The sequence below is a fragment of the Camellia sinensis genome, chromosome 1, assembly GCF_055761805.1.
Source record: "Camellia sinensis isolate YWXY chromosome 1, ASM5576180v1, whole genome shotgun sequence".
Lineage (NCBI taxonomy): Eukaryota > Viridiplantae > Streptophyta > Magnoliopsida > Ericales > Theaceae > Camellia > Camellia sinensis.
Window position 1 is genome coordinate 14,561,867 of NC_138961.1, and position 144,179 is coordinate 14,706,045.

The following is a 144,179-nucleotide window of genomic DNA, read 5'->3' on the forward strand; positions in this document are numbered from 1 at the left end:
CTAATTAAAGTAAAAGAAAAATATCATCTTTATTTTATCTATATATCTACTACCATAAAAAAGAAAATCCTGTGAGACATTACCTTCAGTAAGAGAAAATAAAATTATTATCTTCTATATTATTATTAAATGAAGGCCTCAATTTGTGTAGAGAAGTTTTTACTCTTTTCATGTAATGTGCCAGTGTTTTTTATTTAAAAAAAAAATTACATAAAAAGGTAGGTAAGACTTGAACCTAAGAAGAGCCATATCACTTAAATTAAATATGCAATATAACATTAATTTTATTATTATTTTATTTTATTCCATTCTTACTTATTTAAATTACTCAAAAAAAAAGAATACGGTTGCAAAAACTTGTGCAAAGGAGGCTGTGCTTGTTTTAGTCCAATTTAACCCGCGGTTTTGAAGGATCGGGGATGGTTATTGGGTCGGGCAGTTTCGGCTTTGGCCCAAATTGTTAAAATAAAATAAATAATTTTTTTTTTTATCAAACTTCTCACATGGCTATGAGACTCACGTGAAAAAATAATTATAAATACATAAAAAAATTAATATTTTTAATTATTAAAATTAATAAAATATATCATTAATTTATAATTATTTTTTTACAATTATTTTGATTTATAATTTTTCTTTTTTTCTCTCTCTTAGTTTTTTTTAATTTTTTTTTAGGGTAAATTATAAGTACACTTTAGGCCTATTTGATAGAGCTTATAAGCTGCTTATTTCAGCTTTTAGCTTAATTTAAGCTAAAATGTTGTGTTTGGTGCAGCTTAAGTTAATCAGCTTAAAGCTTAAATTAATCTATTTCTCAGCTTATCTCAAAAACTTGTCAGAGGATGTTTAAATTTTCGACTTAAGCGCGTAGTTGGTGTGGGAGGCTAAAATTACTTAAATGCCCTCGTCAATACCCAAATTTTAATATTAATATTAATTAAAAAATAAAAAATTGTATATTTCTGAAGAAAAAGAAAAAAATCAATATTAATTAAAAAATAAATATTAATTGGTATTTGACATGGATAGGCCCATAAGGCTTACAGCCCACAGCAAACAACCCCAAACCCATCGCTTGGGACCCATAGCATAACCCGGTTGGCAAAGCCCAGGACAGCTGGAGGCCATCTGGGCATGGAGGGCCAATGACATTCGGGCACATGGCAGGTGAAACACAGGCCACATCAGCAGACAAAGATCTGCTGAGTTATTGCCACAGCACATCACCATTAATGCAGCCCATCACAGCATTTATTACGACAACACCTCCCCGTCGGAACAGAGCCCCCTCACCCTGAACAAGGTAAGCTACGGCACAGGCTTTCGGCGGAAGAGGGCACGTCGCAAGGGACAGTGAAATGATTACCAAAGGATATAAGTAAGAATCAAAGACAAGAGGAAGGTTAAGCTTTTCTATCTCTCTCTCTCTCTATATACTTTTCTCTCTTCCACTACTGATTTGCTCGCCGGAGGGTTTACTGGGGGACTACCCCGTTTCCCTTTGGACTTGCTTGCAGGTCATCTGGTGGAACCATCCGCCTGGATCAGAACTTGAGGAGCTTGGACCAGCCCGACCCAGTCACCTAGGACGAGATGCATCATCAGTTGGCGCCGTCTGTGAGAACTTGTGGTTTATCCGTGCGCTAGTAGTGTTCATTATCGCCAGAGCCCCCCATTCTCCCCATCACCTTTTCCTCTCACCCGTCCAGGTGTATGGTCACCACTAGGTCCATGGCTTCTCACCCTAATACCGCCGATCATCAAACAGACCCTCCCCATCCAAACAACCCATCACAGTACATCATCGAACTTACCAACAGCATTAACCGCATGGCCGAGCAAAACCAGGCCCTGATCAGTGTTTTACTCCAAAGAAACCTCCCCACTCCACCTCCAGATATTCCATCCAACCAAGAAAGAACCCCGGTCCACACTGCTCCCCCATCCCCTCCGCTCAACCCTGACGGTTTACAACCTCCTCCTCCTCCACATATGAGCCTACCACCTCCACCCCCACGCCCGTCAGTCGTGGCACTAGCCCCTGAGGGGGAAGCCAGCAGCGTCCAGCCTCCATTGACCGACCATGGCGACACTATTCCCCTCTGGGACGCTGAACTCCGAGCTATGAAGCTCCAACTACAAGGGGTCATGCAGAACATTTAGCACAAGCCCTCAGTCACCGCCAACTCGCCTTTTGTTGCCTCCATTCGGGACAAACCGTTGCCCGCCAAGTTCAAAATGCCCGCCATTGACTCTTTCGATGGCACAACGGACCCAGTCGACCATCTGGAAACCTACCGCACCCTCATGATCCTCTATGCTTTCCCTGACGAGATCATGTGCCGAGCTTTCCCCGTGACACTGAAGGGATCAGCTCGGTTGTGGTTTAGCCAGTTACCGGCGGACTCCGTCTCCACCTTTCAACACCTCAGTGACTCCTTCCTGAGCCATTTTATCGTAGCCCAGCGTCAGCGACGCCCAGCCACCCAACTCCTTAACATTTGTCAGACCGAGGGGGAGTCGCTCCGCAGCTTCGTCACCCGCTTCAACACCGAAGCCCTTCAAGTAGCGGAGAACGATGACAAGGTCATCCTCACGGCTTTCATGGCCGGCCTACGGTCGTCCGATTTTCTTTTCTCCCTCTCCAAAAACCCTCAAACCACCATGGTAGCCCTACTATCCAAAGCCCAGAAATACATGAATGCTGAAGATTTCCTGGCCGCTCGGCAAGAGCCGATCATTAAAAATCCGACCCCCAGAGACAAGAGGAAAGACTCAGAACCCAGGACTGCCCAGTATAATAGCCAAACACCCCACTATAATGACCGACCCCACCGAGCCGACAGGTCGGCTCCGATCCCACCGCCTGGTCGGTTCGAGCGGTACACACCACTCAACTCTCCCATGGAACACGTCCTCAATCAGATCCAGGGGGGCTACCCCCTCAAGTGGCCCCTGCCTTCACGAAACCCTTCCAATCGCAAAGATCAGTCCAAATACTGCCGTTTCCACCAATACCATGGCCATACCACCGACGAGTGTATTAACCTCAAAGATCAGGTCGAGACCTTCATACGTCAGGGCTGCCTCAGCCGATTCACAGACACCCGCCCTCAGCAGAGGCAAAGAACCGACCTTCCCAGGAACAATCGCCGACATACACCACCCCGGAACCAAGCCCCACCTAACCAAGGCCATGATCGCCCTCCACCACCGCCTCGACCTCCAGGCAATCCCCCTCCACCAGTCGGCGAAATCAGAGTCATTTCAGGCGGCCTTGCTTGCGGGGGACCATCCCACTCAGCTCAGAAGGCAGAGCTCAGAAAAATAAGGCAGGGCTCAGACAAAGCAGTGGCGACGGTGGACCGACCTTCCAAACAGTCAAAACACTGGATCGAACCCATCACCTTCACGGACACCGACTGTGTAGGAGTCCGTTACCCACATGATGACCCCCTTGTCATTTCCGCCATCCTCTCCAACTACAAGGTCAGACGAGTTGTCATAGACAACGACAGCTCTTCAGACGTCATCTTCCTCAAATGCTTCCGCCAGCTCAAGATTGGAGAAGAAAGCTTGTCTCCTCTCCAAACCCCTCTGGTTGGTTTCACCGGCGATCGTGTGACCTCCATCGGCTCTATCGACCTACCTATAACCATTGGCGAACACTCGAGGCAGACCACTAAGTTGCTCACCTTCCTTGTGGTCGACTGCCCCTCTGCTTACAACATCATCCTTGGCTGCACAGCCCTAAACGCCTTCCAAGCCATCACATCCACATATCACCTTGCCATCAAATTCCCTACCGATCTCGGCGTCGGAACTGTCAGAGGAGAACAGATCGTGGCCAGGGAGTGTTATGTCACCTCTCTCAAAGAAGTCAAGCTGAAAGAGGCCATGATCATCGAAGGGCTTGACGTCCAAGACGAGGACGAGCTGGTCAGAGGAGAACCTGTGGAGGAACTTGTTAAAGTTAACATTGATCCCACCAACCCCATCAAAACTGCCAAAATCGGTAGCCAACTACCTTCCCAAGCCAAGGCCGATCTTACCGCCCTCCTGACCGAGCACAGAGATGTTTTCGCTTGGACCCATTCAGACATGCCAGGCATTGACCCCTCCTTCATAACCCATCGCCTCAGCATCGAACCCCACTTTCGACCCCACTGCCAGAAGCAACGCATTTTCCATCCGGAGCGCACTCGAAGCCTCAGCCAGACTGAGCACTTCAAAGCCTCAGCCAGACCGAGCACTCAAAGCCTCGGCCAGACTGAGCACTTCAAAGCCTCGGCCAAACCGAGCACTCAAAGCCTCAGCCAGACTGAGCACTTCAAAGCTTCAGCCAGACGGAGCACTTCAAAGCCTCGGCCAAATCGAGCACTCAAAGCCTCAGCCAGACTGAGCACTTCAAAGACTCAGCCAGACTGAGCACTTCAAAGCCTCGATCAAACCGAGCACTCGAAGCCTCAGCTAGACTGAGCACTTCAAAGCCTCGGCCAGACCGAGCACTCGAAGCCTCAGCCAGATTGAGCACTTCAAAGCCTCAGCCAGACCGAGCATTCAAAGCCTCAGCCAGACTGAGCACTTCAAAGCCTCAGCCAGACTGAGCACTTCAAAGCCTTGGCCAGACCGAGCACTCAAAGCCTCAGCCAGACCGAGCACTCGAAGCCTCAGCCAGACCGAGCACTCGCAGCCTCAGCCAGACTGAGCACTGAGCCTCAGCCAAGTAGGACCACATTTTTAACACTTAGTCACATTTTGAAGCTTATTCACAATTCCCAGACCACGTTTTTACTTAGTTGGATTCCAAAGATATTCCCATGTATTTCATTTACTAATCAGATTATCTCCCACCCCACCCAGCTTGTTTCTCCAATCTCTTCTCTACAGGTTTACAATTAACTGTTCAGTTACGATTTGCAACCTACTTTTCTGTCCTCATCCATGGATTCTTCACCCGTCCTTATTTAACTGGAAGTACTAACCCCATTCGAATATTACGTTCTACGAATTTCATAATCCAATTTTTCAATAAATCACTATCATCCTTTCAATTTTCATACAACTCCAATCTCACTCTGCAGGGAGGAACTTTTAACTTAACTTTGCACGAAATTTTTATTGCCCAATTTTTATGACCAGTTTTTATAACACGACTTCATTCATTTTAGACAATACAGGCCAACACAGTCAATTGACAACATAAACGAAAATTTTATTCATTTACAATGTGTACACAAATTCATTACAATAATAATAATAATAAAAAAAAAAAAACAGACAGAGAAGAAGCTCTTCTTGGTTATTCCTTGGTTATTCCTCCCCGCTGGATACAAGCTCTTCTTCTTCAATGCCCTCGTTCAGGGGGATCTGGGCCACATCATCTTCACCAATCGTTACACTACTCAGGTCCAAGTCTGGGAACAACTCTTCAGCTCTGCGTTTGAACATCTTCCAACCGCTGTCCCAGAACTCAGCCATTTCGTGCTTGTAGAAGTCTGACTGCTGGAAGCTCTCAATAACTTCTGCCTCTGTCCTACCTCCAGCAGTCGTCCTTGATGGGCCGCCAGATTCCTGGCGACTGCGGCATCTACCGCCATCTGAAATTCGGGAGACCTTTGTATTGCTCCACTGCTGCAACGCACAGATCAGGGTAGGCCGCCATCTCAGAAGCCGCCTTCGCCCTCTCTTCGTCCAGCTCTCTCTGCAGGGCCCCCCTTTCAGCAGCCGCCGTCGCCCTTTCCTCTTCCATTCCCTTCCTCAGGCTCTCCATCTCCGCCATCGCCTTCGCCTTTTCTGTTTCTAACTCCCTCACGAGCCTCTCCTTCTCCTCCTCTGCTTCGACGCGCCCATCCTCTAACTCCTTCAACAGACCTCCAATTCTGGCATCTGCCTCATCTTTTTGCCTGACCAGCTCTTCATTACTGCTCATGGCCTCTTCATGCCGCTTGATCACAACGGCGCAGGCTCTTTCAGACTCCTCCAACTTTTTCTGTTCGCCAGCCAGTTGGAACTCGAGCAACACGACCTTACGGCATGTGTCCTCCAGCTCCAACTTGACTGCTTGCAGCTCAGCATGGACAGTCTTCCAGTCGGCACTCTCATTCTTCAACTTGGCCAATTGGGCCTTGGCCTCTTCCGCCTTTAGCTTGGCAGCCCCTGCTTTCCTTAGAAGGGCCCCTGCCAAGGTGGTTACCTCCATTTGGGTGGAGCATAACCCCCTCAGCAGGTCAGCCTCATTGAATCCCGATGCCGAGCGCAGGGCTGTCTCCTCCACAATCTTCACCAAGCGGTCTGCCCCCGCCTTGGCTGGGCCTTCTTCTCCCTCCAACCTTCCAGCTACCGCGCAAGCGTGATAGATTGCCGTGGCCAGACGGACCCCTCCTTCCTAGGGGGCAGGGCCCTTTTGGGTCTGCTCCCTCCCGCTCGGCGCAACCTCAATCAACCCAACTCCTACTTGCACTGTTGGGGCAGTCTCCACAACCTCCAGTGTTGGGGTGACCTTCACCACCTTTGGGGTATCCTTGGCCACAAGGACCTCCACCTCAGCTGGGGCCACCTCAGCCCTCTTGGCCCCAGGCTCATCTGCAGCTCCCTCTGGGGCACTCCTCTTCTTCTTCTTCAGAGCCTCCGCCTCCTTTCTGGCCTGTTCTTTTACAAGATCTACTGGGGGCGGTCGTGACTCAAAACTGCTTAAGTCCTTCCCCCCCAGCGGTCTTGGGCGCAGTCGGACCCTGTCCCGCGCGATCGGTTGAGGCGGTCGGTCTCCTCGTGTTTCTTTCAACTTCGTGGCCTTGGCAAGTATGGCCTGATCCTCTGCCTCCTGCACTTCTCTTCTCGCCTCCAATTCTGCTCGGTCGAGGTCCTCACCCCTCGACTGCGGTCCTAACCCTGCCTCAAACAATGCGGACGGTTGAACAAGCTCGTCCCATTTGGCCTTCTCTCTCTCCCTTCACTCCTTCACCCTCTTCACCCTCTCTTCCGCCGCTGCCCCCAGTCTTGACTCCATTGACCTAGTGGGCACCTTCCAGATGGTGCGCACTCCCAATCCCCTATTGGCAGACACGTAGAACCACCGTGGCCGCTACCCCTTGATCGATGTCGGCAACCCCGCCACCAATCCCCTCCCCATCACTGCCTGAAGGGTGACCCATGTCTCTTGCTGCCCCGATGCCTTATAACAGGAAAAGAACTCGTCTACCGCCATGGCTTCCCCTCCATTCGCCTTGGGCCACGCGCTAGCACAGGCTAGTAGAATCTTCCATGCATTGGGCATCAATTGCCCCGGTGCTACCTCCAGACGGTTCAGTACGTCAACCACCACTTGGGGCAGTGGCAACCTCAACCCACCTTTTAGCGCCTCCTCGTAAAGGGAAAACTCCCCTGGCCTGGCATCAGATGGCCTTTCCCTTGATGTTGGCAGCAATAACTCCACCTCAGCCGGAATCTGGTATTTTTCCCTGATAGCCTTCAAATTCGCCGCAGTAATTGTGGATTTGTCAGCCTTAGTGTGCCATTGATCCGGTTCTACCTGGCTTATTGGCCTTGGAGCCAATATCAGGGCCGACGCCCGCGCTTGTCCCACCGGTTCCCCCACCCCCACCATCCGTGTCTCCGTCCTATATCGCGCTGCTAGCACCTCTGCATCATCGTCTCCCAGAGGGTCCACCCTCACATTCACCACTTCTTCTTGTGCCATTTCTAGGGTTTGCTTACGAATCACTTTTGACGCAGGAGCAAGGAAGTTGAGAAAATGTTACACAGGTGTGTCGTACGCAGTGAAGGAATTAACACTTGGGTATTCTGAGTTTTTGTAAAAAGGTAGGTGAAACGAATTATACCAAAAACCCACGGTTTACCCGTATTCCATGGATCCACACTAATTTTCGCCCGTTTAAAAACCTTTCAAATCAACCGCCAAAACCGCCTTTTCAAAACCCCCCTCGTTACCTATCGTTTCATTTCTGCTCCAACGCTTCACTTCCCCCACGATATTGCCACGTGTATGGCCACGATGCACTGTCCCATTTCCTTACCCTGTCCTTTCCATTTCACATCATCAAATGGCACGCCCCCCCTTTTTTCTTTGAGCCTCGCACCATCCTGGTCGGCACGCCTCACGGTCGACCCCTCCCGCTCGGCCACCCTCACGGTCAGTTCGCTCCGCTCGGCCACCCTTGCGATCGGCACGCCTAACGGTCGACCCCTCCCGCTCGGCCACCCTCACGGTCAGCTCCCCCCGCTCGGCCACCCTTACGGTCAGCACGCCTAACGGTCGACCCCTCCGGCTTGGCCACCCTTATGGTCAGCTCCCCTCGCTCGGCCACCCTTGTGGTCAGCACGCCTAACGGTCGACCCCTCCCACTCGGCCACCCTCGCGGTCGGCACGCCTAACGGTCGATCCCTCCCGCTCGGCCACCCTTGCGGTCAGCACGCCTAACGGTCGGCCTCTCCACTCGGTTTGCACTTCTCTTCCTTATTACTATTCCCTTCGTTAGACTAAAGCTGCACTCGGAAATGGGGGACTACTGACATGGATGGGCCCATAAGGCTTACAGCCCACAGCAAACAACCCCAAACCCATCGCTTGGGACCCATAGCATAACCCGGTTGGCAAAGCCCAGGACAGCTGGAGGCCATCTGGGCATGGAGGGCCAATGACATTCGGGCACATGGCAGGTGAAACACAGGCCACATCAGCAGACAAAGATCTGCAGAGTTATTGCCACAACACATCACCATTAATGCAGTCCATCACAGCATTTATTACGACAACACCTCCCCGTCGGAACAGAGCCCCCTCACCCTGAACAAGGTAAGCTACGGCACAGGCTTTCGGCGGAAGGGGGCACGTCGCAAGGGACAGTGAAATGATTACCAAAGGATATAAGAAAGAATCAAAGACAAGAGGAAGGTTAAGCTTTTCTATCTCTCTCTCTCTATATATATATACTTTTCTCTCCTCCACTACTGATTTGCTCGCCAGAGGGTTCACTGGGGGATTACCCCGTTCCCCTTTGGACTTGCTTGCAGGTCATCTGGTGGAACCATCCGCCTGGATCGGAACTTGAGGAGCTTGGACCAGCTCGACCCAGTCACCTAGGACGAGATGCATCATCAGTATTAATTATTAATAAATTCATATTGTATATTTTTATATTAATTAAAAAATAAAAAATTGTATACTTCTGAAGAAAAAGAAAAAAATCAATATTAATTAAAAAATAAATATTAATTGGTATTAATTATTAATAAATTCATATTTAATATTTTTATATTAATTAAAAAATAAAAAATTGTATATTTCTGAAGAAAAAGAAAAAAAATCAATATTAATTAAAAATCAATATTAATTGGTATTAATTATTAATAAATTAATATTTTATACTTTTGTAATGAATTAATTATTAATTGATACTAATTAATAACAATTGTTGATTATTAATATTAATTGATACTAATAAAAATTAATTTATACTAATTAATAATTTTAGTATGAATTGAGACTAATTAAGCCATTAATTGATACTAATTAATTTATAATGGAAAAAAATTGTAACAATAATACTTCCATTACATTTTTATCAAATGTATCAATTTTTATATTAATTGATGCTAATTAATACTAATTATATTAACTTTTATTAATGAAATAATTTTTTTTTAATTAAAACTGAAAAAAATGACAAAATAATCATTTTTATATCATATAAGGGCAGAAAAGGACAATTATACAGTAAAAGTTATTTTACTGCTTATTAACCAAACACTACTGTGCTGCTTCAATTCATAATCCCACAGTTGCACCAAACATATTAATAGCTTATGTTTACAGCTATAAGCCATAATCTGTTAAGCTATAATCACTTTTCCACAGCTCTACCAAACAGGGCCTTTGTCAGATTTGCCTAAAATATAAATTATCTCATGTGATTTGAAAAATTATAAATATCCCACTGTCAGAATTTTTATTTAACATTATTAACTGAAAAAGTAAAATTTATAACTGGCCTTTTATACAATAATAGAATTACATGAATTATTAATTGAAATATATTTATGACATCATTGAGAACTGTTAATTAAGTTGATAATTTATTAATAAAAGAGATTATTTGTTATAAAATTAAAAACTTGAAAGATAGAATATAATTTTCAAAATTATAGAAAATGATCTTGTTTGGTTTTGAAACTTATGATTCACTTTTTAGAAAATTGAAATTTTTTGTTTTTCATATATATATTTTTTTGTTTTTACTGAATTTTTAAAATATTTTAAGCAATTTTTTTTTAATTTTTAGATACATCTAACATAAATAAACTTAAAAAATATAATATTTGTGAATTTTTTTTAAAAAATTCACTAAATACCAAAAATATAAAAAAAATATACGAAAATTTAGTACATTTTTGTTGTATTCTTGTGTATATATTGATTTTTTAAAATATTTTTTTTACAAATATTTTATTTTTTAGATATATTTAAGTAAGATACATCTAAAAAAGTAAAAAAATTACTTAAAATTATAAAAATATTCACTAAAAATAAAAAAATTAATTTACAGAAAATTAAAACCAAATACAGTTTTAAGCAAAACTCGTATTTGTAATTTACTATTTTTTTTAATAATATTATTACTCTACTTAAAACCTTAGGCCCCATTTGTTTATTGGATATAAATGTCAGATATGGTTGTGGGACCGTATATAATATGAGGTGGGTCCCATATGTTTTTTTTATTTCTTTATATTCCATGTTTGATTGCTCCGAATATGGAGAATCCGGATAATATATGATGCAAAAAGAAATATGCAATACCACCCTCATAGTATTGTATATCCCCACCGTCGGATATACCTCATCTTTGAACTAAAAGTAAAAAATAATCACTCTCCTCGTATCTCATCATATATCATATTTTAACAAAACATAATGGCTCCGTTTGGTTTAGCTGTTAAAATAAATTATAGATTATAGTTTAATAGATTATAAATTATGACTTTAATCAGATGCTGTTAATCTGTTTAGTGTAGCTGTTGGATTATTGATTTAAATTACTGAGTAGTATTTGTTAAATAAGCTATGAAGTAGCTTTTTGCTGTGTAAATATCTTTTTTACCCTTGTTAGTTGTAAATTAAATTTATTTTGACTTTTTGCTATTAATTACATATTAAGAGATCATTCTAACACCAAATTAACATAATGATTTTATTTTTAGATAATAAAAATGATATTAAAGATGGCAATTTGAACCCGGCCCGACGGGGACCCGGACCGCCCCGTCCCAATAAATAGGATTTTCCCCGAAAATTATTCCCCATAGGGCCAGGACTGGTATTAAAAAACACATCCCGATGATTGTCGGGCCGGGGACGGTGATAAGTTCCCAACCCCGGCCCCGGCCTGGCCCCGCAATTTCCCGAGCCATCCCCGTTGCCCCCGTATACCTGTATATATGTAATATATGTGTGTTTTTAGTATGTTTATAATATATATATATATATATATATATATATATATATATATATATATCTAATATAATATAATATAATATAATATGTGTGTGTTTGGTGACAGTGCTTAGAACATATATAATATATATGTTTGGTGTGTTTGGTGAGTTCATCCATTCAGAACTCAGATTATCAACACACTCTCTCTCTCTTTCTCTCTCTCTCGTTCTTCTTCCCTCCCTCTAACTCTGTGAAACTGTGTTTCTCTCTCTCTCTCTCTCTCTCTCTCTCTCTCTCTCTTTCTTTCGTCCGTCCACCGACACCGACACCACCACCACTTCTCTCTTCCTCTCTCTTTCACACACCTCGTCTCCACTGCCTCGTGATGTCTATGATGACTTCGTCTCTAGATCTAGAAGATCTGAAGATCGTCTCCGGTGATAACGATCTCCGATCTAGGGCGCAAATCTGAGATAACGGTGGCGACGACGTCTGATCTGTGTGTGTGATTGGATTGGATCTGATCTTGTTATATTTTCAGCTCTAAATTTTTTTTTTGGTTAGGGTTTTCTTAGATTTGTGTGTGTAATGAACAAACATTGAGTTGTTGATGATTGTTGAGTTATCTAAATTTTTTTTTGTTAAATTATTGATGATTGAGGCTTTTTTTGGAGATTTTTTAGATCTGAATTTCAAAGTTGAGTTTGTTGTGGTTGATGATTGTCGGGGAAGCCCGATCCCCGTTGGGGGCGGGGGTAGGGGGGTAATGGGTTTGACCATCAGGGACGGGGACGGGGATATTTTGACCTTCGGGGATCAGGGACGGGGAGTGTAGTCCCCGGCCTGTTGCCATTCCTAAATGATATAAACATTGCACAAAAATAAATTTATTATATTTTAATAATTATTTCCTTGACAAATTGACATTAAAATCTCATATCTTCTCGAATCCATCTATATCGTCATTACGAACCAAATGCCCATGTCGGTTTTCCCTTACCACTGCTTCCTCGTCAACAGGGACATACTCAGTATGTTTATTATAGGAGTCAAATGCAATATCCCTTAAATTAGTTCATCTAATGAAGTTGTGGGTCGCCATCACAGCACAAACAAGTTGCCGTTGACAAACAAAAACATAATTACGTGGAATATCTTTCATAAAAGGCCATCTTGCTTTCCAAATACCAAATGATCTTTCTATTACGCTCTTGAGTGATGAATGTGTTTTGTTGAATCTTTCATGTGCAGTTTGAGGAGGACGCTGGTCAAATTGCGTTAAATGATATCTCTTTTCTTTGTACGGCGCAAGATAACCCTTTGTGTTTGGACAGTCAGAATTAACCAAATAATACTCATCTACAAAGTAAACACATGAACTCATTACAAATATAACTAATATAGAATAAACGAATAAATCTTAATTTGTATTACATACATACCTCATTTTGGATATGAAAATTTATTGTTTGGATTCCTAATTGTATTCCAAAAAATTCGTGTGTCATGTGCACTTCCCTTCCAACCAAGCAAGCAAAAGGTGAAACACATATCAAAGTCACACACTGCCAATATGTTTTGTGTAGTGTATCCCTTCCTACCTATGTAACGGAGTAAATATTCTGCTTTCACATGAGTTTTGATATGTGTTTCATCAATTGCCCCAATGCAATTCTACATACAAAAAATATCATAAAATATTTTTTTTAAGAGAGAGAGAGAGAGAGAAAGAGAGTATTTCTAGTTACCTTAAAATGAGGGTAATATTTTCGAATATTCTTTATGTACGGATGGACCCCATTTCTCTACCAAGGCTTCACCTAATCCACGAACATTTTCACACACACTTTTAAAACAGACTGGAAGTATTTTGAAATAGTTTCACCCGATAATTGAAATCTTTCTCGAGCATTCTATTGAACAACAATTAAAAAAATATCAACTTGTTGTTAAACCCCAACTTTTTTCCCACTTTGTAGTTCACAAGTCTCTAATAAATTGCATGATCGATAAAAAACATCCCTGTCCATTCTAAAATTTTCATATATTCTTGTAGCATTACCATGTTGCAATTCTAATTTCCATTGATGTCCTATATGGTTCTTTATTTAGGTAATTTTTTGCATAAATTGTTCCTTCCATTGCTGCTGCCATTAGATAGGGATTCCCATACGGGTGATTTGGTTGTTGTGAAGATCCAACGACATTGTCATCATTATCATAGTTGCCATCATCATTGAAATTGTCCATCTTTTTATGCTGTTGCAATTTTGAACTTGTTAATAACTGCTTCCCAACCAACTCTATCTAAGTGCGTATCAGGTCTGTGACCTGTTTTCACTTGCTCCACACAAAGTTTGACAAAAATTTCAATGGATTTTGTCTCCCAATGTGCCTTTAAACCTTATGAGGGTTGGAAGTTTTGGGAAGCTTTTCCCTTGCTCTTTATAGTTGTTCGAGATTATGATGGTGGTTCAGTACTCATTTTCTATCAAACAAACCATAATAATAAAAACACTTGAATTGTAACAATGGCTTCAACAAACCCTTACTATCTGTGTTCTTGAGAGCATTATTTATGGTCTTAGGCATCATACAAGTTCACTTAGTGATTGAGGGATCAAAGAAAATTCTGAATATTAGATGGAAAATATATATGTATATATATATGTTAAGCACTCCTTCAAAGCATGAAAAATATACTAGCATGATTGGGTTCAAGGGCACATGCTAATCATTTCACATTTTTTTTTTGGTTTTGAGCATACATGAGCCCTCCAAATCATATACAGAGAACTAGGACTCTAGAGTACTAATTTAATTAGCACAAACAAGTCTCCTTGTTCAAAAATCATTTTCAAAACATTTCAGACTTTTAAGATACTAATTGTATAACATAAATATCAAATTCACATCTCCAATATTAATAAACCAAAAATCAATGCAATGGCAGTCAACATCTTAAACACATTTTTAACAAATTTTTAACATCAAAGCATGAATAAAAAATTTTCAAATTTTTCCTAAACCCTAAATATTCTTATTTTCCCCAATTTCAACAAATTTGAAATAGACAAAATCATAAATAACCAAAACAATACATATATATATATATATACAAACATGTTGAATCCAAAGCAAGAGAGAAGAGGAAAAATCGAGAGAGATGAAGGAAAAGAGGTGAATAGAGAGAGCAAGAGTGCGAGAGAGAGAGAGAGAAAGCGAGAAGAAAGAAGAGATCTAGAGCCGGAAACGAACCAGAGCCACAAGTCACCGGAAGCGAACCAAAGCCAGAAACAAACCAAAGCCATACGTCGCCGGAAGCGAACTAGAGTTGCACGTCTTGTTGTTGCGTTTTGCTGCTTGCTGCTGCGTTATTCTCTTGCCAGAGAGAAGATTAGGGCTAAAAAGAATATATATAGGTGGTGTAAAAGTAAATACTTCAAAACACTAAGGATATTTAAGTAATTCAAACTCTCCATCCGCATAATCTACAATCAGAAGCAATGTTGCTTTTGATTTCCAACATTTTTCTTTTTTAAAAAAATTTGTGGAAGTTGAAACTATTGGCCTTAATTTTAACCAAACAGTCTTTTGTAGCTTTTAAAAAGCCAAAATCAATAATCTGCTCAAAATAAGCTGGAGCAAACGCCACCAATATAAATGACTCCACAATATATATAATTCGTCTTATATTTTACAACATATTATATAATATTTTTTTGGATAAATTACAAATACACCACTTGAGATTTGCTTAAAATATGAATTGCCCCTGTATTTTGGAAAATTACAAATATCTCCCTGTCAGAATTTTTTATTTAACAGAATTAATTGAAAAAGTGAAAATTCTAACTGTTAACCTATACAATAATAAAATTATATGAATTATTAATTGAAATAAAATTTTAACATTATTAAAAACTGTTAATTAACTTAATGATTTATTAATAAAATGACTAATTTGTTATAAAATTAGAAATCTTAGGGGGCATAATGTAATTTCTAGAACCACAGGAGATAATTTGTAATTTAAATAAATCTGAAGGAGTGTGTTTGTAATTTACCCTATTTTTTTTTTGTCTTTACATATCTTCGTAAAACCATTCATTTTGCTTGGTTTGAGTTTTCTAAAAATACTTTTCAGAAAAATTTACTTTCTTATTTTTCGTTTTTTATTTTTATTTTTACTGATTTTTTTATTTATTTTTTAAGCAGTTTTTTTCAAAATTTTTAAACACACTTAATATAAATACACGTAAAAAGTATAATTTTTGTAAAAAAAATCTTTAAAAAATTCTCTAAATACCCAAAATACAAAAAATATAAAAATTAAGTATATTTTTTATATATTTATATAGGGATTTTTATTGATAAGTCCAATTTAGAAGCGTTTTAACCTAAGAAGTCCATGAAGGAATTTTTTAACCCATTTAGTCCCACGTATGTATAGTTTTATTCCATAAAGTCCATTTTCTTGATTTACACTATTTTCTTGGATACTTATGCCCTTATATTTAATTTTGATACCCTTACAAATATTTTTTGAACGATTAGCAATTTAATGATGTGAACATTCATATTTTAAAATTCACATTGTTAGGAATGTAAAATTGGCCCGTGGACGGCCCGAAACCCTCCCGCGAGCCAGGGCGGGCCCGGCCCGTTGACAATGTGAATATTCACATTAACATGTTAACATTCATATTAATAGAAGTGTAAAATTGGCCCTCGTCCCGTAGCGGCGCGAAACCCACCCGCGGCCCATGGGCTGCCCGGGGGGGCCCGGTCCGGCCCGTTGACAATGTGAATATTCACATTGACATGTTAACATTCACATTGATAAGAGTATAAAATTGGGCCGCGGCCTATGGGCGGCCAAAAGCTAGCCCGCAACCCGGGGCGGTCCCGGCTCGGCCCGTTGACAATGTGAATATTCATATTGACATGCTAACATTCACATTGATAGGAGTGTAAAATTAACTCGCGCCTCGTGGCTGCCCGAAACCCGCACGGCTCGTGGGCGGGCCCGGGCCGGCTTGTTGACAATGTGAATGTTCACATTGACATGTTAACATTCACATTGATAAGAGTATAGAACTGGACAGCAGCCCAGAGCGGGCCCGACCCGGCCCGTTGACAATGTGAATATTCACATTGACATGTTAGCATTCACATTAATAGGAGTGTAAAATTGGCCCCCGTCCCGTGGCGGTGCGAAATCCCCCCGCGGCCCATGGGCGGCCCGAGGCGGGCCTGGTCCGGCCCGTTGACAATGTGAATATTCACATTGACATGTTAATATTCACATTGATAAGAGTATAAAATTGGCGCGCGGCCCATGGACGGCCAAAAGCCCTACCGCGGCCGGGGGCGGCCCGGGCCGGCCCGTTGACAATGTGAATATTCACATTGACATGTTAACATTCACATTGATAAGAGTGTAAAATTGGCCCGTAGCCCGTGGGCGGCCCGAAACCCGACCGCAGCCCAAGGCGGGCTTGGCCCGACCCGTGACAATGTGAATACTCACATTGACATGTTAACATGCACATTGATAAGAGTGTAAAATTAGCCCGCGCCCCGTGGCTGCCCGAAACCCGCGCACGGCCCGTGGGCGGCCCAAGGCGGGCCTGGCCCGGCCTGTTGACAATGTGAATATTCACATTGACATGTTAACATTCACATTGATAAGAGTGTACAATTGGCCCGTGACCCGTGGGCAGTCCGAAGCCTGACCTCGGGCCGGGGTGGGCTCGGCCCGTTATCAATGTGAATATTCACATTGACATGTTAACATTCACATTCATAGGAGTGTAAAATTGACTCGCAATCCGTAGGCGGCCCGAAGCCCGACCGCAACTCGAGGCGGGCTTGGCCCGACCTGTGACAATGTGAATATTCACATTGACATGTTAGCATTAACATCGATAGGAGTGTAAAATTTGTCTGCTGCCCGGAGCTCGCCCGCGGCCCGGGGTAGGCCCGGATCCAAACCCGGGCAGCCCCGGGCGGCCCACGGGTTTCGGGCCGCCCATGGGACGCGAGTCAATTTTACACTCTTATCAATGTGAATGTTAACATGTCAATGTGAATATTCACATTGTCAACAGGTCCGCCTCGGGCGCCCCAAGGGCCGTGAGCGTGTTTCGGGCAGCCACGGGGCACGGGCTAATGTTACACTCTTATCAATGTGAATGTTAACATGTCATTGTGAATATTCACGTTGTCAACGGGGCAAGCCCGCCCCTGCTCGGGACCGGGCTTCGGGCTGCCCACGGGTCACAGGCTAGTTTTACACTCTTATTAATGTTAATGTTAATATGTCAATGTGAATATTCACATTGTCAACGAGCCAGGCTTGGCCCGCCTTGGGCCACGGGCCACGGGCCGCCCACGGGCCACGGGCCAATTTTACACTCCTATCAATGTGAATGTTAATATGTCAATGTGAATATTCACATTGTCAACAAGCCGGACCGGGCTCGCCCCGGGCCGTCCATGGGACGCGAGTCAATTTTACACTCTTATCAATGTGAATGTTAACATGTCAATGTGAATATTCACATCGTCAACAGGCCGGGCCAGGCCTGCCCCGGGCCGCCCACGGGCCGTGGGCTTGTTTCGGGCAGCCACGGGGCGCGGGCTAATTTTATACTCTTATCAATGTGAATGTTAACATGACAATGTGAATATTCACATTATCAACGGGTCGGGCCGGGCCCGCCTAGGGTAGCCCACGAGTCGCAGGCGGGTTTCGGGCCGGCCACAGGCCGCGAGCTAATTTTACACTCCTATCAATGTGAATGTTAACATGTCAATGTGAATATTCACATTGTCAACGGGCCAGGCCGAGCCCGCTCCGACCCGGGCTCGGGCCCGGGCTTCGGGCTACCCACGGGTCACGGGCCAATTTTACACTCTTGTCAATGTTAATGTTAATGTTAATATGTCAATGTGAATATTCATATTGTGAACGGGCCGGCCCAATCCCGCCTCGGGCGGCGGGCTGGTTTCGGGCCGCCCACGGGCCGCAAGCCAATTTTACACTCCTATCAATGTGAATGTTAACTTGTCAATGTGAATATTCATATTATCAACGGGCCGGGTCGGGCCTATTTTTTTGGCCTGTGGGCTGGCCCGGCCCGACTCGAATTTTTCCGGACACCCACGAGGATCGACATGGACCGGGCCCCTACACATTGACGATATGAACATTTACATTGACGGTGTGAACATTTACATTAAGGGTATTTTAGTAATTATGTCACCCATAGGACTTATTGAAACATAAGAAAATAATGTGAACTAAATGGAATATAAGTAGATGAAAAGGATATTTTGGTCTTCTTATCTCAAATTGGACCTAATGGAATAGTCAAAAAGAATATGGGTTGGATGGAATAAATCTCTTAGAAAATGGATTTATCAAAAAAGCTCCCATTTATATATTTATTAATTTTTTAAAATATTTTTTCATAAATATTTTACTTTTTAGATACATCTAAGTAAAATACATTAAAATAAATAAAAAAATACTTAAAATTTTAAAAATATTCACTTAAAAAAGGGGTTAATTACACTAATAGTCCCTATAGTTTGGGACTTGTGTCACTTTGGTCCCTGACTTTTCAATTGTGACACATTTGACCATGAAGTTTGAATCTTGTTCCAAATAAGGACGATTGAAAATATTATTAGATTTTTCAAGGGTAAAATTGTCAATTTGATAAAATATAAACTAATTTGACAAAAATAAATGTCAAAAAAATATTTTTCATTTTTTTAAAATTATTTTTATCCACCAATGATAAAATTATTTAAAATTAATAAAAATTACATGATTAATTTTTTAAAATTAATTTTACATGATAATCATCCAAACACATAATAAAAATTAATTTGGTTAAAAAAAAAATGTCTAAAAGATTTATCAATTTTACATAATTTTATTTTTAGTAGGTAGAAATAATTTTTAAAAATTCAAAAATATTTGCTTGACATTTATTTTTATCAAATTGACAATTTTACCCTTGAAAAATCTAATTATATATTCAATTGTCCTTATTTGAAATAATATTCAAAATTTAGGGTCAAATGTGTCACAATTGAAAAGTTAAGGATCAAAGTGACACAAGCCACAAACTATAGGGACTAGTTGTGTAATTTGCCCTAAAAAAAAATACAAAAAAAATATAAAAAAAAAAAAAAATTCAGAATACTCAAACCAAAAACACCGATTATATCCGATCCGACAGGCTTTAGTGACGGATGAGAATGGTGGGATAAGATGCTCCTCTTTTGTGGGTTTAGGAGTTAGGGTTTTTGGTATGAACCATGGATGTTGCTCTCTCTCCCTCAGTCACCACCACCTTCAACCCAACCCTAAAATTCTCTATAAAGCCTCCCAAATCTTGCAATCTCTTCCCAGTAACTATCAAACTCAATTCCAACAACAACCACCATTCCTCTGCAATCATCTGTGCTTTCAACCCACATAATCTCTTTTTCATTTCTTCTTCTTCTTCTTCTTCTTCTTCATATTCATCAATTTCAACTGTATCTTCATCAACAACAACATGTGCATCATCAACAACATCTACACCTTTCACTACTTCATCTTCTACTACCAGTGCTCACAATCGCCATTGGATGGTGGTCATGGAGACTCCTCCACAGGGGCTCAATTCCAAACCGCAAATCATTGATTACTATGTCAATACCCTACAGAGTGCTTTGGGCAGGTGGGTGTGTTCCAACTATGTATGTTTGTATAAACCCATAAATTTAATTTTCAGTTTCTTGCTTGTGTGTCTAATTAGTGTCTCAATTGTGGTTTCAACAGTGAAAAAGATGCTCAGATGTGTATATATGATGCTTCTTGGAATACCCATTTTGGTTTCTGCTGTGACATTGATGAAGAAACTTCCCATGAGCTTGCCGGTAAGTTTGGGTTTATTGTATGATTGTCCTATTTTATTGCTCGATTTTCTTACACAGTTGAATGTCCAGTTTAATATTAATTAGTCAAGGAGGGGTATTGCCTAGTATAGTTAAATATTGAAATTGAGCAATACAACCGTGTAAGTATTGCCTATTGTATTGCTCGATTTTCTTACACGGTTGGTGTTTAATTTTTGTGTTTCTTGTTAATTGTTCTATCATTAGGTATTCTTGTGCATTAGTGAGCTGTTTACCTCATGATAAAGATGGAAACACAATGATCAATTTGGAGAAGTTATTGCTTAGGTTTTCTGCTTATTTGAATGTTATTGTAATGTTAAGAGGCTTCACTATCAAAATTAAGTGTTAGATTAATAGTATTTCTTTTGCTATGCATACATGTCTTGTAGGTTTACCGGGGGTGTTATCTGTTAGGCCTGACCTGGATTTTAACTCTGCAAAAAAGGATTATGGTAATTCAGAGGTTCAGTCAGGTTCTCCTTTGAGTACATTATCTGGAAGCACTCTATTGTTTCCTGTGGGGAAGTCTAAGCACTGGCTTGTTCGAATGGACAAGCCGGCAATTGGTGTTGTCACAAAGGCACAGATGGTTGATTATTATACTCAACTACTAACCAAGGTGATGGGGAAGTACGTATTAGTAAGTGTTGTTGTTGTTGTTGTTGTTGTTTTCCCCTTCTTTCACAGCTTCTGTTTCTAGTTTCCTAAAATTGGAATGAAAATTTTCAACAGTGAGAAGGACGCCCAAATGTGCATATACCACATTTCCTGGCAATCCGACTTTGGATTCTGTTGTGAGCTAGATGAGGAGTGTGCACGAGAACTAGCAGGTTTGGTGTATGCTTCTGTAGCCTAAGTTTTGGATGTCTATGCTGGTACAGTAAGGATAAATGTTTTGGATTTGGCGCAGGTGTGCCTGGTGTGTTATCTGTTCAGCCAGATGAAAATTTTGACTCAGATAATAAGAATTGTGGAGGTTTGTCAGCTTGTTCAACTTTGATAGATGCACTATATTTGTTTCTTGTTGTAATTATGATTGTAGAGACAGTATCTTGATTAGATCTTTCCCTTTACTTCTTAGAATCTTTGAAATTTGTATCTCAGATTGAAAGTTTCTGGAATATATACCATGGAAATCATGATGTGACAATTATATTTGAATTTATGCCATAATTTGTGAAGTTTAGTTTCAATAATTGCTGATGAAATATCTTCATTGCTGAACTTGTGGAATGGTAACATGATATCTGAATTGGACAACCCTTGTCCTGCGTTACCTTTCTGGGTTTGAGGCTTCTATTTTTGCCTTTTGAGATTGGTAGTTTAAAGATTTGAACCAGAATTGACTGTGGTCAGATTATAGATGGTAAAATCGTTTCATGATATTGCTAAATATCTGGCATACATGAAGTATAACTGCTACGATATTATGTAATTGAAACAAAGAGTGCTCTAGGACAGATGAATGCGTACAGAGGAAAATTTGTAGAGAACATATATTTATTGTAGATTTTGGCTTTTCTTCAAGGAATTAAAGCATGAACATTTCTTTTTATAGATCTTTCAATTTGGTATCTATGAGGATTGAGTAATGGTGATGAGTTGATACTTTTGTTATGAGAGTTTACTATAACAAGATGATATATTTCAGGTGAGAATTTGCAGCTGTCTGGTAATTCCCCAGATTCTTTAGCAGCAAATGAAACAACCAATGTGAAAACAAAGAAGCTTTTTGTAACTGGTATGTGGCAATTTCTGTACTCATTTATACCATTTAAGTTGGATGTACTTTGTATCTCTTTTCTGGTGAGACAAGAACTAAGGTTTGTTACACAGAAATGTGTACGGGTGGCTGCTTCTAGGCAAACCTCCTAACTGTCTCTGCACCCCTACCTCCTTTATCACTGAGCGGTCATTTAGGGGCCTTAGCTGGTGATCCGGGCTGTTTATTGTGCAGTTTGGCATCATCACACACCTCTCATTACAAGATGTGAATCGCGTAAAATAAACTAGAAAATTATTCTATAGCATCTAACCGGGGTTTAACCGTTCTGCTTGAAAAATGCATGTTGTTTTGTTTAACTTATTTCTCCTGTTGAACACTTCCTCATATAAGTAGTGCATCTGCATGTTCTTCTTTCCCACCACAGGTTTGTCATTCTATACATCTGAGAAAACTTTGCGTGCAGCATTTGAGGGCTTTGGTGAGATTGTTGAAGGTACCTTTACTTCTCTCCAATTCATTTCAACTTTGTAACAAGAAGGTGATTGCTTGAAATGCTATGCTGATTGGCTACTCTTTTTTTTTGACAGTTAAAATTATAATGGACAAGATTTCTAAAAGGTCCAAAGGTTATGCCTTTGTGGAGTATACCAGTGAGGAGGCTGCAGGTGCAGCTCTCAAAGAGATGAATGGCAAGGTAGGTTCACACAATAGTCTTTATTTCACTTGATTTATTGTTTAGAATGTGTTAGAGATCTAATACTCCCAAAGAGAGAGGCTAAGCCCGTCTTGTGCTTGGTGCTTGCAGATCATCAATGGCTGGATGATAACTGTTGATGTTGCCAAGACTAACCCACCAAAGTACAGCAGGGGTCGGCCCAGACCAGCCGTCTGAGGGAGAGAGAGAGAGAGAGAGAGCTGGGGCGCTGCCGGGGGGGGTGCTGCCGTTGTGGCACAGATTACACGAATGTGTAGTGTTGGCCATTCTTTAAAACGGACAAAATGAATTTTGCTCATTGTTATTGATTTGAATTCCTTGATCTGTCATTGAATCATGCGTTTTCATGGTGCACGTTTTGGTGAGTCATGTTTTCAATAGTTGACCCTTGCTTTCACATGGGAAAAACTCACAAAAAGAAAAGAAATAGGCATAGGCATAGGCATAGGCCTGGCCAAGTATTAAACAGATCAGAGGAAATGGATGACTTTAGCAGATGAAAATCACAGTTGCTCTCTGCACACAATTTTATAAGGCTTTTTGCCCTGCATGATTAATGAAACCATTTTTTTTTTTTGTGGGAGAAATTACAGAAAAATGAGGGAAAAAAAATTACAAAATGATGGAGAATAAAAAAAAAATTACAAAAAAGGTGTAACCACTTGTGAAATGACAAAAATGCCCTCATCTTGTTTCAAACTTCTACACCTAAATCCTATAGGGCACAAATTGCTGTTAGGGGTCCAATGACTATTGTAAAGCAAAGTCCCACATTGCTTTTAAAAGTGAGAGCACCCTCACTTTAATAATTAGTTTTTGGGATGAGTTCTATCCAAGGCAATATAACATTATATGCGAACTATTATAGTATGGACATCTGAGTTCAATTCATATTAATTATAGAAAAAGGAGTGTCGCTTATAGTAGCCACCTATTTTCTTAAGACCTCCATCTCTTTTATTTATTTATTATTACAATTTTACCCTAATACAAAATTTCCATTTTGTTTTTATCCCTAAGCTCTCAAACCCTAAACCTTTCCTATCCTCTGCTTCGGCCATCACCTCTTCGCCCATCCTCTAGCTCCAGCCATCACCTCCTCTCCTATCCCTCAGCTTGGGCGATGCTCCACACCTTATCCACGCCACCGCCACCCCTCCTTTAGCCTTTTGCAACGTTTCTCTAGCCCCCTCACAACTGCCACCCTTCTAACCTTCGTGATCAACTAATAATTCCCTTCCCCACTGCGGAAGCCCTAGCCGCTACCTCCTTCTATGCATTTTTCTTCTTTTTCTTTCTTATGCTAAAACTGTAGCTGTAATCCCTCAAATTCTACGTGAAACCCTAGCCCTCGCAATCTTTGTCTCTCTATTGCTGTTGTCGGAGTATGGAGAGAGTTAGGGTGGTATGTTGCTAGTAGGGGGGGTTGCAGCCTTGCAGGTGATAAGGGTCGTAGGAGAGGGTGCCACAGAGGGCTGGGTGGATGTAGAGATGTGAAGGGAATGGTGGAGGAGAGCCATTGGAGCTAGTGGCGGCAACGGATGGAGGTGGAGTGGCAGATGAGAGGGTTATCAGAGGAAAGGTTGTGGCAAGGATGGGGTCCATAGAATGGGAATATTTTTGGGATTATGGTGGGGTCCTAAGAAAAAAAATAGATGTGAGCAATTTTGATGGCGGGGTTCAAAGAAGTTGAGAGGTCCTATGAAAATATGTAAGGGCTCTTAGCATCTCTCTAAACAAATTTTGTGGGGCACAAAACCAAAAGCCTTGCAAGTGGGGGGTAATTTTTGGTTTATTTTGTCTTTTGCTTTTAGAGTTCCTTCATGTTCTTTTTCCTTTCATTTTGAAGTAGTAATTTTTTGGGTACACTATCAATAGGTCCTAATAATTGGATTTAATTTTCATTAAGTTCTATTGAAAGTTAGTCTTAATACAATCATCGTTAAAAATAATTTTTTGTGATGCTTTTTTGCATATGTTGCTAAAAATTGATAATTAGTGATTTTTTTTTTGTCATGATTATTATTAATTGTTGCTAAAATTTACAATTAGCGACATTTTCATGTGACGAATTTTTCAAATTGTCTCTGAAAGTTGAAAATTAGTAACTTTTTTGTGATGATTTTTTTAAACTATCGCTAAAACTTATAATTAGTGATATTTTTATGACAAAATTTTCAAATTATTGGTGAAAATTAACAATTAGTGACTTTTTTAATAAGATTTTATGAAAAACACTATTAATTATCATAGGATCTATTGAATAATAAATTTATTTATTAAGACATATACGTAAGTCCCCTAATTTTTGTGGTAGTCTGTCATTGATGATATCATTAAACAAAACCTCATATATTTTTGGGCGTGAAATATTAGTTCTCAAAGTCTTGAGAATTTTGAGAATCTTTTTGAGATCTTTTTTTTTTTTCTCTCACTATTCTTAGAAGTACAAGAAGGAGCACTTTAGTCAGTAAAGGAAATCGATTTTTTGTTTAGTTGAATTTCTTTTAGTGTTCAAAATTTCAAATATAAGCGGGTCAACTAAAATTCTCTCCAGTCCATACCCAGAGAAACTGATTATTTCATTAACGATATGTTTGGTTGGGAGATTTGGAAAGAAAAAAGAAAAAAATAACTGAAAAATAAATAAAATATACCTGCATTTCATCTAAACGTCACACATTTTTTCCCTTAAAAAAAAAAATTAACATGCTCACTAACCAACTACAGAAAACAAACATCTAGCCCAACAAAAAGCTCCAATAATGAAAAAGAATCAACATGCTCACTAACCAATCAACTTGAAAAGAATAATATTAGAAATAAATAACATGACAAAGAGCCCATATAATAACATAAATTATTAACTTTCACATTTAGTAAGAATTGACATTTGACTTCCAGATAGAAATGCATCACCAACTGAGCTAGCCAAATATAGTGTTACCGTATTTAGGGATAAAATTTGAAGATACAGTTATGATACAACGGGTTCCTGACAGAACGGGGTTATTGGATACAGTTATGATACAACGGGTTCCTGGCAGAACGGGTCGGACTGATCCACGCTTCTCGAGCCAATATTCGAGTGGTCAAGCCCACTTGAGAACCTGCACAAGAGTTCAATGGGGAACGGGGTGTCCCCCAGCGAACCCTCCGACGAGCAAGTTAGAGAGAGAGAAGTGGAATATAGAGATATGGATCAAAGATAGAAAAACTTAACATTCTTCTTGTTTTCAACGTCTGCTTATATCCTTTGGTAATCATTTCGTTGTCCCGTCCGACCTGTCACCTTGGCCAAAAGTCGTCTATGCTGTAGCTTACCTTGTTCAGGGTAAGGGCGTGCTGTCCCGACAGAGAGGTGTTGTCGTAATAAATGCTGTGAGGGGCTGCATTAATGGTGATGTGCAGTGGTAATAACTTTGCAGATCTTTGTCTGCTGATGTGGCTTGCCCTTTACGTGCTATGTGTCTGAATATCATTGGTCCTTCATGTCATGTTGACTTCCAGTTGTGCTGGGTCTCATCGGTTGGGGTTACGTATTGGGCCCTAAGTGGTAGAATTGGGTTGTTCATAGTGAGTTATGGCCTTTATGGGCCTACCCACGTCAGTAGTCCCCCATTCCCAAGTGTAGCTTTAGTCCAACGAAGGGAATAATGAGGAAGATGGGGGTTGAAGGTCGAGTGGCCGAGTAGAGGGTCCGACCGTGAGGAGGGCCGACCGCGAAGGGTAACCGAGTGGAGGGACGGACCATGAGGACCGACCGCGAAGGGTAACTGAGTGGGGGACTGACCATGAGGAGGGCCGACCGCGAAGGGTGAGGTGGCGGGGTGCAGGGCTCGAGAGGCGGCGGGTCACGTGATGACTTGAAGTAGAAAAGACAGGGTAGGGGAGGGGGGCAGTGAATCGTGGTCGTATACATGGCAGCATCTCGTGGGGGGGAGGTTAGGCGTTAGGCCAGAAGTGAAACGATAGGTCATAATGGGTGTTGGAAAGACAGTTTTGGCGGAAGGTTGAAATTTTTTCAAACTGGCGAAAATTAATTGCGACCCTTGGAATACAAGGAAATCTTGGGCTTTTGGGATTATACGTTTTACCTACATTTTTTGGAAAAATCAAAACATTCCAAGTGTAGACTCCTTTGTTGCAAGTGATACATCCTTGCGACATTTTTTGAATTTCCTTGCACCTGCGTTCGAAGCGATTCATAGACACACCACAGAAATGGCCCAAGAAGAAGCTGGAACCGCCAGGGTTGATCCACTTGGGGATGGCGACGCGGTGGAGTTGGCAGAGCAGTATAGGACGGAGAGACAAGTGGAGAGGGTGGGGAGTCGACGGTACGATCTCATTCTTCTACCATGATGGCGGCTCCGAAGCCAATCAGCCAGGCAGGACCAGATCACTGGCATATGAAGGCTGACAAATCAACGGTGACTGCGGTGGAATTGGAGGGTATGCGCGAAAAATACCAGGTTCCCGCCGAAATAGAGCTACTGTTGCCGACGTCAATGGAGAGGCCATCCGACGCCCGGCCGGGGGAGTTTGCCCTTTACGAGGAGGCATTGAAGGGAGGACTGAGGCTGCCGCTTCCATAAGTGGTGGTAGATGTCCTAAACCGGTTGGAGGTAGCGCCAGGTCAACTTATGCTCAACGCGTGGAAGATTGTATTGACTTGTGCGAGCGCGTGGCCGAAGGCGAACGAAGGGGCGGCTATGACGGTGGACGAATTTTTCGCGTGTTATAAGGCCTCAAGACAGCAAGAGACCTGGGTGACGTTGCAAGCGGCGGTAGGGAGGGGTCTGGTGACGGGTCTACCGTCATCAATTAAGGGGTGGAGACCGCGATGGTTCTACGTTTCCTCGAATGGAGGGGTTGGGGTGCATACGGTGTGGAGAGTGCCCACCAAATCTGTGGAGCCAAAACTGGGGGCAGCAGCAGAGGAGAGAGTAAAGAAGGTAAAGGCATGGAGGGAGAAGGAGGGAGTCAGGTGGGACGAACTCATTCAACCTTCGGCCTTGTTTGTTGCGGGGTTAGGACCTCAGCCGACCGGTGGGGACCTGGAACCGGCGGAATTAGAGGCGAGAAGGAAGGCGCAGGAGGTGGAGGATAGGTCCATTCTCGCCAAGGCCAGCAAATTCAAGGAGTCGCAGGCAGACCGGCCGCCGAAGTCGATCACGAGGGAGAGGATCTGACCGCGTCCCAAATCGCTGGGGGAAAAAGACTTGGGTGAATCTGAGCCACGACCGCCCCCAATTGATCCTTTGAAGTAGAGGGCCAACAAGGAGATGGAGGGTGTGGGGAAGAAGAAGAGAAAGGTGAGGAGAAGTGAGGAGGAACCTACCTTGAAGAAGAGGAGGGAGGTGACGGCAGAGGAGACCCCCATGGCCAAGGAGGCAGAGGAGGAGGGAGTGGGGCAGACCCTAGGAAGGGTGGTTGCCCCAGAAATGGTGGAGGTCGCCTCGGAGGTCATGGAGGTTGTTCCAGTAGTGGTAGGGATCGCCTCAGAGGTCGCAGAGGTCGCCCCCGAAATTCAAGTAGAAGGTGGGGCAACTGGCCCTGAGACAAGGGGAGAGGAACAGCCCCAGGGGGGTCCTGCGCCCCAAAGAGGGGGGTGAGGCCAAAGTATGCCATCTACCATGCTCCAGCAGTTTCTGGGCGACTGGAGGGAGAAGAAGGCCCAGCCAGGATGGCTGCAGATCTTCTTTTGGGGGTGGTGGACGAAGGAGCCGTGCGCTCTGCAGCCAGGTTCTATGAGACTGAGTTGCTAAAGGGGTTGTGCTCTGCCCAAATGAAGGCAACCACCCTAGCAGGGGCTCTGCTGAGAAAGGCAGCGGCTGCGAAGGCCAAGTGGGAGGAAACGAAGGTTCAACTTGCAAGTTTCAAGAAGAAGAGTGCATGCTGGAAGAAGGCTGCGCGAAGCGCCTGCACCAGAGGGGGTGGAAGAGGCTCAGAAGGCGAAGAAAATGGAAGTGTTGGCGATTGTGCAGCGTAATATTGCCACTCGAGTGGGTGCTGAGTTGCTCGCTGCCTAGTTGGAGTTAGAGGACGAGCGTCGCAACGTAGTGTCGCTCGAGTTCTAGCTGGATAGCGAGCAGAAAAGGGTGGAAGAAGCTGAAAAGAGTTACGCGGTTGCCATCGAGCGGTTTAAAGAGGCTATGACCAGTAATGAAGATCTGCGCGCCCAACAGATCAAAGAAAATGATGAAGCTGACCTGAAGATTGCTGGGCTGCAGAAGGAGCTGGAAGATGAGCGGGCGAAAGCAATGGAGGAGAAGGCGAGGTTGCAGAAGGAGTTGGAGGAAGAAAGAACTAAGGCAACCTCTGAAAGGGCAGCATACCCTGATCTATGTGTCGCAGCAGTAGAACAATTCAAGGGGTCTGCTGAATTTCAGATGGCAATCGATGCTGCGGTCGCCAACAACTTGGCGAAGGAGGTGGTTGGGGGGGCGGGTACGTCGGGGGCGACCGCTGGGGACAGGATTGAAGCAGAAGTTATTGAGAGCTTCCAGTAGTCGGACTTCTACAAACACGAGATGGCTGAGTTCTGGGACAGCAGGTGGAAGATGTTCAAGCGTAAAGCAGAAGAGCTGTTCCCAAACTTAGACTTTAGTGGTGTTAGAATCGATGAGGACGACGTAGCCCAGACCCCCCTAGATGAGGGGATTGCGGAAGGAGATCTCGCCTCGAGCGAAGGAGAGGAGTGAATAGAGTGAAAAAATATGTACTTAAGAGTTTTGGTTGTGTTTTGTTTTGTGTTGTTTTTTTTTTTTTTTTGAATTGCTGTAATGGACTTATGTACAAGTTTGTGAATAAATAAAATTGGAGTTGTGTTTTCATTTCATTGTTTTTGCTTGTGCACCTGGAAATATAAGAAAAACTGGATGCAGAGTAAAGTTAAGAAAAACTCAATGCAAAGTGAAGTTAAACTTGTAATACAAATGCCATGCAGAGTGAGGTTGAAAATGTAATAAAATTATAAATTTGTGTTTGCCACACTATTGTCTTTATTTTGGTGAGTCTGAAGTGGATGAGGGTGACTTGCAAAACTTGATGAGTAAGAAAACAATCTGACTTGTAAAGGAGACTTGTAAAAACGTCAAAGATGTAAAGTGTCAAATTACCCACAAAATGGAGTTGTAAATCATGTTGAAGAGTGTTGGTAAATAAAAAGGTAGTTTGGAATTTGACTACGTAAAGAGTGTTGTAACAACATGGACCTGGGATTTTGACCAAGTGTGGCTACTAATGCCACAAGTGTGAAGTTTGCATGAATGACCTTGACCGAGCGCGCGCGCGTGGTTTTGGTTAACTGATTCTTCAAGTAATTCAGGAGCTTTGAGTAGTCCAGTCCGGCTGAGCTCTTCGTGCTCAGTTTGGCTGAGACCTGAAGTAACTCAAGCTGGCTGGGCTTGTCACGCTCGGTCTAGCGAAGGTTTGTCACGCGTAGTCTGGCTGAGGCTTGTCATGCTTAGTCTGGCTGAGGCTTTGCATGCTCGGTCTGGCCGAGACTTTTATGCTCAGTCTGGTTGAGGATTTGCACGCTCGGTCTAGTCGAGGCTTTTATGCTCAGTCTGGTTGAGGCTTTGCACGCTCGGTCTGGTCGAGGCTCGTCATGCTCAGTTTGGCTGAGGCTTTGCATGCTCGGTCTGGCCGAGGCTTTTATGCTCAGTCTGGCTGAGGCGTTGTATGCTCGGTTTGGCCAAGGCTTTGATGCTTAGTCTGGTTGAGGCTTTGCATACTCGGTCTGGCCGAGGCTTTTATGCTCAGTCTGGCTGAAGCGTTGCATGCTCGGTCTGGCCGAGGCTTTGATGCGCAGTCTGGCTGAGGCTTTGCATGCTCGGTCTGGCCGAGGCTTTTATGCTCAGTCTGGCTGAGGCTGCAATCAAAGTGTTATTTGAAAGATCATGTAGATATTTGAGATATAAGCTTGTTGTCATTAAAGTGTAGCCTATTGGATCATAAATTTACACCATATGCGGAGAAAATGAGAACATTCAGGTGTGCAGATTGTCAAAAAGAACATACATCAATTGGACAATACAAAAATACAACTTTTATTGAAAATAGCGCTTCAAATGCTCAGCATTCCAAGGATGGGGGAGGTCTCGACCTTCCATGTCCTGAAGTCGGTAAGCGCCTGGGCGAGGTCTGGCTTTAACAACGTAAGGTCCTTCCTATTTGGCTGCCAGCTTGCCCTCAGCCGGATTCTTGGTAGCGAGGGTTGCTTCGCGTAAGACAAGGTCCCCTACGGCGAACTCCCTTGGTCGGACTCTGTGGTTGTAGTGTGTTCTGATTTTCTGTTGGTAGGAGGCCAGCCTGACAGCAGTGGTTTCTCTGAGCTCTTCGATTAGGTCAAGGTCAGCCCGACGGAGCTCTTCGGCTAGTTCTGGGTTCGGATGTAAAACCCTTGGGGTAGGCAGACCGACTTCCACTGGGATGACCGCCTCAGCGCCGTATGTTAAGCAAAAGGGGGTCTCCCCAGTGGGAGTCCGAGCGGTAGTACGGTAAGCTTAGAGTACATTCGGTAATTCCTCAGCCCAAAGTCCTTTTGCAGCTTCTAGCTTAGTTTTGATGATCTTCAGAAGAGAAAAGTTGGTAACCTCGACTTGGCCATTGGCTTGGGGATGACCTGGGGAGGAGAAACAGGGTTGGATCTGGAGGTCTGCACAGAACTTCCTGTACTTGGCGTTGTCAAATTGTTTGCCGTTGTCGGAGACGATGGCTTGAGGGATGCCAAACCTGCATATGATCTACTGCTAGATGAATTTGGTTGTGTTCCGTTCGGTAATGGTGGCAAGGGGTTCTGACTCTACCTACTTGGTGAAGTAATCAATGGCGACAATCGCGAACTTGGTCTGGCCTCGACTGGTGGGAAGTGGTCCAACTAAGTCGATCCCCCATTTGGCGAACGGATAGAGACTGAAAAGTGTGATCAGCTCTATAGGAGGAGCATGGGAGATGTTGGCAAAGCGTTGACACTTATCGCATTTGAGTACGAAGTCAGTCGCATCTTGGTTAAGAGTAGGCCAGAAATAACCAGTGCGAAGTATTTTGTGGGCTAGGGACCTGCCGCCTGAATGATTACCGCAGATACCCTCATGGATTTCTTGCATCATATAGGTTGCTTGAGCCGGATTGAGGCATCGCAGATACGGGCGTGAAAAGTCACGTTTGTACAAGACACCACTGACGAGGATGTAATTGGACGACCGGGCCTTAACTTTGGCGGCTTGCTATTGGTCATCTGGAAGTTGCCCCGTTGTCAAAAATAGAAAGACGTCTGACGCCCAAGGGATGGGCTCATTTTGGAGAAACTGTACTTCTTGCTGGTCGGGAAAAATGACAGGGTGGGCTAGGTACTCGAGACGGACACCACGACTGAGGTCGGACTGGTCTGCAGAAGCCAACTAAGCCATCTCGTCTGGCTTAGAGTTTTCTGCCCGAGGGATGTGCTGGATGTGGAAAGTATTGAAGAGGCGAACAAGGGGAAGTACAATATCCCTGTAAGCCCGCATTGTGTCCTCCTTTGCATCGAATTCCCCCGTAATTTGTCCGACAATGAGCTGGGAGTCGCTGAACACCCAGATGTGGCTGACACCAATGTCCCTGGCTAGGCGGAGACCTGCTATCAATGCCTCATATTCGGCCTCATTGTTATTGGCATCGAACAAGAAACAGAGAGCACATTTGAAATAACCACCTTTAGGGGCGGTGAGGATGAGACCAGCCCCGCTGCCTTCTCTGCGGGATGATTCGTCGACGTTGAGAGTCCAAGAATGAGGGTCTTCTGGCTCGGTAGGGATTGGTGGGGGTGAAGGGGCTGTGGTTGGGGTAGGATTAGTGAACTCTAGGATGAAATCGGCGACAGCCTGCCCCTTAATTGTTGTTCGAGGTCGGTAGGAGATGTCAAACTGGCTGAGTTCCACCGACCATTGCATGAGTCTGCCAGAGAGCTCTAATTGCTGCATTACCTTCTTCAAAGGTTGGTTGGTGAGGATCACTATGGAATGGGCTTGGAAGTAAGGACGGAGTCGTCTGGAGGCGGTGACCAAGGCCAAGGACAATTTTTCTAACAGTGGGTAATTCTGTTCGGCGCCCCTGAGAGCCCGACTGATGTAGTAGACCGACCGTTGAACAGAGTCGTTTTCCCTGATAAGAGCTGCACTGACTGCGGTGCTTGAAACGGCTAAGTAGAGGAAGAGGGGTTCACTAGTGATTGCCTGAGAAAGGAGGGGGGGTTGGCCATGCACTGCTTCAACTACTGAAAGGCCTCTTCGGACTCGGTTGTCCATTCAAAAGTTTGTCGAAGAACTTTGAAGAAGGGGAGGCACTTATCCGTTGCGCGGGAAATGAAGCGATTGAGGGCGGCGACTTGGCCAGTGAGTCTCTGAACTTCCTTAACAGTTCTGGGTGACTGCATTTCAATCAAGGCCTTGATCTTTTCAGGGTTAGCTTCAATGCCCCGCTGACTGACCATGAAACCCAAGAACTTCCTAGATCCTACGCTGAATGCGCACTTCTCCGGGTTGAGCTTCATTTGGTACTTTCGTAGGGTGGCGAAGGTCTCTTGCAAGTCGGTCAGATGGTCAACAGAGAGTTTGCTCTTGACTAGTATGTTGTCGACATATACTTTCATGTTTCGACCGATCTGATGATGGAAAACAACGTTGACCAACCGTTGGTAGGTGGCCCCAGCATTTTTCAGTCCAAATGGCATCACACGGTAATGGTAGGTGCCTCAGTCGGTAATGAAAGAGGTGTGTTCCCGATCAGATGGGTGCATCAGAATTTGATATACCCAGAGAAGGCATCCATGAAGCTGAGCATTTGGTGACCGGTCGTGACGTCGACCAACAGATCTATGTGGGGAAGAGGATAACTGTCTTTGGGGCAAGCTCGGTTGAGGTTTGAGTAGTCGACACAGAGTCGCCATTTACCATTGTTCTTGCGGACCAGGACCACGTTTGACAACCATCTAGGGTAATCCACGTTCTTGATGAATTGTGCCTCAAGGAGCTTGTCGACGTCTGCGGCAATGAGAGTATTGCGCTCCAGATGGAAAATGCGCTGCTTCTGGCGGTAAGGTCGGAAATGGGGTTCAATGCTGAGGCGATAGGTTATGAATGAGGGGTCAATACCCGGCATGTCTGAGTGGGTCCAGGCGAATACATCGTTGTGCTCAATCAGGAGGGCAGTAAGGTCGGCCTTTGCTTGGGGGGACAGTTGGCTGCCGATTTTGGCGGTTTTCGCCGGGTTGGTGGGGTTGATGAGAACCTCAACGAGCTCCTCCACGGGTTCCCCTCTGACCAGCTCGTCCTCATCCCGGACGTCAAGTCCTTCAATGATCATTGTCTCCTTCAGCTTGATTTCTTTAAGTGAGGCGACATAGCATTCCCTGGCCACGGTCTGTTCTCCCCTTACAGGACCGACCCCCAAATCGGTGGGAAACTTAATGGCAAGGTGATAAGTTGATGTGATGGCTTGAAAGGCATTTAGGGCGGTGCGGTGGAAGCGATCATTGTCTCCTCCACGGGTGATTGGATGTATGGACCTTGGACAGTTGTGGTGGAAGCGGGGGCGGAGCTGGCCCCGTTGGAAGACTCGTGTCCTCTTGTAAAATTTGGACAGTCGGTACAGTATTCTGGGTATTCGGAGGAATATTCTGAACAACAGGTGCCTGCTCAGGTATTGGGGCTCCTGCCGGAGGAGGGATTTGTTGTGAAGCAGACGCTGTATTCTGCTGTTGCAATCTGGTAATCAGCTCAGCCTGCTGGGCCATGACTGCGGCCTGCTGTTTGGAGAACTCCGTTTGACGGGTGGCATCATCATGCATCTGTCTCATGCTCTCCTGCATCTGACGCATTAGAGCCTCCATCCCTGATGTATTCGGTTGATCCATCTGTCTAACTGGTATGTCTGTTTCTACAGTAGTAATTGAGACCTCAGTTCTGTAGTCCTCTGATAAAGTAACCCACTGTTCTGACAACCTCTGTTCTGACGTACTGCGCCTTTTCGGCTTCCTTCTGGTAACAGGGGGTAGAGAACGGAACACTGGCTGTCCGTCGATTAGATCCTCAGATCGGTGGAGTCGACGACCTCGTGTCCAAGGTGCTTGGGGAATGCCTGTTGGGTTCGAAGCAATCGTGCTAAAACTGACCTAGCAAAAGATAGATAAAGCGAAAAGGAAATAAATAAACAGATAAACGGACAGCATAACAGCTTAAAATAAAATGCAAGACACATAGTCGGGCATAATCAACACACAGTCAATAAGCTGAAATACACACTGGCCTCAAACACTGATTATTATCCCTGTATCACTGTTCCCCGAAACAGAATCTGATATCCGCAGATAACTCGTTCGCAAATACTGGTTGATGCCCGCAGGCCTGATACCCATAATGCTGAACTGATGCCCGCAGGCCTGATATCGAAAGTTATGTACTAAACTGATGCCCGCAGGCCTGATACTTGAACTCATATACTGATCTGATGCCCGCAGGCTTGATACTGACAATACTGAACTGATGCCCGCAGGCTTGATGCCCAAACTCATATACTGATACATGCATTCCTGTAGAGACGCACTCTAAAGCACATAACAGATAAGTGAGAGCCAAAACACCCCTATGTTGGGGTAGGGATTCCCTGTCCTATTTTGTCAGGAGCTAGGGTTTCATTACGCACACAGCGGTTTCAAACAACCTATAAACGGGTAAGCAACCTGTCCTAATTTGGAATGGTCACTATGGATCCGAATATGCACTAGGTCGAATGGTCAAAGAGGGTGCCCCGGCAAAACCGGGGTTTGTGTTCCCATACTGGCAGAGCCCACAACCGGTCAGCCTTATGGTCATGCCTTGACAAGACAAGCCTCCGGCAAACCGTTCAGGAATAGCAGATGGCAAACACGGTGTCCTAGGCGCACCAATGCAAATGCAATGCAAAGAAACACACAAGTGTAGTCAAAAACAGATATCACGAGTTCGAGTCAAGTTCTCTAAATCCCCAGCAGAGTCGCCAGAAACTGTAGACGTCCCCGAACGCCCCGGGAGGGTTGGTCCCGTTCTGTTCATTTTGGGGTCACTACAGTTCGGACTCTTAAATGTCACGGTTCCTAATCTGAACCAAAGAGTCCAAATCCGGCAAATCGTTTTGAGAAACTGATTTTTTGAAAAAGTAGTGCCAAATATGGACTGCTTTTCCAGATACAGAGTCGCCACCTAAATATTTTATTTTGGGAAATTTAGGAAACCCTGACTCGGTGCCAAGAGGCCACGTGTCCGTCATCACCAAAGTTGCCTTGGCTCGGGAACTTGGGTACGATTGGGGAAGGTCACTTCGTGAGCACCCCCGCTCGCCCGGTCATAGACCGGCCTCTACTAACCATGATATCAATTTTTGAAAACATTGTGAGTTCTTATTCCGGTTTATTAGCCTAGGTTACTATGTGATGCTCACAACATATAAGTATAGACCGAGTCGCCCAAATTGGAACAAAACATTTCATGCTTGTTTTTGAAAAGGGTTTGCTACCCGCAGGTAGGCTTGAAACATTTGATGATTTATTCCAATTCAGATAACCCAACCTTCACCCACAGGCATTCAGGCAGATATATCACATTAGCAATTAGCCTCATGGTAAGCATGCTATTCATGGCAGTCACTCACACGCATGCAAGGATGCTAAAGCATAAAACTCACCAAGTACTCCAAGCTAAAGAAAGAAGTTTATTAGAAATCATGCATGATCCTAAATATACAGAAATGTCTAATGCAACACATGCAAAATGCAACTATAGCAGGCTCGGCTATTCTAGATGGTATATGAAAATGCTACAACTAACATGTATTCAATTTGGAATTGAAAGTACGATGCAGTTAGTATGATGCGCCGAGCCCGGTGTATGCAATACAGATGAATGATGCAAACATGCTGTCATACTGTATGCTAATTGAAATATGCCCTAATCTAACCATCAAAAGCGGATAAATAAAAGGGAGAAAGACGTGGGGTTGGAAGACATACATCACACACACGCACACTTATTACAGTTATGCCCCCACTCGGAGGGTCCGAATAAATATACAGTCCCAATATTACAGTCCAAATGAAAGAATATTACAGTCCAAAATATTACAAAATTCTAATTAATTAACAAATTAACTAAGAAAGCAAATAAAACTGGCGTGCAAGCCAGGGACTGCCTTGCTTCTGGTGGATGATGCATGTCCGGACTGTCTTGCGCGGAAATCCACCGGAATGCCCCAATTAGCCTCTGTTTACACCTGTTCTTGGAATGCGTGCCAAGCCCCCCCCAAAGGTTGCTGATTCTTCATTTTGCTGCAACAGAGAGCAGGAAAGGGGCATAGCAATGTATTTGCACAGATATATGCATGTCTCGATCCTCGTGCCACCAATCACGCATACCGAGGCATGATGGCCGAGGAGTCGAAATGCACAACTCGATATAGGATGAATGCACATGAAACTATAGCTAAAACCTAACTCCATCATGGATAATCTGGAGTGTCGGTGACTGGGGAATTGAGACACATTCCGTCACTCGGAGTACGAAATGTATCTTGTTTCCCGTGCCCGGGCTAACTCCTATTCCGGACACGATGCAATATGCATGATATGCATGAAATGCAACTAAGGTATAATCCTAACATACACAATGCTATGAAAAAGAGATGTCTCGAAATACGTGCACGCGGGCACGCAAACCGAGAAAATGACATGTCTCGAAATGCGTGCATGCGGGCACGCAAACTGAGGCGATGATAAAATGTTATGTAATGAAAATGAGATACCTCGAAATGCGTGCACACGGGCACGCAAACCGAGAAAATGACAGAATGCTATGAAAATGAGGTGCCTTGAAATGCGTGCACACGGGCACGCAAACCGAGGCAATAGTATATGCAATGCAAATGACATGGAAAATGCAACATGGACTTATACTAACATGAGAGAGCCTCAGCCAGTCTCACATAAGAAGCCGGCGGATAAAAATGGAGTGCCTCGAAATGCGTGCACACGGGCACGCAAACCGAGACGGTGACGAAATGCGATGAAATGACATGAAAATGACAAATGGGCTTATACCAACATGAGTGAGCCTCAGCCACACTCACATAGGATGCCTGCGGATAAAAATAGAGTGCCTCGAAATGCGTGCACACGGGCACGCAAATCGAGACAGTGACGGAATGCGATGAAATGACATGGAAATGACAAATGGGCTTATACCAACATGAGTGAGCCTCAGCCACACTCACATAGGATGCCGATGGCAGAAAATGAGGTGCCTCGAAATGCGTGCACACGGGCACGCAAACCGAGGCGATGCATACGCAATGCAAATGACATACAGAATGCAATATGGACTTATACTAACATGAGAGAGCCTCAGCCGCACTCACATAAGATGCCGATGGCAGAAAATGAGGTGCCTCGAAATGCGTGCACACGGGCACGCAAACCGAGGCGATGCATACGCAATGCAAATGACATGGAAATGACATGCAAACATGCTAATGAAATTTCAGCACTGAAATGTGGGGGAAAACAGCCCCGAAATGAGGCGAAATGACATGAAATGCATGGAATTGTCCCGAAATGCGAATTTAGGCATCCGAAATGACCTATAGCTATGCCAAACATGCACAATATGGACATGCAATGCAAAGACAGAAGCTAGACAGTCCCAAAAGATGCACTTTCACAGTTATAAACATGGCCAAACAGCAAGTATAGGTAGGGGAAAAATAGCATGTAAGAATAGGGGCCAAAAGAGGGGTAATGAAGCAAGTGGTATAAGAAAAACCCAAACTGGAAAATTTCCTTCTACAACAATGAAAATGGACCAAAAATATGAACATTTACAGTATATGGCAGACCTCAAATCAGTATACAAATATGCCAAAAATGTGATGCAAGACAAGGCTCAAAAGGTGCTATAACATGAAGTATATAAAATAATCACCAAACAGAAAAAAAGTGTGAATGAAACATGAAGTATAGGCCAAAATAAGACCACTTTCAGTTCGGACCAAGGTCCAAAAACAGAAGCAAAGAGGGTTGCCAATTTATGCAAAAATGGGGCCAAATAAGGGGTATAACTACAAGTGACACATGGAGACACCAAACAATGTTGAGCCCTTCTCCAATGCTGAAGAGGGGCTCAAAATAAGCCTTATATCAGTTTATAACATGCTCAAAAACAGATTTCTCATGGGCCAAAAATAGCATGTAAAATCATGACATACGAGATGATCAATGAAGCAAGTATATTATGGAGGGCTCAAACAGGGTTGAGCCCTTAATGAGAAGTGAAGATGAGCTCAAAATATGGCCCTTTTCAGTTAGGGCCGGAGCTTGAAACCAAAAAGAAGTGGGGTTTAGAAATAGATCAAGAAAAAGGTTCAAAAGGTTAAAAGTGTTACTTACCCTTGAAGATTCAAACTTTTGTTGCTTTTTGGATGGATTTGCAGCTTCTCTAGCCTTCAAGAATCCTTCCTTGTTGCTGGAAATGAGATGGTGGTGGTAGAGCTTGGTGGTGTAGAAGGAATGATGATTAGGGAGTTAGGGTTTTTTGAAGAATTGAGAAGGAAGAAGATGGAGTTGGCTATGGAAGCTTGAAGAGTAAATTTTCTAACCCCAACAAAGAAGACCACCAGCTGGTTATAAGGATCAAAAAGGGGATGTAAAGGTGGGGGAGAAGGAGAGCAAAACTCCCCCACAAAATATCCCCCGGATACAGGAAATATCTGGGGGATATTGCCCCACAGCTGTAAAGTACACAGTGCAAGGAAGCAGGCCGGCCTCTCACTTTTGCTGGAGGTGGCCGGCCGGCCACACCACCTAGCCAGCCGGCTAGGGGTCAAAAGGGTCAATGTGATTTTCTGGCCGGCCAGCTACTGGGGAGGTAGTCCTATGTGTGTACAACACAACCATGTGGTTGAAATTCCAAGAAAGTGGGTCCAAGGGGTTCAACATTGGCTCGGAAAGAGGGGGTCAAAAGGGTCAAGTTGACTTACTGGCCGGCCATGAACTTTTAGGGGCCTCCCAGGTGTGTACATCACAGATATGTGGTTCAAAGTTCGAGAAAATGGGTCCAAGGGGTTCAACATTAGCCTGGAAGAAAGGGGTCAAAAGGGTCAGGTGACCTTAATGGCCGGCCACCAACTTTTAGTGGCCTCCCAAGTGTGTAGATCACAGATATGTGGTTCAAAGTTGGCAACACTAGCTCCAAGGTATTCAACATTAGCCCGGAAGTTGGAAAAACGGGCGCTGGGAGGCTCCGGAGGAGAGATAACTGGTTGCTGCAACAATTGCTGGCCTCCCACCCTTCAGTGACCTTCCTTGTGATAAAACAGAGGTACCTGCCAAAAATGAACGAAAATCGTTGCAAAACGAATGTTCCGGGGCCAAAACACGCAGTTCGGGGTCCCGAAAATGGGCTGTTAAGCACCGAAAATGGTATTCGACCTCGAAGTGGGTTTCTCAGCCCCCAGTGTCCCTCAAAAGGGATGAAATAAGATGTATGCCAAAAATCAGAGCAATAGGAGATGGTTAAGCGGTCCCGAACCGAGGCACACGGCCTGACGGCTCCGAAAATCGGGAACCGGACTCCGAAATGGGCAAAATGGCCTACGGCCACCGAATGTAGCCTACGGACATTGAGAGATGGTCTACGAGACCTCTCCCTCCCCTCAGGAAAAGAAACAGAGAAAACCGAGTCTGGTTCGCAAACCGAGGCAAGGCACAGAAGAGGGTTCGGAAGTCTGGAGGCAAGGCTTGCAGCCGCGATTCTGAGACTTCTGAACAAGCACAACATGCAACATCACCAAGCGCTCAATCGGTGACGTCTGAGTCTTAAGGTCGGTCAAAAATGGGGTGTCTACAGTTGCCCCTCTTTGACAGAACTCGAAAGTCACAAGTGACGGGAGTGAATGTCAAAGCCCAGAGACGACCCATTTTTGACAAGGCCAAAAACTTAGAAAAACATACAGGATAAACAGAGATGCGCCCGCAGGCATGCCCGCAGGCAGGGGGCAAAATGCAAATGATATGCAAGAAGCCGAAGGTAACCCAATGATCATGCAAATGCAGCAAGCTGTAATGAAGCAAATATTCGCAAATAGATGCAACAGTTTTAAGCAAGAATGCAAAGCAACAACTACATTTCATGCAGTTAAGAGTGCGGAGGATTATTCAATCCCCGCCACGTCTCACACGGAGAAGATACGATACCTGCGCGATTCGTCTGGTCGCACCAGCCTCAACCGAACCGTACATACAATATCGTGCCTGCAAAAGAGAGAAATTGCAACAAGCACAATATGCTAACAACATGTATTTAATGTGATTACGAAAGTTCGACACACGCAGTGTCGGTGAGTGAGTGCATCGCAATGCAAAAATAGAACATGCGTGACAACGCATGCTCAAACATAGAAGTATGATTAACATCAAGAAACGTGCATGACAATGTGAGTATGCTCATGGGAATGCAAGTTACGTGCACGATAGTACAAAACTAGCATGAATCAGGGTGCTCATTCGTCATGAAACAACGAGTACGGAAATGCGTATTTCGGCGAAGGTAACTCAATCACGGCCTCCGATCCGTTTCCCTGAAAGGTTACAACTCATTCAAAAGGATACACTTGGGTTTCGATGAATGATGATGAGACACACGTCAGAACTTGAAGCCGAAGTGCCGACGGAGCGATTTCGCGACCGGAAGTGTACTTTTCTTGAACTTTTTCAGGTCCCGGGAACTTCGATCTTCCTCAAAATTTGCAGAGAGCTAGGTGAGCATGTGGGGATGATGGCCGGCCGTTTATCTTCCCAAGGGGAGGTGGCCAACCGGTTTCCACAAAAGCTAATGGCTGGCCGGCCATTTCTGCAAAAAGCAGATGGCTGGCCAGCTAGAAAAAGAGGCCGGCCGGCCATGGCCTTTTTCCGGGGGTATTTCGGTCTTTTTCCCTCCTTCTTGCATGCCTCTTCAACCAAGGTTTGAGGCTTATAAAAGGCAGCCGAACCTCACTTCATTTCTTGCCTTTTTCAACACTTTCCTCTCCAGATCTGAGTTTCACGCGCGTTTTCCAACGCCCCGCGCAAATTGTTTCCGTAAAAACACTCAGTTTTAAGCATTTTTGAGCGATTAAATTCCGACTTCGAAGCTTCTTTTTGCATTTTCACCACTTGAGGTAAATTTGTCTCAATATTTGGAATATTTTCTCGGGGGTTGACTTTTGTTGACTTTTCATTTCCCGAGAGTTGACTTTTTGTTGACTTTTTCCAATTTTGGCTCATTTTGCTCATTTTTGCTTCCCTTTGCAGATTCTTTGTAAATGGAGGGTACTTCTTCCCACGGCGGAGGTTTTCCGGGTGCCGGAGATGATTTCGATCCCATGACTCTTCCTCCGAGGACCCGACCTTTCATTCCCGGGAGGTACCGTCCGCCAGCACACGTCCTCCCGCGTGCTGTCTTTCCTCATTTTACTAGCTTCGACGAGCGAGCACCCGTGGATCTGCTTCTCAGAGAGCCGGAGCAGCATCTCTCTCACGAGGCCCGAGAGGTATTTACCTCATCCTCTGTATTTTACATTTCGCACCCTTGCCATGCTTGAACATGCAGTTAGCTTATGACACAGTACTTTGCCTACATCTTGAACATGTAGTTTTCAACATTCGAATTTCTGAACACTCGGCTCATTAAATTAATTGCGAACACACAGCCCACATTAGAACACACAGCTCAAACACCGATTTGTCGAACACACAGCCTGAATTTTGAAAGTGAACACACAGCCCACACTTTAAATTTTCTGAACACGCAGCCCAGATTAGATAGTGAACACGCAGCCCACAATTTAACTGAAAGTTGAACACGCAGCCCAAAATTCAAATTTTCTGAACACGCAGCCCAGGTAGATAGTGAACACGCAGCCCACAATTTAACTGAAAGTTGAACACGCAGCCCAAAATTCAAATTTTCTGAACACGCAGCCCAGGTAGATAGTGAACACGCAGCCCACAATTAACTGAAAGTTGAACACGCAGCCCAAACTTCAAATTTTCTGAACACGCAGCCCAGGTAGATAGTGAACACGCAGCCCACAATTTTAACTGAAAGTTGAACACGCAGCCCAAACTTCAAATTTTCTGAACACGCAGCCCAGGTAGATAGTGAACACGCAGCCCACAATTTACTGAAAGTTGAACACGCAGCCCAAACTTCAAATTTTCTGAACACGCAGCCCAGATAGATAGTGAACACGCAGCCCACAATTTTAACTGAAAGTTGAACACGCAGCCCAAACTTCAAATTTTCTGAACACGCAGCCCAGGTAGATAGTGAACACGCAGCCCACAATTTACTGAAAGTTGAACACGCAACCCAAACTTCAAATTTTCTGAACACGCAGCCTAGATAGATAGTGAACACGCAGCCCACAATTTTAACTGAAAATTGAACACGCAGCCCAAAATTCAAATTTTCTGAACATGCAGCCCAGGTAGATAGTGAACACGCAGCCCACAATTTACTGAAAGTTGAACACGCAGCCCAAAATTCAAATTTTCTGAACACGCAGCCCAGGTAGATAGTGAAGACGCAGCCTACAATTTACTGAAAGTTGAACACGCAGCCCAAACTTCAAATTTTCTGAACACGCAGCCCAGATAGATAGTGAACACGCAGCCCACAATTTACTGAAAGTTGAACACGCAGCCCAAAATTCAAATTTTCTAAACACGCAGCCCAGGTAGATAGTGAACACGCAGCCCACAATTTACTGAAAGTTGAACACGCAGCCCAAACTTCAAATTTTCTGAACACGCAGCCCAGATAGATAGTGAACACGCAGCCCACAATTTTAAATGAAAGTTGAACACGCAGCCCAAAATTCAAATTTTCTGAACACGCAGCCCAGGTAGATAGTGAACACGCAGCCCACAATTTTAACTGAAAGTTGAACACGCAACCCAAAATTCAAATTTTCTGAACACGCAGCCCAGGTAGATAGTGAACACGCAGCCCACAATTTACTGAAAGTTGAACACGCAGCCCAGATAGATAGTGAACACGCAGCCCACAATTTTAACTGAAAGTTGAACACGCAGCCCAAAATTCAAATTTTCTGAACACGCAGCCCAGGTAGATAGTGAACACGCAGCCCACAATTTACTGAAAGTTGAACACGCAGCCCAAAATTTAAATTTTCTGAACACGCAGCCCACAATTTACTGAAAGTTGAACACGCAGCCCAAAATTCAAATTTTCTGAACACGCAGCCCAGATAGATAGTGAACACGCAGCCCACAATTTTAACTGAAAGTTGAACACGCAGCCCAAAATTCAAATTTTCTGAACACGCAGCCCAGGTAGATAGTGAACACGCAGCCCACAATTTACTGAAAGTTGAACACGCAGCCCAAAATTCAAATTTTCTGAACACGCAGCCCAGGTAGATAGTGAACACGTAGCCCACAATTTACTGAAAGTTGAACACGCAGCCCAAAATTCAAATTTTCTGAACACGCAGCCCAGGTAGATAGTGAACACGCAGCCCACAATTTACTGAAAGTTGAACACGCAGCCCAAAATTCAAATTTTCTGAACACGCAGCCCAGATAGATAGTGAACACGCAGCCCACAATTTTAACTGAAAGTTGAACACGCAGCCCAAAATTCAAATTTTCTGAACACGCAGCCCAGGTAGATAGTGAACACGCAGCCCACAATTTACTGAAAGTTGAACCCGCAGCCCAAAATTCAAATTTTCTGAACACGCAGCCCAGATAGATAGTGGACACGCAGCCCACAATTTTAACTGAAAGTTGAACACGCAGCCCAAAATTCAAATTTTCTGAACACGCAGCCCAGGTAGATAGTGAACACGCAGCCCACAATTTTCTGAAAGTTGAACACGCAGCCCAGGTAGATAGTGAACACGCAGCCCACAATTTACTGAAAGTTGAACACGCAGCCCAAAATTCAAATTTTCTGAACACGCAGCCCAGGTAGATAGTGAACACGCAGCCCACAATTTACTGAAAGTTGAACACGCAGCCCAAACTTCAAATTTTCTGAACACGCAGCCCAGGTAGATTTTGCAAGTAGCTTATTTCACTTCATCGGCACACAACCCATTTCATTCCATTGGCACACAGCCCATTTCATCTCATTGGCACACAGCCCATTTCATTTCATTATTGACACATGTATTCATTCTGAATGCAGGGTGGCTCCCGTAGCGTACGGGGATATGGCTCCACTGCCGCGAGGGATTGGTATGCTGAGCTCCCGGGGGGCGTCAGAGACTTAGTAGACTTGGCGGGGTTCGGCCCCTTCTGTGTCGGGTTGTCACGTTGTCCTGCTCGGAGGACATTGATGGCAGCCTTGGTAGAGAGATGGTGGGACACCACCAATTTCTTTCATTTCTCTGCTACCGGGGACATGACCATGACCCCTTTTGACTTCGCTGTATTGACCGGCCTTGACGTCGGAGGTTGGTCCATCCCCTACGACGAGGACATAGGCGAGTGGGAGGCCGCCTGGATGTATCTGTTGGGGGCTCGCCCACCTGTTGATAGGGTTTCAGGGAGAGTCCGATACACTTGGTTCTCCTCCCATTTCCGACGGGCGGAGATGGTGCCTGAGACTCCCGAGGAGACAGAGCAGTATGCCCGTGGTTTTCTGATGTTCCTCTTCGGGACTACCCTGTTCGCCGACAGAGGGAACACCATTGGGCTATACCTGCTGAGCGCTCTTGTCGACCTATCACAGGTCAGTAGATATGATTGGGGTGGCGTCGGCCTGGCTACCCTTTACTTTTATATGAGCGCGACCTCCCGCGGGCGGGGCGACTTACTTGGCGGCTACTGGAGAGCCTGGGAGGTACTTTCTGTCCCCTTGATTTACATTTCTGCTTCTCATTACTTGTACATTGCACACACACAGCGCACTTTTACAGTCTGTATTTTGCTCTCAGCATTTCGTACTTACATTCTGCATTGCTTTTCTCAGCTATGGGTTTATGTATACTTCCCATCATTAGCCCCAGAGCTGGAGGTGGTAGGGATTCCCGTGACCCCATATTCATTGATATTCGAGGGCCCGCACCGGCCGAGACCTCGAGAGACCCTCCTTCGCCTGCGACAGTACTTCGACACTGTGCGACATTCAGAGGTACCTCAGAACTTTCAGTTCCTTTCATTTTCATCTTTGATTTGCTCTGTATATTCTCGATTTCTGATTGGTTCATGCATTTATCATCCGCAGATTACATGGCAGCCCTGGGTGTCCCTAGGTGACGGCCTCCGTCTTCAGTACACCGGAGCGTCGGACATCTCCCAATATAGGGTCCTGCTTGAAGGGCCGGTTGGCAGGGTATGGTTTCTGGGGGAGCGCTTCCTGCGCCAGGTATAGGGGTATCTTTCTCAGGATATTCCCGCAGCACCCCCAGCCAGTATGCGGACTGCTGACAGGCTCTCTTACTCAGAGGTAGTCGGTGCCATGCTGGGTACTGATGCTTTACTGCATGTTAAGGAGGGGGACTACGCCACCTACCGTCACATATATTTGATGCCCCCATTGACGGAAGCTCGTATCCCGATGATGAGGCCTGCCGGTATGTCATCCTCGGGCCAGGCTCAGGCTCGGGCTGCAGACGCCCCTTCTACGAGCAGGGCCGGTACATCTAGAAGTGGGAGTAGACCGGTTCCTCCGGCTCCGTCGGTTCATCCTCATCCCGGATGGCCAGATATGCCTACTGAGTTGATGGCGTGGCAGTATGGGGCTAGCTTTCCGACTCCGATTCCACTAGAGCCTCCGATGCCTAGTGATCGATACGCCATTGATCCGGACTCACCGCCGGTATGCTCCACTTTTCCATTCATCATTCAGATGTTTAGGCACTCTTTTGTTTACTGATGATTATGAGCTCATTTTTGCAGCCATCGCGAGGATACATGGAGGAGGTGGTTGGACTGGTGGCCACACTCGAGGGCATGGTCCTACGCAGGGAGGCATAGTTGTCTGTTGCGGGCATTCAGGTACCCTTCAGTTTTCTGGCATTTATCATACTTCTGATGACATGCTGATTTCTACTGCATCGATTGACTATTTGTGTAGAGCACATCTAACACACCCCCCACTTGTACACTGTATTTACATACACCCAATTCATGTAGCCTTTGCTTGTATTTGCATCTGATGTATATACTTGGACTGATGCATTTAAATTGGACTCTTTATTTTCAGATGCCTTCATGGTCAGGTCAGCCGCAGGCTAGGCCATCCGGGCCTCATTGGGGAGCTGGGCCATCTGGGCCTTTTCAGGGGGCGGGGTCATCTCGGCCTTCCCGAGGAGCTGGGCCATCTAGGCCTTTTCGAGGAGCTCGAGGGGGGCCTGTCCGCAGACGCAGGGCTCACGTTGTGGAGGTGGAGCCTGATGAGGGGGAAGAGGATGCTGAGGAGGAGGAGGAGGCTACCGATCGTCAGTTCGAGACGTCTGTCGGGGAGGAAGAGGAGGAGGCTGAGGGGGATCCTGAGAATGACAGCTCCGACTCAGATGGTGGTGTGGAGATTATCCCGCAGAAGAGGATGAGGCGTGCTTCTCGTTCTCGCTCCCGAGGACTTTGATGCTGTTGTTTCTTGCTTTATTTTTCTTTTTACTAGTAGTTTGTAGCACTTTGCACATTGTTAGGTAGTTTTTTTTTTTAATTTTTTTGTAAAACTTGTACCTTTGTTTGTTGCAAAGCATGATGAAATGAAATAGCTTTTGAAAGGGTGTTTGTATTTTTAGCATCGTATCGCATCAATTTATTTCGCACAAAAATGAAATTGAATGGTAATGCGCATTGTGTAATCACCAAGTCAGGTAGTGAACCGACGCAACAAACTAAGCAACTCAACTTACTAAGATATAACAGAATCTTTAGCAAGTTTACAACTCGATAAACAAAATGCAACAACGCAAATAAACAAGACTTTAACAAAGATTGCTTAAACAGAGAGTAATGACTCAAAAACACAAAACACGTCCGTTCGACAAACAACTCGATAAGCAAAACAACAACTCGATAATCAAAACACAACAACAACAGAGTGTTCTTCTGACAATCTGAGCACCGGAACGCATCCATAACGGAGGGAGATGAAGGTTTGTGACTTTCCCGTTGCATGGAAATGCTTGGAACTTTCCCTCGAAGAGTAAAACAGGGCCAAGGAGATACACTGCAGCATTGCCAGCCATCCCCGGGAGCCGGCCGGCCATTTTTTGAAAAAGTAAATGGCTGGCCAGCTAGAAAAAGTGGCTGGCCGGCCATTCTGTCCTGCAGCCATCAGATTTTTGACACGTGTCCCCGTGAATAGTGTCTTTCTTTCTATAAAAGCTTCAACTTCGGGAACATTCATTTCATCTTAGTTTTAGGCAAAGATGGAGGCGTTTCTCGCAGAAAATATCACATCTTGGATCTCTTCTCTAGATGGCTCGGAAAAGCTGAATTTCCGGGGTTTCGGCTTGAATGCACTATTCACGCTGAGCCGTACTCCGCTACAGCTTCCTTTTCTCCATGCCGCGGCAAGGTTCTGGAATCCAGTGACGCATGTTTTTAGCTTTGGTGGTCAAGAGATGTGCCCCACCTTCGAAGATTTTCAAATTTTGATGGAGTCTGAAAGCTCTGAAGTGATCTTGCCGCAGCTTCGTTTTGGCCATGCTCAGGCTTTAGGGCGGATGTGTGGGCTCACAGCGCATGACGCTCGGTCTTTGATCTGCAGTGGGGAATTGGACATCCTCGGCTTGATCCATCGTTTTTCCGACGCCGGTGACCGCAGCAACCATTATTGGCAGGGTTTTCGGCAACACGCCCTCTGCTTATGTTTGTTGTCTCACTTTCTGCTTTCCTCGGGCTTCGGCGGGGCTAGCATTCGCCTGATTGAAGTCGCCCAAGGTTTGAGAGAAGGAAAGAGCTGTATTGCCATGACCTTGGCCGAGACACTGATGGGCTTAGATTCTGTCCATCGCCGGGAGGCGACTAGGTTTGCTGGGAGTCCACTGCTGCTGCAGGTAATGTTTCCCACCCGACCTCACATATATATATTTGCTCACATCACTCGGCCCTCAGGCTTGGTTTTTCTCACAAAACCCTTGTCTCACTTTTCTCTCATCGTACATCTCTCTGTTCTTTATTCTCTCATTTTCCATCCCTCCCCTAGGTATGGTTAATGGATAAGTTGCAGGTTGTGGACTCTTGCCCGGCCTATTCAGCTCGAGGCTACTTCTTTCGGCATCGCCTAGTCAATGCTCTCGACGAAAGGTGGTGGTTCGATTGGATGTGCAATTTGTCTGCAGACGGCATTGCTTGGCGTTGTCCTTGGCTCAACCTCCCGGCAATGAGCTACAGTATGTCTCGGCTGATTGGGATCCAACTGATTGGTCTAACCCATTGTGTATTCTATTTTCCGTTCCGGTTCCTGCGTCAGTTTGGCCATGATCAGACCTGCCCACCGGAGGGGATTGAGTATCCAGCTGCTTTCCCGATCCGGGTGCACAGCTTGCCCGATATGCCACGGCATGGAGGACGAGAGAGTTCCTGGCCCCTGCTTCTTCTTTCAGTTGCACTTTGTCCGATGAGTGCGTGGATTGGCTCAATGAGGAGGCACAGGTTGGGCCCAGCTTGGCATCAGATGTTCCGTCCAGCTCTGGGAGGGGGCGCAGAGATACTTGATTCAACTATGCCCCAAATTGATTGCTTATTTAGCATTTTCAAGTTTTCTTTATGAATGTACTAAAAAGCAACCTTGATTGTAATGCAAGAGCAGGAGAACTCAGTTTTGAAATCAATGAAATTGAAAGTTATGGTTCTGAAAATTTTCCGTTTTTGGTCCAAAAATGGTCTTAGTCGTAAAAAGATTAATTTGAACAAAGTCAACTTTTATTAAAACTTTTCAAAACTATTTTCGATGTGGATCAGAATTGGACACGCCGGAGATTTGTCACTGAAATGCACAACCCTAGATCCCTGCAACTGGAAAGTTGCCCCTAGTCTGAAGGACAATGCGGCACTGCAAAGCAACGGAAAGTTGCCCCTTGTCTGAGTAACTTTGCATCGTCGCGGCAACGGAAAGTTGCCCCTAGTTTGAACAGCACTGTACTGGAGATCACGATAAATGCTGATGAATAAAGATGACCGGGATGATCAAAATGGACAGAGTTGATCGGGGGAAAAGTTTATGGCTGAACTTCAAGATGAAGTTGCCTACGTATCCCAAAGATGGGAATCAAGCCTTACGTAGTTCAGGCTGAGGTTCACTCGAGTATTTTCACTCTCCTTTTGCGCTCTAACTTTTGCCAAGGCCGCCCTTTGCGGGTTTTCAACCTTGCGAGCTCAGTTTTTATATTTTCTAATTTTTTGTGCTCTGAATATTGCCTAGGTCGCCCTTTCAGGTTTTCGGCCTAGCGAGCCTCTCAAGGATAGTATTTCTTCAACTTGTCCATATTGATCGGTTGTGAGAACTCCAAGCCATCTAGATCCATCAGAACCACAGCTCCACCTGACCAGATAGCTTTGATGATGTAAGGACCAGTCCAATTTGGTTTGAACTTGCCCCTTGGGTCGTGGATGGGAGCTCGGTTATCTTTGAGCACCAAATCTCCTTCTTTCAGATTCCTGGACTTAACCTTCTTGTTGAAAGCCCGGGTGATTCTGCGTTGATAGCCTTGAATGTGGTACAGTGCTTTCAGTCTTCTTTCATCAAAGAGCATGAGTTCTTCGAATCTGCTTTGCTGCCAGTCTGCTTCGGCTATCTGGCATTCAGCCAATACTCGTAACGACGGAACTTCAATCTCAATGGGTAGAACCGCCTCCATTCCATAGACCAATGAATATGGAGTTGCTCCAGTAGAAGTTCTGATTGAAGTCCTGTAGCCCCACAGAGCAAATGGCAGCTTGTCTGGCCAATCTCGATAGGTTTCCACCATCTTCTGTAATATATGCTTGATATTCTTGTTGGCGGCCTCAACCGCTCCGTTGGTCTGCGGCTGGTATGTAGATGACTTATGGAAAGCCACATTGTATTTCTCCAACAAGTCTATCACTTCTTTCTTGAAGTGGGAACCATTATCTGAAATTATTTCGTTTGGCACCCCGTAGCGACAGATGATGTTGTTCCTGATGAACTTTGCGACATGCGACGCCTTCAACACCACGTATGATTGGGCCTCGACCCACTTTGTGAAATAATCTATCGCTACTAGGATAAACTCATGCCCGTTGGACCCCTTCGGGGTAACAGCTCCGATCACATCAATTCCCCAGACTAAAAAAGGCCATGGGGAAGTCATGTTGTATAGTTTTGACGGCGGGATGTTCATGCGGTTCGCATGGATTTGACACTTGTGGCATCGCCGAACAAAGCTAATACAATCCTCTTCCATGGTTGACCAGTAGTAGCCCTGTCTGAGGATCTTTCTGGCCAGCATTACTCCATTCATGTGTGCACCGCACTCCCCCCCATGGATGGCTTCCATCAGGCGTTCCGACTCTTCAGCTTCTACACAGAGCTTATGCATTCCCAGATGACCCCTTTTGTACAACTTTCCCCCGCAGATAATGAACTGAGCAGCCATTCTCCTGACAGCCCTCTTATCTTTGGCATTTGCCCCTAGTGGATATGTCTCCTTTTCCAAGAAGTTCCAAATGTCGTAATACCAGGGGTTGCCGTCTTGAACCTCATCTATGGCGGAAATCGACTCGTATGCTGGCACGAACTTCTGATCAATAATGACTGGACGCATCCGGACTCCGGACGGGATGTCTATCATAGAAGATAGAGTTGCTAGTGAATCTGCAAACCTGTTGTTCTCTCTTACGAGGTGGGTGAAATTTAGCTTCTCAAACCGAGGAATTAGCAAATCCAAGGTTTGGTGGTAGATTATCATCCTTTCCTCCTTGACTTTCCAATCTCCTTTCGCTTGAGACACAACTAGGTTCGAGTCCCCAATGACGTCCACTCGTCTTGCCCCTAGTTCTAGGGCTGCTTCCAGGCCAGCAATACATGCTTCATACTCTGCTTCATTGTTGGAAACTTTGAACCGGAGCTTGAATGCTAAAGGAATACGGGAATCGTCAGGCGCTATCAGCAACACCCCTATCCCATACCCATACTGGTTTGACGCTCCATCAAAGTACATCGTCCAAGTTTCATCTTCGACGTGCAGAATAGCTTCATCTGGGAATAGATACTCCACCGCTTCATCCCCCTCAACCGGGTGGTCGGCAAGGAACTCCGCTACCGCTCTCCCTTTCACTGACTTGCGCGTTATATACTTCAAATCAAATTCGGAAAGCAACAGCAGCCAACGAGCTAGCCTACCCGTAAGTGCTGGTTTCTCGAAGAGATATTTGATGGGATCCAAACGCGAAACCAACATTACTGAGTGGGCTAACAGGTAGTGCCGCAGCTTCCTGGTTGCCCATACCAAGGCCAAACAAGCCTTCTCCAGCGGCGTATAGCGGGTCTCGTAATCCAGCATCTTTTCGCTCAGATAGTAGACGGCTCTTTCCACTTTGTCTTCTGACTCCTGCGCGAGCATGCAGCCCATGGTAGTCTCAGTTACCGAAAGGTACAGTATCAACGGTCTCCCCGGCTCTGGCGGCGACAACACGGGTGGGTTCTGTAGATATTCTTTGATCTGCTCAAAAGCTGTTTGACATCGGCCGTCCCACTAGAATTTCTTTCCTTTCTTCAGGAGACCAAAAAGTGGTTCACAAGTCAAGGTTAATTTAGAAATAAACCGTCTTATGAATTGCACTTTACCCAGAAAGCCTCGCACCTCCTTTTCAGTCCTTGGTGGTGGCATTTCTAAGATGGCCCTGATTTTGGAAGGGTCGACCTCGATGCCCCTTTGTGTAATCAAAAACCCTAGCATCTTCCCTGCTGTAACACCGAACGTGCATTTCTGGGGATTCAGTCGCAGCCGAAACTCTTTGATCCTTTGAAAGAATTTTTGTAAGGCGGTGTAGTGGCCCTCTCTATCTTTGGACTTGACAATCATGTCGTCCACGTACACCTCGACCTCTTTATGGATCATATCATGCAATATTGTAGTCGCTGCCCGTTGATACGTAGCTCCAGCATTTTTCAACCCGAATGGCATCACTCGATAACAATATGTACCCCACGGGGTAGTAAACGCAGTCTTCTCCCGGTCTTCGGGTGCCATCACTATCTGATTATAGCCTGAGAAACCATCCATAAACGAAAGCAAGGCGTGTCCTGCCGTGAAATCCACCAATTCATCGATGTGCGGCAAGGGGAAGTCGTCCTTCGGACTGGCCCTGTTCAAATCTCTGAAGTCTACACAGACCCGAATTCTGCCGTCCTTCTTTGGCACCGGAACTATGTTGGCCAACCAAGTTGGATATTCAGATACCAGCAGGAACCCTGCGTCAATTTGCTTGGTGACCTCTTCCTTAATCTTGAGGGCCCAGTCCGGGCGAATCCTTCTGAGTTTCTGTTTGACAGGGCGGGCCTCGGGATCAAGAGGGATCCGGTGCTGTACAATCTCAGGATCGATTCCAGGCATGTCTTCATAGGACCACGCGAAAACATCTTTGAAATCTTTTAATAAAGCGACTAAGCGTTCGCGCTCCTCTGAAGACAACGTGGACCCGATCTGGACCAGCCGCGGGTCCTTCTCAGTACCAACATTCACAGTAGTGATTTCATCCATTAAAGGTTTAACAAATCTTTCCTACTCTTGATCGATTAATCGTTGCAAAACTGGAGGAATTTCTTCCTCACTGTTTTCATCAAAACTTTGAAAATCTCGATTTAAGCAATAAATCAAAGGCATAGAAAAATACTCGGAAACCACATCCACATCATTCTCATTAAATATTTCCAAGCCGTCAGATTCCTCTGTTACAACAGACTCAAAAGAAAATGAAAAAGACGACCTAGACAGGACTGTGGCATCCGGGTTATCACTCCCAGGAATACCGGACTCAGACTCAGTCGAGCTGGAATCTGATTCTGACGTACAAGATTCGGAAGAATCAGATTCCGGCTCACTACCTGACCCGGAACTGCTAGATAAAAAGCCTTCTTCATACTGCCAGATGAGAGAAGGTGCGATAGATGCATCCAAAATCGGCGCTGGGAAGCCCGCAGCTATTTCATCTCCAATCACAGAAACCGAAGAGTTATCCCCCAAGCACTCTTGGCCGATCGGAGGATCTGATAGTAGACTCGCCAGTGCTACCCCCATTTCAAGCTCTGTGCTCCCAGGATCCACTGTTTCACATTGCTCAACCTCAGTTGGTGGGTCTGTATACGCTTCGGCAATGTCATCCCCAGATAATTGTATGTCAAAGAAGATTTCAAAACCAGGCACGCGCGCCCCCGCCGCGTTTAGCCATGGCTCCGGGAAGCCGCAGAATGGAAAATCTTCCCCCTCCCGGACGAAGCGTCCGTTTAGGGTACCCCAGATGGGCCTGTGCATTAAATCAAATGGCTTCCCGGCCTTCTTTGCCCTGGGCCTTCCGGCCATTTCTTTTCCTTTCCTCATCCAATCCTCCTTGGTGGGCAGATAACCCAGTCCAAAGGCGTGGGGGTTGTGTGGCACTTCGGCCAACACTGAGACGCCTTTTCGGCCGCTTCTCCCTAATCCCATCCCAGGGGTATGCTTTAGCTTGTTCATGAGGTATATGGATTGTGCACTAACATACATGCCCTCATTCGCAGCCATGACATTCTGCACCACTTGAGCCTCGGCCAAAGTGAACCCTGACAAAAACACATCCTCCGTGCCGTGCTCGATCTCCAAGACGGGTGTAGACACTTTCGGTGGCGGATGGATGGATGAATTCCCAAAAACGATCGCTACCCCTTTCCCGTGGGGGTACTTTAGCATTTGATGTAGAGTGGAAGAGACTGCTTTGACCTGGTGCAACCACGGTCGCCCCAAAAGTAAGTTAAAGGTTACGGGAACGTCCAGGATATGAAATTCGATGTTGTGTTGTCCTGGACCAACCTTGGTTTGAATTTTAACAATCCCCATCACTTCTCTGCTGGTATTGTCGTATGCTCTGATCACTTGGGTAGTTGGGACGAAGTCCACGGGTTTCAACCCGATCGCATATGCCGTTCTGGTTGGGCAGACATTAATCGCAGACCCGGTATCAACAAGTACCACCGGTATCCACTTATCTCTACATTCCACAGAAATATAGAGAGGTTTGTTATGGTTCGTGCCCTCAGGCGGTAGCTCCTTGTCAGAAAAGGTTAATGCCGGGGAACCTCCTCCCGGAAAAACCAGCCCAACCAGCTATTCAGGCGTGGTGTCTATGGAGAGTTTGGACTTGTCCATAGCAGATAGGACAGCTTCTCTGTGCACTCGTGATGCCATTAGCAGTCCCCAGATGGAGATGTCCGCTTGTATTTTCTTTAACTGTTTCAGCACAGCTTCATCCTCAATCTGCTTCTCCTTCTGTCTCTCCACTTCTCTATCCTTCCCGGATGCCTCAGGTTGGTCCAGGTGTGGGGGCTTGAAGTACCGCCCACTTCTTGTCATATGGTCAACCTCATCGAGGTACCAAGTATCATCCGGCTGGCCACTTTCCCAGTCTTCATCGGTGTGGGCAAGACACAAGTCGTCATCTTCCCACCACATTCCGCTGGCAGCCAACAGACACCTGTCTGGCTCCGGTTTAGTTGCTCTCTCAATATCCTCTGTCCATATGCTCGCAGCATTGTCTGTCTTCGTGTACACAGCACTTTCGGTCCCCTCAGGGCCTTTAGCTTTTCTGATTCTCTCAGCCTCCTCAAACTTTTCTTGTTCTAGCTGAGTCAGTACAGCTGTTTGTTCAACAGTCCCTACATCCATAATGCCCATATCCCGAGCGGAATTCTTAACACCGGCGCTCTCCGGCGGTACAACTTGACTTTCGGCCGTTCCGGCCACAACTGATATTTCTGCCCATGCCGGGCTCTGTTCTGATTGGGCTTCCCCCACTGCATCCGGTTGATCTTCGAGCCATCCTGTGGCCTCCTCTGATTCCTCATAATCATACCAGTTAATCGATGCCTCCCCTAGTTCCTGGTCATCAAGAAGTTGCAGGTGGGCAAAGTCCTCCCCTGCGGCTGTCAAATCATCTGCCCACAGCCCAGATCCATCCCCCCGGATCATGCATAGCTCTCCTGCCTCTGGCAATTCTACACTTAGCCCAATTCGGCTCGTTGATAGGATGTGCTTGCTTGGATCATAGGCTCCCTCAGTAAAATTCTGCCCAGTTTCAGATTCAACAATCTCATTTCCTCCCAAAATCTGCCCTGCTCCGTCTTCGACGGTCACCACCACCGGTTCTGGTTGGGTTTTGGAGATGTCCACCATGCACAAGAAATCAGTGCAATCGGGGAGGAACACCTCCGGCTTGGGTAGGTGGGTGGGCGTAATATAGATGCTAGGATCGTAAGATGCGACCCCAATCTGGATAAAGTTAATTCTTTTGGGAGGAGGAGCTTGGTTATGTGATGGGAGAGGGTTGGTTGTAACATTGGGTTGATCGAGAGGTGCGATTACCTGTTTGTCAATAAGATCTTGGATCTCATGACGCAGTCTGTAACAACGGTCGGTGTCATGACCGTGTTGTTGGTGGTATGCACAGTATTTTGACGGGTCGTAAGAGGGTGGGAGTGGATTCGGCAATGGCTTTGGTTCTAGGGGTTTCAAATGATTCTTTCTGATCAATATTCCCAGAACTTTGGTCAAAGGCATATATAGTGGGGTAAAGGTTCTTTGGCCTCGTGGTTGGAATCGGTTGTTGGCTTGTGTGTTACTTCCGGACGCGCCGGAGAATGGTGTGGCAGTCATGGGCCTTGGAGGGGGAGGGGGAGTGGTGGTGACCATGCCAACTTCCGAGGCTCTTGTATTTGCAGCGCCACTCGGGCCTGCATTGTTATTGCGATTGAAGGTCCTCCTCGGTTGTTCTCTGTCCTGGTCAAACAGACCTTGTTTCATTGCGTCTTCAATTTGTACCCCCATATCATGTAAATCTGCGAAAGTAGGGAAGGGGACCACAATCATTCTCAGCATCAGTTTTGGGTGGAGATTGCGCACAATCATCCGGATTTGATCTTTGTCTGTGGGCCTTAAAGTCATTGTTGACGCCTTTGCCCTCCATCGGATCACAAAGTCCGAGAAAGATTCCTTGGGTTCTTGCCTCGTCGTTTCAAGATCACGGGTTGTGACCTCGATCTGAGTGTTATACGAATATTGTGTGACAAAGGCCTCAGCCATTTCGTCCCAATTCTTCTTTACTTCATCTTGTAATCTTGCGTACCAATGGGAGGCCACACCCGACAGGGTTCGGCCGAATAGTGAGAGCTTCTGTGGTCGTGTAAGGCCCATTGGCCGCAAGACATCCGCAAACAATCGGATATGGACCATGGGGTCGCCGGTCCCGTCAAAACGGTCGATTTGTGGCATTTTAAACCTATCGGGGAGTGTTACGGCCTCCTCGGTATATCCATCTCCGATATCCGGCATAGCCTTGGCCCCTTGGGATTTCTTAAAGAGTTTCTCCAATTTGCTCAATTTCAGAGCTGTAAGATCAACCTCGACCTCGGTGGGAGAGTCCGGGTGATTGGATGTATGGACCTTGGACAGTTGTGGTGGAAGCGGGGGCGGAGCTGGCCCCGTTGGAAAACTCGTGTCCTCTTGTAAAATTTGGACAGTCGGTACAGTATTCTGGGTATTCGGAGGAATATTCTGAACAACAGGTGCCTGCTCAGGTATTGGGGCTCCTGCCGGAGGAGGGATTTGTTGTGAAGCAGACGCTGTATTCTGCTGTTGCAATCTGGCAATCAGCTCAGCCTGTTGGGCCATGACTGCGGCCTGCTATTTGGAGAACACCGTTTGACGGGTGGCATCATCATGCATCTGTCTCATGCTCTCCTGCATCTGGCGCATTAGAGCCTCCATCCCTGATGTATTCGGTTGATCCATCTGTCTAACTGGTATGTCTGTTTCTACAGTAGTAATTGAGACCTCAGTTCTGTAGTCCTCTGATAAAGTAACCCACTGTTCTGACAACTTCTGTTCTGACGTACTGCGCCTTTTCGGCTTCCTTCTGGTAACAGGGGGTAGAGAACGGAACACTGGCTGTCCGTCGATTAGATCCTCAGATCGGTGGAGTCGACGACCTCGTGTCCAAGGTGCTTGGGGAATGCCTGTTGGGTTCGAAGCAATCGTGCTAAAACTGACCTAGCAAAAGATAGATAAAGCGAAAAGGAAATAAATAAACAGATAAACGGACAGCATAACAGCTTAAAATAAAATGCAAGACACATAGTCGGGCATAATCAACACACAGTCAATAAGCTGAAATACACACTGGCCTCAAACACTGATTATTATCCCTGTATCACTGTTCCCCGAAACAGAATCTGATATCCGCAGATAACTCGTTCGCAAATACTGGTTGATGCCCGCAGGCCTGATACCCATAATGCTGAACTGATGCCCGCAGGCCTGATATCGAAAGTTATGTACTAAACTGATGCCTGCAGGCCTGATACTTGAACTCATATACTGATCTGATGCCCGCAGGCTTGATACTGACAATACTGAACTGATGCCCGCAGGCTTGATGCCCAAACTCATATATTGATACATGCATTCCTGTAGAGACGCACTCTAAAGCACATAACAGATAAGTGAGAGCCAAAACACCCCTATGTTGGGGTAGGGGTTCCCTGTGCTATTTTGTCAGGAGTTAGGGTTTCATTACGCACACAGCGGTTTCAAACAACCTATAAACGGGTAAGCAACCTGTCCTAATTTGGAATGGTCACTATGGATCCGAATATGCACTAGGTCGAATGGTCAAAGAGGGTGCCCCGGTAAAACCGGGGTTTGTGTTCCCATACTGGCAGAGCCCACAACCGGTCAGCCTTATGGTCATGCCTTGACAAGACAAGCCTCCGGCAAACCGTTCAGGAATAGCAGATGGCAAACACGGTGTCCTAGGCGCACCAATGCAAATGCAATGCAAAGAAACACACAAGTGTAGTCAAAAACAGATATCACGAGTTCGAGTCAAGTTCTCTAAATCCCCAGCAGAGTCGCCAGAAACTGTAGACGTCCCCGAACGCCCCGGGAGGGTTGGTCCCGTTCTGTTCATTTTGGGGTCACTACAGTTCGGACTCTTAAATGTCACGGTTCCTAATCTGAACCAAAGAGTCCAAATCCGGCAAATCGTTTTGAGAAACTGATTTTTTGAAAAAATAGTGCCAAATATGGACTGCTTTGCCAGATACAGAGTCGCCACCTAAATATTTTATTTTGGGAAATTTAGGAAACCCTGACTCGGTGCCAAGAGGCCACGTGTCCATCATCACCAAAGTTGCCTCGGCTCGGGAACTTGGGTACGATTGGGGAAGGTCACTTCGTGAGCACCCCCGCTCGCCCGGTCATAGACCGGCCTCTACTAACCATGATATCAATTTTTGAAAACATTGTGAGTTCTTATTCCGGTTTATTAGCCTAGGTTACTATGTGATGCTCACAACATATAAGTATAGACCGAGTCGCCCAAATTGGAACAAAACATTTCATGCTTGTTTTTGAAAAGGGTTTGCTACCCGCAGGTAGGCTTGAAACATTTGATGATTTATTCCAATTCAGATAACCCAACCTTCACCCACAGGCATTCAGGCAGATATATCACATTAGCAATTAGCCTCATGGTAAGCATGCTATTCATGGCAGTCACTCACACGCATGCAAGGATGCTAAAGCATAAAACTCACCAAGTACTCCAAGCTAAAGAAAGAAGTTTATTAGAAATCATGCATGATCCTAAATATACAGAAATGTCTAATGCAACACATGCAAAATGCAACTATAGCAGGCTCGGCTATTCTAGATGGTATATGAAAATGCTACAACTAACATGTATTCAATTTGGAATTGAAAGTACGATGCAGTTAGTATGATGCGCCGAGCCCGGTGTATGCAATATAGATGAATGATGCAAACATGCTGTCATACTGTATGCTAATTGAAATATGCCCTAATCTAACCATCAAAAGCGGATAAATAAAAGGGAGAAAGACGTGGGGTTGGAAGACATACATCACACACACGCACACTTATTACAGTTATGCCCCCACTCGGAGGGTCCGAATAAATATACAGTCCCAATATTACAGTCCAAATGAAAGAATATTACAGTCCAAAATATTACAAAATTCTAATTAATTAACAAATTAACTAAGAAAGCAAATAAAACTGGCGTGCAAGCCAGGGACTGCCTTGCTTCTGGTGGATGATGCATGTCCGGACTGTCTTGCGCGGAAATCCACCGGAATGCCCCAATTAGCCTCTGTTTACACCTGTTCTTGGAATGCGTGCCAAGCCCCCCCCAAAGGTTGCTGATTCTTCATTTTGCTGCAACAGAGAGCAGGAAAGGGGCATAGCAATGTATTTGCACAGATATATGCATGTCTCGATCCTCGTGCCACCAATCACGCATACCGAGGCATGATGGCCGAGGAGTCGAAATGCACAACTCGATATTGGATGAATGCACATGAAACTACAGCTAAAACCTAACTCCATCATGGATAATCCAAAGTGTCGGTGACTGGGGAATTGAGACACATTCCGTCACTCGGAGTACGAAATGTACCTCGTTTCCCGTGCCCGGGCTAACTCCTATTCCGGACACGATGCAATATGCATGATATGCATGAAATGCAACTAAGGTATAATCCTAACATACACAATGCTATGAAAAAGAGATGTCTCGAAATACGTGCACGCGGGCACGCAAACCGAGAAAATGACATGTCTCGAAATGCGTGCACGCGGGCACGCAAACCGAGGCGATGATAAAATGTTATGTAATGAAAATGAGATGCCTCGAAATGCGTGCACACGGGCACGCAAACCAAGAAAATAACAGAATGCTATGAAAATGAGGTGCCTTGAAATGCGTGCACACGGGCACGCAAACCGAGGCAATAGTATATGCAATGCAAATGACATGGAAAATGCAACATGGACTTATACTAACATGAGAGAGCCTCAGCCAGGCTCACATAAGAAGCCGGCGGATAAAAATGGAGTGCCTCGAAATACGTGCACACGGGCATGCAAACCGAGAAAATGACAGAATGCTATGAAAATGAGGTGCCTTGAAATGCGTGCACACGGGCACGCAAACCGAGGCAATAGTATATGCAATGCAAATGACATGGAAAATGCAACATGGACTTATACTAACATGAGAGAGCCTCAGCCACTCTCACATAAGAAGCCGGCGGATGAAAATGAGGTGCCTCGAAATGCGTGCACACGGGCACACAAACCGAGGCAGTGACGGAATGCAATGAAATGACATAGAAACATGATATGGGCTTATACCAACATGAGTGAGCCTCAGCCACACTCACACAGGATGCCTGCGGATAAAAATGGAGTGCCTCGAAATGCGTGCACACGGGCACGCAAACCGAGACGGTGACGGAATGCGATGAAATGACATGGAAATGACAAATGGGCTTATACCAACATGAGTGAGCCTCAGCCACACTCACATAGGATGCCTGCGGATAAAAATGGAGTGCCTCGAAATGCGTGCACACGGGCACGCAAACCGAGACGGTGACGGAATGCGATGAAATGACATGGAAATGACAAATGGGCTTATACCAACATGAGTGAGCCTCAGCCACACTCACATAGGATGCCGATGGCAGAAAATGAGGTGCCTCGAAATGCGTGCACACGGGCACGCAAACCGAGGCGATGCATACGCAATGCAAATGACATACAGAATGCAATATGGACTTATACTAACATGAGAGAGCCTCAGCCGCACTCACATAAGATGCCGATGGCAGAAAATGAGGTGCCTCGAAATGCGTGCACACGGGCACGCAAACCGAGGCGATGCATACGCAATGCAAATGACATGGAAATGACATGAAAACATGATAATGAAATTTCAGCACTGAAATGTGGGGGAAAACAGCCCCGAAATGAGGCGAAATGACATGAAATGCATGGAATTGTCCCGAAATGCGAATTTAGGCATCCGAAATGACCTATAGCTATGCCAAACATGCACAATATGGACATGCAATGCAAAGACAGAAGCCAGACAGTCCCAAAAGATGCACTTTCACAGTTATAAACATGGCCAAACAGCAAGTATAGGTAGGGGAAAAATAGCATGTAAGAATAGGGGCCAAAAGAGGGGTAATGAAGCAAGTGGTATAAGCAAAACCCAAACTGGAAAATTTCCTTCTACAACAATGAAAATGGACCAAAAATATGAACATTTACAGTATATTGCAGACCTCAAATCAGTATACAAATATGCCAAAAATGTGATGCAAGACAAGGCTCAAAAGGTGCTATAACATGAAGTATATAAAATAATCACCAAACAGAAAAAAAGTGTGAATGAAACATGAAGTATAGGCCAAAATAAGACCACTTTCAGTTCGGACCAAGGTCCAAAAACAGAAGCAAAGAGGGTTGCCAATTTATGCAAAAATGGGGCCAAATAAGGGGTATAACTACAAGTGACACATGGAGACACCAAACAATGTTGAGCCCTTCTCCAATGCTGAAGAGGGGCTCAAAATAAGCCTTATATCAGTTTATAACATGCTCAAAAACAGATTTCTCATGGGCCAAAAATAGCATGTAAAATCATGACATACGAGATGATCAATGAAGCAAGTATATTATGGAGGGCTCAAACAGGGTTGAGCCCTTAATGAGAAGTGAAGATGAGCTCAAAATATGGCCCTTTTCAGTTAGGGCCGGAGCTTGAAACCAAAAAGAAGTGGGGTTTAGAAATAGATCAAGAAAAAGGTTCAAAAGGTTAAAAGTGTTACTTACCCTTGAAGATTCAAACTTTTGTTGCTTTTTGGATGGATTTGCAGCTTCTCTAGCCTTCAAGAATCCTTCCTTGTTGCTGGAAATGAGATGGTGGTGGTAGAGCTTGGTGGTGTAGAAGGAATGATGATTAGGGAGTTAGGGTTTTTTGAAGAATTGAGAAGGAAGAAGATGGAGTTGGCTATGGAAGCTTGAAGAGTAAATTTTCTAACCCCAACAAAGAAGACCACCAGCTGGTTATAAGGATCAAAAAGGGGATGTAAAGGTGGGGGAGAAGGAGAGCAAAACTCCCCCACAAAATATCCCCCGGATACAGGAAATATCTGGGGGATATTGCCCCACAGCTGTAAAGTACACAGTGCAAGGAAGCAGGCCGGCCTCTCACTTTTGCTGGAGGTGGCCGGCCGGCCACACCACCTAGCCGGCCGGCTAGGGGTCAAAAGGGTCAATGTGATTTTCTGGCCGGCCAGCTACTGGGGAGGTAGTCCTATGTGTGTACAACACAACCATGTGGTTGAAATTCCAAGAAAGTGGGTCCAAGGGGTTCAACATTGGCTCGGAAAGAGGGGGTCAAAAGGGTCAAGTTGACTTACTGGCCGGCCATGAACTTTTAGGGGCCTCCCAGGTGTGTACATCACAGATATGTGGTTCAAAGTTCGAGAAAATGGGTCCAAGGGGTTCAACATTAGCCCGGAAGAAAGGGGTCAAAAGGGTCAGGTGACCTTAATGGCCGGCCACCAACTTTTAGTGGCCTCCCAAGTGTGTAGATCACAGATATGTGGTTCAAAGTTGGCAACACTAGCTCCAAGGTATTCAACATTAGCCCGGAAGTTGGAAAAACGGGCGCCGGGAGGCTCCGGAGGAGAGATAACTGGTTGCTGCAACAATTGCTGGCCTCCCACCCTTCAGTGACCTTCCTTGTGATAAAACAGAGGTACCTGCCAAAAATGAACGAAAATCGTTGCAAAACGAATGTTCCGGGGCCAAAACACGCAGTTCGGGGTCCCGAAAATGGGCTGTTAAGCACCGAAAATGGTATTCGACCTCGAAGTGGGTTTCTCAGCCCCCAGTGTCCCTCAAAAGGGATGAAATAAGATGTATGCCAAAAATCAGAGCAATAGGAGATGGTTAAGCGGTCCCGAACCGAGGCACACGGCCTGACGGCTCCGAAAACCGGGAACCGGACTCCGAAATGGGCAAAATGGCCTACGGCCACCGAATGTAGCCTACGGACATTGAGAGATGGTCTACGGGACCTCTCCCTCCCCTCAGGAAAAGAAACAGAGAAAACCGAGTCTGGTTCGCAAACCGAGGCAAGGCACATAAGAGGGTTCGGAAGTCTGGAGGCAGGGCTCGCAGCCGCGATTCTGAGACTTCTGAACAAGCACAACATGCAACATCACCAAGCGCTCAATCGGTGACGTCTGAGTCTTAAGGTCGGTCAAAAATGGGGTGTCTACAGGTGTGTACCGCTCGAACTGACTGGGCGGTCGGGCTGGTGCCGACCGGTCTGCTCGGGGGGGTCGGTCGGTATAGTGCGATGTTTGGCTATTATATTGGGTGTTTCTGGGTTCTGAGTCTTTTCTCTTTTCTCTGGGGGTTGGGTTTTTGGTTATTGGATCTTGTCGGCCGGCTAGGGAATCCTCAACATTCATGTATTTTTGGGCTTTGGAGAGTAAGGCTGCCATGGAGGTTGGGGGGTTTTTAGAGAGGGAGAAAAGGAAGTCGGACGACCATAGACCGGCTATGAAAGCAGTGAGGATGACCTTGTCATCATTTTCCGATACTTGCAGGGCTTCGGTGTTGAAGTAGGTAACGAAACTGCGTAACGACTCCCGCTCGGTCTGCCGAATGTTGAGGAGTTGGGTTGCCAGGCGTCGCTGGCGCTGGGCTCCAATAAAATGGCTGAGGAAGGAGTCACTGAGGTGCTAAAAAGTGGAGACGAAGTCTGCTGGTAACTGGCTAAACCACAGTCGAGTTGACCCCTTCAGTGTCACGGGGAAAGCTCGACACATGATCTTGTCAGGGAATGCATGGAGGATCATGAGGGTTCTGTAGGTCTCCAGATGGTTGACTGGGTCCGTCGTGCCGTCAAAAGAATCGATGGTGGGCATTTTGAACTTGGGGGGTAGAGGTTTGTCTCGGATAGAGGCAACAAATGGTGAGTTTGTTGTGGTAAAGGGTTTATGCTGGATGTTCTGCATGACCCCTTGGAGTTGGAGCTTCATGGCTCGGAGTTCTGCATCCCAGAGAGAGATGTTATCACCACCGGAAGGGAGCGGGGGTTGGACGCTACTGGCTTCTCCCTCAGGGGTTGGTGCCAGGACTGATAGATGCGGGGGTCGAGATGGTGGATTTATATGAGGAGGAGGAGGTTGCAGGCCTTCCAAGTTGGGTGGATAGGGCTGAGGGATAGTATGGCTCGAGGCTCGTTCTTGGTTAGGCGGAATATCTAGAGGTGGTGGAGGAGGCATAGGAAGGTCCCTTTGGAGTAGAGCATTCATCAAGGCTTGCTTTTGCTCGGCCATGTGGTTGATGCTGTTGGTAAGCTCAATGAAATACTGTGGTGGGTTGTTTGGATTGGGGGGGTTGGCTTGATGGTTGGCAGCATTTTGGTGAGAAGCTATGGATCCAGTCGTGACCATACACGTTGGTGGGTAGCAGGAAAAGGTTATTGGAACAGAGTCTCCGGCGACAATGAGCACAATTGGCGCGCGAAGCAAAGCGTTCCCACAGATGGCGCCAATTGATGATACAGTTATGATACAACGGGTTCCTGGCAAAACGGGTCGGACTGATCCACGCTTCTTGAGCCAATATCCGAGTGGTCAAGCCCACCTGAGAACCTGCACAAGAGTTCAACGGGAAACGTGGTGTCCCCCAGCGAACCCTCTGACGAGCAAGTTAGAGAGAGAGAAGTGGAATGTAGAGATATGGATCAGAGATAGAAAAACTTAACCTTCTTCTTGTCTTTAACGTCTGCTTATATCCTTTGGTAATCATTTCGTTATACCGTCCGACCTGTCACCTTGGTCAAAAGTCTATGCTGTAGCTTACCTTGTTCAAGGTGAGGGCATGCTGTTCCGACGGAGAGGTATTGTCGTAATAAATGCTGTGAGGGGCTGCATTAATGGTGATGTGCAGTGGTAATAACTTTGCAGATCTTTGTCTGCTGATGTGGCTTGCCTTTTACCTGCTCGTGTCTGAATATCATTGGTCCTTCATGTCATGTTGACTTCCAGTTGTGCTGGGCCTCATCGGTTGGGTTACGTATTGGGCCCTAAGTGGTAGGCTTGGGTTGTTCATAGTGCGTTATGGTTTTTATGGGCCTACCCACGTCAAAATTAATAAAATTAAATCTTTAAAATTAAAAAAAACACAACACACAAACTTTAGAAAGCATTAGTAAATTTTATTATTATTTCATTAGCAATTAAAACGGTTGTCTAAAATTGGAACAATTGACTGATTACAAATTTTGGTGATGAAAATAATAAAATTAAAACTTAAAAGACTAAAATAATATATAAAATGTATATTTTAAAAATTAAAACTTTACAGTGACAAAGTTGAAAAACAAATATTAACGGATTAATAAATTAAATTATAATCAAGGGGTTACAGTTGCTTTATCAACTCAAAAACCTTGAACCTCTAACTTTTTTATAGTCCCCAAAGATAATTACATGGACCACTAAACTTACAGTCCCGTCCCAAAGTGATATTTTAAAGATTTGTATTTTTGTTCAAATTTACAAACAGATATGGTGGGCCCAGCAGCATGTAATGTCAAAGCAACTTTCTCTATGTGGTGGGTTTGAAATTCAATTGTAGCTATAAATACACACTTTTATATTCTTTTCTCTTGCAACACCTTCATGTACATGCACTCCTATCTGTGAACTGCTCTTCATTCAAATCAAAACCTCCAACTTACACAATCTTAAACTATTCATGGCAAAGCAAACATACTTAATATACTTTCTCCTCTTCCTTTTCTTAACTATTTCTTCAGCTCATGAGATTGGAGGATTGTATCGACATCGTCATGGCAATAGGAAGTTTTTTGTGTTCGGAGACTCGTATGCTGATACTGGGAATTGTCCCAAATCTTTTGCAGGCTCGTGGAAGGAACCTTATGGGATCACTTTTCCGGGAAGACCAGACGGCAGGTTCTCCGACGGTCGTGTCCTGACTGATTATATAGGTTCATCCCCTTTTCTCCTTCTTCTTCCATTTTTTTGGTCACAAATACTTGTACAACAGTTTTACGGACCCAGAAAAACTACTTACCAATTTAGCACACTAATACCATGTTTTCAAACCAATAAGGCCATGTTTGTTTGGGCGGACTGGATTAGCATTCTCATGACTAATAGTCTTAGGACTACGAATTCGTTGGATTATGTATCCTATCTTAACTAATAGTTAAGTTTAAAATAATTAATCCGTACTTCAATTGTTTAACCAAACATCAGATTAATAATTTTATTAGATTATTAGTCCAATTCCAAACTCATATCCACCCAAACAAACATGGCCTAAGAGTGCTAGCGATGGAGTGAATGGAGCTGACCTGATCTATTTTGATTGGTTGGATAGGAGACAAGGTGAGTTCCATTCATTTTGTTTCTTGTAAATTTATTAGTTTGAAATACCATGTGTATATGCCACATTAATATTCAAGAGTATAGATTAATTTTTTCTCTAAAAATAACTTTGAAAATAAAATTTATGAACCAAATTTATTATGAGGGTCAATTTCAACAAAGATATGCATATTTATGATAATTTTTGTCCTGCTCTGAATTCCCATTTTTCCTTTTACCACTATAGAAAAATCTTTATATGTTTGTATCATCCAACTTATTGTTTCAAAACTCTTAGAGAAATCCAAAAATTAATTTATTTAAATATAGCTTTTTAATTGTCACACAGATTCAGATGGCTTTGGAGTTTTGTTCCAATTTTATGTATCATTCCTTATATGATGTGGTGAAAAATGTAGATCAGATTTATTTTGAGTGTGACTTACACAACATCAAAATTTTAATCTACATGATATAGTTTAAAATTCGAGGCACATTTTTTAATATTTTTTTGGGCACATACATTTATATTTTTTTGCCAAATTTTGAATTCTGCCATGCTTTCATCAATTGAAATATTTAAATATGTTTAGCTGGACAACATTTAACTCATTAAGCTAAATTATATTGAGAACGTATTGGTTTAAAGGAGGCATTCTGTCAGTTTATTGTGCATTCTGTTTCGATAATCCAAACCATTCATCTTATTGAGTACTTTGTGTATTTCATTAAAAAAAAATTTAGATTGATTTGATAATTGTAACTTATTTAATTTATCACGTTTATAACAAAAAAAAATGGATGATTTATTTTAAAAACACAATTGTCATCCATCTTTTTGGTGAAAAATGTGATAAATTGAATAGGTTTCAATTATTGGATCGACTTAATTTTTGTTTTTTTTTGTAGGTGAAATACACGAAGTGACTAATAAAATAAACGGTTCAGATCATCATAATGAGACCTGTGATGAAAACCACTAAGCCAAACAAGGACTGTAGCCTGTCGGAAATCTGCATCCTAGCTTAAAAACTACAAGTTTGGAGCCCTTTTTATGTCCCAAAAGTCTTGTAATATTAAAAAAATTAGATCTTGCGTTATTCTATTGATTTATCGTAAGATTCTTTATTTTATTTATTTATTTAAATTTTATATCTATGTGTTTTTGGACTGCATGTTACGTAGCTTCATTTCTTGGTATACCATCTCCATTGCCATACAAGGGGAAATCTGGCAAGAAATTGCTTCAGTTTGGAATAAATTTTGCATATGGAGGGACTGGTGTCTTCAACACATTGGCCAAAGAGCCAAACATGACAACCCAAATAAATTTCTTTCAACAACTTCTTGAAGAAAAAGTGTACACCAAACACGACCTAAACTCCTCCATCGCTCTGGTGTCTCTTGGTGGCAACGACTATGCTACTTTTATGGCTACGAATGGGAGCCTGCAGGTGAGTGGTTAAGCTAATTTTTTTTATATGTGAGCTCAGAGTAGGTGATCTGTGCTCTTCTTGGTTCTCTTTAATTTGGTGAGCATTAATGAAGTTTATGAGATGATTCCTTCATGAATTGGTTTTGACAATTGAAACCTTAGATTGTTTTAGAAAGGTGTTTAAAAGTTAATTTTTTTTGATTTTTTTTTTTAAAAAATACGTTTAAAAAAAAATATAGAGGTAATATAATTTAAAATAGATTAAAAATCAATTTTTAGTTTTTAACCAAGTTTCCAAATTGAGCCTTAGAAAATGTAGAAAAAAGATGTTGGTTTCATGATTAATGATTGTGAAATAGTCAAATTTTAATATATTTTTATTTTAAATTAAAAAAATTATATATATATATATATATGTATATATTTTATAATGAGATTTAAATTTGAGACGAAAGGGTAATCCAAGTGATTAAGGCCTGATTTGGGTTTCAAGTTTCACTAGCTTAGGATAGAAATAATTATTGAATTGTATCTCTTCAAATAATAATAATAATAATTTAAATTCGAAATTAGTCATGAAAGGTAGTTCTTATAGGAAAAATTGGTGATAAATTCACTTTTATGGATGTTTATGACATTAAATTCAATGTTTGATTTGTTTTGATTGATTTTAAGGATATGATCAATGAACATATATTGATGAGAAGTACAAATAATTATTTTAAAAGATTTTTTTTTGGGAATTTTTACTTTTGTACTTTTCTATCTTTATTTTCTCTTACTATTCTTATATATTATTATCAGTTACCGCCTAGTGTTGTCACCAACTCACTAAAAAAGTCGATTATTTTTTTTGAAATAGATAAATAAAAATAATATGATCTTTCAATTATTGTCCTTTTGAAAAAAAAAGAACAGATAAAAAAGTAAGTTTGAGCCAATTGTCTCAAAAATTTTAAATTTAAATGTATGAGCCAAGTGACTTTATAATATATGAAAACAAATACTATTTTCATTTTGTAATAATATTTGGACCAATGTATGGGCCTGATCCGACAGGGCTCTAATACTACTTTCAGTTCCGTAACCCAACTCAGCCCATGTCGGCCACTCGAATTCTTTAGTTTTAACTTTTTGAATTTAATTTTTTAAAAATTTAATATTTTATTTTTCGTATTTTTTTTATTTTTAATAAATATTTTTAAAATTTTAAGTAATTTTTTTATTTTTTAAATGCATATTACTTAAATATATTTAAATAATAAAATATTTGTGAAAAAATATTTAAAAAAATTAATAAATACATAAAAATATAAAAAATGTATTGAATTTTTATATTTTTGATATTTAGTAAATTTTAATTTTTTTTTTGATAAATATTATATTTTTTTAAGTGTATTTATGTTATGTATGTTTAAAAATTAAAAAAATATTTAAAATATTAAATTTTTTTAATAAAAATAAAAAAATAATTTTTTTGAAAAGTAAATTCTGAAAATAAAAATGAAAGTGAATTTTTTTTGTTTGTTTGTTTTAAAGATAGCGTAGATTACAACTGAAACTCTGCCCCAATGTACTCGAATCGAATATGAATGTTTGAATGTCTTGTTTTTGGTAGGGTATCCCAACGTTCACAGAAACTGTGATTAACCAGCTTGCCCTAAACCTAAAGCGAATTCATGGATTGGGAGTGAAAAGGATAGCTGTCACTGCAATGGAACCTCTCGGATGCTTGCCTGTAGCCACAGCTTCAAACTCTTATCGGAATTGCAGCGAAACTGAGAATTCACTCACCAATTTCCACAACCAAATTTTGCAGCAAACTGTGAAGAAGCTCAACAATGGAAGTGGCGATCAAGTGTTTGTAATCATCGATCTACACACAGCTTTTTTGTCTGCTTTGAATTTACAACAAAATCACACAGGTAATCACTGTCCATAGTAGATACATAGATTCAATCACTGTATTAGCAGATCGTTTTGAAAATTCATTCAAATTCATTGAATTTTGTTTAGTGAATTTTTTTTTTTTTCAAATTCATTCAATTCATTCTTTTTTGGGGAAATTATAACAAAACAAAATAGACTTTTATTTGTTTTCAATATAATAAAATGTCTGAAGTATCGTTTAATGTCAATTTTACTTATCGAAAATAGAGATGTTAATATTGAAAATCTAGCAGGGTGCAGATTGACAAAATTAAAATTATAGAATTTATTTTGTTGTTAAGGTCAAACTTTAGAGTTTTTTTTTTTTTTTTTTGGAAAAAAATTATTCAATTTTGTTTTATTTGTTTGGGCTTTTAGAGTGATGTCTCTAAAAACTTAAAAAAATAATTGAATGGAATTAAAAAAGTTCCATTAGAAAAAAGAGGAATTGATAAATAAAATAAAGTTTTTCACAGATATTAAATGAATGTCCATTCAGAAATTTTAGCACCACTTCCATAACACAGCCAATTCCAGCCACATAAAAAAATAGAGAATGACTTTTTATTTTGGATTAATTACACTTTTTACCTCATAATTTGATTCAAATTTTATTTTAATCCTTATAGTTTTAAATTGAATAATTTGGTTTCTACACTTTAAGTGTAATTTCAATTTGGTTCTTCCATTCAAATTGGATAGTAAAATTAATAATTTTCAAACACTTATCAATATTTTAAGGTGTATATATAGATAAAATTAATCGAAATTTAGATGTAAGGACCAAATTAAAATTCAACTTAAAGAGTAGAGACCAAATTATTCAAATCGAAACTATAAGAAATAAAGTGAAATTTGAATCAAACTATAGGAGTGAAAAGTGTAATTAACCATGAATAGTTGACCCTTTATTACAAATTAGAAAATTCAGGCTTTACTGTGACATCCATCTTAGCAAATGACCTAGGCACCAATTTTTATTTTTATTTTTGTGGAACAAAAATAAAAAATGGTACACAAAATTTTTAAACTTTTAGGAGAAAAAATAATGAAGAAGATAGTTCCAAAGTAACCATATGAACCTATATCTTGTAATTGGTGCAGGGATTTCAGAGTTTGAGAATCCATTGAAGCCATGCTGTGTTGGAGTAGACAGAGGATATTCATGTGGGAATGTTGACCAGAGTGGAGCCAAGAAGTATACTGTTTGTGACAAACCCCAACTTTCTTTTTTCTGGGATATGATACACCCTTCAAACCAAGGCTGGTTTGCAGTTTATTCAGCTCTTCAGTCTTCTCTCCACCTCCAACTTTACTAAAGTAAACCTTGCTTTAATCCTCACCTTGTCACTATCATTGTTGCTGTTGTTTCTTCATTTTAGCGGGATATTAGATTGAATGATCTGTAGTTGATTAAGTGGATGCTTGAAAAGCAAATAGAAACCAAGGGAAAACAAAGAAAATTAATGCTGTTGATCAACTCTGTCACTTGTTTTTTTAATTCTCTATGGTTATTTTGAGCAGTGTTATACAAATTTTATTTTATACATTGATATGTCATGCAATAAATTTTTTTTTAAAAAAAATCTTGAAGATGACTTACTTTAATGATGTGATAGATTCTAGCCTTAGCATTAGATCATGTTTTAGCATTACTGCAGAGTTTTTCTCTAGTTGAGAGAAGTGCAGTTCCATCAAATTTCTACTATGGTGATTTAAGTCTTTTATTTTGTAGGTTCTTATGAGTTGATCTTTAATGAAAAAGAATAATCAAATTGATCTGATATTGTAGACACAAAATTTAACTTATTTGTATGTATTTTACTTAGGAAATTGAAATCACATATTTAAAAAAAGGTGGGATGTTTTCTTCCGCTGTATAAGCTTTAAGCTTATTTTATTTTTCCAGCTTAGTAAATTTAAAATAAACTCAAAATTAAATTTGGATTTTAGATTTTTTAAGCTACCTTTGTTAAAGTTAAATAATTTTTAAGTTTTTACCAAACAGGGCAATAAAAACTTTGATCCCACCAAATTAATTAGAAACTACAGAAATATACAGGGTTGAACATCTATTTATTTATTATTTACCATTTTAGACAAGCTAATATGTCGGGAAAAAGAAAAAAAAAAGAAACTACAGGCAGAAGGTTTGCCAAATACAAAGGTAAGAAAATTACCAAAAAGGAAAAAAAAAACAAAAAAGAAAAAAGAAGAGAAAATACAGTACTTATTATAATTATCCAGCCCCCATAGAAGGTTGTTTGAGCCTGGGGTAACTATTAGCCTTGGAAGAAGATTCAAAGGCTGGTGGTTTGTTACTGTAGCTGTGACTATGCCCAACCTCACTCTCTTCTTCTATGGTTTCCAACCTCTTGTCAAGACTCAGCCTCCTTTCGATCCGAAGACGGGGTGGCGCTGCTTCGATGGCCTGCCAGCTGGCACCGGAAGACTTCGACATTTATCTCTTCTCTCTCTCACTTTCTAATGTTTTTTAGGGCCTGTATTGGTGGTTTTTTATGTTTATGTTAACGGTTTAAACCATGAGGGACATATTTATATGTAATAAAAAGAATACAGTCCTCTTGGATACATATTTTATATTCTCCACCAATATATAGAACCAATTCTCAATGATCTTTTATCATTCCTATCCTTTATTTTTTATTTATATTTTTCCTTTTTCCACAAGAAATCTTAGACTATAAGTTATTCTTCCAAATTTGGATGCAAACACATACACATGATAGGGAAATCCATGGAGCCTTTGTAAAGGAAATTCTTTATTCTTTATTCTTTAATATTTCGTCACTTGATCAGTGGCAGAGTAACATTTTGTTTGAAAATTGAGGAAATAACTATATTCTTTTTCTTCATTTTTCTCAAATAGATGAAGAAAAAGAGTAGTTGTTGATGCAGTCATAAGATTAGTGTCACAAGTTGATCTTGATTCTTCATGAAGTTCATTTGTCTATCATGTGCTAGAATCATAATTATCCACCACAAACATTGTGATTCGATATACAAAATTCGATATTGTTTTATAGTCTTAAGGTGGTTTTAACAGATGTCCTCGAGACATTTTGGGCTAAAAATTTAAAATAATTTTGACCTTGTTTTTTTGAAGTGGGTAGTTGAGGAATGTAAAGTTATTTAGGATAAAAAATATTTCAGTAATACTATACTTATCATATGTTGTAAATACAAATGTGATGTGTATTGATGGGATTCATGTAGGATATATTATACTAATAATTGTGAGTGTGCTATATCAACGTGTAAGAAAAACATAATGAGAAAATATGATCATCTTGCTAGGTTATCTACTTGTAGATAATATTAAAAAGAATAAAATTATTTGTCTAGACACAATGAATCAATGAATATTATCATAGTTACAATGTTTTTTGTTTGTTTTTTTTTTTTACACCCACTGAAGAAGACGAAGAATATATATAGCTTGTGGGATGGTTGATTCTGTGGCCAACTTGGACACACTAGAACGTGTATCATGAGGTTGCCCTTTCTTGCAGCATTAGTATTGGTCAAAAGGGAATGTAAATTTTATTCTGGGCGTTCAAATTGTCCAAAATGAAGCCAATCTGTTACAAAAGTTGAGAATCATATAACCAAACCAACCATCATGTGAGATAAGCGCCATTTGAAAGATATAAGATATGGTCTTTACCACTCCCAAAAAGTTTTAAAAATTTTCATACTTTGATGAGATAGTGAAGTGGCCACCTAATTTTTTTCAAAATTTTAGTGGGGGTGACCACTTAAAAGTTTAAAAAAAAAAAAAATAGGAGGCCAATCTATACAATTTGAAGATAATCATTAACTAATATTACTATAGTAAAGAAGGTTTTTTTACTAATCAAAAAAAATAAAGAAGGTTTTAAAATCGTTGGAAGGAATCTTGCCCCCTCTAAATCCATCCTTGTGTGGTGTACCATTATGTGTGTTTATTTGTATTGAGCTGTGATCTTATTCAAATGTTCTCGTATGAACCATTCTAGCTCTGAAATGATAGATATGTAAATCAATTGTTAATTAATTAGTGGGAAGTGTTTGGATGTACAACCCTTAAAGCAAGGAGTATGTAAATTTACATAAGTTTTCACAAAAATACATAAGTTATCTTATAAAATTGCGTAATTTAAATACAAATTAACGTAAGTAAACTCATAAAAATTTGAGAAATTATAATTTGGCGTAAGTTCTCACAAATATACGTAAGTCACCTTACAAAATTAAATAACTTAAACACAAATTCATGTAAATTAACTCATAAAAATTTGAGAAATCACAATTTAGCGTAAGTTTTTACAAACATACATAAGTCACTTCACAAAATCGTGTACCTTAAAGCAAATTTGCGCAAATTAACCCATAAAATATGTTGTAAGTTATCACAAAAATATATAATTTAAGTCACAAAAATACATAAATAAATGACATACTATATGCCTTGCACCACCAATAATTATCCATAATTAAGTGCTCCTTGCTGCATTTGGTGAAGTTACCACATCCAAGTACCGGCAGGCATAGTAATGCAAGTGCTTCCATGGTGTTTTTTTGTTTTTGATGACCAAGTATTCAGACCAATTTATGCGTACCTTGACTAATTTTGAGATTCATACAAAACGCCCTCTCCACATAGATCAGACAAATTTCAAGCAGAACTCACAAGCGTGGCCCCAAAGAATTAAAACAACTACCTAGTAAGAATCTGAGATCTGGAGGAAGCACATCCCTAGGTCCCATGTTGACCTACTTGGCCAATCCCTAGGGGAATTCTGTAACGCATTGTTTGGCTAGGATGGTGATAGAGCAAGAAGACTTCTTAGATTTGATGGAGGACCCTCCTCTCCTTGTTCATTTAATAAAAGTTACATATATAACCGCCACTCACAAATTTTGTAATTGGTGATAGAGCAAGACGACTTTTTTTGGATTTGATGGAGGATGTTCCTCCTTTCCTTGTTCATTTATGTTGTGTTTGGTTGGGAAATTTAGAGAGGGATTTAGAAAGGGAAATGAAAAATATAGGTGAAATATGAATAAATCATGCTTATATTTCACATAGTTTCACACCTTTTTCATTTCTCTTTCCAAATCCCTCCTCAAATCCCCTAACCAAACACACCATTAGTTTCACGTGTTCATTTAATAACAGTTACATAACTGCCATTCACAAATTTTGTAATTGGAATTTGATGACGAGAGTAAATATTCCAACTAGAAAAAAGTAATCATATAAGTCAGGCAGATACAAAATGAAATTTCTTATTCAGTGAGATACACCGAATCATATTTTTGAATTTTGAAATACCATTAAATACCAACTGGGGTTGAGCTGAACTTACTTTTTTGCATAAGAGGAATTTATCATCTCAACAACGAGAGGAAACTGCAAAGCTACAAACTAGGTCACGGGTAGACATGCCAGTGCAACGGCAGGAATAAAGAATCCATGCATCATTATCTCCAAACATCAAATAGAGTGTAGCACCAAAGGCTATCGTCGTGCATAATATGGAGACGAATAGGGTTGAAAGACAAATAATTAAAGATTGTTTAGAATGTCTTAAATAAATGTACTTTTTGTCTTTTTAAATTAAAAAATTAAAGTTAAAAATATAAATACTTAGATTAACTTTTTAACTTTTTATGAAAAAATATATATTAAAAAATTGTATAAATTAATGTGTAGAGAAAAATTAGTATTGAGAGTTGTGCAGTAAGGGATTTTTTGGAATGGTCTAAATAAGTGTATTTTTTGACTTTTTATGAAATATGAGTTGAGTTGGAAGTGATGTATTAGAGAGATGATGTGACTTAAATAGGATAGTGACTTTTTGACTTTTTAACTTTTTTAAAACTTACCAAACTTAGCCTAAATAGTGATAACTTTTTAATTTTTTAAGTAACTTTTTAATTTTTTTGAGACTTCCCCAACTTGACCTTAAGCTCTTGGGTAAGGCATAGAGAAAATCTTGCTTTGCATAGTGTGAGCAGTAAGGATGGACAAGAACATCAACACAGAAGTAACAGATGAGAAAAGAGCAAATACATCTGATATCCCAAAGTTTACAAAGGCTCTGTTTGGAAAAAAAAAAATTGGATGGCCATTAATGTTGTTTCCAACCGGTACTGAAATGGCAGCTGCAAACACCACAGAGGCAACGAGAGCAACTACAATTGTGCATGAAGTGGCAGTGTCTTTCATCCACCTCTCTCCTTCCTTTACCAACTCCCGTTGTGCATCAGTAAATACTTCTGCAGGTGTCATTCCACTAGTGTTCCTCATTTCTTTGTCTCTAGCAGTAGAATTTTTTCCACCTCCTGTATAAAACCAAATGACTCTGGAATCAGAAAGCAAGTTTCATCTAGTTTGAGTAGTAGTAATTCAGTAGGAGGGGTTGTCCTGAGACAACACTGATAAAAATAAAAATAAAAAACTAAGACAGCGTTTGGTAAGGATTTCTAAATATGATTTGAGAATAGAGTTGTATTTTGAATTTGTGAGTTTTAAAATTATAATTTAAGTGTGAAAATTTTGTTTGGTTATGAGTTTTAAAAAGAGTTTTGAATTGAGTTTAAAATAAATGATGTGACATATGATATTTAATTCAAAAATTTATAACTAATAACCAAACACCTATGAAGCACGGATACGGACACGCAACACGACACGGACACGCCAACACGCAAATTTTCAAAAAATGGGGGACACAACACGCTGGGGACACGTTCAATATATATAATTAATTTTATTTATTATATGTCATAAAATTATTAAAAAATAATTAAAAAAACATTGAAATAACATAAAATTACATTCCATCAATACATAACATGTCATTTGAAGCTACCAACCATCATTTGTTACAAAATGCATGAAAATCAAACCACAAAATATAAAATTATCCAATGTACCAATAACTATCATCTATTACAAAATCCATAAATATCAGAAAATGTGAATTTAAGTAGAGGAAACTATTACAACATCTTCACCACCACCTCCATCTTCTCCTTCATCTGTAAATAGGACCGCCTCCATAGCCGGTTCATCAAGTGAGAGGTTAGCTATCCCAAGCATTCCAATATCATCAAGTGAGTCAAAGTTATCTCCAGCAATGTCCCACATTTTTGTCTCTCCTTGCAAGTATTGGGAGCTCCTCCTTGATAAAAGACGAAGATTGCTATGAATGAACACCAAGTCCTCTGCTCTTTGAGGGACCATTTTGTTCCTTCTCACTGAGTGAATAAAGGAGTAAGTACTCCAATTTCTCTCACAACAAGATGAAGAGGCGGGTTGCACAAGTAATCTCAAATCTAGTTTTTGAAGAGATGGTGCATATGCACCATATGCACACCACCAAGTATAAGGGTCCATGTGCCACCTATTATAAATAGAATCATACTCCGAGAATGCTTCAACATAACCCGAAAATTTTCCAAACTCAGTTATCACCTTGGTTCGCTCTGTGATATCTTCAAAATACCTCTTAAAACACTTGTTCCTCTCACGTGTCACCTCTTCATCCCTATGTGGAGGAACTCTATTTTGATCCTCATAGAGCCACTCATCACTATAATATCTACAATACAAAATAGGAAAAAATAATTATTTCAAGAAAGAGTAGATAAGTCCATTAAAATGAAATATCTAAAACAAATTTAAATGTGATACTTACTTTGGATTCAATGAATGTGCCATACAATGGAGAGGAGTATTGTTTTTATTCCAACGATCCACGAGAATTTGATGTACCACATTGTAAAATGTAGATTCCTCATCTATTCTTTTCCCTTCATGCCTATATATTGTCATCTTCACTTTCTCTATCATTGTGTCCCACATATCATACACTAAGTGAAGGCAAGGTTTGTCCGTATCACAAGCCCTAAGCATGTCATATATAGGACCCGTGAAGGAAAGAATATAATCAATGTAGTCCCACCACACATCATCCAAAATCTTTTCTTTTACAAATTTGGCCTTCCCAACATCATCCTCTCTATAGCAATTCCACTTGTCACTAATTACCATTGCTTGAAGCCCATGTTTTATAAGCTTCAACCTCTTGAGCATCACAATTGTGGAGGCAAATCGTGTTTCGGCAACCGATAGCAACTTCAATGACACAAATTCATTGTACATAGCCAATCGCATTGAGTGATTAGAGATAAAATTTTTAATCATTAAACCATCTCCGGCAATATCACTAATCCAACTACACTCTTCATATGTGACCTCATTCCTCTCAATATTCTTTCCCGCACAAATATTTTTCAAAGCTAGATTTAATGTGTGCACTACACAAGGAGTCCATAGAATATGAGAGAATTGAGCTTCAATGAGTTGTCCAGCTGCCTTACAATTAGGAGCATTATCCGTGATGACTTGAACAACATTACTAGCCCCAACCTCATTAATCACTTCTTTCATCAAATTTGCAATAAAATATTTGTCTTTAGTTTCTCCAGAACAATCAACTGCCTTAATAAACATAGGCCCACTTTCACTCACCGCCATAAAATTAATCAAAGGCCTCCTTTGAGAATCACTCCAACCATCACTAACAATGCTCACCCCTTTTTCCTTCCATGTACCCCTAATTGGTTGTAACAATCTATCAATATTTGCCCTCTCCTTTTGAAGTAATGTGGTTCGTAACAAATTATAACCGGGAGGCAAATATCCAGGAATATTATGGTTTGCAGCAAATGTGTAAGAGCTAACATAGTAAGGATTTCTTGCAAGATTAAATGGTACCCCCCCTGAGTAGAACTTCCTAGCAATTTCAAAATGTAATTGCTCTCTATCCTTCATGTTGAATGCTTTCTCAATAGCACTCCCACTCCCAGGCGCACTTCCACTCCCACTCCCACTTGCACGTCCTCCGTTTCTTTGATTCATAAGCATAACTACTACCAACTGATACACTAGAAGGGGGTAGTGGTACATTTTTGGGATGAGCATTTTTAATTCTCAATTCAGCAGCATCATTCTCATTTTGCAATTGTGAAAGTTTTTGACTTGTAATTTTCTTACAAGCACCAATTCCCTTTCCTGGAAGTTTTAATAGATGTGCCCTTGCTCTTGTATATGAACCTTTGAAAGTATTATTACAAAAATTACATTGTAATTGGCAATTTCCTCCTCCTTCCCCAGGTTTTGTTAATTTAGTTACATACTTCCACAATGGTTTGTTCTCATCAAAATAATCATCAGGCATATCATTAGAACTACCACCCGCAGTAGCCATTGTTTCAGAATTACAAATTTGTTCCTATAATAAAATTAATAAACATACATTATTATTAAAATTAACAAAACTAATAAAATATATACTAATTTATATATATATATATATATATTCTGAAATAAATACATATTCTGAAAAAAGACTTATTAACAAAAACTAATTAATAAATATATATATATATATTCTGAAATAACTTATTAACAAAACTAATTAATAAATATATATATATATATTCTGAAATAATAGAAAAAAAAGAAAAAGAAAAAGACCGAAGTCGAAGACGAAGGAAGGACGAAGACCAGAAGAAGACTCAGAGAGAGAGAGAGAGAGAGAGAGAGAGGAGACCTCGACAGACACAGAGAGAGAGAAACATCGACTGGCGAAGACCAGAAGAAGAAGGAAGAAGACCGAAGCTGAGGAAGGAAGAAGAAGGTGTACCTTACGAGCGAGGAGCGACGGCCGAGGAGCGACGACGAGCGACGAGCGATGACGAGCGACGGACGAGCGACCAGGTTGTCTTTCTCCTCTGTTATCTGCCTTCTCTCTTTCTCTTTTTGTTCTCTACTAACCTCTTAGATCGATTTAGGGCTTTTGATTTAGGGCAAACATAATTTTTTTTGCTTTTTTACAGATTGACCCCAAAAATATTTTGTAAATTCTGAAATTGACCCTAAAAATGTTTTGTAAATTCTGAAATTGGCCCCGTGCGTGTCCCAAAGTGTCCATAACATGTCCTGGACGTGTCCGGCTTCAGAAAAAATAAAAAAAAAATTGGACACTCTCTAGTGCGTGTCGGACACGTGTCCACCGCGTGTCCGACGCGTGTCCGTGTCCGACACTGGTACGGAGCCCTCGGAGAGGTGTCCGTGCTTCATAGCCAAACACATAACTCAAAATCTTATTCAAAGCTTATAAAAAAAATTTAAAAAATTCTAAAAATATTTTTTATTTAAAATATAAAAATAACATGTGCCAAAAAAAAAAAAAAAAAAAAAAAAAAACGAACCCTGTTCCGGTTAACCGGTTTGGACGTCCAGGTTAGTCAAATTTTTCCGTTGAAAAAGTGTTTTCAAAAGTGAGTGTAGAATTATAATTCGAAAATTCAAAACAAATACCACACTAAAATCAATGGGTGAAAATGTGTTTGGAGAGTTTCTCCAAACACAGCGTAATTGTAGCCTGAACTCAACCCCAAGTTCAAGATTAATGGGATTAGTTTGCTGGCCAGAATTTTTGCACTTTATTAGGTCAAGAGTTGGATTTTTTCCACCCATGCATGAATATATTCTCCTGATTTTAATTATGGTCTCTCCCATTTTTGGAGTTTTTATATAATTGTGATTTGTACTATAATTGATGATTCATTCAACTACATTATAATTGAGATACAATATTAAAAAAGGAAAAAAAAAAATTGAGAATAAAACTTAATTGACATGACACAGAAGTTACTAAAACCATCTAAAATCATCACAAATAAATTAAATATAAGTAAAAAGAAAAAGAAAAGAGAAAAAGAAACTTGGTTAGCTCAATCTACGGGTGGGCATCCACCGGGTTGGATCAAGGGGCAGGCCTAGGCTAGGAAAAATAGCAAGAAACTATCGTGCCCATGCTTGGCCATGCCCGACATCAAGCCTAAAAATCTGATCCCAAGTCCGGACTTAAAATGATGTTAAAATCTCAAGCCCGTCAAACAAACTCATATTATGATAAAAATAAATCTTACAAAATTAACAATTAATAAAATTTGTAGAATCTTAAATGGAAAATCTTGAATGGAAAGCCAATGGCTGAAATAGTGGAATCAAATTTGTTTGTAGGTGCCTTGTGCTAAAAAATGGGTCTGTGATAACTGGAACTCTTTCTCTAAAAAACATAATGCCAATTGACATTATTTACTACTTGACCAGTAACACGATGCGGAAATGATATTCAGATATGTAACTTGTGATAAAGTTTTTATTTTTTGCTCACGAGTGTTTGTGGTTTTGCTCCTACTAATCTCTCTCTCTCTCTCTCTCTCTCTATACATATATATATATATATATATATATATTCTAGTATCATATTTAACTAAGCCTAAGTCACGGGATGGCCTCCAGGGGAAGTAGGAAATAGGACTTTTAACCATTTAGTCCTCACCTTGCAATTCGAACCCATGACTTCCCATATATCATAGGCACTAGTCACCAAGACAACCCAATTGGTTTATGATAAGGTCTACCTAGAGAAGAAAAAAATATAAAGAACGAAATAGCTAATCATTTTATTCAATTAGCAATTATTTGTTTACTATAGGGAATCGGAAAATTACCTTAAACCACTGCAATTCCCGCTGCATCTGTAGTGCTGCACCAACTGCACTCACTCTGAGACTAAGTCGCTGTTGAGGTCCCGACCATCCAGCCCAATGCAGACCATGGTTTCCCATTGAGTTAGGACTGATAAAAGTAACCAACCAAACTCCTCAAGTTGATATATGAGGTTGAACACATTTTCATGATGATACACAATTGCATATTGGAAAAAGCTTTGCTTCTTCGGGTTTGTAAGACCAACCACAGAAAGGCATGACTTTAAATTTTTTCAACAATTTCATGAATCCCAACAGACGTTGCTTTCAGTAACGCTGGTGTAAATATCCGAGCAGCTTGTGAAAATTTTGATTTTGTAACTTCCATGCGAATGAATTGGACAAGCTCAAGTGCTTGATGGTGTACCAATTTCTTTTCTCAGATATGCTTGGCACTGTAATTAAATAATTTTTTAAGGATATGCAGTAACAATGAATTCTAGTCTAGCATAAATGTAAAACAATATTCACCTAATCCTTATGAATTTTTACGACGACTTCCCAAAACATTGCATACCGCTTAACTGCACAACAAATACCAAAACAGTCAAAACCTGAGAGGGAAATGCTCTGGTGACAAGCTAATTGCTAACAAATTGGAGACAGGTTTTTAGTATACATAGCTTTTCAAAACTCAGCTGGTTCAAGTAACCTAAAGAAAGTGAGTTTACCAATATAATCTAAAATGCTTAAGCTCAATGATGTAGGCCGAAATGTACCACATTGAGGCCATTCAAGTTACATTTTTAGTCTTTCAATTTTGTTTATTTGGTGGAGATGATTTGTTTCGTGCACTTGTACAAATTTGGCAGGAAATATGAAAATTCAATCAAAAAGGGAGCGAAAGCAGATCCTCCGTGTGAGAAGTGAAGAATCCGAGCCAGCCAGACCACCGCACGTGCAGCCAAGCTTCACCGCATGTGTGGCCCACCACCACTCGAGCGGCCCACATGGGCGCTCGAGCGGCCCACATAGGAATGCGTGCACGGAATTTTTGGTCTGTTTTGCTGAGAATAAAAGACAGAAAAATAGGCAAACCTAGGGTTCGAAAATTAATTTAGAGAAAAGGGAGGCTAAGGTTCTAAAGAGGTGATATTCTACCAAAGCTTGAAGGACACTTCCATGGGGGTTTCTTCCTCATCTTCTTCCTCTTCCCACTCCTCTATGAGTGGTTAGTCGTCTTTTCTAGGGTTTTGATGAAACCCTAGCCATATAATAGGATTTTTCATTAGCTTTAATTGTGAATTGGTTTGAATGGATGTATAGATGATTTAGAAGTCTTTAATATTTGTTTCTTTCATCTCTTCAAGCATTTTACTCTCTGTGATTGTTTAATGTTTTCCATACATTAGTTTTTTTGTGTTTGTATACAAAGTACGAGATGAGTCATGCTATGAGAGACAGGTCGTATTGCTACCATAATTTAGAGCAAACGACTCGTACTACTCGGGATGATTCGTGCCTGTACGTTGAATGCGACAACCCTCTTGATCAATATTTCAAACTTGTAGTTATGAAACATTGGGTAGTTCAAACCAAATCGCGATTGTTGGCCAATGTTAAGTCTCATTCATGTGGTTAGTGGTGAATTCTCTGCCCTAGGATTTTTCCCGAAAATTAATATCTCAAACCCTAATTTTAATTGTCAATATAATTCTTCAATTCCATTTAATTGATGTTTAGTTATAAAATCAATCTTATCTTTTTAATCAAAATTAATTTAGGAATTTAGTGATTGAATTAATCTAATCTCACATTTGTCCCTGTGGATGGATACCTAGATTTGCCATTATTCTAATAGAATTTGGTATAATTTAGTGATTTATTTTTGGTGTGTGTAAAGACCCATAACTCAAGTTAATTAGTAACAAACTAGTGTTGCCATACATCTTCAAGATCGCCCATATAAATTTCCAATGTGGGACAAGAGTCTTGTCACACCCACAATCTACTGGCCCAAGTAACCTATAGGAAAATCGATCGATTAACATGACCCAAAATGCTTAAGTATCAGTTAAACAAAAGATCATCCATGAAAACTTCCCATGTGGGACAGGATTGTTACAAACTACCCTTTTATACTCCGGTATGTCCATAATCAATCCTAGTACCACAGTCAACTCTTGGTCAGTCCAGAACAATGATCCTTGTGTTTATGTGGTCGGCTTTGATTATATTTGCCACATCCAAAAACCTGTTGTCCTAAGTACCACTAGGCCGCCACCACCATATTCAACAAATCACTGTGCAAATTTAATGCCAAATGGTGCCAAGCAATGAAGATCGAAACCCAATAGGCTAGCACTCAACAGAATATTTAGTATTGAGATTAAAGGTTCAAGGCTTACCAAAAGTCAAACCAAAAATAAAGCAGTTGGAAGGATTCTCAATGTCTCCTCCACTATGGTGCTTTGTAATGTTTTCCAATTTCATTGCAAGATCTACATGACATAACAAAAAACTTAAGTGAATTTTGCGTGTATAAAGTCCTTCATGGATTCAAATTTACTTTATCTACACCTTTAGCTATCTTATTTTTACATGCAACATTAAGTAAGAAATTGGTACACAACAAACATATATTGCACACCAAGATTTCCGTAGCCATCTCAGTTTTATATGTTTTATTTGGCCAATGTATTTCATGACTTTCTTTAGCAATGTCCACATCTTTTGTGTATCCTCTAATTCCATTAGTGGTAGCTCGAGCCAAAAACAAACAAATAAGACTAATGCTATACAAATATAATTTTCATACAAAAATAATGTGAGATCTCTAGACATCCTTTTATTTCAAACCAGAACACTAATTATTGTAGCTTGTAATTATAAAAATGTCTCTATCAAACCACTTTCAATAGGCTTTATGTATAAAAAATCTGCTTGTGAAACATTTCCAACAAATAATTAAGTAATTCATCAGTAGAGAAAATTGTTGAATAGGTAATAGATAAAGAGAATAGAGAAGGGATCGAAGAGAATGACATGTATAGATGAAGTTCTGCCAGAAGTTTAAGGGGGTTCCACTTCGAAATGAAGAACGATTTTCAACAATTACCATCAAAGGAGAGAGTTCTTCCATGCATGCCAACTTTGGGTTGCACTGAAGCAAGGTTAGAGCAATGTCTGTAGGATTGATGGCAAAAAAAAATAAAAATAAAAAACAGTTAGTTAACTGATAAGAAGTTATTCTCTTTTAAAAATATGATATTGCCTTTTTTTTTTTAAAGTGAAGTTTTGATATGTTCCACAGACTTGGGTTATCAACGGGTGATTATAGAGAGAGAGGGAAAAAATATTGCTCACTGTTTGACTAGAATGGCTATGGCTGTCATCTTTTGAGTTTTCTAGTATTTGGATAGAGGAAGTCCCACAATCTATATCCCCTCTAGTATGGCTGAGGCTTCTAGCATTCTGTAAGTGTCTTTTCTGGGTATCTCCCATTAAATAAGTAAATAAATAAAAAGAAAGAGGTATCTAATGAAAATAATTAAGATAGTTGGAAACCATTCTCATAAAAAAAATACAAAAGGTAAATTACAAATTCACCTTTTAAAATATAATCATTTTCCAACTTTGGTCCCTAATGAAAAGATTACCCACTTAGGACTCTTCAACTTATCTTAGTTTGGTCTAAATTTCAATGGTCAGAAAATGCCACATGGCATGAGGCAGCCTAAACCAGACACATACCAAGGGGTAATGCGTGAAAATGTGAAAAAGGGTTGTCTAATACACAAAAATAACAAAGAAATTTGGTTCACTCGGGGTGAGTGAACTCAAGTTTTTGGATTGAGGGTTAGACGTTTTTCAAAAAATTTCCTGATCGATTTCATCACTAATAATTTTTTATCGCATCAAACATAAGGATCACATAAAACACACATTTCATTATTAATTAAATTGACACAATTGTAAGAATGAGACCTATTAAAGTGTCATGAAGTTGCATATTTAGGGATCAAAAAGAGTATTTATTACATTATTAAATATTAATCACTCACCATAAAGTCCACAATGTGCTAGAAAATGTAACCGTTTAGCACCTGATTTATCAACGGTTTGAGCTTTGCATCTTCTCTGATGACATCCGATAAGTAAAGAACCATCTCCCTATTCCCATGTGCAGCAGCATAATGGAGAGGTATATATCCGTCAAAGTCCTGAACATTAGATAGCTTCAGGTTCTTCTCCACTAACAGTTTGGCCGCCTCAATGTTGTTCGCTCCAGCAGCTATGTGAAGGGCTGTCTGTCCAAAGAAGTCAGCTAGAACTAGAGCCTCTGGTGCCATATTCTCCACTAGCTTCTTTGCGGTTTCTTCGCACCCACCTAACAGCAGCATGGAGTGCTGTTTCTGACCATACCGTGATGGGAACCCTAATTGCATCTGGTTCTTGTTTTATAAATTTGAGGGCGTTCTCCCAATCACCTTTGATTTCATCCTCGTGTAGTGATTGATAACATTTTAGCCTCGTCTCTGTTTCTTTGTCTATCATCCATCAAACACATACAGATCAGATGACAGTCGACACATGGTTGGTTGACAAAACACAAACAGGAAAATAAAATTCAAAGGGCCACATTAGTTTCATGTCTGGCGGTGATCCTTTTCAATGTCTTTTGGGCATAAAGGATTTGTTCGGCTTCGTTAATGCCAGGTGGACGAACAGGCGGCATTGCAACTTGACTTCAAAGCGCAAAGGGTTGACTATCACAATTAAAAAACAAAATGATTTCGTCAAAAGTGATATTTTCGTGAAAGTGCAAGGGAGCAAAGTGTATTGACCCTTAAAACCTTTAAAAAGTCATTACCAAGTTGAGAAAAAGCTTTAGCCAAGTGGAACATTTTCTCCAACATTGTCCACACCACTTTAGCAGTTCTAAAAAGCAGAACTTGTTGGAGGATATATTTGGTGAGCATAATCAGGATCCATCCCCATATGAGATTGTCTGATCTTTTCCAGGACCTGTAATCCTGATTATCAACCTCTTCTATACAACTAGCAGAATAATCACCAATATCTGAGACGGGGACCCCTTCAGGCAATGCCTCAACCGTGCCATCGATGAAACCAGCTAAGCCTTGAAGATCAGTGAAGTCGAGCATCGATTTTTTACTTGACAACTGAACTGGGCCCAAGTAAACTTCTGATCTTTCCCAGGAACTGTAATCATCATTCTCAACCTCTTCTGTACTGATAGCATAATCATGACCAACATCTGAAACAGGGATCCTTTTAGGTGGAGCCTAAACCGTGCCATCGATAAAACCAGCCAAGCCTCGACGCTCAATGAAGTCGAGCATAATTTTTTTCCAGTCAAAGTAGAGTTATTTTCATTGAGCTCGGGGACAAACTCACTCACATTAAAGTCTGGCGGATATGGGTACTTCTCAAACAAGGAAGACATTGATAGAATAGAAGCAACCTAGTTTGAGATATATCCTCTCTTATATGTTCAAGTTTTAAAGTCTAATGCGATGCAGAAGACCATCAATTTAATAATTATTCAACCCTTTTGTGTATATAGCTCAAATTTAAAGTGGTTCTATATTCTTTTCATAAAGTGGACACAGTTAAGGAATGTAAGGCCACAAATATTCATTAATCAATGTCTATGACATTGGTTAACAAACTATAGTTACCATACGTATATATATTTATATATTACATGATGCGACATATCTATAGTAGTTGAATATTAATGATTTATTTATTTTTTAATGATAAATAAATGCAATATTATTAAAAACAGCATCAAGCTGATGCAAAAGAATACAACTAAAGAATCCTCATGGAGGGAAATGCAATATCAATGATTGTGAGTGCACCACATCAAACAATAAACAAACTATAGTAAAAAAAAAATGGTCATCTTATGTTATCTATTTGCAAAAATAAATAAATTATTAAAATTTCCTAATATATATATATATATATATGTATGTATTATCGCTTTAGTTATTCACTTTTGATAATATTTACACAAAAAATATTAACAATAATAAAAAAGAAATTGTCCATCCAGACACATTGGATCAATGAATATAATCTATAGCTAACCATTAACACATAAATGTGTCTCAAATTTTTGCCGGTTAGTTAGCCAAATAAAAGTCTCATGCAATTATCACTAAACATGGCAGAGAATAAACAGTTCTTTTAATTGCATATAAGCCAATTACAGAATCAAACATAAACCTCTCACATAGATGTGGGATCCACAAAAAGGTAAGTCCACCTCATGTAAAAGGATTGTATCCAATTCTGTGATCACATTTTGCATTCTCAAACTTTTTCAAGAATAAAATGTACGTGTATGAGTGAAGACTTTACATCAGCTTGAAATGAAAAGTTTTCTAAATGCTGCGTTTCTTTTAGGGGACATCGGAAAATTATTACATTGATTTTTAACTTTTCTTGGAATTTTTTTGAGACATCATGAGTTGTAGTCTAAAAGAGAAGAATATTGTCAGTGCAAAGATTCTGAGCCCGGTCAAGGTTTCATGGAATAACTGTTATAAGGTGATAAACCCACTAGGATGGGAGGCATATCAAAGTTACTATGTTTGAATTTTCGTCCTAAAAGGGAGGGATTTTGAAAATAGAGTAATGTTATGGGAGCTTCTATTTACACAACACCATAGATTTAACTCCTTACAACCCTCGTTTTCTTTTTCTTTTTTTAATTACAATTCTATCCTCAGTAAAATTACCAAACACCCCTCCAACTGCCATTGCTGTCAGTGCCACACCCTTCCCCACTAGCCGCTATCCCTCCCCACCAACCCGCAAACCACCGCAAACCCTTCCCTCCAGCCCTTGAACCACCAAAAAAAAAAAGCCCTTGAACCACCACAAACCCTCCCCACAAACCCACGCTGGCACTGCTCCTTCCCCCATAACCACCAGCCTACCTTGCCCACCACCCCTCCCCCCCATTCCCTCCCTAGTGAACCACCCCATCTCATTTGGTGGCCGATCTCCAAACAAACACGATTTTTTCGATATCAAAAAACCAAACAAATGCCATTCCTAAGGCTCCAGTTATGTAGATCTGAACATTGAGTATCAAACATTACTACTAATCTTTTTTATCATAGTTATAGAACTACCATGCAGTAACAAATATCATTGGAATTCAACAAAGAAGACTTATATTCTAACAGCTAGTAAAGTAAATAAAAAAAATGTAATGATATAAGTGACTGCAAACAGTTAGAAAGCAAGTGAATATTCTTAATCAATACCAAAGCAAATAGCAATCCATAATTTCTTTTTTAAAAGAAAATTGTTATATATGAGCATATTTCTTACTTCTTTTTCTTTTCACTAGACACAAAAATATGGGTCGTACATGTATTTATTAATGTGGATTCCAATACCTTGGTGTCTAGTGGTGAAAAATTAATTTACGTATAGCACTATTTTTTTTTTCTTAATAGCAATTCATAATTGTGTTTTGAAATTTGAAATGTAGAGCAAGAACACAGCACGATTAAATTTTTATTATTAAAAACACAATGATACTTGCACAAAATTACAAGTAGTCACACTATAAGCTTTTTGTATGATTTACACACATAAGAGGACTTCACTTGCTCACACACTTAACCCACATACACTTCACACACATTTTAAAGACACCTTTAATCACTTATTCACTCCCACCTTTACTTCACAACTCAAGTAAACCTCTTGCTTGCATCACAATGCACACCATTCCACACTAGGAACACCTTATACAGACATACCAGCTTGTATCCACACACTTTCACACAGTGGGGAGCCAAGCCTCCCTACTGGTAGGCGTTCAAAGATTCATGAAGAACCGAGAGAGAGAGAGAGAGAGAGAGAGAGAGAGAGAGAGAGAGAGAGAGAGAGAGAGAGAGATGTGGTGCATACCAACAGCCTTTGAGCTGAAGATATATTTTTGGAGTCTCAACTTTTGGTGTTTTAACTAGAGGAGCAAATCATCACCTTGCTTACCAAAAATGCCAGGACCGTAGGTAGATTTAATCATCTCTTTAAGGAGAGGAAATTGCAAGGCTACAAACAAAGTTGCAGGTAAACAGGCCAATGCAACAATAGGTATAAGAATCCATGCTGCATTATCTCCAAACACAAGATAGAGTGTAGCACCAAAGGCTATCATTGTCGATAATATCGAAACAAATAAGGAAACGAGACCAATAATTAACCTATTGGGTAGGGCATAGAGAAAATCCTCTTCTGCATAGCGAGAAGTGAGGATGGACAAGAACATCAACACAGAAGCAATGGATGAAAAAAGAGCAAGTGCATCAGATATGCCAAAGATTATAAACGGTTTTTGCTTGAAAAAAATTGGATGGCCATTTTCGTTATTGTTTCCACCGGGCACTGTAATGGCTGCCGCAAACACCACAGTGGCAATGAGCGCAGCTACAATAGTGCATGAAGTGGCCGTGTCTTTCATCCACCTCTCTCCTTCTTTCACCAACTCTTTATGTGTATCTGTAAACATTTCTGCAGGTGTCATTTCCAAGATATTCTTACGCTCCTTGTCTCGAGGCCGTGCAAATTTTTCCACTTCCTGTTTGTTTACAAGATTTAGAGGTGTTTGACAAACTTATTGCATTCAATTATATAGCTTAATCAGCTTAATTATTTTTAACCAAAAAATTAGCCTTTTTTAAACTATCCAAAGAGGGTTTTTCTAGCTTAACTTTTTTAGTTTATGGATATTTGTTAAAAAAGTCCGTCCATATTTTCATAGTTAAGGGTGTGTCTCTTTAAAAAGTAATTAGGTTTAAAAAAGTTACGGGAATTTTGGACTTTACCCTTCAAAAAATTACTTTTAATTTTTTTATTATTATTGATACTTGTTAGTTTATCTGTTAAGCACTTTGCAATTAGGAATCTCTATGATAATTTTTGGTGCAATAAATTGTAATGGTGGTTAAGGGTGATCGAAACCCTTAAACCACTTTCAAACCACCAATTCATTGTATTTTAGTCTTTAAATCACTTTTAAACTACTATTGCAAGACTATTTTAAATCTTTTAAACTACTATTATAAAATTATTTTGTATTAAAAATTATTGCAGAGAATCCTAATCCATTCAAAAGGCGTTAGCACCATTGATCTCTAGTATGAGCAGTAAGTGGTTTGACTGGAGACATTGTCACTCAAGAAAGGTTGATGGTTTAATCCATGCATTCTAATAACAAAAGTTTATGAAATTTATTTTTCCTCTGTGAGATGGAATTCCTTAGCAGGTATGCTAATTTTGATACAATAATACTATATATTCAGAAAAATTATCTGTACCAAAAAAAATATTCAATTATTTTGTAACTAACAAATATTATTCAATTATCTATACCCAATTTTTTTTTTGAATAATTGAATATTCAATTATTCAGAAAAATTACTGGTACCCAGAAAAATATTCAATTATTTTGTAATAACAAATATTCGATGATTATCTCAAAGTTGGAAGAGGGATGCTTTTAGCTTCTATTTTCTAATTATCAACTTTCAACTTGAGAAAAAAATATCAAACATGCCTTTGTTGTATCAAATGATTGTGTGGCACAATAAACAAAATATGATAAAAATATAATTATCCTAACATTATTAGGGAAAAGATTACCTTAAACCACTGTAATTCCCGCTGCACTTGTAGAGCTGGACCTGCTGCACTGACTTTGAGTTGCTGCATAGGTCCCAAAAATCCAGCCAAATGCAGAGCATTGTTTGAAGACATATCTCGTGATGATAAAAGAGCATGGCTATAGTCCTCAAGTTGATATATAAGGTTGAACACACTTTCACTTCGGCACATAATTGCATATTGGAATACGGTTTGGTCCTCCATGGTGCGAAGATTAATCGTATTAGGGTCTGACTTTAAAATCTCTTCAACGATTTCTCGAATCCCAAAAGATATTGCTTGGTGTAAAGGAATCACAAATATCTGGGGCGCTCTTAGGATATTTGATTTTACAACTTCCATGCAAAGGCGTTTGACAAGCTCAAGTGCTTGATGGTGTAACAATTTTTTCTCTCGTATGTGCTTGATCTGTGGCACTGTAATTAAAATGATCTTAAGGATCCAATAACAATTAATAAATACTAGACTAACATGAACATAAAATGGTATTCATTGACTCCCTACCAAAATTTTCAGCCACATCCCAAAATATAGCATGCAATCTTCGCTTCACTGCACAGAAATACTAAACCAGTCAAAATCAGTGACGAAATGCCTTGGTGACAATCTAATTCCTACAGAATCAAAGAAAAGGTTTTGAGCATACACAGATTCTCAAGCTTTATTCATAAGTAATTCATAGATTGAACCCTTCTAATCTCTAGTTTGGATTTAGTAGAGAAAAATCTTATAAGGAGATATTTATGGTTGAAGCTCCAGCCTAATAATGATTTGTATGTAGACATTCTCTCATTCTATGTTGCTCATTGGAACCTACTTCTCTAGTGCTTGGAGGATTTGAAAACAATTTTTTTTTTTTTAATCAATGGCTTATTTTTCCCAAAAATATAGGTAAGAAACTTGCTTCATTTATTTTTAATTTATTATTATTATGGTGGTATATCATAGTGATGATATATATGCTTGCCGTCACATTTTAGTTCTACTGCATTGTTTGGATTTTGATGATCATGCTATAATAAAATTAATTAATCCCAATGAAGGATTTCATATTATTTTTGTTTAAGCAATATGTGCCATTGCATGAGTTTCCATCTTGTCCATCAAAGTTCTCCAATCAATTTGGAACCAGCTTCTCTCCAGTAGGAAGAGAATGGAGAGAAGCACTGGAGCCTCCAGTTCTGTGATTTGTTGGGGCCACATTGCCGGTTTTGATGATCCAAACCAATCATTTTAAAATTTTACAAGTATAGATCATCCATAAAAAACTAGATCAATTCAATAATTATAACTATATGATTTCATTACATTTGCTTTCAAAGAAATTGATGGTTTACTCTTAAAATCATAGTTGTGTTCCTTTTTTGAAAAACAAATATGATTAAATATGTGACTCCGATTAATCCTAGACTCTCCATTCAAGAGGGACTAAAAAATGTGCATTTTTGGATAGTAGAACCAGCCCCTTCTCTCATAAATGGCGCTTCACCCTTTGTGCAACCATTGTTCAGCAGAAAAGAAGAATGAGATGATGAAAGAGAGCTCAGGCACCCCTTAGTCTGGCCTTAGGCTTGAAACAAAACTTTTTGGATTAAGGACAAAAGCTATGGACCAAACCTATTTTGCCCTTGCAAATTCAGGTTCTCAAAGATATTTTTTTATCAGCAAAAAAATTAACATTTTTTAATCATAATAGAACAAATGCGAAGGACATCATTGAAGACAATAACCCCTGCCCACAGATCAATGTTCTCACAGCTAGTATTGGGGCCATTTGTGCACTATTGTGGCTTGTAAGTACGAAATACTATTCACCCAAAAAAAGTACGAAATACTTTCACATTTGGGAGTATGTTGATGTTGATGGGTGGCCTAAGAATTTCAAGTTCTCTTTTGGGAAGTGCACATATTACTTTTGAGTTTTTAGTAGTGTGGGCGGTGGCTGCCATTCTTGAATGTTTACCAGCTATTATTTCAAACTTTCATTATGTAATACCATGTTGCAAGGATGGAGTAAGATTAGAGGTTCAAGCCTTACCATCAACCACACTTGAAATGAAGCAGTCGGTAGGATTCTCAATGTCTCTTTGGCTATGGTGGTCTGCAATGGTTTCCAATTTTATGGGAACACCTACATTAATAACAAAAGATTAGGTAAATTATACTTGAAAAAAGTACCTTATGGACTGTATTTTGCAGAAAACCTAGATTGTTGAGGAAAAAAGAGAAATATGCTCATGACATTAACTTCTTTTTGGCACATAATTGGGGGTCTGGCTAACACTTAATCATGTTTGTGTACTAGGAAAACTATTGATAGAATAAAAAATAAAACAACCAGAGTGGTCAATATCATATTCAAAAAAATTAAACATAGTGAGTCTTGTAAATAGCAGCCATTTTGTTATGAAAATACATGTAAAGAGTGAAATAAATAACACTACGAAATATATGCAATGACAAATATCATTTCTCTAATATTATTTAGCCAATGTGTTTAACCGTTCTTACTTTGACATGAAGCATCTATCTATCTGTTCATGTCATTTGTTCATCCCTATTCCCCAATTCCATTAGTGGTATCATAACAAACTATGCCAAAAATAAATACATTAATCATCAATATAATTGTACAATAGGTAATAGATAGAGAGGGGAGACAAGGACTGAAGATACTAACCTGAATAGATTAAATTCTGCCAGGAATTTAAGGGGGTTCCACTTCGAAATGAAGAAGGCTTTTTAGAAATCATTATCAGAGGAGATGGTTCCAAATATGCCAACTTAGGGTAGCGGGAAAGCACGCTTAGAGCAATATCTGTAGGATAAGGATTGATGGAAAATGGAAATTAGATTCTTTGCAAAAAACAAGTTCATGTTTTCAATTTTTTTCAATTTAAATTATGAAAATTTTAAATTTACTCACTTTAGATTCTTAAATTTTTAGAATATTTTGTCAATTTACTCACTTTTATTTTATTTTTTTATTGCACATAATATAGGGGGATTTGGTCTAAGCCCCTCGTAATAAAATTTTAGAAAAATGTTTGAGAGCCACAAAATCTGTGGCTCAAATGGCCTGAAACTGTCAAAACGACGTCGTTTTGTGTTATTTTACACTCAAAACGACATCGTTTTGAGTGTTTCAAGCCATTCGAGCCACAGAATTTGTGGTCACCTACCATTGCTGAAAATTTTAATGGATTAAGGACAGCCACAAAAAGTATTTTTTAAAAGTACAGCGCATACCATTATTATTAAAATATTAAAATATTAAAATATCTTTAGTTAGTAATTTAATCTTTTAAACTTTAAAATGATATAACTTTTAATCTTAAAATATCAATTTTTAATAAAAGTAGTAGTTATAAAATCTTCTCATCAAAATCTATCGACCAAGATTCACTCTTAAAAAAAAAAAAATTACTGTCAGAATTAATATAAACAGTTACTCTATTTCACACTAACATATTATTCTTTTTTGCATTAAATGTTATGACCGTAAAGTTTTACTGTCGTTGCAAGTTTACAAACAAATCACACAAGCAGAGTAACATATTGCTGTCATATGAATCGGACATAAAAAAAAATGAAACAGGATGCATGATCGACCAAACAACAATCAAACAAATAATTAATCAAACAATTCAACATACATGATCAAACTCAAACAACAATCAAATAATGATTGAAGGAAGCTTTAACTCTAACACGAACAGTAATGAAATGAAGAATGAACGATGATTGAAGAACGTTGTGTGATCTAGCAAATTCTGCAGACGGATTGAGCCCGATTTCGCAACATTCACTGCCTGTTTCATAATGGTTGATGATGCTCTCTGTTCTTCTCAGCCTGGATGTGATTTTGGGGGATTTCAATTTTTAACCGTGTGAGAGAGAGAAAAAAAGAAAGAAAGAGAGAGAGGGGTTTTGGTTGGGAGTGTGGTAAAAATGGAGGATGAGGTAGAGATGCTGGTCCAAGGGAGGGAAGGGGAGGGATCAGTGGCACTTGGGCGGCGCTGAATTTGTCTTGCCACTGCTCAGTAACTCTTTCTTACCTATTATTTAGGAGAAAATATTTCTTGGGGCAGGGTAATATGTCAGCATGAGGTTCAAAAAATTAATATATTTAGATTAATTTTTTTAATTATTTATAAAATAATGTATAAAAAATAAAAAGAAAATAAAATTTTTAATTTCTTAATATAGATGGTTGATTTTTTAATTCTTTTTAGTGACTTTTTAAACTAAAATATTAAATTCCAATTGTTTGCCTTGGTCTAATCTATCCTATCCTATCATTTTTTATTTTTTATTTTTTGTTTTATGTGAAGTTTTAAAGATTTTTAACAGAAATAAGTAAGATAATTGAAAATCTCTCCCTAAAAAAATTCAAAACAAGATACAAATTCACATATTTTGGGCCAATTTGAGAACGTAATTAAAACTCAAAAGTTAACTTTTAACCTATTTTGGACCATATCATCTCTTATATTTTTTACATTTTTTAAAAAAAAATAAATCAAAAAATCAGTTTTTAACCATCTTCCCAAAATGAAATCAATTTAGAAAGTCCATGTACGGTATAAACTAAAACTTTTGGTCAACATAATTCAAATCTTAAGTAATATTCAGTCTGTATTTGGTTCATAAATGTAGATAGGAATTTAAAAATGAAATTGATGAAAATGAAAAAGGTGTGTGAAATTTAAGGAAAATGAAATTGTATTTCATTCATATTTCACTTATTTTTTTATTTTTTTATTTTTTTTCAAATCCCTCATTAAATTTATAAACCAAATACAGACTCAAATATTTTTTTCTAAATTGATAATAGACATTAATTACTTACCATAAAGTCCACTAGTTGCCAACCGATACAAAAGTGTAACACCTGATCTGTCTTCAAATGGTTTTGGCTCCAGATTTTCTTTGTTGACACCCAAAGGCTTTGGCTCCAAATGTTCTGTGTTGACATCCAAAGATCTAGTGACATCCAATAAGTACAGAACCATCTCTCTAAAACCAAAATTAGCAGCATAATAGAGAGGTACTCGTCCCTTCTTGTCCAGAATATTAGGCAAGATTGTGTTCCTCTGCACTAATAGTTTGGCTGCCTCAACATTACCAGTAATTGAAGCTTCATGAAGGGCTGTCCTGCCTCTGGAGTCGACTAGAGCTAGATCCTCTGGTGACATCTTCTCTATTAACTTCTTCACAAATTCATTTCTCCGCGCCAACCTAATGGCGACGACAAGTGATGTTTGTCTTAATCCAGTGACGGGAACCCTGACTGCATCTGGTTCTTGTTCTATAAATTTGTTGGCGCTCTCCCAATCACCTTTGATTGCAGCTATGTGCAGTGGGAGGTAATGGTTTACTTTCTGTCTTTCTTCTTCTGTCATCCAATTCAACACACAAATCAGCTAACAAAAAGGTTGATCAAATTAAAGATGAAAATAAAAGGGAAACTACATGGGAATTTTTGTGGGATGTAACTTTTTTTTTTCCTGTGTTTTTTTACTATACTAAAAAGATTTGCACCCCACGCACTTGTAATTATTTTTGGTCAAAATACCGTGACCTGTAGTTTTCCTAATGCTGTGTTTGGTTGGAGTTTTTGAGGTGGGATTTGGAAAAGGAATGAGAAATGTAATCCTATTTATGTTTGGTTATAATAAAAAATATATGGGAAAAGAAAGGGGGTGAGAAATAAATAAAGAAATAGGATACCTTTTAGGACATAAATTCTATTTTATAACCAACACAACCAAACATAGTTGGGATTTGGAATTCTATTAATTCTTTCTCCTTTTCCTTTCATTTCCATTTCTCTTTCCATTTCCCTTCCCAAATCCCCCAACCAAACACAACGTAAAATAAAATGCAATGGACAGGAGTGATCCTTTTTCATGTTGTGGCATTAATAGTTTTTTTAGATCTTTCTTGCCAAAAAAGAAAAAAGAAAAAAAAGAAAAAAGGAAAAAGATTAAGATCCCCACAAACCCTCTCCTAATTTTACCCTGACAATGACAAAGGTTCGAGTTACGTGTCAACTATCAATTTGTTACAAACTCAAACATGTAAGATGTAAAATTACCAACTTAAATGGAGAGCCATAGTTTCCAAACAGTCCTACCATTTATAGTTTTCAAAATAACCCTCCATATCTAACAATGTCTCATTCTGCCTAATTACCTTGTTCGTGGAAAGCTTGAGATGGATCACACATTTTCTCCAAGGCAGTCCACACCTCTCTAGCAGTCTTATATTGAATCACGCGTAGTCGGTTATCTAAGTCAAGTGTGGTGATGATCCATCCTCGTACAAGATCGTCTGATCTTTTCCAGGATTTGTAATCCTCATTCTCAATCTCAATCTCGCCTCCAGCATCTGCGACTGATGTGGTGACCTTTTCAGGTGGAGCCTCAAGTGTGCCATCGATGAAACCAACCATGCCTCGACTCTGAATGAAGTCGAGCATCAGTTGTTTCCACTCAAAGTAATTGGCTACAAAGAGAATGATGGGGACATAGTCTTCCACTTTAAACTCTGATGGGTATGGGTACTTTGGAAAAGAGTGATGATTGCTTGATGAAGCCATTGATGGAAAATGGAAAGCTTGTTTGTTGTGATGTGATCCTCTTTTTTCTCTCTCTCTCTCTCTCTCTCTCTCTCTCTCTCTCTGTTTCAAAATGCCACTCTTTATGTTTAATGCCAGATGCAACTATAGCTTGCCATCATCTTCTACCCCAAGTTGTAAATATATATACCCACCATCTCAAAGCTTCACATATACAGAAGCAAGTAAGCTTCACACCATATGCATAACTCATAAAATCATTTAAGTTTTCACGAATTTATATAAGTGATCTCATAAAAATATATATTCTTAAAATTTTTGAAATTTACAAAATCATGTAACTTTTTTTAAACTTACACAAGTTATCTTACAAAAATGTATAACTCAAATCACAAAATTACATAATAACAATATATGCATATGTTATGCAATGCACACTTACAGATATTTATCAGTAGCAAAAATCTTGGGGAAAAAAAAAACTTGGAGGAATTACAAATTAGTTGGATATAGTGGTAAAATAATATCATTTTCATGAGGTGCAAATATATCACTTTTTTGTACATTTAATTAAATGATTCTTATGTATAATACAATTAATTTAGAACTATACCAAAAAAATCTTTGCCAATAATTGACCAATTGCTTACTCAAGGAATATGTTTAGTCTGACCCACAAAAAAAGTAGGATCTATAAAGAAGAGATTGTGTTTGATTATGTGGTATTTTTAATTTTTTTTTCTTTTTTAAGCGTCGACTTTTAAAATAGTAATACTATAAATTCATATTTAAGTATTTAAAAATTATCGAGAATTGTCATTTTATAATTTAGATTTATTTTACACAGAGATCCTGCATTATATAAATTCAATTTCAACCATACAACTCTCATTTGGGATACATAAGTGGAGTTCATAATATTTTTCCTTCTAAAAAGCCTTTATAAAGTTGTTTTTATTTCAAATTAATTGTTTTTTTAGGCTTTTACACACAATTCCTAATTCATGAACTTATACTCCATTAAGTTTTAATAAAAATTTTTTGGACTTTCAAGTCCTATTAAATTTTTAATAGTCAGAATTACCCTTCAAATAATGATTATTCATTATTTATGATTATCTATAAAGAAATATGATAATTTGACATTTATTTTGATTCTTAAAACTTTAAAACATCAACTTTAAAATTGAAAAAACTAAAAAACTAAAAAAATGTGGAAAAAAAAATTACTGTTTTTTTGAAAAATTGAAAAAACGGAATTATTTTGTAGTGCAAAACTGAAAATTTTGTGCCTATAAAGGAGTATAATGATGGAACATTGATGTGCAAAAAAAAAAAAAAAAAACTTTAAAAAAAAAACTGATAATGTTATCATTTTTAAAATTGGAAAAAACTAATAATGTTCTCGATTTGATTGGATAGTTGAATCAAATCAATAAGTAAAAAGACAAAAACATTTAATCTCATACTTTGTTTTTTTCATCAGTTAGTAAAACAATTATTTGGACATTACTATGCAAAATTGATAATGTTCTTAGTTAAAAATTGAAAAAAATTGATAATATTATCAGTTTTACTAAATAGGACGTATTTGTTCAAAAAATCTTAGATAAGAACTGAGTAATCATAACATTTATAAATAGGACTTTTAGATAATTAACTTTTTTTTTTTTGTGTGTGTATGTTTTTTTAAAAACAAAAATAATAAATGCTTATGATTTTCATATCATTTTTTTTTTTATCTTTGTGTAAAAATAGTTTTTATTTTTTTTGCATTTTTAAAAACAAAAATAATAAACGCTTATTTGAGATTTACAGACAACCAATTACATGAAGCCACCTCATTGAAATTTGGATCTACCATATAAATGCTCCTCAACTTGTTGAAAAATTATTGATTGGTCTAGCTGCATCACGTGGATCATGTGACCATATTCTTAGCTAATAACATATCATTATGCCTTATCCTAATCATCCAATACAAAATGGCATGTCCTATTCCCTCTAAAAAAATTTAAAAAATATCTAAAGTAACCAAAAATAAATTAAATCATTAAAAAATTAAAAGGTCATTCAAAAAAATTAGCATTGTTATCCAAATAAACCCAAAAAATGGATCTCTCTTATTATACTTTAGTCTAATATATTAAGTATATTTTAAGCTCAAAAAAAAAAATAAGGAAGGCCCAAATTAACTTAAAATAAATTAATCCATTAAAAAATTGAAAGGTCCATTTAAAATAATTAGCATTATTATTTATTAAAAATGATTTTGCAAAAAAATTAGATTATGCAAGTATGATTGATTTATTTGCTTCTAAAAATACAAGAAAAGTGAGGATCAAACAATACTTATTAGTTGTTGTAATGTAATAAGTATTTTTTGTGATTTTGACACAAATCTTTTTGTCCTTTACTTTCAATTTTTTTTTTTTCATTCAATGGGAAAAAAAATGTGAAAGGCCCCAAAAATTTATTAGTTGATTATTGACTTTGGGCCCCAAAAATCTCAGGGCCGGGCCTGCCCTCAAGGCACCAAGCCACTTCCATCACCGTACCACCACCGCCCACCGTTAACCACCCCATCTCCCCTCTTCTCTCTCTCCCCCAGTTCTCTCACCAGCAACTAATGTTTTAAAAATCGGACCGGTGAGCGAACCAGAAAAGAGATCATGTAGATGGATCATTGGTTTAACCGTTAAGTTGAACCGGAATCAAATTGTGATGTCATAATTATTTTATGAATATTTTTATAATTTAAAAATAAATAAAATACATTCATTTAAAATATTTTTATAATTTAATATATATATATTCACCGAATATATATGTTTATATATATTTTTTATATTAATATTATTTGTAAAAATATTAATTATACATGTGTTTGAGGGAAATTAGTTTGAGTACAATTAATATTATATACTTCTTATATATTAGCATGGAACCATGGTAGCAAAGTGCAAATTCATGCTTAAGGGAAATTAGTTTGAGTACAATTAATATTATATATTTCCTATATATTAGGAATGAATCATGGTAATAGAGTGAAAATTCATGCTCTAGGGAGCTTGAGGTGTTGTGTTCAAGTCCCTTTAGCATCAACTTTTTCAATATTACCAAACATAACAAACCGATTCGCAGTTAGCGGTTTAACCGTGGTTTGCATCAATTTAACTTAAAATGACTTCTTTTTAAGAGGGAATGAGTTAGAGGGTATATTCGAACCGAAACATAAACCGGTCGACTGCTGTCTTCTCACTTTCCCTCTTTCACCCCACCATGCACTTTGTAGATTTGTTCATCACACCAATCAATCTAAAACATTTCGAGATTTATAAAATCTGATTGATACACACCAATCTACAAGAGGAGGCAGCAAGTCAATGCTCCAAAACAGAGTTAGTCAACTAGATTCAAGAAACCAAATTCGATCTTTCTTTTCAAAGGCAACAATAAGAATACATGGCAAGAAGAATAAAATAAAAATGAGGACATTTGAAGCATGCTGCCAATGTCCACCCTCCAGTAACAACTTGAATCATCATCTCTCTCCCTATGTTAGATGCTACTTTCTCTATCCTAAAACTTCATTAACATTATTGAATTACGAGATTGAGGAAAATTTTAGAGAAATTAAAGACAAAGATGTCTTTTGCTTTATGGGTTCGTAGTGAGAGTTGTGAATGATAGCCAACAAATTTATTGATTGGCAAATTCTGTTAGATTTTGAGTTGAAATTTGAGGATCGGTGAGATGGCACAATTTAATTCGCTAACTGTGAATTTCTAGGTGTATAGGACAACCGTGTAAAACTAATTCTCGCTGTTTTTTTTTTTTTTTTTCTCTGTGCAAAAATAGTTTTTTAAAAGAGTTTGTCAAATTACTTTTCCTTGTTAGTTTTTGTTTTTTTTCTATTTTTGAAAAAAAAATACGAAAATGAAATGAAATGTCCTTTAAATTCGAAAACATCAACCAATTGGATAACTGTCTGTACTTTGGTTACTTTGGTCTAAAGCTTAAAAGTTACAACGTGTATCATGCTTTGTTTTGTTTTTAAATATTTTAAAAATATTTAAGTTGTAAACAAATAAATCCAACAATACTAATAAAATTTGCAGGTAAATTACAAACATATCTTTGAGATTTATTTAAAATACAAATTGTCCCTTGTGATTTTACAAATTGCATCTCATCTCCTGAAGTTTATAATTCCGTAACAAATAGCCTCTTATATTAATAAATTATTAAGTTAATTAACAGTTTTTAATAATATCATAAATTTATTTCAATTAGGTGCCGTTTGGTAATACTTACGTTTTCAGTTTTCTGTTTATATTTACAAAAATTTAAAAAACTCAAATAAAAACTTGTTTGGTAAATTTTTTGATTTATAAATCAGTGGTCTCAGTTTATAAATTTGGCTAAAAAATGAAAACACAAAAAATGTGTTTCCGTTTTGAGTTTTCAGTTTTTTTTTTTTACCACCCAACATTAGCCACCACCCGTCACCATTTTTCACCACCGTCTTCCGTCACCACCACCCATCACCCACCTCCTACCACCACCTGCCACCACTACCCACCACCACCCACCCCTCGCCGCTGCCACCACCACCACCCACCTGCCATCCACCCACCACCCGCCACTACCATCCACCGCCCGCCACCACCACCACCCGCCACCTTCTTGCCACCACCACTCACCACTCACCTGCCACCACCATCCACCATTCGCTACCACCAGCCACTCGTTACTACCAGCCACTTGCTACCCACACCGCCACCACCACCCACCACCACTACCACCTGCCACCACCCACCACCACCACCTGCCATGGTCACCCACCCACCCACCACTACCACCACCCGCCACCTACCCGCCATCCGCCACCACCCACTACCCACCACCCGCCACCCACCACCCGCCACCGCCACCACCACCGCCCACTCGTTACCACCCGCCACCACCACCCACCACCTACCACCACTACCCACTACCCACCCGCCATCCACCTGCCACCACCCACCACCACCACCACCCGCCATGGTCACCCACCCACCCATCACTACCACCACCCGCCACCTACCTGCCATCCGCCACCCACCTGCCACCACTACCAACTACCCGCCACCCGCCACCCGCCACCACCACCACCCACCACCGCCCACTCGCTACCACCCACCACCCGCCACGATCACCCACCCACCATCACCATCACCATCACCATCACCGCTACCTACCCGCCACCACCACCCACTCGCCACCTACCTGCCACCCGTCATCCGCCACTCACTTGCTACCACCCACCACCCGCCACCGTCACCAACCCACTCACCACCACCACCACCTGCCACCCGCCACCTACCCACCACCACCCGTCATCCGCCACCCACCTGCCACCACCACCACTACCCACTCGTTACCACCCACCACCCGTCACTGTCACCCACCCACCCACCACCACCACCCGCCACCTACTCACCACCACCCGTCATCCGCCACCCACTTGTCACCACCACCACCACTACCACCCACTCGCTATCACCCACCACCCGCCACCGTCACCCACCCACCCGCCACCACTACCACCACCCGCTACCTACACACCACCACCCGTCATCCGCCACCCACCTGTCACCACTACCCACCACCCGCCGCCGCCACCACCACCCACCACCCGCTACCGTCACCCACCCACCACCACTATCCGCTACCCACCACCCACCGTCACCACTTTCCACCACCGTCTTCCGCCGCTACTTGCCACCACTTGTCATTTCTCATTCTTTTTTATATTTTTAAATTTTTTTAAATATTTTGTCAATTACCAAACGCGTTTATAGTTTATATTTTTCTAAAAATAAACAAAAAATAAACAAAAACCAGTTTATAAAATTTTTGTAAATATAAATTGAAAACGTAAACGTTACCAAACAGACAATTCAAGTTAATTTTATTAATGTTTAGGGAAGCAATTAGAAATTTCATTTTTCAAGTTAATTTTATTAAATAAAAAATTTTAATTATGGGTATTTGTAATTTTTCAAATCACATAAGATAATTCTTATTTTAAACAAACTTGAAAAGGTATATTTGTGATTTACCAACCATATAAAACAATCTTTACCATACGTATCAGATGACAAGATTAGTTTTGTTTAAATTGGTTTACTTGTATTTTATGTGATTAATTTTGTAATCGGTTATATGGCTATAAACTTTTCCCGGCAATATATTTGCTCTCGTTATCTACATGAGGATCGTATTCTACCTATATCTATTTGAGGTTTTTGTTTTTCAGTTTCAAAGTTCATTTGTATTAATTACAAGGGAAACCCATGGGTCATAATCTCATATAGAAATCCTCAGCCCGACAAAGTCAATCAATCAAAATCCAAAAGAAAGGCTAAATAAAAAATAGTGCAATGGGCCAACCAAAACAGACAAAGAAAAGCAATTGTACAGCTCAATATTCCTCTTTTGGCGCACCCCAATTGTATGTTTTGGACCGTGGACGAATTAAGAATCTTTAGATCATGGAAAATCACAAAATTAATTACAATAGACAACCGAAAACTTGAAAACATAAAAATTAAGAACAGTTCAAGAAAGCTCCCGATTGCCTCGTTCTCAGCTGAGAAAAGTCTCTCCTTTTGTGAGAGAGCTCTGGAAGAAGCACAATCTGCCTCATGATAGTGCATCATTCTGGAAGGCCAATGCACTTCTTGCTTTTATGAAAGAAAGATGCCTTTTGATTCCGTTAGTAGCTTGTTTGTGAGTTGCCGATTTTGGACTTTCTATCCTGTTATGTGCTTTGCCAGACTCAATCTCTTTGCACAATCATTCATGTTGTTGTGTTCTAAGGAAACCTATGGTATACACCCCTTTAAAGATGTGTACTATATGTCCCTATCATAATTGGTGTAATTTTTTTAACAGAATTTGTGTAACTTTATCATAAAATTTCGTAATATCAATTACAAAATACATAATTTTACCATAAATTAGAGTAATAATTGTTTAAAATTTTATGGTTCATAAAACAAAAGTTTGTGGTTTAGTTATGATATTTTTTGTTACGTTAATTTGTGTTAAATTATGTATTTTGTGATTGATGTTTCAAAATTTTATGATAAAATTATACCAATTTATAATAAAGTGCATATGAAATGTGTATCACAGAATTTCCCTAATTACTAATGGCCTGTTGAAACTATAAAAAGTTATAATTTTTTTTTTATTAATTTCATTTGAAAAATTATAGGAGAGTAGCAGTTATAAGTGTGAGGATATTTTATAAAACAAAAAAAGGTGTGACGATTTATACCAACTCAAATATAAATTTTATATAGTAATTAATTGAGTTTTGACTTTTTAATTTTTTTAAAAAAATTCTAAAAAATAGAAATATAATATAATCCAATTTTTTTTTAAAAAAATAACTTTTAATCCAATTACAAGACAAAGAGAAATACACTACTACGACACAAAAGTAAAAATTGATTTTTGTTAAGATTTATAAAATCAAATAAAGAATTTTAAAAGACTGCTTTGATTCTTTTCATAAGGCATTCTTCTTTTGCTTTAGGTGGGGTTGTCCTCCATCCAATCCGAGTGAGAAGTGGTGTGGTCCAGCGGGTTTAGATGTTCAGACGGCTAATCTAATTGCTTTTATGGGGTCGTTAGTAGGAGGGTAAAAGTGGCATGTGGATCCGTCACGATTCAACCCGAAAAATTTAGGGTTATAATCTTATTGAATAATTCTAATCGTAACAAATTAAATGACATAGGTAAAAGTAAAATAAAAAATTTATTTTATTATACTGTTTTGACAAAAGAAAATACATCTACAGGGTTTTTATTATTTTAGTATTCAGTGACCAGCCTTCAGTAAAAAAACAAAAAGTAAAAAAGAAAAAAGAAAAAAAAATAACGGATCAACATCAAATTCTTATGCAGGTTCCACTACACGAGGTTACGAGTCTTTTTTACATCTCATCACCTAAAAGGGTAACAGCTATAAGCACACAGTAAAGTGAGAAATATTATGCCAAGAGTATAAGGGACACAAAATAATCATGGATAGTTATTTAAGCTAAAAAATTAACATAACTTAATTTGAATAAACAAATTATTTAAGTGGCAGAAATTGAAATAAAAAATTATGTAAATAAATAACCATAACTATGGTACAGAACAGAACAGAATAGAGGTCACATGAGTGATAATCAGAACAGATGTCAATGAATCCATGACAAACAGAGGACCACAAAGTGGTTAAACAGAGGATGCTTACAAAATCATTGTCAAATAATTTTTAAAATTGAAACAAACATATCTATGAGTTTCAATATAAGCAAATGGAGTTTAGAAAATAATTAACGTAATTGAAATATAAATATAAGTTATAAAACATAACTTATATAAAATAAATTATGGTAATTCAAAACATACGTAAAATATATTATGATAACTCAAGGTATAATATAACTCACCTTTATATTAATTCCTTACTATTACTTCTCCGCTTACCAAAACTCCCTTCTACTACTAATCGGTCACACCTCCTTTGCTCTCCGACAAAGCTATCCCCGTACCCCTATTTATAAGAAAATTCCTTTGCCTATAATTGCCTCTCAAGGGACCACGTCGCATCACCACGTGGCCTTGGTTGGCAAGGATAAGCATCTCGATCCTTATCTATATATATATATATATATAGGGTAAATTACATTGACACCCCCTAAGTTTATATTTATTACAGTTCCCCCTCACATTTTGGAAATTACATCTCCCTCTCTGAGATTTAAAGTTTCATTATAAATTGCCTCCTAAGGTTTAAAGTTTCATAACAATTCCCCCCCTCACTATAATGATCATCATACATAAAATTAAATTAACAGGGGGTCAGTGTAATTTTTCAAATGTGAGAGGGGAAATTATAATAAACATAAATCTCAGGAGGTGTCAGTGTAATTTACCCTTATGTATATATATATTCTTACAACAACAAATATTGTCTAAATGTTACATTAACCCTAATTAATTCAATAGTTGTACAACGACTCCTAATGTAAATTAAATTATACTTTATCGCATACCATCATAAAATTACTGATTTTATTTTACTATTACTACCACCACTATTATTATTATTATTATTATTATTATTATTATTATTATTATTATTATTATTATTATTATTATTATTATCGTGATTGGTTGTGGTATTAATTAAATATTCAGGGTGTCACATTTCTTCCCTCCTAAATAGAAGTTTGTCCCCAAACTTTATGTACCTTGGTTTTCGAAAATGTGTGGGTATTTGGCTCGCACTTGACTTTCCGTTTCCTACGTAGCTTTTTCAACTCAATGATTTCCCCACAAAACTTTTACAAGAAGTATAGTCTTATTTCGGAGAACTTGATTACGACGATCGAGAATCTGCACTGGTTACTCTTTATAAGAGTGATCCTCTTGAACTTCCAGGTTCTCATAATCGACAACATGTTTTGGATTCAGAGGTACCGTCGAAGCATCGAAACGTGAAACACATTATGGATATTGGACAATTTAGGTGGCAGGGCAAGACAATATGCCACCAGACCAATCCTTTCCAGTATCTCGAATGGCCCGATGTAACGTGGGTTTAACTTTCTTCGCTTTCCAATCTGAATAACCCCTCTTATTGGTGAGATCTTTAGGAAAACATAATCTCCTATTTGGAATTCCAATTCCCGTCTCCGTGTATCTACATAACGCTTTTGGCGGTTCTGGGCAGTGCGGATTCGCTGTTGGGTAAGTTGAATTTTATCACTTGTTATTTGCACGATCTTGGGGCCTAACAGTTTCCTATCCTTGACTTCTGTCCAACGCAGAGGTGATTGACACCTTCTTTCATATAGTGCTTCGTACGGTGCCATTCCATTGCTTGTTTGGTAGCTGTTGTTATAGGCAAACTCCACTAAAGGTAGGTGCTCATCACAGTTACCTTTAGGTCCAACATGCATACACATAATATGTCTTCCAAAGTCTGGATTGTTCTTTCGGATTGTCTATCAGTTTGAGGGTGATAAGCAGTGCTAAACTTCAACGTTGTTCCCAAAGCTTCTTGTAATTTGTTCCAAAAGTGAGACACAAATTGTGGGTCTCAGTCAGACAAGATTGAGATTGGGGTACCGTGTGAACGAATGATTTCCTTGATGTATAGAGTGGCGGACTTAGTAAGGGAGTACATGATTTTGACTGGCAGAAAATGCGCAAACTTCGTCAAATGATCTACTATAACCCCTATTGCATCATTCTTTGAGACTGACTGAGGTAACCCGACCACGAAGTCCATAGTGATGTGATCCTATTTCCACTTAAGAATAGGGAGTGGTTGTTGCATCCCTGCAGGTTTCTAATGTTCTGCTTTAACTCGCTAACAATGTAAGCATTTGGAGACGTGGCTTGCTATGTCTCTTTTCATTCCTGTCCACCAGTAGTGTTCCTTCAAATCATGATACATCTTCATATTGCCAGGGTGGACCGCAAACCTCAAGCTATAAGCTTCTACCAATATCTTCTTGTTGAGCTCCGGAATGTCGGGTACGTAGATTCGATTCCGAAATTTTAGCATCCCATTGCTTATAGTGAAATCAGGATCGGGCGTACTTCTTTGCTCCCCGTATTTTTTCTTTAAAAGTTTATCTTCCATTGACATGCTTTAATTTCTTCAATCAAAGTGGATTCCATGGTTATATTGGTGAGCAGTCCATTGATCTTGCGGGAAATGAGAGTACTGGCCAAACTTCTAGTCATCTTTCAGCTTAGTGCGTCTGCCACCATGTTAGCTTTGCCTGGATAGTGATGGATTTCTACATCGTAGTCTTTCATAAATTCTAGCCACCACCGTTGCCTCACTTTTAGTTCCTTCTATGTAAACAGATATTTAAGACTATTGTGATTAGTATAAATCTGGTAGGTTGCACCGTAGAGATAATGATGCCAGATCTTGAGGGCGAAGATCACCGCAGCTAATTTTAGATCATAGGTTGGGTAGTTCTTCTCGTGAGTCTTTAGTTGACGTAAGGCATAAGCAATGTGTAACAACTCCCACCTTACTCTAGTCATGCTTACATATATTACATGATCTTGTCTTGATATGTTGCATTTGCAAAACCTTGATTTGTCTTGCATAAGTGTTACTTGCATGCTTTGTTCCTTGTTTGGTGTGCGTTTAGTCTAGGTTAATCCTAGCCAAGGTCACCTTAAGCTTAGAACCATCTTGGAATCACTTTGGTTGACCTCCACCTTTACCAAGGCATGTTGGCCGAGATGTCGCTATCTAGGCCGAGGTGTTCATCACCAAGGCCGAGATGTGTATTATCTAGGCCGAGATGCTACCTTTGTGCCTAAGTGATCTTGTTCCTGGATTGGTGCGACCTAGACCGAGGTGTGGCACAGCTAGGCCAAGTGTTGTCCTTCCTTGCCGAGATCATTGTTCCCTTACTTGCCGGTGCCTTATTCTTAGCCGACTATGCCATCTTGCTTGTTGAACACACTTTGTCATAGTCTTATCTTTCCACTCAGTCACCTTTTGAGTAGAACCAACCAACCGTCGCCACGTGTCCGAGCTGAGTGTTAAATCAATCGGCAGAGAGAGAAATGCATCATTTTGTATCACACCTTGTTCTTGAGGAGAGAGAAGTTCTTAGAGGAGGAATAGATTTCCAAGCTTGATCCTTAGAGTTCAAACCGTTTGATTCGTGTTTTGAGGTTAGAATCTTAATATACTCTTGTTGTTCTTATTGATCATCTAGCTGCATTGCATGATCAAACCTGATTTGCAAGCCATGCATTGATTTAAAGTTTGATTTTAGAAAGAGAAAGTGGTATTCATGTGTTCTTGAAGAAAAAGCCTTGTTTGATTCGAAAGTTTGCATTAAGATTCATGTTTTGTGTTTGTTTTCATAAAATCTTCGAGTATGGGCGTCCAGGTCCATGTTTTTGAATTCATAGCACGAAATCTCAGATTTTGTAATAGCAAGTTATGCTCTTTGCATTCATGTTCTTCATGATCATGTTTTTCATGTTCTTCAAAGAAAGGGAAACCCAGATTTTCCCGACTTCGTTTCCTTGAATGTGGCCATTGGACCACACTTCGGCAAGGAGGTGTGGGACCTCGGCCAAGACCTGGTTGGTGCCCATTATGTTTTCTCGAGATGAGGAACAGTGTTTTGGTTCGACTTAGTTTGGAAGGAATGCCGAGATCATTTGCATTCATGTAAAGCTTGTTTGATAGTGCATTCAATGGGATTTGTTATGTGCTTGTAGGCCCTGGATCCTTGCCTGTAACCCCGATGTTTGCAGAACTATGTGAGTGGTATTTTTAATAAAGCTATATTATAACGTTTTGATAAAGCTTTGTTTTGCCTTGTTTTAGAAAAGTACTTGTTAAGCATGAATGACTATCCCTATTTTGTGTGTCAAGTATTAGCCTTGGTTTTGATAACAACCTTTGAAAGTCCGTACGTGCTAGGGGACTATAAGCATTTTGTAGCACAACCTTTGAAAGTTCGTATGTGCTAGGGGACTATAAGCATTTGTAGCACAATCTTTGAAAGTCCGTACGTGCTAGGGGACTATAAGCATTTGTAGCACAACTTTTGAAAGTCCGTACGTGCTAGGGGACTATAAGCATTTGTAACACAACCTTTGTTAATGTTATCCCTTGAAACTCGAAAGCCTTGAAAGACTTTAATTGATGAAGCTTGAAAGATTTGTTAGATGAGCTTGATTCATCCCATGTTTTGTTACAAGCTATGATTATGTATTGTTTTGTTAAAGATCTCGGATATCTTGCATGCAAACCCTTTATTACTTGTACCATTCACTGAGTATCCAAGCTCACCCTCTCTATATATATGTAGGTGATGAGCAGGACGGCGGCGACGCCTAGATGTGCTTTGCAACTTGTTTTGGATTCGTATTTTGTAGCATCTTGGAGATCATGCTTCTTAGCTTGCATTTCATTGTATTTTGTATATGATGGCTCGAGAAGCCTTTTGGTCAAGATGTATTTTTGTACTTCATTTTATTGTACTCAAGTTGTAAGACCTTGTTAAGATGTATGTCATTCCGTTTGACTTATGCACAGCTCTTATGGACTAATTAGAATTGTATATATTGTTTCCGCACTTGTGAGCCCCATATATTTATACTCTGATTGTGTGTGAACTGTGTAAGTTGGCCTTTGGTAATCTCGGATTACTGGCCATCACGGCACCATTCTACTAGGGGCGGAATGGGGTCGTGACAGATTGGTATCAGAGCACAAGTTCTTTATAATACGTTATTCACACACTTTGAGTCCTAAAGAGTATATGATTTCCCTTAGAATGATGTTAGGATTACATCATATTGCTTGCTATTTGATAATGTGTGCATCATCTCGGCGTGACTATTTGTTATTTGCATACATATTATTTGATCGTTTTGTTTTAAAGTTACATTTTGCATACTCTTAGCATCATGAGAAGGGGTAGACCACCAGTTGGTCGAAATCATTCAGAAGATAGATTGGACAGATTAGAGAGGTTGGTCGAAGGTTTGGTCCGTGAGTTGAGACAACCTAGGCCACAAGACACTAGTACTACTTCTACCCAGGTCGAGCAGACAAACGGCCGACATGCAGTTCCACCTCCACCTCCACCTCCACCTCCACCTTCTCCCCCTCCAGCGCCGCAAGTGCCTCCACAGCAAGCTTTACATGGGGATGGCACCATAGCCCTAATCCGAGAGTTTAAGAAAATGAAACCGCCGAGATTCTCTGGGGGTATAGAGCCGATGAAAGCCGAAGCGTGGGTTTTGGAAATGGAGAAACTGTTTGAGATTTTTCCCAGCACTGACGCGCAGAAGGTGTCATTGGCCGCGTTCACATTACACGACGATGCACAAAGATGGTGGATGATGACCCAAGAAAGCAACCCAGGTCTGACTTGGGCCAGATTTTTGGAGTTGTTTTACAACGAACACTTTTCCCTTAGCGTTCGAGACTGCAAGACTACAGAGTTCCAAACTCTAACACAAGGCAGCAGGACAGTGGCAGAATATGACCGTGCTTTTACTGAGTTGGCGAGATATGCACCTCACATGGTCGATGATGAATATAGAAAAGCCAGGAAGTTTGAAAGTGCGCTTCGTGGGCCGATACAAGATCGAGTTAACATTCTCAACATGCCGACTTACACCGCAGTATTGGACAAGGCCATCCTCGCAGAAGCTAACTTGAACCGATATCAAAATTCAGGAGAGGGCCAGAGGAAGAGACAGAACTATGATAATCGCCGAGTTCCGTTTAACGCCAAGAAGAAAGCGAATGTGGGCAGCTCCAGCAACTCGAACCAGGAAGATAATGCTAAGCCGACGTGTGCAAGTTGTGGGAAACCGCATCCCAGAGTTTGCTGTTGGGCATCAGGAGCTTGTTTTGAATGTGGTGAAATGGGTCATCGCGTGAAAGATTGTCTGAAGGAAAGGACTGATGATGGTAAGAAGAATGGGAGTACCTCGGGCTCTGCACATAGAAATAACATCGGAAGGGCCCAGACGAGACAGGGCAGAGTTTTTGCATTGGTACCAGGAGACACTCAGAATGCTGAGACAGTCGTGTCAGGTATACTCCCAATCTGCTCTTGAGATGCATACATATTGATTGATTCGGGTTCTACACATTCATTTGTATCTGCTAAGTTTGCCGAGAAGTTAAATAGAGAACAAGAACCCTTTGTTTATGTGTTATATGTGTCTACTCCATCTGGGAGAACTATGATTGTTGCATCCATTTATAGGGCGTGTGTCATTGTGATTGAGGGTGTAGAATTATTAGTTGATTTAATGCCGTTAAGTATGACTCACTTTGATGTCATATTGGGAATGGACTGGTTAGTAACGAATCATGCATCTATTAATTGTGTTTCGAAGAATGTCACACTGAAACCCCCAAACCAAGCCGAGGTTATTTTCCAGGGCAAAGGAGTAGTACCCCCACCTTACTTAATCTCATCCATGAAAGCCTATAAATTGATCCAAAAGGGGCGTCAAGGTTATCTGTGTAGTATACTAAGTGATTTGAATGGAAATGTTGAGTTAGCCGACATCCCAGTGGTTAGAGAATTCCCCGATGTCTTTCCAAATGAATTGCCTGGCCAGTTAGTGGATAGGGAAATGGAATTTACAGTTGATGTTATGTCGGGAACCCAACCTATCTCCAAAACACCCTATAGAATGGCCCTAGCCTAACTCAAGGAACTGAAACTACAATTACAAGAATTGTTGGACAAGGGATTTATTAGGCCGAGCACTTCACCTTGGGGAGCACCAGTCCTATTTGTCAAGAAAAAAGATGGTACTCTTCGTCTTTGCATCGACTACCGAGAATTAAATAAGGTGACCATTAAGAATAAGTATCTGTTACCGAGGATTGATGATTTACTTGATCAACTACAAGGGGCACGGGTCTTTTCTAAGATTGATCTGAGGTCGGGCTACCATCAGCTAAAAGTTAAGGCCGAGGATGTTGAGAAGACTGCTTTTCGAACAAGGTATGACCACTACGAATTTTTGGTAATGCCTTTCGGAGTGACCAACGCTCCTGCAGCATTCATGGATTTGATGAACAGAGTTTTTAAGCCGTACCTAGACGAGTTCGTGGTTGTTTTCATCGACGACATACTGATCTATTCCAAGAGTGGTGATGAGCATGAGGAGCGTTTGAGACTAGCCTTACAAATCCTAAGAGACAGGAAATTATATGCCAAGCTTAGCAAGTGTGAATTTTGGCTTTCTAGCATTTCATTTTTGGGCCATGTGATTAATGAAGAAGGAATCTCTGTTGATCCAAGTAAGATTGAAGCCGTCGTGAATTGGCCGACACCGACTAATGTGTCCGAAGTTCGTAGTTTTCTGGGTTTGGCCGGCTATTACAGGAAGTTTGTGAAGGATTTCTCAAGGATTGCAGTACCACTGACACAACTAACTCAGAAAGGAGTGGCGTATGAATGGACCGAGAATAGGGAATCAACTTTTCGGGAGTTAAAGACGAGGTTGGTTACAGCACCGATACTTATACTACCATCAGACAAAGAAGAATTTTAGATTTATAGTGATGTTTCACATAAGGGATTGGGTTGCGTGTTAATGCAAGGAGGTAAGGTTATAGCGTATGCATCCCATCAGTTGAAACCTCATGAAAAGAATTATCCTACCCATGATTTAGAGCTAGCAGCCGTGGTGTTTGCTTTGAAGATTTGGCGTCATTACTTGTATGGGGCTTCTTGCCAAGTTTTCACAGATCATCAGAGTTTAAAGTACTTATTCACTCAGAAGGAGTTAAATTTGAGACAGAGAAGATGGCTTGAGTTATTGAAAGACTACGACATGCAAATTCAGTATCACCCAGGTAAAGCAAACTCAGTAGCCGACGCATTGAGCAGAAAATCAGTTGGAGGTCTGGCATGCTTAACCATGATTTCAGTGGAGTTGACCGTTATAGAGGAAGTGAAGGCCAGACAAATGGAAGATGGACTCTTCAAGAACGTTGCCGATGAAATTATCACTAAGCCGAGGTCAGGGTACACTATTGAAAATCAGGTACTTAAGTTTGAAGGAAGATTGTGCGTGGCCGACATTCAGAGCTGAAAAAAAAGATTCTGCAGGAATCTCATGGTTCAAGATTTACTGTTCATCCAGGGAACACTAAGATGTATCAAGATGTGAAACAAACTTTTTGGTGGCCGAATATGAAAAGAGAAATAGCCGAGTTCGTATCCCAGTGTTTGCATTGTCAACAAGTGAAAGCAGAACACCAGAGGCCAGTAGGACTACTTCGACCTTTGCCGATTCCTGAGTGGAAATGGGAACACATCTCCATAGACTTTGTGATTGGTTTGCCGAGGACACAAAAAGGCATGGATTCAATTTGGGTTATCGTTGACAGATTAACTAAATCAGCACACTTCTTGCCTGTTCAGACTACATTCAATGCTGACCGACTTGCTGTACTGTATATGAATGAGATTGTGAGACTTCATGGAGTGCCGATGTCCATTGTGTCAGACCGAGATCCGAAGTTTGTTTCTAGATTTTGGCAGAGTTTACAAAGAGCTTTGGGAACCGAGTTGAAGTTTAGCACAGCTTTTCATCCCCAGACCGATGGATAAACAGAAAGAACGATTCAGACACTTGAAGATATGCTCAGACTATGTGTGTTAGATTTCAAGGGAAGTTGGGAAGTACATCTACCGTTAGTAGAATTCGCTTACAACAACAGTTATCAAGCTAGCATTGGCATGGTGCTGTACGAAGCTTTGTATGGAAGGAAGTGCAGATCGCCGATATGTTGGACTGAAGTGGGAGATAAAGCTTTGATTGGTCCTGAGCTAGTTCAAGTTACAACCGAGAAGATTAAGCTCATTCGACAAATGATCAAAACTGCTCAAAGTCGACAGAAGAGCTATGCCGACCTGAGAAGAAGAGAGTTAGAATTTGAAGTTGGGGATCATGTATTCCTGAAGGTTTCACCAATGAAAGGAATTTCCAGATTTGGGAAGAAAGGTAAGTTAGCACCTCGCTACATCGGGCCGAGAACGTTAACCCAGCCGCCTATAGACTGGCTTTACCACTAGAACTAAGTCAAGTTCACAATGTGTTCCATATTTTGATGTTGAGGAAGTATATTCGGGATCCACTACATGTAATTGATTATTCCGGGATTGTGGTTAATGAAGACTTAGGCTACGAGGAGAAGCCGATGAGAATTATTGACAGACAAGTGAGACAGTTGAGAAACAAGTCGATACCGATGGTAAAGGTTGAATGGAAGGAGCATTATGGCAAGGAGGCTACATGGGAAAAGGAGGAAGAAGTGAAAATCCGTCATCCGGAGTTGTTTGTAGAGCAAGGTAACTTAAGTTTGGGGACCAAACTTCTTTAAGGAGGGTAGGATGTAACAACCATCACCTTACTCTAGTCATGCTTGCATATATTACATGATCTTGTCTTGATATGTTGCATTTGCAAAACCTTGATTTGTCTTGCATAAGTGTTACTTGCATGCTTTGTTCCTTGTTTGGTGTGCGTTTAGTCTAGGTTAATCCTAGCCAAGGTCACCTTAAGCTTAGAATGATCTTGGAACCACTTTGGTTGACCTCCACCTTCACCAAGGCATGTTGGCCGAGATGTTGCTATCTAGGCCGAGGTGTTCATCACCAAGGCCGAGATGTGTATTATCTAGGCCGAGATGCTACCTTTGCGCCTAAGTGATCTTGTTCCTGGATTGGTGCGACCTAGACCGAGGTGTGGCACATCTAGGCCGAGGTGTGGCATAGCTAGGCCAAGTGTTGTCCTTCCTAGCCGAGATCATTATTCCCTTACTTGCCGATGCCTTATTCTTAGCCGAGATCATTACCTGCCGTAGTACCTATGCCATCTTGCTTGTTGAACACACTTTGTCATAGTCTTATCTTTCCACTCAGTCACCTTTTGAGTAGAACCAACCAACCGTCGCCACGTGTCCGAGCTAAGTGTTAAATCAGCCGGCAGAGAGAGAAATGCATCATTTTGTATCACACCTTGTTCTTGAGGAGAGAGAAGTTCTTAGAGGAGGAATAGATTTCCAAGCTTGATCCTTAGAGTTCAAACCGTTTGATTCGTGTTTTGACGTTAGAATCTTAATATACTCTTGTTGTTCTTATTGATCATCTAGCTGCATTGCATGATCAAGCTTGATTTGCAAGCCATACATTGATTTAAAGTTTGGTTTTAGAAAGAGAAAGTGGTATTCATGTGTTCTTGAAGAAAAAGCCTTGTTTGATCCGAAAGTTTGCATTAAGATTTATGTTTTGTGTTTGTTTTCATAAAATCTTCGAGTATGGGCGTCCAGGTCCATGTTTTTGAATTCATAGCATGAAATCTCAGATTTTGTAATAACAAGTTATGCTCTTTGCATTCATGTTCTTCATGTTCTTCAAAGAAAGGGAAACCCAGATTTTCCTGACTTCGTTTCCTTGAATGTGGCTATCGGACCACACCTCGGCAAGGAGGTGTGGGACCTCGGCCAAGACCTGGTTGGTGCCCATTATGTTTTCTCGAGATGAGGAACAATGTTTTGGTTCGACTTAGTTTTGAAGGAATGCCGAGATCATTTGCATTCATGTAAAGCTTGTTTGATAGTGCATTGAATGGGATTTGTTATGTGCTTGTAGGCCTTGGATCCTTGCCTGTAACCTCGATGTTTGCAGAACTATGTGAGTGGTATTTTTAATAAAGTTATGTTATAACATTTTGATAAAGCTTTGTTTTGCCTTGTTTTAGAAAAGTACTTGTTAAGCATGAATGACTATCCCTATTTTGTGTGTCAAGTATTAGCCTTGGTTTTGATAACAACCTTTGAAAGTCCGTACGTGCTATGGGACTATAAGCATTTTGTAGCACAACCTTTGAAAGTTCGTACGTGCTAGGGGACTATAAGCATTTGTAGCACAACCTTTGAAAGTCCGTACGTGCTAGGGGACTATAAGCATTTGTAGCACAACTTTTGAAAGTCCGTACGTGCTAGGGGACTATAAGCATTTGTAGCATAACCTTTGTTAATGTCATCCCTTGAAACTCGAAAGCCTTGAAAGACTTTGATTGATGAAGCTTGAAAGATTTGTTAGATGAGCTTGATTCATCCCATGTTTTGTTACAAGCTATGATTATGTATTGTTTTGTTAAAGATCTCGGATATCTTGCATGCAAACCCTTTATTACTTGTACCATTCACTGAGTATCCAAGCTCACCCTCTCTATATATATGTAGGTGATGAGCAGGACGGCGGCGACGCCTAGATGTGCTTTGCAACTTGTTTTGGATTCGCATTTTGTAACATCTTGAAGATCATGCTTCTTAGCTTGCATTTCATTGTATTTTGTATATGATGGCTCGAGAAGCCTTTTGGTCAAGATGTATTTTTGTACTTCATTTTATTGTACTTAAGTTGTAAGACCTTGTTAAGATGTATGTCATTCCATTTGACTTATGCACAGCTCTTATGGACTAATTAGAATTGTATATATTGCTTCCGCACTTGTGAGCCCCATATATTTATACTATGATTGTGTGTGAACTGTGTAAGTTGGCCTTTGGTAATCTCGGATTACTGGCCATCACGGCACCATTCTACTAGGGGCGGAATGGGGTCGTAACACAATGAATTTTCCGTTTTGCATAAGAACGCAACCCAAACCATTATATGAGGCATCGTTATAAATGACGAACCCATCTGTTCTTACTGGGAGTGCTAGTATAGGAGTTGACACAAGTCTGCTTTTTAACTCTTGGAAGTAACTCTATTGTTTGTCAGTCCATTCAAATGAGGTGTTCTTTTGAGTTAGTTGGGTTAAGAGTGATGCTATTTTTGAGAAATTTTGCACGAAACGTCTATAATAGCCAGCTAGACCCAAGAAACTTTGAATTTCTGACACATTAATAGGTCGTGGCCAGTCCATTACTGCTGCAACCTTTTGGGGGTCAACCGAGATGTCTTCTTTGTTAATGACGTGACCAAGGAAGTGTACACTAGTGATCCAAAATTCGCATTTCTTCAACTTGGCATAAAGTTTGTGATCACGTAGTGTTTGTAGAACTGTTCGCAAGTGCTGCTCATGGTATTTCAGTGACTTGGAGTATATGAGAATGTCGTCAATGAAGACAATAATGAACTCGTCAAAGTAGGGTTTGAACATTCAGTTCATGAGGTCCATGAAGGCCATTGGAGCATTTGTGACTCCAAATGGCATGATGAGAAACTCGTAGTGCCCATAATGAGTTCTGAAGGCAGTCTTTTCGATACTTTCCATTTTGACTTTTAGTTGATGGTAGCCAGAACGCAAATCGATTTTTGAGAATACTTGGGTTCTTTGAAGTTGATCGAATAAGTCATCAATTCGTGGCAAAGGGTATCGATTCTTGATAGTGACATTGTTCAGCTCCCGGTAATAGGTGCATAATCTCATCGTGCCATCCTTTTTCTTCACGAACAATACTGGAGCTCCACTAGGTGAGATACTAGGTTGAATGAAGCCTTTGTCTAGTAGTTCCTAGAGTTGAGTCTTCAGTTCTTTTAATTCCGTCATTGACATACGGAAATGGGCTTTTGATATTGGTTGGGTACCAGGTTGAGTTTCAATGGTGAATTCGATTTCCCGGTCAACCGGGGTACCAGGTAGGTCTTCGGGAAAGATATTTGGGAATTCTCGAACCACGGGAATTGCATCAATGGTGGGAGCTTCTTTTTGTGTATTGATCACATAACAGATATGACTATAATAACCCTTTCTTAGAAGTCGTTGGGCTGTCATAGAGGATATAAGACAGGGAGGGTTGGAAACTTCAGTCCCATCAAAGACAAGCTCGTGTTGGTTTGGTAACTTGAAGGAGACCTTTTGGCTTTACAATCAATAGAGGCATTGTTGGCAACCAGCCAATCCATCCCTAAGATCACATCAAAGTTCCCAATGGGAAGGGGAATCAAGTCTACATATAAGGCTTTTCCTTTTAAGGATATAGTACATGATTTGTACACATCAGCACTACAGGCAGAATTACCGAAAAGAAAAGACATAGACAATATATATCCTAAGGGTTCGGGTGTTGATGCCAGCTTGACAGCAAAGTATGGTGCAACAAAAGAGTGAGTTGACCCAGAGTCAATGAGGATATGAGCTAAATGACCATAGACAGAAAGTATACCTGACACAACGTTTTCGATAACTTCTGGTTTTTTAGGTACCAAGGCAAAAGCCCTTCCTTGGCGTTTTTGGTCCTTCCTCTCTGTTCCAGGTCCTGTGGGTTTTCTGACTAGACCAGAGGGCCTAGTTGTAGGATTGATAAGCTTTGGACAATCCCTCAGCAAGTGGCCAACTTGACCGCATTTAAAGCATGCTCCCATATCTCGATGACATTGTGCCCAATGAGCCCTTCCACACGTAGGGAAAGTTGGAATGGTGCCACATTTGGGGTTAGTAGAACCTTGATTGCCTGAGCTGGTTGTGCCCGTATTCACCCTCTTGGGAGGCGTAACACCGGATCTTCTGTTGTCTCTTTCTCAGAATCACTTCTTTTGGCTTGGTTCCCCAGAACGAGAGGCTTTAATTCCTTTTTCTGCAATGTATGCTCGGTCTACCACTTTTGCAAAGGTTGGTAGTTTCAAAACCTCAAGCCTATCTTTGATTTCAGTATCCAATCCTGCTTCGAATTTCCTTGTTTTTCGAGCTTCGGTAGGGATGACATATGTTGCAAATCGAGCGAGTTGTGTGAACTTGCTCTCGTATTCGGCCACCGTCATGGTTCCTTGCTTTAGATGTATGAATTCTGATGCCTTTTGTTCCCGTAACGAATTTGGGAAGTATTTTTCATAAAACACTTCCAAAAATCTTGCCCAAGTTGCAATTTATTCTTTCTCCAGAGTGAGAAGCTACTATTCCTACACATTATCTTTAAAAATGAAAGTGGCGAAAGTAACCTTCTAGACCAAGCGTCTGGTATCATTAGTGTAGGGTAAGGCGCGAAAAATCTTTTCCATATCTTTAGCCCAAGCGTCTGGTATCATTAGATCTAGACCGCCGGTAAATATGGTAGGTTTCAGATCTTGGAATTGTTTTATTGTAACCAACTCTTCTCGCCTCTCTGGCATCCCATTATTGATGTTGGTCCACAAGGCTTGCAAAAAGCTAGTGACTGCTCTTTCCATGATTCTTTCCATCGATTCAGTGCCACTGATTAATGACTCGCTTCCGTTACCATTATTGGCTATTCTATACAGTAATAAACGAGGCATTACATTCATAATGCAATATATATATATATATATATATATATTGCATATCTAAAATACCAACTTTACTATTTTTGCAAATATAATATTACATCTTTGTTCCAAAAATAAAAAATTGTGTGAGTGTCTGATCCCTGTGATACAAAAACAAAAGAGGGATCAAAACTGATTATGGTTAGCTCACGAAAACATTCTTCTCTACCAGATATAGATAGACGGATCAAACAACCATGGGAAGCAGTGTTGCATTAAAAGCTCAAATTCCCATCCCGACTGTACGACACCAAAACACATCCATGTTGCTTGAACTATGTAAATAGGGGCGTATTATATGTATCCCCAAAACACTCGATCAACAATCCAGCCATGTATCTCGATGTATGATAATTCATTACTATGGTCAACATTTTGAATATTAACAATTTCCAACGGGTTAGGGACATTGGTGAAGATGTAGTCCTCGGGGTACACATTTTCTCTTTTTTCAACAAAGTCTGGCAGCAAAGGGCCAATGATGTAGTACGAGCGGTCATATCCTAGGGCAAGGCCGAGAACACGAGTGGGTCCGAGATATTGTCTGCGCGTGTAGGCATACTCTGCCTCCATAATAAGTAGGGTACGTCAGTAAGATCAGTCAGTATATAGATTGGCCGACCCATCAATTGGGTAAGGCTTGGATGTAGTCTCCTAACTATATCTTCTGAGTCACCCCATCATTCTGGTGAGATGGGGACGTGGTGCTTTGCTAAGATTTCCTTTGTCATGACCCAACCCAAGGGCTTAGGCCTGGAATTGCAACTTATTAAATAATTCCAATCGTAACAAATTAAATGGCGCAGGCAGAAGCAAAATGGAAAATTTACTTCATTATACTATTTTAATAAAATAAAATACATCTATAGGGTTTTTATTACTTTATTATTCAGTGATCGACCCTCAATAAAAAAACAAAGGGAGAAAAGAAAAGAAAAGAAAAAATAACGAATTAGCATCAAATTCTTGTGCGGGTTCCACTACATGAGGTTACGAGTCTTTCTTATATCTCATCACCTGAAAGGGTAACAACTATATGCACACAACAGAGTGAGAAATATTATGCCAAGAGTATAGGAGACACAAAATAACCATAGATAGTTATTTCAGCTAAAACATTAACATAACTTAATTTGAATAAACAAATTATTTAAGTAGCGGAAACTGAAATACAGAAATTATGTAAATAAATAATCATAACTATAGTACAGAATAGAACAGAACATAACAGAGGTCACAAAAGTAACAATCAGAATAGAGGTTAATGGATCCATGACAAACAGAGGACCACAAAGTGGCTAAACAGAGGCCAATGGTTATTTAAGTCCCCCAAGACATGGGGCTCCCGTGGTGATACTTATAGAAAATAATTGCTTAAAAAATCATTGTCAAATAATTTCTAAAATTTAAACAAACATATCCATAGGTTTCAATATAAGCAAATGGAGTTCAGAAAATAATTAATGTAATTGAAATATAAATATAAGTTATAAAACATAACTTGTATAAAATAAATTATGGTAATTCAAAACATACATAAAATATATTGTAGTGACTCAAGGTATAATATAACTCACTTTTATATTAATTCCTTACTATTACTTCTCCGCTTACCAAAACTCCCTCCTATTTCTAATCGGTCACACCTCCTTTGCTCTCCAACGAAGCTATCCCCGTACCCCTATTTATAAGCAAATTCCTTTGCCTCTCAAGGGACCACGTGGCCTTGGTTGGCATGCTTATCCGCAAGGATAAGCATCTCGATCCTTTTCTATATATATATATATATTTACAACAACAATTATTGTCTAAATGTTACATTAATCCTAATTAATACAATAGTTGTACGAGTCCTAATGTAAATTAAATTATACTTTATCGCATACCATCATAAAATTATTGATTTTATTTTACTATTACTATTACTACCACTATTATTATTATTATTATTATTATCGTGATTGGTTGTGGTATTAATTAAATATTTAGGGTGTCACATGATCTGTGGATAGCACGGAGTTTATTCGCAGTTTGGGGTGGGTCCGGTTCGATTAAGTCTGGGTGAGGCCTAAACCTGAGATCTTAATTGGGCCGTCATTTTGAAGTCTGGCGCGGTCCATTGGTCCGTTTAAGTTCCACTCATAACCCAGTCCAAGGCCCGGTCCACCCAAGGCCCAGTGTCATTTTTAGTAGAAAATAATAAAATTTTGGTGGAAAAAATTTTAAAAAAAAAAAAATGTTTAGGCTTGTCCACGCTCGACCCAAGCCTGAACCCAAGCCCACCGGCCCGCCTAAGGCCTGGCCCGCCCAAGGGCTGAATACCCTCTAGGACTGGGCCTAATTTTTTGACCCGCGGGCCCAGCCCGACCTAAATTTTAACGAGATCTCGCGAGGCCTGACATGATCCGGGCTAGACAAAATTTACACGTCGAGTCGTTAGATTTTATTTATTTGGAGCCTCATTTTTAATTTTTAATTTTTAATTTTTTTCATTTCTAGGTTTCTAAAATTTTTTTTGACTCCGTTTGGTTATTTGAAATGAGTTTTAAATTTTGAGTTATATTTTAAAAGATCAATTGTTAAAATGAGTTTTGAAAATTGAAAGTTGAAAATGTATTTGTTTATAAGTTTTAAAAATAGTTTTGGAGTGATTCATAATTTTATTTATTTATTTTTGATTGTTTAATGTATAAAATGTGAGAGAATGAGAGATGAGAGATGAGAGAGGAGAGAGAAAATGTGATTCATTGATTTATTAATAATAAAAAAAGATAAGGAGAAAGGAGAGAGAAAAAATAATTTTAAATTGTGTTTTAAAAACATATTAACTAAACATGTTTTCCTTTTTTCTTTTTTTATCCAAATTATGATTTGAAAACAAAACCAAATGTTACCTTTTATTTTCGTTTTTTTTTTATTTTTTTTAAAAAAATTTAAACTTTTAAATTTTATTTGACGAGATGAATCAAAAAATTAAATTTAAAAAAATCAAAAAATACAAAAATAAGCAAAAAGATTATTTTTTATATTTATTTATACAAAACGGACCAAAAAAGTAAAAAAAAATGACATAATTTAAAGGGAAAGATTATAGTATACACCTCTCAAGGGTGTGTATGATATGCACTTTATAACTATAGAAGAAAATAATATAATTTCATACTTTTAGAGTCATAATTAAAAAAAAGAAGAAGTAATAATCAAATGCAAATAAGGCATAACAAAAGATCTTAAAATAATGTCATAACTGTACGGGAAAGAAATAAACCTTCTCGTATAATCCTGTTGATCAAGTCTGCGCTCCGTACTCCCTGAAAACACAAGCGTGAGCTAGCCGGCGGGTGTGTGCCGGAAACCCCTCCGATGCCTAAGTCAGAAAAACAAACAAGTAGACAAGAAGCTCTGTGAATTCGAGAATCAAAGTTGTGTTACCTCTCCATAGGTGATGTTTGTGAGCTTTTATAGGTTCTGCGTGGCACAATTCTAGTAGGACTTTTACTTCTCCATGTAGAGTCCTTCTAGGATTCACTCTCCTAAAACATAATGCTTATCCTTCAACACTCCCCTCACTGCTTAAACCAAGTGAGATGGTTTTACCATGGTCGGGCTACCATACGACCGAAATAACATTGCCATGCTAGACTAACTGGAGTGACCGATCTAACTGTTAGTTCGGCTCTTCCTTGCTTTTCTCCTACCTCGGCTTCTTATGCCAAGACCGAGCTATCCATAGAAGAGTTTAAGCCGAACTAACCCAAAGCCAAATCCTGAAGAGGGCTCAGTATACTTCGGTTCCCTATGCCATGACCGAACTACCTGTAGCGACCGAACTAACCACGCTGTGACAACCGGCACAAGTTTTAGTATGGTGACCAGGCTAACCTCTTTGGGACCGGAGTAACTTTATGGCATTTTCAAGACCGAAGTAACTTTATGCCCTTTTTACTCAGCCCTTCGCACTAAGGCCTATAACGGCCCAGCTCGGCCCAATTTTCATATAAATTACCCTTTCAATTGCCCCTTAATTCCATCTGCAAAGTATGATTGGGATTACCTGTTTTCCTAGCCGAGCTACCGTTTTTGAGCCTCTCCAGCCGAGCTAAAACCCTTTAGCTTTTCCAGCTGAACTAATTTTGTACCGGGCTCTGCATGTCCGGTCGAAATGTCTCTTCAGAATCATCACAACTGAATCACTTCTTATCCCAAGGACACGTGGCATACTCTCATTGGCCTAATGCAACTGTCACGCCGTCTTCATACTCCGTGAATTTTGAACAGTTCCGCCTTTTTCCCTTCTCTTTTCACAAAACAAACCCTAATGCTGTGAATTATTCACTTTACTATTCACCTTCTCACTCTTGCCAGCCTCTGAAACTCCTCAACCCTGAGCTCGCTGAGTTCGTGTTCTTCACTGTCTTTGCTTCCATCTTCAGTTTCCTCCTCTTGACCTGGTAAGCTACTCAAATCCGTCTTGTTTTTGTTTTTTTCGTATTTGCTTTATACAATCCACAGCAATCTGTTCATGTGTTTTTACAAAACACTGTTTTTTTGCTTTTTTTTCCTTACGTTTTCTGGGAAAAACCTTCATGAAAACCCCATGAACTTTATGAAGCAATCTGTAGAACACTCTGTTTGATCCATAAACACGTCTCAACCGAACTAGGATACTGTTTATGCTATGTGTAAGTCTAGCCAGGCCATTCAACCGAACCAACACTTGTACCGGTAGTTTTAAAACTATCTTTTGATTTATCTTAGCCGAGATAACAAACCGAACTAATTCTGCACTTAGTGTGTTTGAAGGCCTTAATTCCGACCGAACTATCTTGGGGCTAAACCAGCACTCTTAATTCAGACCGAACTAAGAAGGCTGCCCCTAGAATTTCAACCGGTCTAACGAATCACTTGCCCAACCGAGCTACCAAGCACCTTGCTGAAACCGAGATAGGATCTGCAACATTTCACAAAGCTGAAGTAGGACTTGTTTTTACTTTGTAGCACGGTCTAAAGATCTATGCTTAACACTTCTGTTTTTCACTTTGCAGACTTAGGTTGCCCAGGCACTCCTTTTGATCGCTCAACCGAGCTACACAGCAACATTTTCCGACCGAGCTAGCACCAAGCATAATTTATACATAACTTAGGAATAAATGGGTAAATATAGGTATTTAGTAAAAACACCAGGTGGCTTGGCCGAATTCTGAAGGGATTATAACATCCCTGACGATGTCCACCTAACCTTAGCCAAAAAAAATGTTATACCGTGGGGAAACTAGGGCTTCGTACCTTTTACCCTTTTATCAATAATAGAAACCGGACTAAGATTTCCAGTCCAACCCTTAATTTGTGAATTCCTTAGGCAAACGAGAATATGCCCAACCCAACTTTCCACCAACTCGTACCGCATAATAATGGACATAACCGAGCTAAACCGCCAAGCTGGCATTAACCTTGGTTTATCCGAAATTTTCCACCAGTACTCCATAGGGTCAAAAGAAGACGGCTGGGTTTACTATCTTAGAATACGCCGTCGCCGAGAAAAAATAATAAAAGACACACTGGACAAAGACTTGAATGATGATGACTTTTTCTGGGTGTCTGGCAATTTCGAAGACCAGCAAGCCCAGATCCTTGGCCGAAGTATAAACTGGAATAAAGGAACACCTGGTATAATTACTTGGTTTGTTGGCATGCTTTGTTTTATTTCGGTTACCCGTTCCTGATCCGAACTAACAGTTTGTCTTCTTTAAGCAGATTCAGCCCATCTTCAATCCTTGTACAGTTACCCAAACCTGAACACTATCCGCGCCGCACTACGTTTTCCAGAAAGAAGTTGGGCCAAACTTCTAAATTTCGAACCGACATATAGATACAGCGGCCGCCGAAAAGCCAGAGTAACCGACTTTTTGTTAGAGGACGCCCCTGAACCGGACCCAACCTTGCCACAAATTAACCTAATCCCACTAACTGCTGAAGAAGAAATGGCCAAGAGAAACAGAGTCAGGGCCCTCTTGATCGAGACAAACAGGGCCGAGGTACCACCACCAAACCAAACACAAGAAACCGTGGTGGCCCTACCATCACAACAACCCTCCTCATCATGCCGAACTAAGCGTGCCCGTACTACCCAGACTGAACAACGCTTAGTTGATGAAGACGAAACCACTCTGCCACCAAGCCCTCCACCGAGTTCGCAACCGGAGCACGCCGACCGAGCCAGCTCTTCCAAATGGGCACCCAAACTGACTTTCCAGAACCGTGATATTCAGGACACTGATTCAGTTGTCGCTGAAAAAGACCATCTGATGGCTTTCAACCTTGCCAAGAGTGTGTGCCTCCCAGCCGACATGGAACACCACAAGAGCTTGACCGAGCTAAGGGCCATCCGCTCGGCCACGAAATCAATGATCTTGGTAAATTGTTCTTCTTGCCTCTCTAAATATCACCAACTTTCTGTTCCGTTTCGTCATTAGTTTCTTTTTCAGGCTGTGCAAAAGGGCCAAATTGCGCATAAAAAGGTGTTGGAGCTCAGGAACACAGCAAGGCAAGCCATAGCAGAGGTTGAAGCAAAAATAACCGAACTGAAGGAGTCCTACCAGAAAACATCCGAGCTAGAGGCCGAGGTAGCTCGTTTGACCAGACTAGTTACCTCGGCCGATGCAGACAAACAGAAAGCCCTAACTGGGATGAAGGATAAGTACCTTCGTGAGCTAGTCAAGCTCGAAGGTAAGAAGGACGCCGAGATAACGGAGCTGAAGAAGAAGGCAGAAGACGCCGAGCTCTAGGGTTTCAAGGAGGGCGAAGTCCTTTATATCAAACAATGTGAAGCAGCAAAGGATTTATTCTTTAAGTGCGGCTGGAGAGGTGCTGTGGAGCAGCTCGGTTGTGGGTCCGAAATCGAGGTCTATAATGCTCCTCAGTATTTCATTCCAGCCTCACTGGCGGAGTATGCTGCCGACCATCAGAAGTAATTTCTTGAAGAAGGTGGAGATGAAGACTTTTCCTCTGAAGACGACTCCCAGCCCGGTCGTCAGCCTACTCCTCCAATTCTAGTGATCTCCAATCCCCCAGCACCTGATGCTATAGTCATGTGTCCAGCTGAGCCGAACCCAGAGGAGCTTGTTTCAACCGAGCCCAACCAAGTTTTGGCTACGACCGATCTTCCTGCTGAGACCGGACTCAGAGTTGAGCTGGATGCTGATCTGGACGATCTCTTTAACTGATTTTGTATCTTCTTTTTTCTTTTTGCTCTTCTAACCGGGCTGTGGCCCCTCCTTTGTACTTGTTTTGAATTTGATCAATGAAAATCATCTTTTCTGCTCAACACTTATTCCGGTTTGATTTGTATGCTTGTACCTGTAATGAGTTTTCCAATGAATTGTTTTGCTCCAACTGTTATCTCGGTTTACTTTCCTGTTTGAGCATGCTTTCTAACTATAGCTTGAACCGTACTATATTTTGGCCGAGATACTTTATTTCGGTCTTTAGCTGTGCCATCTGACTGACCTTACTAGCCAACCACTCTTTTGCCGATATACTTACTTCGGCTGAAGAGTACTAAGAGTGGTTTAATTCAATTAATTATTCTTCAGCCTAAACCCTTACTTCGGCTGAAGAGTAATTAAGAGTTTAATTCGGCCATCCTCTAAGTTGGTTTTGCCCAGCCAACCACTCTTTAGCCGATGTCCTTACTTCGGCTAAAGAGTACTAAGAGTTGGTTTAATCTAGCCAACCACTCTTTAGCCGATGTCCTTACTTCAGCTAAAGAGTATTAAGAGGTGGTTTAATCCAGCCAACCACTCTTTAGCCGATGTCCTTACTTCGGCTAAAGAGTATTAAGAGTTGGTGTAATCCAGCCAATCACTCTTTTAGCCGACGTCTTTACTTCGGCTAAAGAGTATTAAGAATTGGTTTAGTCTAGCCAACCACTCTTTAGCCGATGTCCTTACTTCGGCTAAAGAGTATTAAGAGTTGGTTTAGTCCAGCCAACCACTCTTTAGCCAATGTCCTTACTTCGGCTAAAGAGTATTAAGAGTTGGTTTAGTCCAGCCAACTGCTCTTTAGCCGATGTCCTTACTTCGGCTAAAGAGTATTAAGAGTTGGTTTAGTCCAGCCAACCACTCTTTAGCCCATGTCCTTACTTCGGCTAAAGAGTACTAGGAGTTGGTTTAATCCAGCCAACCTCTAAATTGGTTATTCCTGCCAAGTTAGAATAAAATGTTTGGTTATTCCGACCAAATGTCCTGCAGCCTGGATCCTTATCCTGGGCTTAGGAGGGGTGTTAGTTTTACCAGCCAACCTATAGATTGGTTTTTCCAGCCAATCTAGAGTAAAATGTTTGGTTATTCCGACCAAACGTCCTGCAGCCTGGATCCTTATCCTGGGCTTAGGAGGGGTGTTGGTTTTTCCAGCCAACCTTGCTTTCGATGTCCCTAACTTACTGTAGACACCCCATTTTTTACCGTCCTCAAGACTTGGACGTCACCGTTTGAACACTCGGTGATCACCTTTGTTTGTGTTCATCTTGGGTTCCCGGAGGCCTCGGCTACGCGCCTTGCCTCAGGATCTCTCGACTCGACTGTTTTGTGTTTGGTTTTGCACCAAACACTTGTGTTTTGCTTTGAAGGGCAGGGAATGGCTTTTGCGCCATCCCTACACTCCACCGGCCATCGTTTGAGGCCACCGGCTGTGTTTTGTTGCCATCGGCTAAGTGTGATGGCCGGTCGGCCATTTTGAATGTCGGTCGGCCAATTTGATGGCCGGTCGGCCAAGTGTGATTTTCAACAGATATCTCTGTAGACCGCTGGCAGCTGTCATTCAAGGCCATACCTCAGCCCATGCCTGGACGTGGGAGTTCTGGAGAGCTGCAGACTGATATGTATCTATATCAATCAAGCTCTCTCATCAACACAAAAAAAGGGGAGATACAACTTGGGGGCAAAAAAAAAAAAAAAAAACTATCTCTCTCTCTCTATATTTTCTGCCTCTCTCTCTAAGGTTTAGGGCTTGTTTGTGCTCAAAAGTGCATTTTCTTTGCACTTTTGCACACAAACACCTAGTACTCTACTCTCTTTATTGAGTTGAGGTCCTTGGAGGTGATTTTTGGGGTGATTTGAAGCCTTTTTTGGTCCAAAAGTTGCTGATTTGCTGCTGTGCTTCAAGAGTGAGCTTTTTACCTCTTTTAAGCCTTGTTTTCATAGCTTGTTTTGCCATATTTGCATGCTGTTTTAGACTTACCTCTCAACTAAAAAAAGTCTTTTTTTTTTCTGCCCTAAATAGTTTCTTAAGGGTGTTTTAAGCTTTGAGGTTATTTGACCCCTCTTAAGGCTTGTTTGGCCCTTATTTTGTGCCATTTTGGTTGAGCTCCGGGACCATTGTGTTTGGGCCTCCTCACCACTGAAATCTTGAGGAATTTCAGTGATAAGGGTGGTGCCTTGAGGTCCTAATAAGGAGAGGGCCACCCCCTCTCCTTGTTGTCCTTGAAAAGGGCTATTTTTGCCTCTTGAGGGAGCGTATAGTTTAGGTCCACGTTGACCATGCCTTAACTAATTTTTATGCTTATATTTCCATGATATAGCATTGTATTAAGTTGGTTTGGACACACCTTGCATGCCTTGCATACATGTCTTGTAATGCCGCATTTTGCCTTAACATGCATCATGATGAACCATGACTTTCTAGCATGATTTAGGCCTAGCTTTGTGAAGCTTTCATGCATGTTTTAGTATGCTTTAGCTCTGTTCTTAGTTGCTTTAGCCATGCTTGACATGCTTTATGTAGTCTCTTTACATTCTAGCTTGTAGGCTTTGAGTGTGTGAAGTGTTGAGCATGCTTCATTTGGTTTATTTCAGTGGTTTGACCCCACTTGTAGCATCATTTCAGTCCTCTTAACATGCTTGCATGCTTGCATTTAATGCTCTTTTGATGCCTTAAGAGGTTGTGTTATATGCTCCATGTTTAAGCATTTGTTCATGCGTCCATGCGTAGATCATCTAGATGCCATCTAAGTGGTTTTTGGGGCTTGTCTTAACATGTTTTAGGACTATTTTGATTCATTTTGATCATTTGCTTCATGTGTCATATGATCACGGTTTAACCTCCTTTGGCTTGTCTCGGATTTTAGGCTTTACTTGCATGCTTTGCTTGTGTTGATTAGTCAGTTTGGCACCTCTTTTCCATGCAATTTCAGAGCTTAATGTGCATGCCTTTTGCCCATGCTTGCATCCTCTTGAGTGTGCTTGAGAATTGCTCTTTGGTGCCTAAGTAATGGACCATGTTTGCATGCATGCTTACATGTGTATTTGGCCTCAATTCCTTAGTCATTGGCCACTGTTTTGGGCTTAGTATAGAGCTGCCCAATTAGTGTAAGTCCTTCCTTTGCATGTTGTTGCGTGCTCATCTTGTATGTTGTTGCATATTTGTGTGTTGTTGCATGATTGAAGTTGCATGATTGAATGAAGTCACCTGTTTGCTTGCATGCCTTAACATCCACATTGCATCTAGCATGCTTGTTAGTTTGCATTGTCTCATGCCTTGCATGCTTGCTTGCCTAGGTTGTCATATGCCTCGTATGTTTGCTTGCATTGACATGTTGCATCCCTAGATCACATGCCTAGGTTGCATTGCATTTTGCACGCATTACCTTGCCTCTTGAATTGAATATGATAGAGGTTGGGTCTCTTTGTGTTTGTTTGCATTGCATTTCATTTGAAATCAAAATGCATCACTTGGTTACTTGGGCCATCACGCATTGAAATGTGCAATTGGTGGTTCGAGAATCGAGAACCATGTCCCTTTGAGTCATAAACATGATAAGGGATGTGGTGGTGCACACATTTGCTTGAAATGCATTGCCATGCCAAGTTTTGCCCTCTGCTGCTGTCAAAAACAGGTTCTGCAGGAAGTTTTGGCCGGTCGACTAAATACGGTGCCGACCAGCCATTCATTGTTGGCCGATGGATCAATTTGTGGCCGGTGATCATTTCCCTTGGCCGGTGGTGTCCCCCCTCAGCCGGTGGTATCCCAAAGCACTCAGAGAAACAATCCTGGGACTTGTGCAATCTTCAGAGAAGCAGAACAGTCAAAGCAGAGGCAGCTTGTGCATGGCAGTGACTTCCGAGCGGAATCAAGCACGCATCGCATCAGACCCTCTTCCCAAGGCTGTTTATTGCTTAAATTAGATTAATTAATTTGCTTAATTAATTAGGTGGTCTATAATATTTAATTAGCTTGTTAGTTAGTCAATTTGTATTATTCTTTTGGTCCCTCCGAGCGAGGGCGAATTTGTAATAAGTGTGGGTGCGTGTGTGCATGTCTTCCAACCCCCACTCATTTCTCCCTTTTATTTACCTGCTTTCAATGGTTAGTATTAGGGCATATTTAAATTAGCATACCTTATGCTATGCATGCGTGCATCCATATATTTGTCTTGCATGCACCGGGCTCGGCGCATCATACTAACTGCATTGTATTTCAATTCCAAGTTGAATACGTGTTAGTTGTAGCATCACCATATGCCATCTTAGAATAGCCGAGCCTATTGTAGTTGCATTTTGCATGTGTTGCATCAGCCATCTTAACATGAACTAGGATCATGCATATGATTACTAACTAGTTTCTGTTTTGGCTTGGAGTACTAGGTAAGTTCTTATGCTTTAGCATCATGCATGCGTGTGAGTGTTGCCATATTAGCATGATTACCATGAGGCTAGCTTCTTATGTGTTATAACTGCTTGAATGCCTATGGATGGAGGTTGAATTAACTAAATTGGGATAACGCATTAAAACTGTGAATTTTAAGCCCACTAGATAGTGGCAAAATCATCCTTTCTAAGGCCCACTTGAGGGTGGCGAAATCTACATTTTTAGCCTACTTGCGAGTAGCAAACCATTTTCAAAATAAGCATGAAATTTTTTGTCCCAATTTAGGCGATTTGGTCTATACTTGTTTGCTGTGCGCATAACACAGTAATTCTAGGCTAATAACTGGAATAAGAACACATAACGTTTTCAAAAACGGATATCACGGTTAGTAGAGGCCGATCTTAGGATCAGGTGAGAGGGGGTGCTCATAGCTAACCTTCCCCAATTGTACCCAAGCTCCCGAGCCGAGGCATCTTTGGTGATAACGGACACATGGCCTTTGGCACCGAGTCAGGGTTTCCTAAATTCCCCCATAAAAAATATTTAGGTGGCGACTCTGTATCTGGCAAAGCAGTCCATGTTTGGCACTTCTTTTCTAAAAATCTGTTTTCTCAAAACGATTTGCCGGATTTGGACTCTTTGGTTCAGATTAACAACCGTGACAATTTGAGAGTCCGAACTGTAGTGAGCCCAATATGAACAGAACGGGACTCATCCTCCTGGGGCGTCAAGGGCGCGTCTACAGTTTCTGGCGACTCTGCTGGGGACTTTTAGAGAGCTTGACTCGAACTCATGATATCCTATTTTGATTTCATTTATGTGTCTCTTTGCATTGCATGTGCATTGGTACGCCTAGGACACCGTGTTTGCCATCTGCCATTCCTGAACGGTTTGCCGGAGGCTTGACTTTGTCAAAGCATGCCATAAGGCTGACCGGTTGTGGGCTCTGACAGTATGGGAACACAAACCCTGGTTTTACCAAGGCACCCTTTTCGACCATTCGACCTAGTGCATATTCAGAATCCATAGTGACCATTCCAAACTGACAGGTTGCTTACTCGATATAGGCTGTTTGAAACCGCTGCGTGCGTAGTGAAACCCTAGCTCCTGACAAAATAAGACAGGGAAACCCAACCTGCAGACACCCCATTTTTGACCGACCTTAAGACTCAGATGTCACCGATTGAGCGCTTGGTGATGTTGCATATCGTGCTCGTTCAGAGGTTTCAGAGTCTCGACTGCGAGCCTTGCCTCCGGACTTCCGGACTCTTTCATGCTTTGCCTCGGTTTGCGAACCAGGCTCTGTTTTCTCTGTTTTCTCTTCCTGAAGGAAGGGAGAGGTCTCGTAGATCATCTCTCAGTGGCCGTAGGCTACGTTTTGTGGTCGTAGGCCATTTTGCCCGTTTGGAGTCCGGTTTCCGATTTTTCAGAGCCGTTGGCTGTGTGCCTCGGTTCGGGACCTCTTAACCACCTTTGTTTGCTCCAGTTTTTGGCATGCATCTTATTTGCTCCCTTTTGAGGGACACTGCAGTCCGAGAAACCAACTTCGTGGTCAAACACCACTTCCGGTGCCTAACAGTCAGTTTTCGGGGCCTCGGGCTGCACGTTTCGGCCCCCGAACCTTCATTTTGCATCGGTTTGAGTTCATTTTTGGCAGGGACCTCTGTTTCATTGTTAGGAAGGTCGTAGAAGGGTGGGAGGCCATCAATTGTTCTGACGACCAGTTTTATTCCTCCATCGCCCTCCGTCGCCCGTTTTTCTCACTCGAAAGCCAATGTTGACCACCCTAAGGCCACTTTTTCTAGCCCTAAACCATATATTTGTGTTGTACACACCTGGGAGGCCACCAATATCATATGGCCAGCCAGTAATTGTGTGTGACCCTTTTGAACCCCTCCTAAAAGTGGCCTTTTCTCTCTCCTGGTTCATTCTCTCCAGTTTTTGATTACATGGTTGTGTTGTGCACACATGAGAGGCCCTCTTTTTGGCATGGCCGGCCATTAATCTTCATTGACCCTTTTGACCCTTGGCCGACCGGCCATGGGGAAGGCCAACCGGCCACCTAAACCCTAGGAAAGCAGCCGACCTTGATCCTCTCTCCAGGTACATTACAAATCTGTATTTTATTTCCCCCCAGATTGTGTATCCGGGGGGGCCAACTTTTGGATGGAAATTTGAATTCCATTTCCCCCCCCCCTTTTTCCCTCCTCTTTTTCCTATATAACAGCACCTCCAGCTGCATTTCAAAGGTTTAGAAATTTTGGTTTGAAGCTCCTACATTGTATCTCTCTCTCTCTACACTCCAACCCTCAAAACCTCCCAAACCCTACACTATTTCTACACCACCACCATCCATTCCAGCCACTTGGAGCTGTTTTCCAGAGCTAAGGAGCCACCAAACTTGGTCCAAGAGTTGGCAAAGATTTGGTCTTCAAGGGTAAGTCTTCTCCTCCCTCTTTCTTGCCTTATTTTGCTCAATATATTAGCCATACTTCTTACATTTTTGGGCTCCGACCCTAACTGAAAATAGTCATGTTTTGATGTCTTTTTCATGTTTAATTAAGGGTCCTTTCATGTTTGAGGTCTCTAGCTACCACTTGCTTCTTTACCTCTCTTGTATGCCTCTTTCTTGCATAATATTTTAGGCCTATTTGTAAACTGTTTTGAGCTTTGTCATAAACTAAAAAGTAGCTTATTTTGAGCCCTTCTTCAACATTGTTGAGGGCTCTTCACTGTTTGAGGCTTTCATCTGTCACTTGCCTCTTTATCTCTCTTTTGGCCATATTTTTGCATGTTTTGTTAGCCCCTTGTGCTTGTATTTTTGGGCTCCGACCCAAACTGAAAATAGTCATATTTTGACCCCCTCTTCATGTTTGATCAAGGGTATTTTGCTGTTTGAGGCTCCCTTTTTACACTTTGTGTTTAAACCTTCTTTTAGGCCTATTTCTTGCATAGTATTTTAAGTTTGCATGTGCACTGTTTTGGACTTGGCCATAAACTGTAAAATACCTTGTTTTGAGCCACTCTTCAACTTTGTTGAAGGGTACTTCTTTGTTTGGGCTCATAAGCTGCTACTTGCTTCTTTATCTCTCTTTTGGGGCCATTTTTGCATGTTAACTTAGCCCTATTTGTGTTCACTTTTTGGCCTTGCTTAAAACTGGAAATATGCTTTTTTTGGGACTGTATTGATTCTGTCTTCACAGTTAATGTTCAAATAATGCATGCTTTGTATAGTTATAAGTCATTCCATGCGCCTAGTTTCGAGTTTCGGGTCTCATTTCATGCATCGGGTGCCATGTTTCCATGTTTCGGGGCTGTTTTGTATCATATTTCAGTGCTGAAATTTGCTTGTTTGCATATCATGTTCCATGCCTTACCATGCTTTGGTAGAGTGGCATTCGTGCCTTAGGTTCGGTCCTCGGTTTGCGTGCACGTGTGCACGCATCTCGAGTGTCTCATTTTCATCTAATGGCCTCTTATGTGAGTGTGGCTGAGGTCCACTCATGTTGGTGTAAGTCCATTATGCATTGTGTATGCCATTTCATTTCATAGCATTGTGTATGCTAGGCCGTATGTTAGCGCATTGTGTATGCCATGTTACCTCGTGCATCGTGTATGCTATTTCCTAGCATTGTGCATGTTAGGTTGTATCTTAGTTGCATTTCATGCATATCATGCATATTGCATTGTGCTTGGGATAGGAGTTAGCCTGAGCACGGGAAACGAGGTACGTTTCGTACTCCGAGTGACAGAACGTGTTTCAATTCCCAGTCGCCGACACTCTAGATTGCCCATGATGGAGTTAGGTCTTGTTGTGTTTTCATATGCATTTATTCTATATTGAGTTGCACAATTCGACTCCTCGGCCATCATGCATCGAGATGCGTGATTGGTGGCACGAGGATCGAGGCATGCATACATTTGTGAAAATACATTGCCATGCCCTTTTCCTGCTCTCTGTTGCAGCAAATCAAGAATCAGTAGCCTTTCAAAAGCCTTGCACAGCATTCCGGCATCAACCGCAAATAGAGGCTAATTGGGGCATCGCAATGGATTTCCGTGCCGAGCAACCCGAGCATGCATCATTCATCATCTGAAGAAGAGTCAAGGCAGTCCCTGGCTTGCATGCCAGTTTACTGTTTTCTTAGTTAATTTGGTAATTAATTAGGGTTTTTGTACATATTTGGACTGTATTATTTATTCGAATTGTATTATTTGGGACTGTATATTATTTTATTCGGACCCTCTGTGCGAGGGCATAATTGTAATAAGTGTGCGTGTGTGTGATGCATGTCTTCCAACCCCACGTCTTTCTCCCTTTTATTTACTAGCTTATGATGGTTAGATTAGGGCATGTTTCAATTAGCATACAGTATGATAGCATGTTGCATTCATTCATCTGTTTTGCATGCACCGGGCTCGGCGCATCATACTAACTGCATTTGTATTTCAATTCCAAGAGTGAATACTTGTTAGCTATTGCACCTCATATGCCATGTTTAGAATAGCCGAGCCTGCTATAGTTGCATTCTTGCATGTGTTGCATTAGGCATTTCAGCATATTTAGGATCATGCATGGATTTCTAATTAGCTTCTGTTTTGGCTTGGAGTACTCGGTGAGTTTTATGCTTTAGCATCCTTGCATGCGTGTGAGTGACTGCCATGAATAGCATGCTTACCATGAGGCTATGTGCATATGTGATATGACTGCCTGAATGCCTGTGGGTGAAGGTTGGGTTATTTGGATTGGAACAAATCATTGACTGTGAGTTTTAAGCCCACTAGATAGTGGCAAAATCATCTTTTCTAAGCCCACCCGAGGGTAGCAAATCCACATCTTAGCCTACTTGCGAGTAGCACCATCAAACCATCTTTCAAAAACAAACACGAAATGTTTTGTTCCAATTCAGGCGACCCGGTCTATACTTGTATGCTGTGCGCATCACATAGTAAACCTAGGCTAAAAAATCGGAATAAGAACACACAATGTTTTTAAAACTTGATATCATGGTTAGTAGAGGCCGATCTTTGATCGGGCGAGCGGGGGTGCTTACGAAGTGACCTTCCCCAATCGTACCCAAGTTCCCGAGCTGAGGCAACTTTGGTGATGACGGACACGTGGCCTTAGGCAACGAGTCAGGGTTTCCTAAATTTTCCAAAATAAAATATTTAGGTGGCGACTCTGTATCTAGCAAAGCAGTCCTTGTTTGGCACTTCTTTCAAAATCTATTTTCTCAAAACGATTTGCCGGATTTGGACTCTTTGGTTCAGATTAAGAACCGTGACACAAAATCGAGTCCGAGCTGTAGCGAGGTCCCCCCGCGGACCGTGTCTACAGTTTCTGGCGACTCCACTGGGGATTTAGAGAACTTGACTCGAACTCATGATATCTTGTTTTGGCTACACTTATGTGTTTCTTTGCATTGCATTTGCATTAGTGCGCCTAGGACACCGTGTTTGCCATCTGCTATTCCTGAACGGTTTGCCGGAGGCTTGTCTTGTCAAGACATGACCATAAGGCTGACCGGTTGTGGGCTCTGCCAGTATAGGAACACAAACCCCGATTTTACCGGGGCACCCTTTTTGACCATTCGACATAGTGCATATTCGGAATCCATAGTGACCATTCCAAACTAGGACAGGTTGCTTACCCGATCATAGGTTGTTTGAAACCGCTGCGTGCGTAGTGAAACCCTAGCTCCTGACAAAATAGGACAGGGAAACCCTCCCCCAACATAGGGGTGTTTTGGCTCTCACTTATTTGTTATGTGCTGTAAGAGTGCGTCTCTACAGGGGAAATGCATGTATCAGTTTATGAGTTTGGGCACCAAGCCTGCGGGCATCAGTCAGTGTTTGAGAATCAGTTATCTGCGGGTATCAGAGATTCAGTTTTCGAGGACGGCGATTCAGGGGTAATGATCAGTGTGTGAGGACAGTGTGTATTCAGCTTATCGACCGTGTGTTGTTATGCCCAACCGTGTGTTGTGTATTTATTTTTAGCTGTTATGCTGTCCGTTTATCTGTTTATTTCCTTATTGCTTTATTTATCTTGTTACTAGGGCAGTTTTAGCACAATTGCTTCCGACCAATTAGATATTCCCCAAGCACCCTGGATAAGAGGTCGCCGACTCAATCGATCCGAGGATCTGGTTGACGGACAGCTAGTGTTTCACTCTCTACCCCCAGTTATCAGGCAAAGGCCAAGGAAACGCAGTGCATCTGAACAGAGGTTGCCAGAACAGTGGATTACCTCGTCAGTGAATAGTTAGATTGAGATCCCAATTATTGCTATAGAAATAGATCTGCCAATAGTTCAGACAAATCAGGGCAGTATGGCCGCACCGACAGGAGTTGAGGAAATGATGCGTCAGATGCAAGAAACCATGAGAGCCATGCAGCAGGACGCTGTTCGCCGGGATGGGTTTGCCAAACAACAGGCCGAGATCATGGCCCAGCAAGTGGAACTAATTACCAGGTTGCAACAACAAACCGGAGCGTCTGCTTCACACCCGGTCCCTTCCCCACCGGGAATCCCAACGCCCGAAGGGGCACCAAATGTCCAGGCAGATACGGACATGCCAACGGGGCCAGCTCGCCCCCAATTCTACCCTAACTATCTAAGGCACCTACGCCTGTCAATCAACCGGACTCTCTCTTCGAGTTCGAAATAGACCATATAGCTCTGAAACTGAGCAAGCTCGAGAAGCTTTTCAAGAAATCACAAGGAGTAAAGGCTATTCCGGATATCGAGGACGGATATACCGATGTGGCCGTAACGATACCAGATAGATTCAAGATGCCGCAGATTGATCGTTTCGACGGATCTGGTGATCCCATGGTCCACCTCCGACTATTCTTAGATATATTGTGGCCAATGGGCCACACCAGACCCCAGAAGCTTTCGCTGTTCGGCCGGACCCTGCCAGGCGTAGCCGCAATCTGGTATGCGAAGTTAGAGGATGATGTCAAGCGGAGTTGGGATGAAATGGCCAAGGCCTTTGTCGCGCAATACTCTTACAACACCCAAATCGAGATTATGACCCGGGATCTCGAAATAACAAGGCAGGAGCCTGAAGAGAGTTTCTCAGATTTCGTAACCCGGTGGAGGGCGAAGGCCTCGATGATGACTTTAAGGCCCACCGATAAGGACCAGATCAGGATGATTGTGCGCAATCTCCAGCCAAAACTGATGCAAAAAATGATTGTACTCCCCTTCCCCACCTTTTCGGATCTACATGAGATGGGGGTACAAATCGAGGATGCAATGAAGCAAGGTCTGATTGACCAGGACAGGGAGCAACCCGGAGAACATTTAATCGCAACAATAACGCAGGCCCGAGTGGCGCTGCAACCGCAAGAGCTTCGGAGGTCAACATGGTCGCCACCATTCCCCCTCCCCTTCCAAGGCCCATGGCAGCCACACCTTTCTCCGGTGCATCCGGAAGTAATACCCAAACGACTAAATACCAGCCCAGAGGCCAAAGAACCTTCACCCCACTGTACATGCCTTTGTCTAAGGCTCTGGGGGTCTTAATCAGAAAGGGGCATCTAAAACCCCTGGAACTGAGGCCATTACCAAATCCACTTCCCCCTTCTCACAACCCAGCCAAGTACTGTGCATATCACCAACAGCACGATCATGATACTGACCAATGTTTCAGGCTGCGTCACGAGATTCAAGACCTCGTTGACAAAATGTGATTCTACCGCCAGAAAAACCCAACGTCACAACCAACCCGCTCCCTACACACAACCAAGCTCCACCTCCCAAAAGAGTCAACTTTATCCAGACTGGGGTCGTGCCTTACGATCCTAGCATCTACATCACCCCATCCCACCTACCTAAGCCGGAGGTGTCCCTTCCTGATTGCACTGATTCTTTGTGCATGTTGGACATCTCTACAACCTAACCTGAGCCGATGGTGGCGGCCGTTAAAGACAAAGCAGAGGAGGTTGCAGGGGAGGACAGAGCTGTTGAATTAGGGTTTGAGCAGTTTGGGAATTTTGCTGAGGAAGTCTATGATCCGAGTGAGTACATCCTGTCAGCAAGCCAGCCTAAGCCAAGTATAGAATTGCCAAAGAGAGCAGAACTGTGTGTGATTCAGGGGGTTAGGTTTGAGTAGGGAACAGATGACATGGCGGCTGTAGAAGAGGACTTTGCCGACCTACAGTTTTTCGATGACCAAGAATCAGGGGGCGCAGTAGTCAACTGGTTTGATTATGCAGAATCAGCAGAAGCTACTGGGTGGTTGGATGATCAACCGGATATTGTGGAAGAGTTCCAACCAAAACAAGGCCCGGCAGGGGCGAGAGTATCAGTTGTAGCCGGAAGGGCCGGAAGTCAGAGTACATTGCCGGAGAGTGCCGGTACGAAGAATTTCGCTCAGAACAGAAGCATTGAGAACACAGGGAAAGCTGAACAAATTGCGCTGACGCAAGGGAAACAAGAAAGGTTTTGGGATTCTGAGAGAATCAGGAAGGCTAAAGCCCATGAGGAGATCGAAAGTACTGTGGGCACAAAGACAGAAGATGCTACGAGCATGCGGGCTGGAGGTACTGCGGGTACAGTCATACCAGAGCCAGACAGGTGTCTGTCAGCTCTTAATGGAATATGGTGGGAAGACGAGGATCTATGTCTTGCCCACACAGACGAGGATTGGGGGAACAACCAACCAGACGACACCTGGTATCTCGATGAGGTTGATCACATGACAAGGAGCGGGCGGTATTTCAAACCCCCACACATGGACCAGCCAGAAGCATCAGGGAAGGATAAGGAGGCTGAAAGACAGAGAGAGAAACAAATCGAAGAAGAGGCTGTACTAAAGCAGTTAAAGAAGATACAAGTAGACATCTCCATCTGGGGATTGCTTATGGCATCATGAGTACACAGACAGGCTGTCTTATCGGCTATGGACACGGCCAAGCTCTCTATAGAAACCACGCTGGAGCAACTGGTGGGATTAGTCTTTCCGGGAGGAGCTACCCCGATGCTGACTTTTTCTGATAAAGAACTACCACCTGAGGGTGCGAACCACAATAAGCCACTCTACATCTCTGTGGAGTGTAGAAATAAATGGATACCGGTGGTTCTTATTGATACCGGATCCGCCATCAACGTATGCCCAGCAAGGACAGCCTATGCCATCGATTTGAAGAACGCCGACTTTGTACCAATGGCCAAGGTGATTCGGGCGCATGACAACACGAGCCGGGAAGTAATGGGGACGGTAAAAATCCAGACCAAGGTTGGACCCGGACAACATGAGATAGACTTCCACGTCTTAGAAGTCCCGGCAACCTTCAATCTGCTTTTGGGGCGGCCGTGGTTGCACCAGGTGAAGGCTGTCTCGTCCACTCTCCATCAGATGGTGAAATACCCTTATGAAAAGGGAGTAGCCATTGTTTTCGGGAATTCGTCAATCCATCCACCTCCGGAGGTATCTACACCAGTCCTAGAAATCGAGCACGGCATGGAGGACATGTTTATGTCAAGATTTACCTTAGCTGAGGCTCGGGTTGTGCAAAATATCATGGCTGTTAATGAGGGAGTATACGTCAGCGCTCAATCTGTATACCTTATGAACAAGCTACAACACATCCCCAGGATGGGATTAGGAAGGAGCGGTCGGAAAGGCATCGCAGTATTGGCCGAAGTGCCCCACAATCCGCATACCTTTGGCTTGGGTTATCTACCCACCAAAGAGGACTGGGTGAGGAAGGGTAAAGAGATGGTTGGGAGAGCCAGAGCAAAGAAGGCAGGGAAGCCTTTTGAGTTAATGCATCGGCCCATTCAGGGTACCCTAAACGGACGCTTCATCCGGGAGGGGGAGGACTTTCCATTTTGTGGCTTCCCAGAGCTGTGGTTAAACGCGGAGAGGGAGCGCGTGCCTGGTTTTGAGATCTTCTTCGACCTACAACTATCCGGGGATAACGTTGCCGAAGAGCAAACAGACCCATTGGCTGAGGCTGAGCAGAGCAAGGAAGTACAGTCTGAGGACACCGAACTTGAGATGGGGGTAGCGCTGGCGTGTCTACTTTCAGATCCTTCGATCGACCAGAAGTGCTTGGGGGATAACTTCTCAGTGTGCATGCTCGGGAATGAAACGGCTGCGGGCCTACCAGCAACTATTTTGGATGCATCTATCGCGCCCTCTCTCACTTGGCAGTATGAAGAGGGATTTTTGTCCAGCAGCACCGGGTCAAGTAGTGAGCCGGAGTCTGATTCCACCAAGTCTTGTGAGTCGGAATCAGGTTCCAGCTCGACTGAGTCTGAGTCTGGTAATCCTAGGGATGATAACCTGGATGCTACAGCTATGTCCAGGTCGTCTTTTTCTTTCTCGTTTGAGTCTGTTGTAACCGAGAATGCGGACGATTCGGATGTGCTTAATGAGAATCAAGTAACTGTGGTTTCTGAGTACTTTTCTGTGCCCTTAATTTATTGCATAAACTCAGACTTTCAAAATTTTGATGAAAACGACGAAGAAGAAATTCCTCCGGTTTTGCAACGTTTAATTGAGCAGGAGCAGGAGAGATTTGTCAAACCCTTAACGGATGAAATCATTACCGTGAATATTGGTACTGAGGAGGACCCGCGGCTGGTCCAGATCGGGTCCACGTTGTCTTCGGAGGAACGCGAGCGCTTAGTCGCTTTATTAAAAGATTTCAAAGATGTTTTCGCGTGGTCCTACGAAGACATGCCTGGGATTGATCCTGAGATTGTACAGCACCGGATCCCTCTTGACCCCGAGGCTCGACCCGTCAAACAAAACTCAGAAGGATCCGCCCGGACTGGGCCCTCAAGATTAAGGAAGAGGTCACCAAGCAAATCGATGCAGGCTTCCTGCTGGTGTCCGAATACCCGACTTGGTTGGCCAACATCGTTCCAGTGCCGAAGAAGGATGGCAGGATCCGGTTGTGCGTGTATTTCAGGGATTTAAACAGAGCTAGTCCGAAGGACGACTTTTCCTTGCCGCATATTGATGAGTTGGTGGATTTCATAG

At 41.1% G+C, this 144,179-nt stretch overlaps 5 protein-coding genes and 1 long non-coding RNA gene across 11 annotated transcripts; 3 read left to right on the plus strand and 3 right to left on the minus strand.

Annotated features, from left to right (window-relative positions):
- The first annotated feature begins 19,712 nt into the window (after positions 1-19,712).
- Positions 19,713-73,288, plus strand: LOC114289836 (uncharacterized). 4 transcript variants are annotated; one of them, XM_082872190.1, is made up of 14 exons: positions 19,714-20,199; positions 20,301-20,398; positions 20,809-21,049; positions 21,152-21,249; positions 21,330-21,395; positions 22,071-22,160; positions 22,570-22,638; positions 22,733-22,839; positions 66,568-66,616; positions 66,821-67,012; positions 68,580-68,848; positions 70,448-70,754; positions 71,863-72,078; positions 73,142-73,288. In XM_082872190.1, exons 1-13 carry the CDS (start codon positions 19,793-19,795, stop codon positions 72,075-72,077), a joined length of 2,208 nt encoding a protein of 735 aa, XP_082728316.1. In that variant the 5' UTR covers positions 19,714-19,792; the 3' UTR covers position 72,078; positions 73,142-73,288. The 4 variants fall into 4 exon arrangements, with proteins under 4 accessions (XP_082728322.1, XP_082728316.1, XP_082728312.1 ...); XM_082872196.1 differs by lacking the exon at positions 73,142-73,288 and having other exon boundaries at positions 19,713-20,199; positions 71,872-72,293; XM_082872186.1 differs by lacking the exon at positions 73,142-73,288 and having other exon boundaries at positions 71,863-72,293.
- LOC145791763 (protein MAINTENANCE OF MERISTEMS-like) lies at positions 44,988-46,453 on the plus strand. Of its 2 annotated transcripts, XM_082872201.1 has the most exons (3): positions 44,988-45,782; positions 45,912-46,073; positions 46,167-46,453. In XM_082872201.1, the coding sequence occupies exons 1-3, from the start codon at positions 45,120-45,122 to the stop codon at positions 46,311-46,313; spliced, it is 972 nt and encodes a 323-aa protein (XP_082728327.1). In that variant the 5' UTR covers positions 44,988-45,119; the 3' UTR covers positions 46,314-46,453. The 2 variants fall into 2 exon arrangements, with proteins under 2 accessions (XP_082728327.1, XP_082728326.1); XM_082872200.1 differs by having other exon boundaries at positions 44,988-46,073.
- Positions 73,289-77,584: 4,296 nt separating the features above from the next.
- On the minus strand, positions 77,585-81,047 carry LOC114289838 (uncharacterized). The gene is made up of 2 exons (XM_082872213.1): positions 78,468-81,047; positions 77,585-78,371 (listed from the first exon to the last, which is right to left on the minus strand). Exons 1-2 carry the CDS (start codon positions 79,754-79,756, stop codon positions 77,753-77,755), a joined length of 1,908 nt encoding a protein of 635 aa, XP_082728339.1. The 5' UTR covers positions 79,757-81,047; the 3' UTR covers positions 77,585-77,752.
- A 5,686-nt stretch (positions 81,048-86,733) lies between these two features.
- LOC114289837 (uncharacterized) lies at positions 86,734-98,662 on the minus strand. Of its 2 annotated transcripts, none has more exons than XM_082872208.1 (7): positions 98,257-98,662; positions 96,911-97,456; positions 94,739-94,876; positions 94,097-94,189; positions 92,563-92,610; positions 92,038-92,474; positions 86,734-86,888 (listed from the first exon to the last, which is right to left on the minus strand). In XM_082872208.1, the coding sequence occupies exons 1-7, from the start codon at positions 98,660-98,662 to the stop codon at positions 86,865-86,867; spliced, it is 1,692 nt and encodes a 563-aa protein (XP_082728334.1). In that variant the 3' UTR covers positions 86,734-86,864. The 2 variants fall into 2 exon arrangements, with proteins under 2 accessions (XP_082728334.1, XP_082728332.1); XM_082872206.1 differs by lacking the exon at positions 86,734-86,888 and adding an exon at positions 89,876-90,973.
- On the plus strand, positions 97,295-98,801 carry LOC145791776 (uncharacterized). The gene is made up of 2 exons (XR_014331179.1): positions 97,295-97,427; positions 98,479-98,801. It is a non-coding gene; the product is annotated as an uncharacterized LOC145791776 (long non-coding RNA).
- A 21,220-nt stretch (positions 98,802-120,021) lies between these two features.
- LOC145819442 (uncharacterized) lies at positions 120,022-120,615 on the minus strand. Its single transcript, XM_082913453.1, has one exon. The coding sequence runs from the start codon at positions 120,613-120,615 to the stop codon at positions 120,022-120,024; it is 594 nt and encodes a 197-aa protein (XP_082769579.1).
- Positions 120,616-144,179: the final 23,564 nt, after the last annotated feature.

Coding starts and splice junctions, on each gene's coding strand:
- LOC114289836 (XM_082872190.1), top strand. CDS start 19,793: ATGGATGTTGCTCTCTCTCCCTCAGTCACCACCACCTTCAACCCAACC. Junction 22,639..22,732: donor CTTTGGTGAGATTGTTGAAG/GTACCTTTACTT, acceptor TTTTTTTGACAG/TTAAAATTATAATGGACAAG. Junction 66,617..66,820: donor AAAGCAACTTTCTCTATGTG/GTGGGTTTGAAA, acceptor CTATTTCTTCAG/CTCATGAGATTGGAGGATTG.
- LOC114289837 (XM_082872206.1), bottom strand. CDS start 98,662: ATGGCTTCATCAAGCAATCATCACTCTTTTCCAAAGTACCCATACCCA. Junction 94,877..96,910: donor GGCAACTAGTGGACTTTATG/GTAAGTAATTAA, acceptor CTTATCCTACAG/ATATTGCTCTAAGCGTGCTT. Junction 92,611..94,096: donor CATTTCAAGTGTGGTTGATG/GTAAGGCTTGAA, acceptor ATTTCTGTGCAG/TGAAGCGAAGATTGCATGCT.
- LOC145791763 (XM_082872200.1), top strand. CDS start 45,120: ATGCAGGGTGGCTCCCGTAGCGTACGGGGATATGGCTCCACTGCCGCG. Junction 46,074..46,166: donor ACACTGTGCGACATTCAGAG/GTACCTCAGAAC, acceptor TATCATCCGCAG/ATTACATGGCAGCCCTGGGT.
- LOC145819442 (XM_082913453.1), bottom strand. CDS start 120,615: ATGGGAGCATGCTTTAAATGCGGTCAAGTTGGCCACTTGCTGAGGGAT.
- LOC114289838 (XM_082872213.1), bottom strand. CDS start 79,756: ATGCTCATCCCAAAAATGTACCACTACCCCCTTCTAGTGTATCAGTTG. Junction 78,372..78,467: donor GCACATTCATTGAATCCAAA/GTAAGTATCACA, acceptor TTTGTATTGTAG/ATATTATAGTGATGAGTGGC.